Below are 144,179 nucleotides of genomic sequence, written 5' to 3' on the forward strand. Positions count from 1 at the left end.
AGAATGCAGGGCACATTCTACTTCTAGGTAGGTGGGAAATGCAATATTTAAGGATGGTGTGGTTCCATTCAGCCAGTGCTCGATTTCCTGGCATGTTCAGCACCACCAGGACGCACAATTACATGGACTGTCTGCCTCCCTGGGGATGTGGGTGTCATGTCAGCTGTGTTACTGGTAGGTACACCTGCTCTGCTTAGATGTTCCAGATGCCTGAAACCCCTGGGGGCTGCTTCACAGGAAGGGGAGGGGTTACCCAGTGTGTAGGTAGCCTTAGTCCCCAGGAGGCAAGGAGCCACCTCTGTTCTGGGGCCAAGGATATTGGCTCCCCACCCACCCCGCCCATAATGCATTTGATCTGGCTTTGGGGTTAAGGGCAACGCTGGCTTTGTAAAATACACTTGGAACTATTCCCTTTTTTTCAAAGTTTGAGGATTTTTATTAGTTCTTTAAATATCTGGTAGAACTCAGCAGTGATACCATCAGGTCTGGACTTCTCTTTGATGACCTTTTATTACTGATTCGGTCTCCTTACCTGTTATTGGTCTGCTTGGATTCTGTGTCTTCATGCTTCAGTCATGGTAGGTTGTACATGTCTACGGATTTATCCATTTCTTCTAGGCTGATTTGTTGGCACATAGTTGTTTGTAGTTGTCTCTTATAATCCTTTGTTTCTGTGGCAACAGTCTCTTGTGATTTTGTGTGTGCTTTTTTCCATTAGTCTAACCAAAAGTTTATAGGTTTTTTCCTGCTTAGTTTTGTTGATCATTTCTATAATTTTTCTAGTCTGTTTCATTTATTCTGCTTTCATCTTTATTTCCTTTCTTCTACTAAACTTTGAGTTTAAGTTGTTCTTTGTCTAGTTCCTTGAACATTTGTTTGAGATCGTTTTTATTTTTGATATAGGTATTTATTGCTATAATCTTCTTAGAACAGGTTTTGCTGCACCCTGTAAATTCTGTATGTTGGAATTCCATTTTGTTTGCTTCAAGATATTTTTAAAATTTCTCTTTATTTTCTTCCACGCATTTGTTGTTCAAGAGAACGTTAATTTCCATGTGTCTGTGAATTTCATGAAAATGTTAATTTCTTAACAGCTGTATTTTTTATCATTCCTTAAAGCTTACGTTTCATCTGAAATAAAATTCTAAATTATTAGATATTAAACAATACATAGTTTCAAAATAAGCTTGATAGGCAACATGAATTATAGTGGGACTTCATGTATATAATTATAAAAATTAATACATTTGCTCAGTAATATATTCAAGTAGTATACTGGAAGTTAAATGTGAATGATCTATGCTTTTCCCACAGCCAGTGGTAATCATTAAAATCTGATGAGTTTCTTCTATATTCCCTAAAATATTCAATATATACACACATATATGTACGTGTGTGTAAATGTGTACATGTATGTACATGTACATTTGCTACCCCCTCACTCCCACACACCATTTTTTTCACTTAGCAATATACCTTGAAGAAAATTCTTAAAAGTTCATACATGTTTCTTGCTTTTTTTAATAGGTATATAATATACCACTTATAATATACCACTTCATTTCTCTTTGAATAGACAGATTGTTTCAAATTATTAGCTTTTTAGAAACAATTCTGTAATAATATCTTTGCATATTTATCTCTGTGTATATCCCTAGGCTATTTGCCTAGATTTTTTAGGATTAAATGAACTATGCATTTAATATTTTGAAAAAGGACTGCCAAAATGCTCTACAAAACAAAACTGTATAGATTAATACTCTGATGTATTTTCTTATTGAGCTAGATCAGTGCATTTATTTTTATGACATGCAATTTTGAGAACAAATATAACTTTTAAAACATTAAAGAATATATTAACAATCCAAAAAAATATGCCGCCATTAATCAAGTCTATTTCTTTGTAACTATAGTAGTTAAGGGTATTGGCTTTGAAGACAGATATGGGTGCCAGTCCCAGCTTTGGCACATCAGATCTGTGTGATCCTGAGCATGTTATATATCCTTGTAAGCCCTGATTTATGTTTTTACTTTGTAAATTAGATAAAATAATAGTGCCTACCCAATAGTTATTATGAGGGTTAGTCTATGAGCGTTTATTAAAGAGCTTAAGAGTATATAACCTGATAGTTAATCAATAAAAACATGTATTTACTTATGTTTTCAAAAAACTATAGTGAATATTAAGAATCCCCAACAATAAATTGTTTATTTTCTTTGAGTCTTTCATTTCCTAACTATGTACTGTATGATTACACGAATGGTATGATCTACATTGTGTACAACCACAGAAACAAAATGATATACCCCATTTGTGTACAATGAATCAAAATGAAAAATAAATAATTTTTTAAAATCTTCACTGGAAACTTCACAATCATGAAGTGTTGATAGGCAGATATTAGTATGGAATACAATTCATTCATTTTATAACAGTTTAGAGAATAAAAAGTTCTAATTAAAGAAAAGAGAACTTCAGTGAGGAGATTTGGGTTAATGTTTATCAAATTGTAGTGTTATATACTGCTCTACCCATGACAGAACAAAATAATTTCTAAACATTTTAATAATGATGGTTGATATCTTAAACACAATTAATTGGCTATATAAAAAGTAAGTACAAAACTTCAAGGTTGCAACTGATTTCAAGCATTCACTTTAATAGGTTCTAAGTACCAAGATTTCCTAGAAGTATGATAACCTAAAATCTCTCTACATAGAAAAATGTAACATGTTTGAGACATCAAAAAACATTTAAAATAGTATCTGTAATTTAAAGGTCAAATTTATTAGGCGATTAAGAGATGTATACATGGGCTATAAATACTGCACAGCTGACTTTATTCACAGTCAAGCAGAGATACAGTTGGTGCCAATCTATTTTGTGGATACTCTTGTTCTTTTGTTCCAAGAAAAGTTTGCACCATAAGACTTGGACTTGGGTTTCGGAACTTTCCTCTCTTCAATGTCATAGCTCCACCCTAGAGGGGGAAAAAACAAAAACATAAACAAACCCACAGGAACAGAATTTAAAAGGATAACTGAAGAACATATCAAGCAGTGGCTTATTATAATTTAAAGTTAATTTATCATCAGGAGTAAATGTCAACACAACAGAAATATAAATACTTAGTAATTTGTTCCTTTATAATCTTCTGTGCCGAGTCCAAACATTACCTGAATATGATTTATCATATCTCAAATTAAAGGTGTAATTTACGATTTTATTTCTCCTTATTCAAGTACTGATGGTTAACATGTGACTTCTTTAATAACTGCAATGGAAAACACTGAACAATAAAGTCATCTCACTATTCTTCTAAAATTTGGTCTTTATGTGAGTTTAGAACTCAACTGAGATTGTAGAGGAAAAACTGTGTGTGTATGTGTATGCACCTGCATACATTCAGTTCCTTCACTAGTTTTTTTCGATGTGTTTCAAGGGCTCTCTGTATTAGAATCATGTGGAGGTACTTGATAACTGCAAATTCTTAGGCCTGACTAACGACCCATTGGCTAAGACTGGCTGAAAACCAGAGAGCTGTCCTTTAACTCAATTCCAGAAGCTTTTATGTATAGAAAATTGGGAACCACTGGTCAAAACTATCTTCTCTCCTTATTCTTTTCAAGGTTTACAATTTTGAAAACTGGTTTTATTTATGTCTATATATTCTGTTCTTCATTCCTCCTAAGAAAAGAGGAACAGGCTGAGCAATCCCTTTAACTTTTACTTTCCATAATAAGATTCCTCTATCTCCCTGGAATTTATCATTCTTCTATCTCAGGACTTCATTCATACAACTCATCTTGAAACCTCTGATTCATGTCAGTCATGTATAAAATGTCCAAATTGAATATTATATAATTTAAATAAGTGTATTTCTTGATCTTATGAGTTCTAAGGAACTCTAGTGCCTCTAAATGAGTACAGCACTTGTTGCCACAAGGTTTATGTCTCAATAGTGCCTTAGCTATAATTTGATTTTGTCACAAAGTAAAACCTATGAAACTTAAGCCAGTAAAGTATACTACTTTGTGTCCAAAAAAAGGAAAATAATAACATTTAACACAATACTTCTTTTAAACTACCTTATTCCTACTGCTAGAACTCCATTCATCTTCAAAGAAAAGTTCATTAGCTATATGGAAATGGGAAATATGAAGGTAAATTAAACATCAAAATGTGAGAGAGAAAATACTGATTCAACTCACTTCCTCCATATAACCTTACTTTCAGAGTAGAAAAAAAATGTTTGGAATACTCTCCTACTCATTAAAAATGCATTACAAAGCTACAGCTTAAGGAAACCCAATCCTATAAAATAAGTGCATGTACAAGTAGTTATTTCCCTTTCAAAAAATATTAAAGAATATGGAATAGGACCTACTTTATAAGGTTGTCATGAGGATTAAGCAAATTTACTTAAAATGCTTAGAAAGCATTTGGCCCTTAATCATTTACTGAGTTCCATCAGAAAGATACTTTTTCTAAAATCTTTATATAAATTAATACTATTTCCTTTGAATACATGAGTAAAACAAGGGTCAGCGAGGTTAACTAATACAAGGTCATTCAGTCAGGAAGGGGTACAATCAGGATTTGAACATTTGACTCTGGAGCCTGTGCCTTAACTATTTTGCTTATTACCTTTGTGGTTTATCATAAGCACTTAATAAAGGTTAAGCTATTATTCTAATTAAAAACTTTTGTGTAAAGTGTGATGTGAACACATTTCCATCATATTGGAGCTCCTTAAATTTTAATTTGCAATGTTTTGAGTAGTTGCTACAATTTAAACTCATTATTTACTACAGACAAAGGTTTTGGGTTTTGAATAAGCTCAGCATGATAACTTTAAACACTATAAACTTCTTTTTGTGTGTGTGTGTGGTGCTGGGGATTGAACCCAGGGCCTTGTGCATTTGAGGCAAGTAGTCTACCAACAGAGTTATATCCCCAGCCCCTAACACTATAAACTTAAGTACATCGCACATTAATCAGCGAATGTTGGTAATTACAAAAAAATACCCAATTCAATAAAGCAGGTATAACCAATAATATTTACTGAATATTTGCTATTCACTTAATTACTGATTGCCTCATTTGTGTCAAAGACAGTTTAGATACATGATATAAGCCAATAAATAAAAAAAAAATTCACAAACTTCTTAAAACAGAAAAGAGAAATGAACAAGCATATAATATACTAGGTTCTAATACAGTAATACCTAAATTAAAAATACATATAGGCTAATGAACACTAAGGAGACATTTCAGACCAGGAAGACAAAGAAGCCCTCCATCTCTGAGAAGACAACATTTCGGACTTCAAGGAGGTCAGGGAAAGAACCGTGTCCACATCTCTATAAAGAGCTTTCAGGCAAGAGAACAACTACTATAAAGATCTTGATGCAAGAGCACACCTGGTGTACTGTTCTATGCTCTAGACCGTGTTAAGTGCTAAAGATGTATTTTTATAGTTTTTTTTAAGTTTGTTTGTTCCTTGGATTATGAGGAGGCATTATGTATACCTTAATTTTATATTTAGCTACAAGGAAAAATAAAGCAAAGAGAAAGTAAGTCCTAAGGTCACAGGGATAGTGAATCCCAAAGCCAGAATTTTAATCCAAGTTGACTTTAAAGCTATGCACCTAACCACCTCATACAAAGAATAAATTTCTTTAAAAATATGAGAATTGCAATCTTTATTTTGTTCATTTCCCTTCAACTCATGTGACTGCATAACTTTTTTCCAATTAAAAAAATATTTTGAAAAGACTTAAGAATCCCTGGAAAATAAGTCAGCTTCCCCCATCCCTGCCACCCCATCCCCAATTATGGAGAAAAGAAATGGTTTCAAGTGTAGTTCTACCTTTTGTTATAATGCCATTAGTAAATTATTCAAAATCTCTAAGATTTTTTTTTTTTTGCCAAATAATGGGAGCGAGAACCTGTGTTCTCTCTACCACCAAATGCTTCCAAATACACCTGTCAGATCAATAAAGACATAAGAGAGGAAATACAAAAGAAATGAGAGAGCATTTGGAAATATTTAGGAATCAGAACTACATACAAATACGCACCTGAGAGAAAAATAATTCATTTTACTACATCAGAACTCAGACATAGTTCTAGTATCTGTTGTGGTCAGGAAGTTTTCAAAATGCTGCCAGGGTCACTGCAATGTGAGAAGACTGGAGTTGTTCCATAAAGGAACAACTGGTTTGGGTTTTCTCCTGGGAATTGTGAGCCAGATTCTAGTTGCTGTTGATGGTGATAACAATAAATAGAAGTATCATGATAGGGTTTGGAATGTGGATGTGAAAATCACCCTAGGAAAAATGAACAAAAATATATGTGGAAGAAACCTGCATTTGCTAATATAATCTCTATATTACCAAGCTACAACCATCTATAATTGTTAGGTTTACTTCCCTCACATTTTCCTGTGGAAAACAACTTTGTTCCTAAAGATGAATAAAGAATCAAGCTTCTCTCATTACATAAAAGTAAAGAATGCCATGAGGGAGTTTGATGGCAATTCATAATAGAAATGGAAAAGAAAGTAAGACTACAAAACCCTCCTTTTGGTTTATCTATCCATCATTCAAAAAACTTTTCTATTATGTAGGGCTGTTATTTCAGTAAAATTTGCTCCTTTTTGCAATACTGTAAAGAATCTGATCATATTTCCAAGCATCAACCCTCCAAAGTATTTTACCTTCCAGTGCTTGGAAGAACACACTTACTGGTCTCATTGTACTTGAATGTAAACATTACTCGAGCAAGCAGTAAACTGTGGCCAAAAAGACAAAATAAGAGTAACAGCACTTGAAAAGACATTAAACATATACTTATCAATGGGAAAGTTACATGAATGAACTCATCTTTTCTATACACCACTTGAAATTTGTTTGTAAAAGGGAAGAAAGCAATATATCTTACAAGAAATAGAATACTGGAATTTAGGAATGAAATAAGAATCTTTTTTAGTTTTTTTTTTTTTTTTTTTTTTAATAACCCAAACATATTTCTAACAAATTCGAATGAAAACACCTGCGCCCCCTGAAGAATGCTTATATGAAATTGAAGGTGTAGTCTAGGACAATGGTCCCATATGTTCTCTTATTAGGACACTCAAAACCGGCCCTTGCTCTTCCCAGCTGCACAACAGAAGATCAAAGCAACTGAGTCTGAGGCAGCTGCCCCAGGGATGGGGTAAATCTCTCAGGGCTGCCATCACTTCCCACTGAGGAAAGTAGACATATGGCATGGATTAGCCACAAATCCAACCACCAGCACCTAAATGATAAGTAGCTGATTCCTTTTGCTGTTTCACACACTGGAATGCTTTCACAAAAATATTTTGAACTTTAAACCCTAATATAAGAGCAGTACCTATGGAAAATGCTCTAGTAAATTAAAATATGATCTTTAATAGTTAATGTCCAATTTCTTTTTCAAGAAATATGGCAATTTTTTTGTAGATCACTACATTGTGGTTGGGATGTTCTATTTCCTATAATATGTGACCTTTTTTTGGTGTTTGGTGTGACCTTTTCATACACCAAAGGAAGAAAAAGCCCCTGAACAAAACCAGACAATGGCAATGAACTTAAAACTTCCATATATGAGACAAAGAGAAAATTAATTCCATTCATCTTTGTTTATGGAACCATTTCATTTATGGTTCAGTAAAGCAAAAATAAAGAAAATTTCACTGGTTCTTTTACTGCTTGTGAAATAAATATCTTACCTCTGGTAACATTAATTCCTGTCCTGTGAAAGGCCTTTCTCCTTTAATAATATAATCACAACCCTGACTTGGAAGTGAAGTTTAATTTATACCAGAACAAGAACCATCACATAATTTGGCACAAACTGACATACCTGGAAGTTACCGCTAACTAACACATGAGATCAGAACAGCAAAGCTTTGAGAGGCTAAAGAGATGGACATTGGTACTTGCAATGTTTCAAGATTCCTCACTAGGCTGTATACTGACATTATACCTGACTGAAAGCAAAGCATAAATCTAATGTATAATTTAAAGGGGGAAACAGCTTTTCAGGAATTTCACTTTATAAAATCTACTTTGAAATTAACCAAGTATCTAATATAGAGCTTGGGCAAGAGAAGGTTTAAAATAATTTAAAATATCTTAAATCTTCTTTTAGAAAATATTATAGAGGAGATATAATAATGTTTTAGATACACTAGCAAAGCAATTCTTTCCATGAAAATTGTGTATGATTTCAACAAGCAAATAATGTGCAAACATGAAGCATCTGAAATATTATTAATATCCTACAGCTACAATACCTCTGTAAGCAAAAACAAAAATTGACGTCAGTCAATGGTCCCCTTGCTATATCATTTATTCTTATTTTCAAAGCAATAAGAAGAATCATGGTATTCAAAATTTGCCACAAAAGAAACCGAAATTTTAATTATTGTAGCTTTGTGTTCCAAAAGTACATGTCAAAGAATTGTTAGAAATGTAGAACATGTTTTTTGAAGAAAGAAACTATACATGAATAGCCAAAAATCACTCCTGAAGATTTTGATGTAATTGATCTGGTATGCGTTAGGCATAGGGATTTCCAGAATTCTATTTAACCCATAATACACCAGGAATCTCACTAAGCCACTATGTATAACTCTACTACCATGAGAAAATTTATTTTAAATTTCTCTTTTTCTTCTTCCTCCACCCCTTTTCCTGCTTCCACCCTGCCTTCCTCTTGACCACCTGGGACTAGGAACTGGGAAGAAAGAAGCTAGGTTAAAACAAACCAAAACTCCCCAAACCTTTGTAGATACAAATAATACTCATTTTTCATGAATTCATTTACTAAAATTTGTAACCCCAACATTAACACTCACAGTGTTTCTATGGTCATTTATGACATACACAGAATGGCAAAAAATTTGAGTTGCCCAATACACATGTTCCCAGTTGAGGTCAAACAAGGTAACGTTCTGCCCTTCTTGTTTCAGAACTCACATTGTAAACAAGTGTACTTTTCAAGGTCTATTTAGAGTCACATTTTTTTGTGGCTTTTGTGTGTGTGTGTGTGTGTGTGTGTATGTGTGTGCGCGCGCGCGCGCTTATTGCTGGTGAGTTCATTTTTTAAAATGGTCTTCAAAGCATAGTGCTGAAGTCTTGTCTAGTTTCCCTAAGCATAAGAAGATTGTGATATATCAATATGGGTGTTAAGATAGGCTTGTTCAGGTATGAGTTACAGTGCTGCTGGCTGCAGGTTCGTGCTGATGAATCAACAATATATATTAAATGAGGTGTCTTTAAACAGAAGTACTTGGTATTGATCTGTTGATGAAAGGACACACATAACCAGAGACTTGTAGGAAGCTGAATATGTTAACTTCCCTAGAAGCAATTGTTCAGTATTTGCTAATTTGGTGTTCCCGGTGATTTTACAGAACATGATTATCATGAATAAGGCGAATCGACTGTAACTGACAGATACAGAAATTCTGTCCTGTCTTATTGTGATTTAATGCACCCTCCCACTTACCCTAGTCCTGGAAAGACCAGTTCTGTCTCGATTTGCAATTTATCTCAACATTCCTTTACCCCACATAAACTTGTGTTGTCTTGACTTGTTTGAACTGGTTTATAACATCTGCCAGACTCACATAAGTAAAATAAATTATTTAATATATGTTCATTTTATGTTTATGTTAGAATCATGACTATTTTTTCTGAAAATTTTCTCTTAATTTTGGAAATCTCTTTTGGACATTCAACTTATTCACCAACTAAAAGCAGGCAAACTTCTCCACCAAAGAAATGGCACACATATATCTTGTCTCCATGAGGTGAATCCAAAGCAACAAGAGACTTGCTGACTGTTTTGCTATCTTTGATTTTGTATTAATTTTGGTAATTGGTTTTACAATCTGACCATTTGATGATTCTTATAAACCAGTTAATAGTTTATAAAGGTCTATTCTCTGTTGGGTAAGAAAAGACAGAATCTGGTTTATTAGTTTTTTCTATTTTGAGCTCAAATCAATTAACAATTTATACTCAGTGAAAAGAGAACAGCTCTTTGGCATGAACCAGTACATTTCACAATTCTGTGTTTATTAATACATGGCTGATATTTTAGAATTGAGGTTATAAATTCTCTGTGTGACTGATAGCTCTGTATCTATCAACATATAGTAATTACACAATACAGAAAAGCCTTTCCTGCTCCTGTGTATGTAGATAATGTTTTTCTACCTCCAGATGGCATTACTGAATTAAACTATAAAACCTCATCGAGGAGTTCTGTTCTGATCAGTTTATAGAAAAAATGTTATATTAACTGAATAACCCTAAACTTCTAAAAAAAAAAAAAAAAAAAAAAACCTGAATTTCTAATACATTCAACTTCTAGATTTAAAAAGTATTCTTTTTTTTTTAAATTGTAAACAAATGGGATACATGTTGTTTCTGTTTGTACATGGCATAAAGGCATACCATTTGTGTAATCATAAATTTATATAGGGTAATGTTGTTTGACTCATTCTGTTTTTTTCCCCTTCCCCCCACCCCTCCCACCTCTCTTTTCCCTCTATACAGTCCTTCCTTCCTTCATTCTTGCTGCCCTCCCTAACCGTAACTCTAACCCTAACGCTAACCCCTCCGTCCCCCCCTTATGTGTCGTCATCATCCACTTATTAGCAATATCATTCGTCCTTTGGTTTTTTGAGATTGGCTTATCTCACTTACCATGATATTCTCCAATTTCATCCATTTGCCTGCAAATGCCATAATTTTATCATTCTTTATGGCTGAATAATATTCCATTGTATATATATACCACAGTTTCTTTATCCATTCATCAACTGAAGGACATCTAGGTTGGTTCCACAATCTGGCTATTGTGAATTGAGCAGCTATGAACATTGATGTGGCTGTATCTCTGTAGTGTGCTGATTTTAAGTCCTTTGGGCATAGGCCAAGGAGTGGGATAGCTGGGTCAAATGGTGGGTCCATTCCAAGTTTTCTAAGGAATCTCCACACTGCTTTCCAGAGTGGCTGCACTAATTTGCAGCCCCACCAGCAACGTATGAGTGTACCTTTCTCCCCACATCCTCGCCAACACCTGTTGTTGCTTGTATTCTTGATAATCGCCATTCTAATTGGGGTGAGATAGAATCTTAGGGTGGTTTTGATTTGCATTTCTCTTATTACTAGAGATGTCGAACATTTTTTCATATATCTGTTGATTGCTTGTACATCTTCTTCTGTGAAGTGTCTGTTCATTTCCTTAGCCCATTTGTTGATTGGATTATTTGCATTCTTGGTGTAGAGCTTTTTGAGTTCTTTATAGATTCTGGAGATTAGTGCTCTATCTAAAGTATGACTGGCAAAGATTTTCTCCCACTCTGTAGGCTCTTTCTTCGCATTGCTGATAGTTTCCTTTGCTGAGAGAAAGCTTTTTAGTTTGAATCTATCCCAGTTATTGATTCTTGCTTTTATTTCTTGTGCTATGGGAGTCATGTTGAGGAAGTCTGGTCCTAGACCAACAAGGTGAAGATTTGGACCTACTTTTTCTTCTATAATCTGCAGGGTCTCTGGTATGATTCCGAGGGTCCTTATCCATTTGAGTTTAGTTTCGTGCATGGTGAGAGATATGGTTTTAGTTTCATTCTGTTGCATATGATTTCCAATTCTCCCAGCACCATTTGTTGAAGAGGCTATCTTTTCTCCATTGCATATTTTTGGCCCCTTTGTCTAGTATGAGAAAATTGTATTGATTTGGGTTTGTGTCCGTGTCCTCTATTCTGTACCATTGATCTACCTGTCTATTTTGGTACCAATACCATGCCGTTTTTGTTACTATTGCTTTGTAGTAGAGTTGAACATCTGGTATTGCGATACCCCCTGCTTCACTCTTCCTGCTAAGGATTGCTTTAGCTATTCTGGGTTTCTTATTCTTCCAGATGAATTTCATAATTGCTTGCTCTATTTCTATAAGGTATGTCATTGGGATTAGATTAACATAAACATTTTAAGAACTCAAGTTCACATAATGTAGGTAAATCTTTGGCAAACAAGACTAATAATTTTGGCTTAATAAAAACAGCTATGTTTTCTGACACTGTTAGATAAAATAAAAACATGAATTATTTTACTTCTATGTTTTTTCTAAAGTTATGAGTTTACTGATGGAATAAGCTGGCATTATTTGTTTAATGTTTATAGTCATGGAAATTGTAAAGCTGTGTTTTAACCAACTTGATGAATTATTCTGGAATCTTTGTTTCAAAAGCAATTATATTCTATAGTTATGTTACCTTAAAAATGATTTTTAAGATTGTTAGGCTAATTTGAAAACTTGGATGGACATTTATTAGACACTTAGGTCATTTCTAAGTAAGAGAGAATAACTGAGCCATTGATTATGATGGGGATTCAGGACACACTATTCTCAAATGTGCCACCTTAGCATTTGAGAAAACAGCAAAAATAAAGGGCAACTCTGACTTCCAGCCCTCATCCTTTTAAGCAGTTCATAATAGAATTCCTTAGTCTTCCTGGAATTTGTCCTACACCTAGAAGAAAGGAATGTCACAGAGGGACAAAGAATAATCTGAACTAACCTGCCTGGTTAAGTTCTTCCAGCTTACTACCATTGGGTCATACCCACTTTGTCCAATCAAATTTTGGTACAACTAGGTACAACTTCATTGAAACACATAGGTTTCCCTTTCTGAAAGTTCCCATGCCATTTCACATAAAATTTATATTAATTGAATTTGTGTACTCTATTTAATCTGTTCTTTGTTATAAAGGTCTTAGCCATGAACCTAGTAGTGGATGAGAAAGAAATCTTCTCTCTGCATAATTACTAAGGTAAATTTTGAGTTCATATGCTCTATCTTTGAGTTTGTCTACTGAACATGTTCATTTTTGCCACTTGGAGAAGCTGGAGCATGAGGCATACATATGGCTAAAGAAAGCAGTGTTGGGTGTATTTATGAGTTCCATCAGTTGACTAAAATACTGGTAAGTTTTTAAATTATTCCAGTTTCTTTATGCAATCACAGTAATTCTGGTTAAAAGATATAATGTAAATGAATGAAATCCTACTAGAAGTAATAATGGCAGAGAGGTTATGACTTTATATTAAGGTAATGAAATAACTGTGTGCAAAGTGAGAAGATGTGAATTGTTTACTAAGGGAAAAATAGGCATGAGCTAAAGTAAAGTAACTGTGCCAGAAAGAAAATGGTAAAAGACAAAACCTGAATGGACACAGAAAGTTAAATAAGATTTGCAAGAAAGGACATTTTATTTGCCTTAGGTTAGAGTTTGTGCAAAAATAAATCTGGAAAGTTATAAAATGTATTAAAATCTTAGCAAAGTTTGCTCAATTTTGCTGGGCTTGTTTCATTACTGTACTGTTTTCACCTATAATATCATTATTCTCTATTATGTCTAATCTTTCTAGAATGCAAAAGTTCTGGCTTATCAGAATAACTTTATAAGTTTTATGCTGACTTTTTCACTTAAGAATTAAGGTTCTGTATAGAGCAATAAGTTTTATTGTGACTTTGAAAGAGTAGAGAAATATCATTTCTTAGGTACCCATGATCCTATACCTATCCTAAGTGTTTGCATCTCCTGGTGACTTGTTTTTGCAATGCTGAAGACTGAACTCAGAACTTGTTGCACATGCTAGGCAAGTGCTCTGAGTTACATGCCTAGAACCACAACTTTTAATTTTTGCCTTTCCAAAATTAAATCCTAAATGTTAAATAAAATTTTCAGGATATCTTTGCACCTAAAATTATCTTTGAGATTCTGCAAGAGGGCCACTGAAAAATCACAAAGACATACTCTTTATTTCTGTAGAAAGAGAATTGCTTGAAATAATTAGGTTTATTTGTTACTACTAATGAGGTTCCATGGAAGAGATGTCAAGTGAGGAGATGCATATGCACCCTGATATTAAATTTAAGGGGTAAAATATTATTAAAGTAAGGTTTTTTGAAATTGTGTGATATATGGAGATTTGTCAACACCCTCGTCCATAATATGTTCCATTCACAAAAGACCCTGTACTGCTTTGCTTGATAAATAGACAACTATTTCAATTACTTTTTAAAATGTTAACTTGGTCATATCTTTAGTTTAAAGCTTATATCCTCTAGTCTAGTAAGTATCAATTTGGGAATCTACATCTCTTATCTGAGATGTACTAATATACAGATATTTAGGACCTATCCTAGACTTAATAAGTCTCTTGATGTTTCTCCACAATTTTTGTGTAATACTGTATGTTTGGCATATTCAAATCTCAAGTTTTTTTTTTTTTCCCCCCTCTGTAAAGTCTACTGTTGGGACTCAGAAAAAAATGATACCCAAAAGTACAGTGCTGTGGCATGCTAAGTATTCTGAAATAAAGGAAAGAGCTCAGAAGGAAGATCTTTCTGACCTGTTCCTATAGGCCAGAGAAATCAGAATTCCTCTTTCCCAAAGGCAGGTCATTGGCACTAGAACTCCTTTTCCTCAAAACTAGCCATAAAATCTTAAAATATTACTCTAACCTTCCCTGATTTTCCATATGAGAGCTAGCCATAAGGATATTCTCTGATGTGCCTTATCTGATAGATTTTAAGACCCTGCTTCCAGAAGGGGTCCTTTACCTAGAAGAATGCCACACAGAGAGGAAAAGAAGAATCTGAACAGACATACCTTGCTGCCCTGCCCCCTCAGTATATTACCATTATGTGGTACTCATTTTGTCCAATCACATTTCTACAGGTCTATCAATTTTTAATTGAATCAAAGCATAATGGGTCTTTATGTATTCATTTCTAAAGGTTCCTGTGTCATATTAAAACCTTGATTAAATAAATATGTTGTACTTTTTTCTTGTTGACTGTGAACCTTGTGATAGGGAGAAAAGGCAGCATCTGTGAAGGTATCATTTGTCTGCCCCTATACCAGGTTCATCCATTTTTAAAAATCTGATGAATGTTCACTGTCATCTTTGAAAGTATGCTTCAATGATTACATTTACAGATATTTTCTCAACTTTTTGGATTTGAACTTAAGTTACATTTTTCTTTTTATGAACTCATAATCCACCTGTGAAAATTACAACTATGATCTATAGTTTCCATGCTTATGCTTCCCTAAAAGTTCTTGCAATCAGCTATAGGTCAAAGGACTTTATCATCAACAAAGGAGCATTATCTCAGAACCCCACAGAAAAAGACCAACCAGGTACTTGGGAATAAAGGTTTTTGATGCTATCACTACATTTTAAGACCATTACTAGTTGAATGAGTCAAGATTTTGAGAACTTCAGTTAAGAAGCAAAAACATGATCCAGTAGAACAAGAATTATATACGACTGAATGAACTGATGAAGACTGACTAAAGTTTTATGACACTGGAGTGTCACTGGTACTGTTTTACTAGTCTACATATTTTCAATATATCAGGAAATCCTTTCTTTTTCCTCTTAAGATGTTATAACTCATTACAATTTAGTAGAGCTTTCTTTGTAAATGGAAATACTATATATCTCATTCTACCACTGTGACACCTCCAGAATTTGGAATTTCTTACAGAAGATTCTTAAATTTTATGGCAATATTACTATTTGCATATGTTCAATAGCAATCTATCCTCCTTTTATTAGGATGTGATTTGGAGCATGGGATATCTGAGAATGATGCTCTTTAAACAGATATGCGCAGATACTTTTAAGGAACAGTTTGATTTTATGCAGCCTTCTAGGAAAAGTGGTCTGGCACCTGGCTTATAGAGTTCCCCGTCTTACAGGGAAAATATTCTGGAGATTTTGAGAAGGGAGGATTTGCCTAAATCAATAGGTACTATAGAACACATGCAGTGGCAAATTCTTGGCTTGGATTCCTAATCTCAAGAGATTTAAAGTACAATCCAAGATTCTTTATGAAAACTTTGGCTTAAAGCAAACTTAAGAAAACTTATATGGTAAATTGATATCCTGAAAAAAATGTAATATTCTTGCTATACCTATGTAAATAATCAGGGCAAAAAAGTATATTGATCTTATTTTGTGATTATGACTAATCTCCATTTGAGATTATTTTCTCTCAAATAGGGAGAAGCCAGGCACAGTGATGTATGCCTGTAGTCCCAGTTACTTGGGAGGTCAAGATGGGAGGATCTCTTGAACCTAGGAGTTTCAGACCATCTTGGGTAACATAGGGAGACCTAGTCTTAAAAACATAAAAAGTCAGGGCGGGGGAGGGGGGTGCACTGGGGCAAGAGCCGAACATGATTTCAATGGAAAAATATGTACTCTAGCATATCCTTCTCTTTTAGCATTATAAGGCTTTTAGCTCCTTTTCCTGTCTTTCAGCTATTGAGCAACTCTTTTTAAGTTGTATACAACTTATACATACATAGATTCTGTCCTGTGTCCCACTGGTTCTTATCAACACCCTTCTTCCCCAAGGGAAATAACAATTTTTGTCTGCATTTGCAACTGACCTCAAATTCTTTATTCTACATAAATTTGTCCTTGTTAGAACATCTGCCTTGTTTGCTTATATGATGAGTGAAATAAATTCTTTTATTTGTATTTTGTACCTGTATGAGTCATGATTCTTACTTTTATTTTGAAAGTTAACTTTTAACAGTCACCTGGATGTGAGGTTGAGAGGTAAAACTAGGTGGAAGTCCAGCCCCAACTAATAGTGTTAACTTATGGGAGAAATTCTAAGTTCTGAGCAATATCTCCAGCCATCTTTTTCTCTTTTTCAGGATCCAGGGCTGGACCTATCTGCTTCCTTTCCTGCTTCTACCTTCTATTACTTCAGAGGTGGGTTTTCCTCTCCAACAGACCCACTGTGAACACAATGCAGTTTCACAGCTTGTCCTCTGCCCTCCTCGTCCTGAATGAAACCTTCCTTTATTTTGAGAATTTCAAAGAGTTTTTATAGCTAACAGCAATGAGAAAAACACAGGGGGCAAAATGACATACCAAAGAAAAGTCACAAAGTTTCAAATCAGATCAAACGGGGTGGGGTGGGGGGTGGAGAGGGTTTTCTGGTTTTCATTAGCATGTAAATGGTAGTAGATCTTAGTCTTCTACTACCCACATTTTCCACAGCTGTTTTCTGCCTCCTCTCTCCATGATGCAGCTTCCTTCTCCTCCCCATCCTTCACATAAAAAAAAAAAGACAAAAGCCACAAGGGTGAGAAAGGTGGGTCTTTTCAGTACACAAAGAATTGAAGTAAGGTTCATCTACATTTCAGAGGAAGCACCAGATATTCTCATCTCTTTTAATAAAGGTTATCTTTGAAGAGTTCCCTTTGGAATAGATGCTGAGCTTAAAGAGATGTTTAGGATGAGGGCTTGCATTAAAGCCACAGCCACAGGGGTACTTATATTTTCTTTGCTTTTTGTGTAAGTATGTTGAGGGTGGGAAAGTGAAGGATGGGGAATTGGAGGAGGAAAGAATCTGTCAGAGGCACTCAGCCTTCTTTTCTACTCTGCAATTTCAGAAAACCAAGCTTTCTTAGTTGCGGTAAAAATAGACAGCTGTGTAAAAACAACAAAAGCAGATGGATAATTACAGAAATGATCAACAGAAGGTAGGAAACTTTAGTTTCAGAAATGAGTACACTCTTATATAAAAAGACCTGTAGAAAAATGGTTAAGAAACTGAAAACAGGTAGTTAACAGGGGATTTTATAATATTGGTCTTAAATACTTTACTTCATTATTATATGCAGTATAAATTTCCACTTATCCTTGATTCATAATAGAACTGTATTTCTTAAGTGAAATTTGAAAGATGGGTGCAGTGGCACATGCCTGTAATATCAGCAACAAGGAGGCTGAGGCAGGAGGATCACAAATTCTAGGCAAGCATGGGCAACTTAGTAACACCCTATTTCAAAATAAAAAATAGAAAGGACTGGTGATGTAGCTCAATGGGAGAGTGCCCCTGGGTTCAATCCCCAGTATAATAATAATAATAATAATAATAATAATAATAATAATATCCCAGTACAATAATAATAATAATAATAATAATAAGAAGAAGAAGAAGAAGAAGAAGAAGAAGTAAGTCACTGGACTAAACAGTAAGAAATAATGGCATATGAGCTGGTCCAAGAACTTAAAATCCTGAAATTATATAGTTTGAGAATCACCCAAACTTCTCATTTCAAAGACAAGAGAAATATGGTTATATGTAGTGAAGTATGAACGGTTCAAGCTCTCCTGTGAAGGAGATAATTGAGGAATTAGAATCCAGGTTACCAGCCTCTCAATCCTATAGAACTTACATAATAGTACTTCTAAACTAACACCTTAAAATTATCAGAACATTAGTTCGCCCAATCTTCAACAGCACTAGCTCATAACAAAATGTTTGGTCTGGAGGGAAGGAGGATTCACTTTTAAGTTCCTTATCACCTACCCAAGAGAGGAAAATCAGAACGGAGAGGATTGCTGCAGAATTTGGAAAACACCCTCCAACACATGATTCTGCAGCACTCCAGCACTGTTTACTTAGATCCAGTTTCCACTATAGCTGAAGAAGCAAGACTCATTTAAGTAAAAACACATAATGCTGCTGGGTGTGATGGTGAATACCTGTAATCCCAGTAGCTCAGGAGGCTGAGGCAAGAGGATGGCAGGTTCAAAGCCAGCCTTAGCAACTTAGTGAGAGGCCCTAAGCAACTCAGGAAGACCCGGTCTCTGAATAAAAATACAAAAACAAACAAACAAACAAACAAACAAACAACAAAAAAAAAACCCAAAAACAAAAACAACAAAAAAAGCTAGGGATGTGGTTCAGTGGTTAAGTGCCCCTGAGTTCAATCCCTGGTAACAAAAAAACAAAACAAAACCATAATGGTAAATGTTAACAAGGCTGATTACAAATGAATTCTAGGGTGTAATAAAAGGATTTCCCCAGGTGATCAGAGTAGCTTCAATCTTTTGAGTAGAGCAGTATATTTTTAGAATGTCTTTAATTTTATTTGATACTGAGTACACATCATATGGCAGCTTTTGTGCCAGGTGCTTGGGACAAAGTAGTGACCAAGACAGACAGTTCCTGCTATGAGGTAAGTTAGAAATCCTGATCTACTGTTAGTCTACAGTTTTCCTAGTCACTATCCAGAAATATTGGAAAGGCACCTGATTTCAATAGCAGCATTGGCTAGTTCACACCTACAATTCACATGGCAACTGCAGTCACACAGTCCTTGTGACCACTTAAGAGACTAACAAGGGATTTAATAGTTTAATTAAATTTTCTCTTATTAAACTTAAGTTACAGACCTCAAATTAATAAATTTTCAAGATGTCAGTCATGAAATATAGTGGGTTGAAAGGATGGAAAACATTAATAAAACTGTTTTTGATAACTTGTAGTTTAATTAAAATATTATTCTAAATCAAATAATATTTTGACAATATTATTTTAAGTCAAAATAATAAAGACCGACCACTTTGAGAACAATTATGTAGTTAAGAAATTTAGAACTTGCCAAACAAATATTAATATGGAATTGCACTTAAAGTCCTTTTTAAGTTTTAAAAGTCTATTTGAAAAACAACCTTAATAGGATATACTCACTATTATAATTATATACTTACTATGTGTCAAAACCTATTTTAAGCATTTTGTTTTTTAACTCAATCCTCACAGCAATTCCCATTGTACGTATGAGGAGATAAAAATACAATATCACAATGACCCAACCGAGTTTGGCTTTATACTATTTTTTGTGTACAGCATTGGGAACTGAACCCAGGGCCTTGAGCATACTCTGCTACATATCTTGGTCCCTAGTTTTAAAATTCTAATAGTAAGCTACAATACTAAGTGGGGAAGAAAAATATTTTAGATAATAAAATCTTCACAAAGGTTTCATAGTGTTTTCGTATTTATATGTCAAATGGATTAGAAAACACTCATTTTTTAAACATTCATATAATGGCTTACAGTAACAATTATTGAAGATTTTGTCTCATTCAAATAGAGAACTATATTAAGAGTTAAGTTCGATCTGACCAACTTGGGACATTTTCTAACATGTACTGCCAAACAAAATACACTAGGTACAAATGTACAGCAGCACATTTAAATCTATGGGAAACAAACAACAGAAATGCCATACTGAGAGAGATAGGGTCAGAACTAAGCTTTACCAATTATCTATTATGTATCTTATTTCAACTATGAAGAAGCATTAAGTCTGTTATGAAATTAATTCAAAATCATACTGGTTCAAAGACTAGAACCCAGAGTGGTCTAAATGCACATTTCCTTTCACTATACTGTGTTGACTTAATAGCAGAAAATAATAAAAATATTTTGCACTATTGTCGATAGTAAGATCAACAAAATCCAATGGTGTAACATAGCTGTCTCCAAAACTAATATACTTTTAGACTATATCTATATAACTGTATAATTGAGATTATGCTTGGTATTAGTCCACCATATCAGAAAAGAAGCAAACGCAGACATTTAGGTTTAATGAAAATATGGGAGTGAATATGATAATGATAATTATTTTCAATAAAAAAGGTGCTAGATAGAATAATATGCATTAGATTTTGGATCAAAGTAAAAGAGAACTTAATAATATAGGTGTCAAAACTACAGTATGCTACCTTATGGCATAGAGTTTAAATAACCAAATGTTGGTAATTTTGCAGAGGAATTCAGAAACAAGGTAGGTGTTAGACAAGTGGTCTTATTCCCTACCCTGTCCCTACTTCAGATTAGAGCATTTTGGCTTTTACATGTAACATTTGGCATTCCATTTTAGATTTTTCTTTGACGTGACTTTTTTTTTTCTTTTGGAAGGGGGGTTGTTTATCCTGTTGCAGCAAAAAAGCTAAGAGCCACTGAATTAGATATATGGAAAGATTTCTTTCAACTCACATTTTGTATTCCTGAATGGTTTTAGTTAAGACCATAAAATCATATTTTGACTTTATTTGTGAAAAGAAAAAACAAAAACAGACCAATCATACCATTTTTTTCAGCAAAGGCAGCTGCATCTTCTTTACTACTGAATGTTAGAACCATATTGGACAAAGGATCAGCCCTGTAAGAAAGAATTTTTTTCCAGGATTTAATATTAAGCTTTGACTACAAAAATAAATCAGTATTTAAAATAAATGTTTAGAAAATAGTTTAGAAAATAAAGAGTTGCGCTAATATGGAACACATACATTCTTGATGGAATATTCTAATTGTAACAATCTCTTTGAAACTGTTAGCTGGGCACAGTGGTCCATGCCTATATTCCCAGTGGTTCTGAAGGCTGAGTTTAGAGGATCACAAGTTCAAAGCCATGCTCGGCAACTTAGTGAGGATCAAAACAATTTAGTGGGACCCTGTGTCAAAAAAACAAAAAACATGGGCTGGGGAGATAGCTCAGTTGGTAGAGTGCTCGCCTCACAAGCACAAGGCCCTGGGTTCAATCCCCAGCACCGCAAAAAAAAAAAAAGAAACTGGGCTGGGGGCATGGCTCAGTGTTTAAGTGCCCCTGGGTTCTATCTCCAGTATATTCCTCTTGTCCCCCAAAAAAGCTTTTAGTAATTTACCTTTTTTTGTGTTAAATATTGGGAGATTTTAATAACAGGTATTGTCAAATAATACAAATTATAATTGTGAAGACATTCAGCTGGTCTTTAATAAAATCATTTATTCAACTCTTAAAAAGAGAAAAGAGCAGGATATGGTGGCTCACACTTATAATACAAGCTAAAACTTGGGAGGCTAAGGCAGAAGGATCCTAAATTCAAGACCTGCCTTGGCAAATTCAAGGACAACCTTGATAATTTAGTGAGACCTGCCTCAAAAGAAAAAAAAAAGGGCTGGAAAAAGCCCAAGTTCAACCCTCACTACGTGGGGGGAAAGGGGGTGCGCAAGGTGCCAGGTGTGGAAGGTAGGGATTAGAGTTGAATTAAAAATAAAAAGTCCAGGAAGATTCTCAAACTGATCTTATAAATTCAATATCAAAAGATTACAAAAAAGTAGAACTGCCAGTACAGATGGGTCCCAGCTTATAAGGGTTTGACTTAGGATTTTTTGATTTTACATTGGTGCTAAAGCAATACACGTTCAGAAGAAACTGTACTTTGAATTCTAAATTTTGATCTTTACTTGGCTAGCAAAATGTGGTATGATTTTCTTGCATTGCTGGGCAGTAGCAGTGAACTGCAATTTCCAGTTAAGCACATGGTCCACAATGATACCGATAACAACTGATACTCTGCATTGTGCTATACTGCTAAGCTATGACACTGGGTAGTTTAATTGTATTAAATGCATTTTTTATTTATGCTATCTTCAATTTGCAATGGGTTTATTGGGACATAACTCTACATTATCATTACAACAAAAAATAGACAACACTACCCACTCTTCTTAACAAACCTTCCACCATTAACAATACTGTTTTTAGGGCACAGGCCCAGTTTAAAAAAAAAAAAAAAAAGCTTCAAGATATGACATCCAATTGAGTTCTTCTACACGTTTACAAATGTTTACTGTAAGCTCTCAGAGGAACTTCATTAGAAATATGCAAGTAAATTTAGAAAGAATTTCAGAAGTAATTTGGATAATGGAGAACAATGAAATATAAACAAAAGAGAACATGGAAAGTATCTCTCCTGGACTCAAGGTCCCACAAATTGTTGCTGAAATTCTGGTCATATATTACAGTGGTTATTCTGGGACTCCTAGAACTCCCTATAATCATATACATTCCTATCATATACCCCTCTTGTATGCAAAAGAATTTCAAAAGGTTGGCTATATTAGTACCCATAACTGGTAGTTTTATATTGGTGTTCTTTTTGAAAGTAAATTTTCTCAGTTCTAATTAAAATAGTTATACTGAGAAGTGCCAACATAAATATGATCCAATAATTTGATGAGTGTTGACAGGCACAATGACTTAGTTGAAAACATGAAACAATAGCAAAAAAAATTGTACCCGAAACTTAGGAGCCAAGAGAACTTAACTCTATTTCCTACAAAGGCAGGAAAGCCTTTTTAAAATTATCCTAACTTTATTAATGAAAAAATATATAAGTTAAATAGTAACAACTTGTATCAATTAAGTCCCATACTTTTAGCTTTTTACCTTTCTTATTCTCCTATATTTTGAAATTCTTGATGGGTATGTTGCCACCAATACCTTCCTAATTGATCTTTCTGCCTCCTTTCTTAACTCTGATCTATTCTTTGCTTTTACCAGATTCAGCTCAAAAACTTTAAATAGTTCCTACTTTCCAGTTTTTTGTGTGTGTGGGGGGGGGTTGGTATCAGGCACTGAATTCAGGGGTGCTTCACCACTAAGCTACATCCCTGGCAACCCCCTCCCCCCTTTTTTTTTCTGACTAGCTGTAGAGGCTAGCTTCAAACCTGCGATTCTCCTGCCTGTCTCTCAAGTAGCTGGGATTATAGGTGTGTACCTGGTTTCCAGTCTTCTTTTTAATTACTCCTCTTAAAAGTAACCCACCAATCAAATCAGACTCTTTAATTTTTCCTATATTCAGTCTGTACTTTCCCATCAATTCAATTTATTCCTTTCATTTAGACTATTCTGCCACCACTTCCACAAATGGAGTCCATCCCAACCATTCCTCAGTGTTCACCATAAATACCAATCTTTTCTATTAAGTCTTTCATACTGCACTCTCCTCCAGCTGTATATAATTTCTCCTTCAATCTTCACTAAATATAAATTTGCTTTTATTTTAATGCTCGATTTGCTCAATTCTCAGTTACTGAGGTTCCAATTCAGACAGTGACAGCAGTTCACAACTCAGTATATCTACCTAACAACTACATATATAACAGTTATAAACTCTGAACAAATCAGAAAAAATGTGTTTGAAGGGACCTAAGAGTGATGAAGTTCAGAACTCTGGAGAGAATTCAATCTTTCAAAGGAAGAGGGGAAGAAAAACAACAACAACAACAAAAAAAAAAAACCACAAAAAACATACTGGATTAGATCCAAGTTTATATCTCCCCTACTCCCCACCCTCTGCGGTCCAGAGAGCTAGAAGCATATAGGAACTCAAGCAAAAATCACTCTTATCAGCACAAGGAATATGAAGATGGAGTTTAGAACTGCTACAGCAGTTTGAAATTTTTGTTTGGGAAGGAGGGAGTTGCGTAAAAGGGAGATTCTGAACTACATATGAATGGGTATGGCTCTAACAATAACTGGGAAGGCTGAAAGAACTGAGCAGAGATTTCAGCAGCCACCGATTACAAAGCCAACTATTACAAAGCAAAATGAGTCTGGAGTGAGGACTTGGTAAACCACATGTTTTGCACTAGAACCTCAAAAAGATCATGCCTTTGAAAAATTTTAAACATTATATTCTAGTTGCAAAACATAAAACTGAAACAGATGCACCCTAACAAAGTATAAAATCAATCCTCTCCACAAGTTCAAGGTGATCTACCAGTTTTTTTTTCTGCTAGAACAAAACACACAGCTGCTGTCATTAACTCGAGAAGAATAAGGGATTAGAGAATTAATAGATTATTGATACTTCTCTATAAATTGTTTTGATTATTAACTGATGACTGGTGTTTTAGGGGTTAATTTAGCATATCAGGAAGTCACACATGTACTTAGATATGTAAAAGATCTTCACTTTAGTATTTTACATAATTTCAAATGAAAACTCCTAAAATGCTGCTTGTTAATAGTGCAATGGATGAATCTTGCAAACATTAAAGTTAAGCAAAAAGAAACCTGTTTCAGAAAAGCACATAAAGGATGACTGTCTTTAATGAAAAATAAATCTATGTTGTTACAAATCAGAATAGTGGTTATCTTTGAAAAGGGGCATGAAATGAAATTGGGACTGAAATGCTATTTCTCAATCTGGGTGCACACTGAATAGATTTCATTGTAACCTATTATCCACAGTATTATTATTATTTTTTTAATTTTAAAGGGACGTTTTGTTCACATGTAAATTTTAAGGTTAATACATGAAAATTAATATAAGTACTAACTGACATTTGACTTTATCTGAGAGCTATGACTGCATTAAAAATATCTGCAAAAACTCTGGCACTGAGAATTTTATTAGATGATGTCTAGAAAGCAGAGAATGGAAGTAAGTGGGCTTCTATGTGGAAAGGTTTAGCTTATTATTATTTTTTTAAGTTTAAATAGCACTAGCTGTTAGAAATCGTCCTAAAAGCTGTTTTATTTATTTATTTACTTATTTATTTATTGTACCGGGGATTGAACGCAGGGACACTTAAACCACTGAGACACATCCCTAACCCCTTTTTGTAGTTTATTTAGAGACAGGATCTCACTGAGTTTGGTAGGGCCTCACTAGGTTGCTGAGGCTGGCTTTGAACTTGTGATTCTCCTGCCTCAGCCTCCCGAGCTACTGGGATTACAGGCAAGCGCCACCTTGATCGGCCTCTAAATGCTGTCATTTGATTAGCATCATTTAGAAATATCAGGTCATCTTTCTGTAAATGGAATAAGAAAGAGAGATAAAATGATAAATGCTATGGAGAAAAAGTAATGTTTATAATCAATCTTTTGCTTTTATTGCTTTAAAATATTAAATATATTTCTGAAGAAATGTCAAGAAGTCACACACACACTCTCACCCATAAGCAAATTTCACTGATTAATCGAGAACATCTTAAATATATTAACGAATCAAATCAAGTCAATACACCTAAAAACAGAAATTATTTAACTGGATCAGAGAATATAAAATTAAAATTCATTACATGTCAAAGAGAAAATGTCCCTTAATAGATGCTGGGAGAATATTTAACAAATCTTTGAGATAGGGTCTCCCTATGTTGCCCAGGTTGATCTTGAATTCCTGGGCTCAAAGGATCCTCTTGACTCAGCCTCCTGAGTATCTGTGACTACAGGATTATACAACTGTGCCTAGCTAACCATTCCTACTTTTTTTAGAAAATTATTTTAAGTCAAGATTAGGAGAAAACTGTCCATTTTATTTCATAGGAAACATTTTCACTGAAGAAGGAGAGAGACAATAAGGATGTTGGATATAACTACTCCACTAACAGTGAACAATGTGTACCAAATTTTACTCAATGAAGTAAGGCAAGAAAAAGAAACACCTGGAAGTGTAAGAAGAGAAAACAAACTACCACAAGTTTTAGATTATACAAGTACCTAGATAATCAAAGTGAATTCTTGGAAAGTCATGAAAACTAATGGGATAATACATGGGACAGCTATATGCAAATGTAACTTAAAATACTGGTGATACTCAACCAGAAAATATAAACCCCCCCCAAAAAATCATCCAAAATACTAATAAAAACTAAAATATCTAGGAATAATTTTAATTCCTATATTAAGAAAACCATCAAGTTTTGCTGAAAGACCTATGAAGTCACATGTATGCACATAATGCACTGAAAAAAAAAATCCAGAAATTGTTGACAGGGTTCACTTCTAAGGAGGGAGAAGGTATGTAGACAACAGAGTAGTTTAATAGGTATGGAGAGGAGTAATTGGTAACTTTCATAATTTATTCTGTATATGTCCATACTATTTACATCTCTAGGGCAAAACACACTCATTTACTTGTTCAACAAAGTCAATAAAGAAAAGTGACAGAATCCTTTATTGAAAGATAACAAAAAAAATTGAGTCATGTAATTAAAGCAAATTTTAAAAGTGCCTTCGCAGTGAGGTCGAGCAGTGTAAGACAGAAAGATTGGGACAGATAATACTTCCATTTGCTACTTATAAGCCAAAGGACTATCTACAAGCCTAAGTATCATATCCACTTTGATGACTTATTATGGCTTAAGGATCAAGTATACTATGTGAATAGTTAGGCAATGAGAGAATTAGCAACATCTAAATTAGCATACACCTCTGCTTAAATTAGATGACCTTCTATGTCCATGATGACATGGAACAAATCCTTATTTCCAGAAGCTGAATGACAAGGTTCATAATTCTCTACTGAAAATTATTTTTTTAAATTAAATATGGAAGTCATAATTTTATATATAATGAATTTAACACAGAAGGTGATGCCTTCAATAGTCAAGAATGTCAATGGCTAAGGTATACTGATATAACTGAAGAAAAACAAATATATTTAGGTTTTATTAAACTTAAAGTCCTACTTATAGAAATAAATAAAAAGAATTTATTAACCCAACAGACAAAAGAAACAATAACCATCTTAGCATAAAATTAATAACTGCAACTAGCTGTAGTATTAAATGAGAATGAATCAACCGAAAACCTGCCTTTGCCACCTTACTGGATCAAGATGAGTTAAAGAGTAAAAACCTTGGGTCAAACTCAAGGGATGATTTTGCATCTTATTATATTTTTCATGTTTACACAAAGATAAACCTTTTACCTTTGAGTTCTAACATTTAAAGATTCAGGCAATTAAAACAGCATAAGAAAACTTCCACTACAAATATGAAAAAGAAATGTAAATATAGTATTTAAAAATGTGAATTTAAAAATCTAAAAACAAAGATCAAGCACATTTATCTTAAAAACCTACATGTGAACAAATGTGGCCTTTAAAACTTGTAAAAAATACTGTACATAAATAACAATGAAATTTATTTAGTATATTTTAAAAAAACAACCTATGTTAATTAGTCATTCAGACAACTTTCACAATAAGGCCTCCCTTCTGCACTCAATCAAAAACATTTGAGATTTCAAACTTCTATCACAAAATTATCATAATAACTTTAAATTACCTTTTCTAGTAGCATTACCTCTACTGCTCAAGAACATAAGTGTTGTTTTCTTTGTATTAATAGCAACTGCATGGAAAAAACCTCCAAAGGTATACAAAGATTATCTCTCTAGGTGTTATATTTATATGTCATGGTTTTTATCCGACTTACTTCTAACTTTCTCTAATACTCCTATGTCATCAGGGTTAGGTGTCTATTAAATTCTCCATGCCACTCCATTCATGTGGTAGATTCTAACCAGATAGAGGAAATAAGTATAGTTAAGCACCACATCCCCTATATTATGAAACCTTATATCTTCAAAACAAAAATATTTTAGGTATAGGATTGACAGTTGGTTCTCTTTTAGCATATATAGGAATTATTTCTTTAACCAATAGCAAAAAATATTAAATATTAAATCCATTTTTCCCATTAATAAAGTGTCTCATTAAAAGGAAAAATTACAAACCTATCTAGCTAGGTTTTAAATACTTTTCCTATACTCCACAAGTTAATGTTAAATAAATAATGATAAAACCAAAGCAGACTAAGAACTCAAACAGTGATCAAGCCATTGATATATCTGGGAAACAGATTTCTTAGTTAAAATGATGAACATTAAATAGATGATGAGAAATCTTCAGTTTCCAATAAAACAGTTTTATAAATGGGCTTAAAATGTGTCACGAAAAGAATTCAGCATGTTCAAGAAATACTGAATACTAACATTTTGTGTTCCAATGCTAAGAATAAAAAAATATAACTTTGATTCCAGTATCAGCAAATAGAGTCCCTGTTTTTTTAAAATTTTTTTTAATTTAATTTTTTTTTTGTAATTGTAGATGGACAGCACGTTGTTATTTTATTTGCTTTTTTTGTATGTGGTGCTAAGGATCAAACCCAGTGCCTCACCATGGGCTAAGCAAGTACTGCCACTGAGCCCCAGTCCTGAGTCCCTGTTTTAATCAAATAAAATAATCAAATATTTAGTAATAATTTGTTTATTTTTTTATGTTAATGGTTGCTTTTAAATATCAGAACCAAAAGAAGTATCAAGATATTTTTGTTGTTTTTATTTAAGATTCAAAACAATGTTTCAGATAAACCAAATTTAGAGAGGTTCTATCACGTCAAAAATACTTTACTCTGGAAAAACTACATTTTGAAAAGAACTTTTATTTCCCAAACATGGAGTATAGCTGATTTTCAATCGATATGCAATAAAAACAGTATTTCCATATTTATGCATAGTAAGTTTAGTTTTGCTCCAAAAGTAGGAGGGCAATAAATAATAAATATTTCAAATGTTTAATTGTGATATTTCTAGAAGCAATGATTATAATGATAATGATTATAAAAACATTTGTGCAAGCAGAGCAAAAATATGGCATCTTGGCAGTTGAGAAAAGAGCAGAAGCAGAAGTTATCTCAGGCCTTTGCTTGCCATTCTCCCTTGAAGTAGGCTGTAACAATTCTCTGACCTCTTTCTGAAATGACCTATGATATCATCATTCTAGAAGTGCCCACCCTGTACCCAGAGGAAAGGGATGTCTTTATCTCTGAAGACACAGGGGCACAGACAAGAAAATAAACAGGCTTTACTAAGTTCCCCCAGCTTATTAACATTAGATCATACCAGCTTTGTCCAATCATACTTGTACACAACTTTTCACAAACCTAAGCATAAAAATACATGTCTTCCTGTTTCTTTGGGTGTTCATTTGAGGGCTATCACATAAAAATTCCTATAAATGAATCTGTATGCTATCCTTATTATCTTTTTACAGCTACCTCAGCCATGATGGATATGAGGGAAAAATATTACTTTTTCTACTCTACAACTCTCTACCTCATCGATTTAGCATATACAAAGTACAAATATTCAAACAATGATCTATTATTGAATGTTGCTGGAAATTTTTTATGGTGAGTCTCATATATAGATAAACACATTAAAGTCTCATGACTCAAAATGAATGAGCATAATATTGCAATCACTGGTTATGGACAAAGTTTAACCTTAATTTCTTTAGTCTTTAGAAGCATGTGATTTACAAAAAGGCTCCATATATTTCACAAAACAAAATCTAAAGGCTATACAAATATCTACAAACTATGCCTATATATCATTTGCCTAATAGCATATAATTCTATTTCAATTCCAATAGGGAAGAGGTTTTCAACAAAAATTCTCTCAGGTACACTGACAAGAAAAGATGTCCCTGAAGAGTTTATTCCAATACACTGTAAAAGCCATTTACTGACCTCAAGAATTTACAGGTTTTCCTCAAATTAGCTAATTTCTGATCTTGCTCATTTCCCACCTCCTTACAAACAAGATAAATAAAGAAGTTTTACTTTCATTTAAAAGCAAGTTTAAAAGTGTCAATAAATTAGCATTCACGTAGTATCTTAGACTAATATAACTAGCTTGAATACCAGGCTAACAATCCTTATAATGTCTGTCAATCATTTTATCCAATAGATAGTATTTAGAATAATATCTCTGGTGTAATGTGCTGAGCCACACTTATTTGACTATGTATATAAAAGTTATATAAAGAAAAATACATATCTGTGTTTGGTTACAGTGGTGTCAAAAATAGTCATAGACTACATAAAAGAATCTGAAAATCAACATAAAGAGAAATCTACATAGAAATAGAAAACTGAAAACAATATTTATAAGAAAAAATACTCACGTTGATGCCCACCCCATCAAAGGATTTTCCCATCGTTCCCTGGTATCAAACTCCATCCTCCATTTCTTTGTGTTGTTTACTCCAGACTGCATGTTATTTCGAGCAGGAACAAAGATCCTGACTTTTCTAGTTTTGATATGCTCTTCTGGAACACCAGTTAATGTAGTGATATCCTAAAGAAAAACAAGCAAACAAGTTATGTTTCAAACAGCCTAATATTCCCACTAACATACTCTTATTGTTCCCTATAATCATGTCTATTCTGAGTCTATTATCCTTATAATCATGTGTCATTTGTTTATAAAATGAGATAAACTTTCTCGCTTATATAACTACTACTTTGATATTTTACTACATAAACTTCCATTCTAATACCTGTAAATGGTATATTTGAGAGGTGATGTTAGGGAACAGTGGGAAAAGAGTCATAAGAAAAAATTAGTCCCTCTGTCCAACAAAGTGTTGATACTCCCCCCAACCCCCAATGCTGGGGATCTAATCCAGGGTCTCATGCATTGCAGGCAAGTGCTCACCACTGAACTACACCCAACACTGAAAATTTCTGGAATCTCCTTGTAAAACCTGTAGTCAATATGCTCTTATTTTATGGGCAGGTTCAACAGGTCAGACAAGAAAAAAAATGTAAGTGGATATTAAAAGTAAAAGGATATAAAAGCAGACTTAATTTTAGTAGGAAGAAATAAATTACTAGTGTTTTCTGTGTCAAACTGCTTAACAGACACTCCCTTCAGGGGGAGGACTAAGCCTCTTCGTAAACAATCAGAATCAAATAACTTTAATTGGTAATTTACCTCTCTCTGATGAATCCTACTGAAAGAGAAGCTAGTAACGCAAATCTAACGTTATAAAGGTAAGCAAAAAAGTTTCACAATTTTTGCAGAAACGTGAAACGAAAAAAATAGTAACTTTAAACTCTCATTTTGTATTCTTTTATCCAGTAACAAATGTTCAACTGGAGAGTGCATAGAATTCTGATGCCACAGATTAGATATATTTATCAAAACGTAGCAATCAGAACACAAAATAAAAAAAAAAGAACACAAAATAATAAATTCAGAGTTGAAATCTTCAGTTAGTAATGATAAGTAATTCAGAGTTTAAATCTATAGTTAGTAAAGGCAAAACACTTTATTCTAGCAAAGTAAAATCATATTAGGGTTAACCATATCACTATTTATAAATACACCTTTTTAAAATCATTAAGGCAAAGGGTAGAGCTCAGCAGGAAAGCAATTTGCCCAGCATGTGCTAGGTTGTGTTAGATCCCCAGTGCCACCAAAAAAAAATAAATTTAAAAAATAAATAAAAAAATAAATAATTCACTTACTACAGTAAATTTTGAATAACTAGTTAAAACCAAGAAAGTTAGCAATAAATGATTTTATCAAATTTGTAAATACTAGAGAATTCAACCCATTTTATGGATTTTCATTTCTTCATCATATATCTCCTAAAACACCTAATATCTATTTGCAGTTCTAATCTATCAATGCTACGAACCAAATAATTATCATAAATACTTGGGAGTTTTGGAGCTGCAGTATGTACTGGGAAAACACTAAGTATATTTCTGAATTGACTAGCTTCTCTATCCACAAGATTAAAAAACAATTCTTTAAAGTTATTTAAGTTGACAACACATCCCTGCTTAACACCATATTTTTCCATCTGCACCAATTAGGTGTTGCTACTTTGTCACAACTTGTTTGTTTAGAGAAATGATCCATCAAATAGCAAAATGATCCATACAAATATTTAAACAAATATGCACTCCTAATACATGCCTACATTAATTTTTTAAGTTTCTTCACATCTAGGATGAAGACAAATGAAATTGGTACATTAAAATATGAATGTTTTAATTGATTATTTTTAATTGTAAGATTCAATTTCAAATAAAAGTAATTTTAAGTATTATTACATTTTAATGACCTTCTAAAGCACAGTCCTCTAGTCAAGAGTTTGAAGTGACTCCACTCCTGGGAGGTCCTCAATGTTTAGTTCTCCTTTGGACACTATAATATTTGCAGTCTGCCATATAAGTTTATAATCTAATAGCATATATCATGAGATTAATATGTCCTATTTCCTCAGCCATAGATAAGCAAGAAGTGAACAAACACTAGAAGCATGTTATAGAATTATGGGGTGGGATATCTCCAAATTCCATAGCAAACCCTCCATTCTAAGCTAAGTTCTTAACAGGATCAGTTACCTGACTTTTTAAACTACCTATATGAAGGAAATGTTAAATTCTTAACACTAGTTGCCTCAGGAAAATGGGAATATAGAAAATATATTTTTCTTTATATAGTTCTATATTGTGATGCATACATTAAAAAGCCAATGAAAAATTTTTAAAAATTGAAATAGGGTCTTTCGATTTTTACCACATAAAGTAGAAAAGAACAGTGAATTTTAGGATGGAAAAATCTCTTCATGTGATCACAAACTTGCTAATAAGCTGTTTACATTTTGAACTCATCACTTCCAAACTTTCACATCTTCTCAAATTACAGCAATTATTTATCGATATCTTCTGATTTAAAGTTGGCATTTAAGCAAACAAGTGTCTGAATTTTGAAGCCAAAGTTCTGACACAAAATCAATTTTTGCCTGCAGAAGACTCATAAGGTACTGTAACCCAGTTGAGCTGCTGCCAAAGAGGCAGAATAAAAAGGCTTGGCATCTCTCACATATTTGACACCTAAAGGGCACAGAAGCTCTTCAGTTTCTGGTCCCTGTAGACACACTCTCAGTCTAGACAAACTGATTTCTCACACTTTTAAAATGCATCAAGACACTCTATTGTTATCATTTCATCCACACAGCTTCAGCTAGTGACAGAAGAACCTGTTTTCTAAGAGACATTTCAATGGGCTAAAGCTCCCACTCCAAGATTCCATTAAAACAATGTAACACTTGAAAGGACTATGAGGCACTATGTCCAACTCTACTTGTCTTCCATGGTGTTTTCCCTTAAATTTTCAGTTACCTGTGACTCATACTTTCACAAACAACATATAAAACATCTGCAAATTATTTAAATTATATTGAACTGATATTCTCCATAGATTTCTACTTCTGTATTCTAATACAAATCACATAGGATTTTTCTAAAAACCTATTTATAAGAGAAATGCATTGAGGTTTTCAATATTGCCTTTCATAATTTCTCATCTTACTGGCAACATAATTTTAAAATACTAACTCAAATGTTCTGATTATAAAAGCATTAAATCACATAAGGTATGAGCTTTCGAGTTGGCAAGTGAATAATCTCAAGACTCACCAGATAATAATTATCTGTATATTATAATGAAGCAAGTTACTCTAGAGATAATACATAGATTTACTGAATTGTTAAAACTTTCAATTTTTAAACAACTGAGTCATGCATGAAATGTACATTGGTACTATTAAAGATTATATACATATGCTATTTTAGGAAGTGGTACTAAGTTAATCATAATTCCCAGATGAAGGCATCCAAATCAAATTTTGCTGAGAAGAAGCATATCATAATTCCAAAGTTCTAATCTTCCAGCACCGCAGCACCATCTCTTCCATAATTTAAAATTTTGGAAGAACTGATAGCTAACCTTCCATTTTTGAAGTCTAGGTAAAAGAAAGAGGAACCTGAAAACTATATATATATACATATATATATATATATGTATATATATATATCTTAGTTATCTTAACTATATATATATCTTATATATAATCTTAGTTTTACACATACATATATATAATTTATATATTTGAAAACATATTTGAAAACTAAGATATATATATATAAAATATGTGTGTGTCTCATTTTTTCAAATACCAATTTTAAAATATTTTTCATATAAAAACTGTATGATTCGGTTATCAACTGTCTCCATTTATCTTGTGTGAATTCAACTTTTTTTTTTTTTTTTTTTTTTTTTTTTTTTTTTTTTAACAAAGGAAGCAGGGAACAAGCAATGGGAAGTTGGTGTCAAAATGCAGAAAAACCTCCCAGCAAGCTTCTTGCAACCACCCAGGATTTAGAGTCTTGCTGGCCGCTCTCTTTTCAATACCAGAATTTCACACATTTCAATGACTATTATAACTTCAAAGAATCAAATTTTCATCATTGTCCGTCATCTGCCGGTTGATTTGTATAAAGGAGTTCTTCTGCATGCACTCCAAACAAAGGCCTCCTTACTTTTGTGGCTATATATCAAGTTTAAAAGTTTTGTTTGTGACAGTTGTGTCTTTGGTAAATTAGGGTAACACTGAAGGAGTGCAGCTGCTCTGCAGGAACCTCCTTTTTGGCATCATTTCACTTAAATAAAAACTGAATAATTAGCTTCTGCCTTTATTAAACCACAAAAATGCCACTGGCCTTAGTAATTACTTCCGGTTGCCCCACCCACTTAACCTTAATGGTTTACACTAGTCATAAAGAGAAATAAATAAAAGGATTTCGCACTTTGGAATGAAATTTTGCTAGCTTTCTTAGTATATCCAAGAAAGGCAAAATTTTTATCAGGTTTTTGGGTAATAAGTTAACTAAACATTGCATTAGTATTGATCAATGTCATAGTTTTAATAGAGCATATACTGGAACATTAAGTACAAACATTTCTTACAGAAATTTGGTCTATTGTAGGCTAAAAGCACCAATCACGTGTTCAAATTTATTTGAGTTTAAACTGATCTAAATCTAAGGCCTTTTTTTCCCATATTTTTATTGGTGCATTATCTTGTACATAATGGTGAGATTCACTGTTATATATTCATACATGTATACAAGACAACAATATTTCTTGGTCAATTGGTGACTGTATTTATATTCTATTTCAACCATGAAAGATGCTAAAAGAAAAACAATTTCAGATCCGTAATATAAACTTCCTTTCAAGTAACTTGCAGATACTTAAAACAAGAAACTCATTAACGGTCTAATAATTAATGACATTTTACAAAATAAATTTTAAAGTTAAAATATAGTTTGCAGATAGCATAATCATACCTGTTTACTTACTGTGGAGGAACTTTACACACTTCTAAAAAGTTAGTGGTCACAGGGATTCAGATATAATAAAAAATGTTAAGGTAAATTTGAATTAGGCAGGTAAAACAAAATTCTGTTTGTTAAACCAACCCAGTACTGGAATGTGACATCTGTTACATTTTGTATGCTGGACAAAGGTGTCAAGGAACCAGAAATATGGTTTTAAATGGAATACTGTGGAAAATGTAGGAATGGATCATGCAAATGATGCTGCAATTCATATAAAGAGAAAGAATTCAAGATGTTTTTCAAACTGAAAATGCTTTTATTACTCCTAGATACTTCTGAGTAGGCCAGAGAAGAGCAATGGCTAAAAGCAAAAGGTTGTATCAAACTGGCTGAAATCTCCAATTTTCAACTTTGTTTCATCTTTGTAAATCATTTTACTATGTAAAATAAAGGCTAAATAATGTGTAATTACATTAATGTATACTGGGTATTCCTTTGTGAAGGCTCCTGTATCACACAAAATTTGGTTTAATGTACATAAAGTGCTTATCTTGAGCCACAAAAAGATTCATTTATTCAACATATTTTTCAGTACATACTATATATTAGATAATAGATATGATGTTCAACAATATAGATGTCATCTCTGTTAGTAAAATTACTGGATACTTTTTAAAAGGATAGGATGAACAAGTAATGGGAAGCTGGTGTCAAGATGCAGAAAAATATGAGTTAGTAATTAAAGAAAAGTTTTATAATTAGTAGCTTCAAGTATGGGGCAGGGAAAAAAACTTCAGTTTTTCCTTTTCTAAGGGATTAATCTTCATTTCTTGTTTATGTCAGTAACTGTACAATATGTTAAGTAAATTTAAGTGTACTGGGCACATATGGAGATGCCTAATGACATTCATGAAAATGAATAAGATAATTTACCATTACTTATTTGTTTTAATTCAAATTCAAAGATTCTACTGTATGCAAAGTTAAGTAGCCTAGGGGTTGCAAAGGATATAATGATAAGACTTTATTCCTGAATCTAAAAAGTTTATATCTATGTATCCATGGGGTAGGAGAATGGGAATAACAAAATAATTCTACTTCAATATTAGAACAGGAAATTATGATTCCAACTAATCTGGAGGAATCAAAGCTCTATCATTTGCTACCTGAGGGGTATTCACAAGTTAGTTGCTTAAACACTGTATGTCATTCTCTTCCTCTAAAATCTATAGAACGAAACCTACTTCATACCACTGTTTGGAAGGATGAAATTCAGACATGAATAAGAGATCGATCTTATTTGGTTTCAAAGATGGAAGAAAGTTAGAAAATACCGGACCAAGGAGGGAGGCAGAATATCATTTCAGGATGTTTACTTTTAAAAGCTATTATTAAACATTACAGTAATATTAGAGGAAAATTTTAAAACAACATTCCTATGTGAAATGCCCTAGTAACTGTCTCGTTAACTGTACTATCTACCAATAATTATCCATATGCATAGCCACTTTACGGTAGCTTTAATAGCTATACTGCATTGATCATTCCCAAGTAACATAATAATATCATTTCCCTATGTGGTTTTCCAGTCTTAAGATCCCATTTTAATGACTTCATTAATGCTCTATTAAGTCAATATGTCATAATTTCTTAGCCTATTTGTTTATACTGAAAAATCAAGTTTTGTTATTATTGCTTAAGTATATATTGCTGCAAGGAAAATCTAGTCACTTAATTCTTTTAAGTTTAATCACTAAGACTAGAATTACTGAGACAAAAGTCCTAAGAATTTCCATAGTCCCTGACATGTTATCCAATTACTTTCCAAAGGAGGTCAAATTTCATATTGCTACTCATAATGTATAATTTTCCTTGGGGTGTCAGACATGAACCTCATGATGGGTGTGGAAAAGAGATTACTTTTCCCCTATAGGAGAACATTACTGACACACAGTATAGCCAAATTAAGTCTACCATGAGGCTATTTTATGATAAAATGCCACAATTTTTTAAAAATGACCTAAAATAATCCCTCCCCCAAATCAAAAAAATTTATTGCAAGACTTCTTTTATTTTTAGAAGATACTTGAAACTATCTGTTTTCTAACTTTGTAACAACTGAAAGTTAAGTTGTTAAAAAAAATTATACTTAACAAATAAGTACACGATCAATATTGCCTTAATGAAAACCAGTAAGCTCGACACATTTGGAAATTATTAAACTAATGTCATTTTTAAATAGTTAATAAGATAATAATGATCAATTTTTAATATCTAAAATGGCTTCTTTTCTTTAACCCAATAGTCCAGAATGTCTTGGATTTTTAAGTCATTGAGTCATATAGCTAGCTTAGGACAGTAACTTTTAAGAAGCTGTAATAAAAGGGAAAAAAGTTTTGGCCACTTGCAAGGCACTTATCACTTACATAACATTAAATTTTGAAGAGAATCAATTTGTTACTTTCTTAATCTAATAGTACTCTTCATCCCCGGTGGTAAATTAAAGGCAGAAATATAGTGCAAAACAACATGTATCATAAGTTATGAAAACAAAAGGCATGGTAGCAAAGAACTAACTATGAAATAACTGTTGAATAAATAAGTCAAAGGAACAGAACATACATAAACTTCTGAACTATCAAGTGATAGTTTAAGCAGTAAGTGAAATTAAATCTGAAAAGGAAGCTAGAAATAATAGAAATGAACTTAATGGATCAAAAGTTGAATGTCTTCGGTTTTAAAAAAACATTAATGAGATAAGCTAGGTATTGAGGGCAAAAGCTCAGGAGTTCAAAGGCCAGCCTGGGCAACATAGGGGGTAAAAAATCATGAAGCAATGATATGCAAGTCATACTAGATTGCAAAGAGGCATATTTAAAAAGTGCAAGTCAATTTCCTTATTAACTTGGCACAATAAAAAAAGTTAAACTGTGCAATAGAATTCTTCTTTCTATTGTTAGGAACTGGTATCTGGTCAGTTAAATGAAAACACCAGTGAAAACAGGATCATATAAGTAACAGACACATACACCTGTGCCCATGTACACGTACATATACAACTCAAACATTGTACTATAACACAAAAATTATGTATGTAAATTCTTTTATTCAACTTCTGATATAAGGCAATGCCTTTTCTTTGATAGTGACTATAATTTCAACAAAATATACCCCTACAATTTAGTTTTCGTTTTTACAGTGTAAAGTGAGAATTTAAAGATGACCGTAAAACAATGAGTCCAAAATCTAAAATTTTATGACATCTTTTTAAAACACAATCTTTTACAACTGTTTCCGCTCCAACTACTTTGATGAAATTGTTCCAGAGGGAAGGGAAATATCTTTTCCTTTACCATGACAGTAGGTCCCATTAAAAAAAGGCAGATTAACAAAAGAAAAACATACCAATTTCTTTCATGTAAGTTTTATATAACACAGGAGTTTTCATGAGGAAATGAAGACCCAAAGTAACAATTAAACCTGAGTGTTTTTATAGGTTTGATAAAGACTGGATAGTTGTAGAAAAATATAGAAAAGGTATGATTCAATGGCAATGAATTGGGGGACACTTAGCAAGCCCTATTTGTTCAGATTGTTCTCTGTGGTCCTTTACATTCTGAGATAAGGATGTTCCTGTCCTCCAAGCATATACAGGGAAGGAATGTCTCACACAAAGACCATAGGCTACTTCAGGAAAAGGTTAGAAGAGCCTTTGTTTTAAAACAAACTTTGAACACAAGCTCACAAAAAGTATAACTACTCGGGGAGAGAGATGAGCAGTGGGGAAGACCAGAGTGACTTTCTGGCTGCTGCCATTTTTGTGAAATATCCAGTATACCCAAGGTGCCATATTTTGGGATGGTATGAACTGAAAACCATCACTAGAAAATCACCTTTATTGTCTTTTCAAAGTATTCAATAGAACTGTTATAGAAAGAACTGTCTTGTCCTCATGTAGCATCAAATTATATTATTCAATTAAATTATATAATTATAACGTCAAGTAAAATTGGCAGAGAAAGGTACTGGAAATAAGCATACTTTTGACTCAATTACTGAGAACTGAGTTCAGCAGTGAGTTTAGGCTGAGTTCAGCCTAAATTAAGTCATACATGTAATATGTTTTAGAGATAAAACAGAGCAATAATCGAGCAAACCATCAAAGGTTGGATAAAAAAGTAAGGATTCATTAACAAAGCCATTATTGCAAAGGAATTGCTACAATGTAGTACATGGAATTCTGTTACCATCCATAATGCAATAATAGGTACCAGACTACCACTCCTGACAAATACAAATTTAAGACTTGGAAAATTATTTTAAGCAACTACTTTTCAGATATGGAACAACTGGATAACAGGCAGTACAGTACTGAGTTTTTTGAAAGAAGGAAAACTCAAAATGTAGTCCTACAATTGTCTTAGCCTTATGCTACTGAGGCACATTTTAGACTAGTGCAGAGAGATGATGCCTAAGCAGAGCACACCATTCTCATTGAACAGAAAGGCTAAGGTCACTGGAGTTCAGGGATACTGAGCAAACTAGACATTTATGAGGCAAAGTTCTGAAAAGGAAGAATTACACAAGGAATGCATGGTCTTTGAGTCAAAGGAGACCATGAAGTAAGATAGGTAATGAGAAACTTGCCCAAGTGGAGCACTTTGAATTCTCCAAGCTTTCAATGGAGAGGTCAAACCTCAGAAGTCTAACAACTCTAAACCCATCTATACAATGTTTATTATTAATCACTGCAAGGATCAAGTTGATCAGTCAGTAACTGGCTACTGAAACAAAATACTCTATAAAGAAAGATAGCAAAGACTAGATTCTCCCTACCCAAAAAAGCAGTAAGAATATCAATTACACACTTAAAAATCACTAAATACATACCTAAAAAGAATAATCTGCCAAAGAAAAATCTACAATAACATAAATAACAGAAATATACCCTCAAACAATGAAGATGATGAGATTAACTCTAAGATTTAATTTAAAACAGTTGCTATAAATGTTTAAAGATTTATACAAAAATGGACAAAATGAGTGAACGAATAGAGAATTTCAGTAGAGAAATGGAAACTACAGAAAAGAACCAAATAGAAACTCCAGAACTGAAATATGTAACTAAAATAATACTGTATAAGATTAACAAAAGTTGGACACTATGGAAGATATGATCATTGAACTTGAGGACAGCGCAATAGAAATTAAACCAACTGAACCACATGGCTGAAAAAGACTGAGAAGAAAAAATCACAACTAAGTGAACAGCTGTATAATAATAGGCAGTATAAAAAATAGTGTTAGAGTTCCAGAATAAGAAGAAAAATTGAGGCAGAAAATTTTCTGAAGAAATAATAACTATAAGATTTTCAACTCTGATGAAAACAAAAAAATCACCTCCCCTCCCAAAAAATCCAAGGATCTCCCCAGCAAGGTGAATATAAAGAAAATCACACATAAACACACAATAATCAAATTTCTGAAGTTTAAAGATACAAAGATAACCTCAAAAAGCAGTCTTAGTGAAGACATATTACACACATAGGAATAATGATAAAAGAAGATGAAAAAAATTAAAAGCTTTTCCTCTAAGATTAGGAATAAGACAATGATGGTCATGTTTGTTATTTCGATTCAATTTAATATTGGAAGTTCTAGCTAGATCAATTAAGCAAGAAAAAAATAAAAAGCATCTAAACTGGGAAAGAAGTACTAAATTATCTTTGTTTCCAGATTACATGAACTAAATGTAGAAAATTCTCGAATATTACACCAAAAAAAATGTTAGAGGTTATAAATTCAGAAAACTAACAAGATGCAAAAAATCAGCGATGTTCTATACAAAAACAATCTGAAAAGGAAATGACATAAACAACTTTATTAATAATAGTATCAAAATGATTAAAACAGGAATAATCTTAACCAAGAAGTTTCAAAATCTGTACACTGCAAAATATAAACATTGTTGAAATTAAATATATAAGTGGAAAGGTATCCTGTGTTCATGGATCAATAGTCTTAATATTGTTAAAATTGACAATGCTACCCACAGTAATCTACAAATTCAATGCAATCCCTATCAAAATTCCAATGACATTTTTCACAGAAATAGATAAATGCATCCTAAAATTCATACAGAAGTTTCATTTTAAAACAATGTAGAAAAGGAAGAGCAAAGTTGGAAGACACACTCATCTTGATTTCAAAACTTAATTTTGAAACTTTAATTATACTGGTAATTAAACCAGTGTGTAATGGCACTGAACAAACAGACACACAGATCAATGGAATGGAAAGCCCAGAAATAAACCCTTACATAAATAGTCAGTTGGTTTTAAACAAGAGTGCCAAGATCATTCAAAGGGGAAAGCACCAACAAATAGTCCAGGAAAATTGGAGAAAATTGGAGAACTAAATGTAAAGTTGTAAGCTTACCTTAGATCATATCCAACAATTAAAACTTGAAATGCATCAAACACCTAAATATAAGAGCTGAAGCTCTAAAATTTAGAAAACATAAGGGAAATATTATTGACATAAGGGAAATATTATTGAGATTTCTTAAATATGAAAACTGAAGTACAAGTAACAAAAGAAAAATACAGAGACTAGTGCAGTCTCTGTATTTATTACTGGATTTCAAAAGTAAAATTTTCATTCATCAAAAGGTATCTAATAGAGTATTAATATTAGTCAATAACATTGATAAAATATTATTAATATTAATAAAAATCTCTTACAACTCATCAAAAACAACCAAATTCAAAATGGAGAAAGTATGTAAATCAACATTTCTCAAAAAAAGATAGGCAATCACTAGGAAACACATGAAAATATGCTCGACGTTATGGTCATTAAAATATGCAAATTCAAAATAAAAATGAGCTACCACTAAATACCTGGCAATTATTTAAAAAATGAAAAATAATAAACATTGATAAAAATGTAGAAAAACTGCCCTTATGCATTGGTGGAGAGTGGTGCAACTAACTCCAAAACAGTATGGCAGTTCCTCAGAAAGTTAAACAGAGATCGCCACATGATCCAACAATCCTACTTTGGAGTATCTACCCCCCAAAACTGAAAAATGGAACTCAAATAGATATATGGACATACATATTCATAGCAGCATTACTCACAATAGCAAAAAGGTGAAAAAACTCCCATATATCCATCATTATATAATGTGATGTATTACACACATTGAAATATTACATAGCCTTCAAAAAGAATGGAATTCTGACACATGCTACATGAACCCTGAAACATGTTAAATGAAGAAGTCACAAAAGGACAATTCTGATTATATGAGGTACCTCAAGTAGGCAAATTCATAGAGACAAAAGTGTAAATGAGATTATAAGGGGCTGGGGGAAGGATAATGAAATTTACTGTTTAATGGGCATAGAGTTTCTGTTTGAGATAATGAAAAAGCTTTGGAAATGGGTAGTGGCTATGGCTGCACATCATAAATGTGGTCAACATTACTAAACTGCACACTTAAAAATGGCAAAGTGATTAATATTATGCTGCATCTCTCTCTCTCTCTCTCTCTCTCTCTCTCTCTCTCATATAAACCAGGAATCCAGGAATACAACCCTTACCATGCTGGCACCTTGATCTTGAACTTCTAGCCTTCCAAACTATAAGAAAATACATTTCTGTTGTTCAAGTCACCCAGTCTATGATATTGTGTTATGGCAGTCAAAGCTGATACAAAATTTTAAAAGGGAAGGCAAAATAAAGGCATTTCCAGATAAGCAGAAGCTGAGAGATTTTGTCCCAACAGATATGCACTATTAAAAATATTAAACGAGTTCTTCAGGTCAAAGGAAAGGGACACAAGTGTACATATTTATGAACTAAGTAAGAGCAATAGAAACAGTAGATCTGTGAGTAAATATGAAAGATTTTCTTCTCAGATCTTACAACAATAACTGTGTGTAGAAAAAACAATAATTATGCTGCATATTAGTGTTTAAATATTCATATAAGAAGTAATTTAACCAAGACTGAAAAAGCAATTTTAATTTTCTCCTTCATATTTTATCATTTCTAAATTAATGTTTCCACAATGTGTTTGTATTTTTATTTTGAGGTACTGGGGACTTGAATCCAGGAGTGCTCTACCACTGAGCTACATCCGCAGCCTTTTATTCTGAGAGGTCTTGCTAAATTGCCCAAGCTGGCCTCAAACTTGTAATCCTCCTGGCCTCAACCTCTAGAGTCATTGGGATTACAGGTGTGCACCACTGCACTCAGCACATATTACTATATTATTTTCCACATATTACTATTTTATTTTTTATAAGAAAACTATGTATTTATGATATATAATGTGATTCTTAACAGAGTCATGTGTTGCATAACATTTCAATCAATAACAAACAGCATATATGATGATAACGGGGCTGAAAAATTCCTATCTCCAAGAGACATCATATAGTGCAACACATTACTCACGTGTGTGGTGATGCTGGCATATACAAACCTACTGTGTTGATAGTTGTATAAAAGTATAGCACATGTAATTATGTACAATAAAATGGTGATAATAAATGATTGTTATTGGTTTATGTATTTACTATATACAGTTGTCATTATACTCCTATTTATTTAAAAAAAGTTACTGTAAAATAGTATGTCATGTTATGCTGCCAATGGCCTCATATATATTATGTTTTCTGCATTTCTTGATGCATCAAGAGACCTTACTAAGTGACTCAAATCGGTTTTGTATAAGTATACTTCATAATATTTCCACGACAAAACTAGCTAATGATGCTTTTATGGTTTGGATCTGGAATGTCCTCCAAAGCTTCATATGTTCAAAGGTAGGGCTTTGGGAAAGTAATTAGGACTATCAGGCTCTGACTTCATCAGTGTATTGGTTCTCTCCTCTCTCCCATCTCTCTGCCCCGTTTTCTGGCTGCCATCAGCTGAGCAGTTCTCTACCACACCCTTCCACCATGATGTTCTGCCTCACTTCTGGACTAGAACAATAGAGTTGGCCAACCATGAACTGAATCCTCCAAAACCATGAGCCATAATAATCTTTCCTCCTCTAAGTTGTTGTTGTTAAGTATTTTGATCAAAGAGATGAAACGTTCACTAATGCAGATGCACTTCTCAGAATGTATCCCCATTGTTACATAATACATGGAGAGACATAGATATACATCTTTACGCACTACTATTAAAATTGGTAAAAAATGTTTTAATTACATTGTTTAATAACCAAATATAATGTATAATATGAATAGGTTGTATAGAAACTCTGGAATAATAGTTACAAATTTTCACCATTAAAAATAGATTATAGCCAGGTGCAGTGATGCACACCTGTAATTCCAGCAACTGGTGAGGCTGAGGAAGGAAGATCCCAAGTTTGGGGCAAACCTCAGCACCTTAGTAAGGTCCTGTCTCAAAAAATAAAAACGGCTAGAGATGCAGCTTAGTGATAAAGTACCCCTGGGTTCAACCCCCAGTACCAAAAAAATTAAAGATTATAAATAACTAAAGAGATTTCTCATTGGAAGGATAATTATATAGCAATACATTTACCTATTAAGGATTACAAAGTTTTCAAAAACTATGTAAAAGATGTCATAATATTATAGGTGACAATAAAAATCATAGGTTAGAAAAGGCAAGTTTCATGACAAAACTCAGGACCATCTATATATACACATACCTATACAAATAAATACATATAACTGAATAAAAAAAAAAAATCAATGAAACTGAGGCTAACATCTTGCTCCCAAATCCCATAGAACTCAATATCTAAATAGCAAATGTAACTCAGAAAAATGGTATGCTTAATTAATTCAGAATTAACAAAGGATAACAATTATAATCCAGGTTGCTTCTCCTTTCAGATTAAGGGCTCCAAATTTGGTGTGTGTGTGGGGGGGGCAGGGTAGGGGTGGGGAGAAGAACTTAAATCAAATGATGAACACAAATAAGATATTATACTCTGTTATTTAATGTAGGTATTCTCAATTAACGTTCAAAAGAAATCTCAAAGTTATTTTCATTTTGTAAGATGAGGACACTTATAGAGGTTAAATAACTTGCTTGAGATTGGTTATACAGCTAAGAGAGGGGATTGACGATCTAAGGTTATATTATTCCATGTTTTTCATCAGGGTGAAATTTTTAAATAATGTAAAAACCACAGCATTTCTTTTTCCAGTTACTACATTACCCTACAAGTCTGATTTATTTATAAAAGGGGAAATAAAGAATGAATTAAAAGAGCACCTGTACAGTAGGTCTCTCCCATCTAGTTCAAACATAGTTCCCCAGTTATTTGGGGAGAGGGAGAAGAAAAAGAACAAAAGAAGCAGAAGGGTAGAAAAAAGGTGAGGGAGAGATGAAGAACAGGAGAAGTAAAAGAGAAAGCAAGAGTGGAAAAAGGAAACATGATGGTGTTTTATTCAGTTTGGCATCACTATGACCAAAAGACCTGGCAACTTAGGGGAGGAAATGGTTATATGGCTCAGTTTCAGAGATTCAGTCCATGGTGGCCAACTCTATATCTCTGGGCCCAAGGTGAGGCAGACTATCATGGCAAAAGAATGTGACATAAGGAAGTAGAGAATTCTGTTCACTGGGGACAAAATTTAAATTCCAAAGGCATGCCCTGCAGTGACCTGTTTCCCCCAGTCATGCCCAATCTGCCTACAGTTAACACACAGTTAATCCTATCAGCGGACTAATCCACCGATTAGGTCACAGCTCTCTTAATCTAATCATTTCACCTTTGAACCTTCTTGTGCTGTCTCACACATGAGCTGCTGGAGCATACCTGTGTCTAAATCATAACAATGCCTAAAGAATCAGACCAGGCAGGGACAGAAAGGAAGGGCAAAGAAAGAAACAGGAAGGAAAGGGGACAGGTATGTATGGTAGGGGTGAGGGAGCACAGGTAGCCAGAAAGGAAAAGAGAGATGACTGTCACTTCTCAGCAAAAGAGGGACACAGAGTCATAAAAGCAGAGGAAGAGAGTTATACAAACAGCTGTGAAGACTGACAAATTCCAAGATAAAGACTGACAAATTCCAAGAGAAGTAGAGTCAAAGTTAAGATGGAGACAACTATCACGACCAGGGCTGAAGCAAGGTGCAGTGCTTAAGTGTATTTTGGGTCTCGTCAGCACCTCCTTTGTGGACAGCAGCTCAAATATTTTGTTTTTTTCTTATCTTTCTTGAACACTATGACAAACCTCTTTTCTCCTGTTTTGTGGGGCTGGACAATGAAGGGTCATGGAAGTGAGAAATTAGAAAGGGATGAATTTATTGTTCCGGGTCCTAATACAACTTTTATCAAAAAGCAATTCATGAGCTGAGGGTATAAATCTCACTGGAAGAACATATGCTTAGCATGTGCAAAGCCCCAGATTTAATCTTCAGAAATCCGCCTGCCCACCACAAAGAAGGGCAAATTCTTAAGATTCTTTAATAGAAAAAAAAAAAAAATTACTGAATTGTTATACCACACATAGCATTGAAAATGTAAAGATAGAAAAATTTGGTCTCCTGTTAGAAAGAATTAAAAATTCACTTTTATCAGTATGCAAAATGCTTTGTAAAAACCATAAAATCACTGCGTGAACATAAAAAGGGCATTTGAGCAAATAAAAACAGCAACAAACTAATAATCTAACCATTTCCTTTATAAAGTCCTATGACGTGTGCTTTAACCATAACAGCTAATTCTCCAGTATTTCTGATCAGTAAACCAAATCAAATCATTTTTCTACTGAAAACTTTATAAAAATTTCCTATCAGAGGTAAAATAAAATTCAGACTTCTTACCATGTACCTGAAGGACCTACTTACCTGATTCTATCCCTCTTCATCTCTGACCTCATTTTACATCATTTTCTCCCTTTCTTTTGTCACAACTTTCCTTCTGTTCTTTGACTACAACTAGATAGTTTACACTTTAGATCATCAGTTTTTCCTGTACATAAAATAAATGCTCTTGGAGTCGCATATAATTGGTTCTTTCCCATCATTCTGATCTTACTTCATGTACCACAACATCTTGAAGTGACTTTCTTTGATCACCCTATTTAAATAACCCTTTATCCATCTCAATTTCCAGCTGTTTTCTATCCTGCCACCTACCTTTATTGTTTGTCTATAACATTAATTAAATTATGGGATATATCTTAATTATTTATATAATTGGTATATACTTACACATAAGAATATGAACTCTAAGCGCGAGGATATTCACTGTATTCCCAAGGCCTAGAATATGATATATAGTAGATGCTCAAATGAGTGAATGAATGAAAAAGTACAAAGGCATTTTTTATTATAAATAAGTTAAAAAAAAAAAAAATCTCTTGATGGATCTTCACTAACAACTACAGACTGTCTTATCTGAAAACCACCAGCCCTAGAGGAGTTTTAATCTTTGAATATTCTAGGTACAGAATATATAAGCTATATTTAAGTGTTTGATATATTATGATGTTACAAAATCAGGAATCTGGTTTTAATTCTTTAACGTCAAATCTCAAACTACCCAATTAAGTTAAAAAATGCTTTTCACTGATAGATTTAATTATAACAACATACACTCATCATAATAGATGTCAATCGGCACACTAAGCAGAGCCTCAGTTCTCCAATTTAAATTAGCATTCTGAGACCAACATTTTGGTATGTCTGTGTTTTATATGTTGCTTAGAGAAAACGAGAAAAAAAATTATGTCTATTTTCTTGGAAGCCTTAAAATTAAAAGGAAAAAGTCCTTCAATAATTAATACACAATATACTGAAAGTCTTTTGAAGTAAATCATTAAACATGACATATCAACTGAACAAAAACCCTATTCATACGTTTCAAGAAAAATATCTCCTTATAAAGAGGTAGTTTTGTAGAGGCACATTATACAGCATACAGTAAAGCTTCCATATTAGTGCCCTCTTATTTTACACCTACCCATCCTGTAAATCGTGAATATTTGCAATCTTGGAGGTGGTATTCTGAAAAGTAGAACTGAAACAGACTAGATCATACAAACTTAGAAGGTGTGAAAAAAGAAAATCAAAGTTTGCTGCTCAAACTTGGAGGTCTGCATTCCTCTTTCCTCTGCTCTAATGAGATGCATGACACAGAAGAGAAAAAAATAACTGTCATCAAAAGACAGTACTCCTATTTCTTTACTTTCTCTTACCCCCTATCTTTACTGAGAACTTATTATAACATAATGGGCATGAGGCTTTAACAAGTTAATAATGGGTGTTTGGATGAATCCTTGTGTTTTGAAATTGCCTGGCAAGCTGGCCAATTTAAAAAGCTTTAACTCTAAAAACAAAATACTATCAAAAAGATAAAAATCGGGCTGGGGAAATAGCTCAGTCGGTAGAGTGCTTGCCTTGCATGCACAAGGCCCTGGGTTCGATCCCCAGCACCGCAAAAAAAAAAAAAAAAAAAAAAAGATAAAAATCTAAACAAACAAAAGCAAAAAAATCAGTATAAATATAAATTTAATAAATGTAAATTTAATAATTAGATTATTATTCAGTAAATGAAAAAAATTAGATAAGCCATTTGCAAGGAGATAATATACAGTTTATGTACTTTGAATTCATTAAAGAGTAACAGACTAATGTATTTTCACATATGAATTGTGTCATCTTTAAAATATGACAAAAACCTTTTATATAAAATCCAAACAAATATCAATTCTCCTTTACTGAAAGCCAAAGCTTCTACATAATAACATGCAAGAATTTAAAATTCCTGAAAGCAAGTGTCAAGTACTATACACAATTTCCATACACAGCAGGTAGTAAAGCAAGGAAAGAAGGACGCAGTTACTTTCCTTAACAGAGACATACAATGGAGAACTGTTATACAGCCCTAGCATACTACAGGTCTATGCATTAAAGATGTTGTGGCTATTAACAGTTTAAACCTTTACTGTATTTTGCTAATTGGTACACAGAACTTTAAAGCTTTTCAAAGATAAAACATTCCAGTCAGTTCAATTCTCCAGCATTGTTCAAGTATTCCAAGTAGGAACAAAGAGGAAAATAAATCTGCTTTAATTGCTGAAGAATCACAGATAATAGAGATGCCTGAATACTGTAGAGAAAGATCTTCTGTTCTTTAAACAATTTAAATATAGAAAGATAATTCTCTACTTTAAATTGTAATGGTTCCTATGTGAATATAAAAATTATTTTTTCCAACACTCACCTCCCTTGTAATATTTTTAAAATGTAAGTTTTATATAACTTGAGAATATGAAAAAATAACTGGGTATATAGTTAAGAAAACAAAAACAAAGTTCTGCAATTACCTATAGAATTTTTTAAAGAAATAATTGTATGTAATAAGTAATATGACTTGGTTAATGATTATCACTATTAAAGAGTTAAATGTAATTGTTTTAAACTATTATGCCATTTAAAGTAGACACTTTTGTCTTAAATGACACAATAACTCTATTTAGAAAATTTTTAGTTATTTCCCAGCATATTTAACCCATATACATTAAAACTATTTTAATATTAGTTCACATACTTAGGTATGTACATCATGTGATAGGAATTTGAAAAACAATAATCTTCTAAACAAATGAAAACAATCACTCATGATTAATATTGTGGGTACACAATATATGTGCTGATTAACCTATGCAAAAAGTACAGAAAGAACTTCTTCTAGTTTTACTAAGTCTTAAGGTTTTTCATTGCGTCTTTGATATTTTTCAAAATCAATTCACTCTTCCCTTCCATGCAAGACGGTACTAAAACAAAGTACAATTAAATAATGACTATTTTAAAATTTATACTTTCAAAATCATTAGCCATTACTTCTTAGAATTTTAACAGCTTGGGTACATAAAAACCAAAATAAGGAAGTATGTTGTAAAACACTACAGTTGTTTTTAAATATAAAATACATTACAAAATAACATTTATATTCCCTTAATGCTTTTTCTCTTTTGATTTTAACAGTCTTATCTAACTAGAACAATATAAATAAGCATTCATGTAGACTGAAAAACTTAAAAGAAACATTATCCATATTTAGTAAAACTCTTCAAGAAAAAAAAACTCACATGCTCAACTGCCACCATGGTAGGTTCTCAAAAGCTGCTATTCTTTGATGTAAAATGAAATACTACTTAGTGAATAAAACATAAAAACTCCTGTCTTCCCTTCAAAGAGACATATCCTTTGACCCAGTGCTCCAGACTAAAGCCTTGAAATTTTTGCACAAGAATGCTGTGTGAGTAAAGTCCAGACAAAACAGACACTTGAGATGCTAGAAGGCTGTATAACCCCAATTGCAGACACTACTCCTTATAATCTAGCAGAGATAGCGCTGCATACACCAAAAGAAAGTAATCTCACTAAAAGAAAACTGACCCTTAAAGGAAAAAAAAAAAAAAAAAAAGCAGCAAACAGTCAAAGTAAATGTAAGCCTTTAACAGGTTTCTCTTTTTGTGGAGGTCACCTCTTAATGGCCAATTTTTAAGTCTGCAGATTTACAAAACATTTTCATCCATAAACTTTCAGTACATTAGAAAGAAAAACAACATAAAACATATATAGCAATTATAATTGTTTATTTTTGAAGGTTTGCAAAAATCATTCAATTTTATAAATTTTAGAACAAGTTCATCATGAAAAAATTTAAAAACCAATAGTGACAAAAAATTTTATAAACAATTTATCACTTATACATATTATAAAACACTAATATTAAAACTTCACTAAGCATGCTGCTAGTATTATGCTCTTATTAATCAAATAGCAATTAATGCAAGTAAAAAAGTTTTAACTGTTGTTTTACTGCTATTTGGAAGAAATTGTTAAGAAATAAAATACAACAAATTGGCAACATTCAGAGCACTGATTGTTTCACATGCACACCCAATTTTAAAATAAAGATAACAGGATGACTTAAATAATGTCCAAAATGTTGGGATTTTACATTTTAGTAGTAATGACATCATTTTTCAAAAACACTTTGAAAGAATAGCTGCCTTTCTCCATTCCATATCATCTCCCAACAAATTTAAGATTTATAAATTACTAGATGCTTCTTTTTCACATGCATTTAAATTGAGGATACATGTATACTAATTATAACACATTTATAAAAGTTAAATCAGGTGATGCTTAATGATTTTTAAGCAAAACCATTAAGATAAATAAAAACAATTTAAAGTATGCAAATAAACAGAAACATAGTGTGTGAAACATGCTCTGTAAAAAATTATTGAATAAATAAGAATGAAGAGGACAACCAATATAATTTATTACAAAAGTCATATAATTATGTCCACACTATTAACACTTATTTTGTACTACTTTCAGTAATAAGTTGAAACATTCTTACATTTTATGAAAGTACTTTTCTATTTTTTGTTTTACTATTTTAATTGCCATAGTAATAACTAATACAAGGCTATTGTGACAAATGAAATCAGTACATAAAAAACAGGTACTAAAAATGATTAAAAAGCAAAACAAAAGTGTACCTATGTAGGTCTAATTTATGCTTTGCAGGTTTTCAGCAGGGAGCATCTACTCAAAATCTTTAAAGAACACTGCAAATTTAACTTCTCTCTTTTGTATAGTCAAACAGAATATAAAAAGACAACATGTTCATTGGACATGGGTATTCATCAAATGTACTGAAAAGGAGATTGGGGTGGGGGGGGGACACATAAAGGGAAAAAAATTACCCTCTTAATAAAGCACAAAGGCAAAGACATTCTTCACCCAACCTCATGGCACAGCTTCTCCTGCAACAAAACCCAAGGGCCAAGCAAACAACCATTTGTAAGCTTTCCTTATGATCTGCAGGAAGTATCACATATTTGGAGATAATGTTTTGGATCCACAAAAGGGACTTTTTAAAAAACATTGTTCTTCTAAACATAAATTTATAGGATTATTTTAAAATGTTGTCATCTATTCTTTTGATATTTGAATTCTTATTAGTTCCAAGAGTAAATGAAAAGATTAGTTAGCAGTTTATATTCAACAAAGACATTCTTAAAAGTAATTGATCAAAAATTTACCATGTACCCTGATATAAAATTTCATATTAATAGTAGCGTAGGAATACAATTTTATTCCCCAAAGATTTGTTCTCTACCAATGCCAACATTGTATACAGTTCCAAAATGAGAATGTTCCTTATGCTGAAAAAACGCTATGCATATTTTTCACCTACATTTTATGCCTAAAAAAAGGACAGTGTACATATTATCAACATACAACTGATATTTTTCTTCGTACTTATAATGGTACTAACATCTGTAAAACACTATGAAAATTTCCTATAAATACTATATATATATACTATAGTATTCTATAAATACTGCATGTAACAGTAAAAACAAAAAATAAGCTTCACTTGGTAACATGACCTTTGAGTGAATAGAACAACAGTAAAAATAATAAACAGCATAAGCTCAAGATAGGAGAAATATGACTTGATAACAGTACACATAAAAGGATCCGAGGTTCTACCTCTCCCTGAAAGCCAGATAAGAAGTATGAGAACCTAAATTTTAACTGGTCTTACTAGAACTGCTGTGATTAAAAGAAATAGAGGCAATAATCCTTATCACACCTTGTACCACATGTAGAGTATAAGAAACCCCAGCAACAATATTTTAAAGAGGTTTAAAATGGAAGGTAATCAAGATGATTAATTATCTGGAATACATGTGAAATAATTAAAGTCCTGGGATGGTTAACCCAGAAAGAAGAAGACAGGAGAACAATATCATCATCACCATTATTGTTTATTTTTACCTCAGGACTCCTTTACATCTTTAAAAGTTACTGGGACAACAATGAAGTTTTGTTTACTTGAGATATTTCTATAGATATTTACCATCTAATGAAATAAAATGAATAGAAAATGTAAAAGTATACTAAATTTAAAGTAACTCAAATATTAATATAAACAACATTTTAGCAAAACATAACTATATTTTCAAAATGGAAAACATCAAGTGAGAAGAGTGGCAATAACTCTTCTAGGAAGGAAGGAAGGAAGGAAGGAAGAAAGGCAGGCTGGCTGATTCATTAAGTCTAGTTTAATAGTAGACAAGATCAATTTTTTTTTTTTTTTTTTTTGGCAGTGCTGGGGATTTGAACCCAGGGCCTTGTGCTTGCAAGGCAAGCACTCTACCAACTGAGCTATATCCCCAGCCCCCAGACAAGATCAATTTTAACACCTGTTCTTGTATTCAAACTATTGTGCTAGGTCGTTCTGATTGCAATAAATGTAGACAATCCATCATCATACAGATATGGAGTTAGAAAAAGAAGCATGGTGCTGGGCACAGTGGCATATACCTATAATCCCAGCAGCCTGGGGGCTGAGACAGGAGGATTCCGAGTTCAAAGTCAGCCTCAACAACTTAGCAAGATCCTAAGCAACTTAGTGAGACTGCCTCAAAATAAAATATAAAAAGAGCTGGGGATGTGTCTCAGTGGTTAAGTGTCCCTAGGTTCAATTCCTGGTACCAAAAAAAAAAGAAAAAGAAAAAGAAGCATGGTGGCATACACCTATCTCATCTACTTGGGAGATTGAGGCAGGAAGATCGTGAGTTGGAGGCCAGACTGAGCAACAAAGTGAGACCCCTTGTTGAAATAAATAAATAAAATTAAAACTTCATACTTGGTTACAATAAAATCCATTGTTCTGTCTTACACTTTATATAGAAGTTTTACCCATGTATGAATATAATACTATATGGAAATAATGGTTCACAGAAATATGCATATCTTCTAAATGTTAACATGTTTCGTTACTATATATATAGCATGTGTGTGTATATACACATGCATATATATACATATATATGTATACATATATATACACACATACAATATACTATATATATATATACACACATACATACAAATATATAATCTGTTAATGTCTTCTCCAATCCCATTAGAGCAGTTTTTAAGTCCTAGAAAGGTGTGAAAATGAATCACATTACTGGCAGAGTCAAATGCTATAAAAATTATAATTCTCACTTGAAAGCTTGAAGTTTATTACAAGCAACATTTTTAAAGTGGGAGGTTAACTTTTGAGAAAGTATCTGCTAACCATAATTTGTCATCTGTTGTTTTTTTCAATTAAAAGTTATACATAAACAAAGTGGCTAATTCAGTTTACAGTATCGATGAAAGCATACAAAGGTATTTCCTTAAATATTATACTCTGGTAGACAGTAGAAGGGTTTTATTCATACTTTTGTTTTGCTATATGGGACATTAAAAAAAGATGTATATAGAGGATTGAGATTTACAAAAATTAAAAATTTTCAGCTGGGTGTGGTGGCATAAGCCCGCAATACCAGTGACTTGGGAGGTTGAGGCAGGAGGATCACAAGTTCCAGAGAGCCTGAGTAACTTAGCAAGACCCTGTCTCAAGATAAAAGAACAACAAAAACAACTGGGGATGTAGATCAGTGGCAAAGTACCCCGAGTTCAATCCCCAGTACCAAAAGAAAGAAAGAAAGAAAGAAAACAATTTCAGTAAAACTGGAGTTTGGGTTTTTTTTTTAATACCTTGACTTCAAGGAAATGAAGGATATAATGACTCACTGTCTTGATTAGTGCTAAGGTGCCAACAGTTTTATCACAATTATTTTATACCATTAATGTAAATATCAGCACAGTAAAAAAGGCAAATAGATACAGTGTAATTATAAAAAAGGTCTGACTTGGTGGACCTCTTATAAAAATTCTTAGGCACCCCTACAGACTGTCCTTTAAGAACCAATGAATCAGGAAACCAAAGAGCTGGTTTCAAATTCAGTTTATAGAAGGTTGTTACATAGAAAACAGCATGCCATATCTATTATTAGTTCAGACTGTGAATCAATGGATAGAAATAATAAAAAAAATAGATTAACACCCAATTAACAAATAAGCTCTATCCCCTTTGTAAAAATTCATATAATTTATAAACAATGTACAATTTTATGGTTTTTCTTATTTTACAAATGAATACAAATATGAGTTTTAACAACACCAACAAAAAATCACCACCTCAATCAAGAATAGTTACATAATTTTCCAAAAGTTCATGTTCCTTGGTTCCATATTTAGCCTAGACAATCACGGATCAATTTTCTATTCCTAGAGTTTTGCATCTTCTAGGAATAAATGGAATAATGCAATATGTAGCCTTTTGAGGCTGGCTTCTTTTGTAAGTGTTGTTTATATATTCTAAACATAATTCTTTAATCAGATATATTTTCTGCAAATATTTTCACCCAGTTTGTGGCTTCACTTTTCATTCTCCTAGCAATGTCTTTCAAATAGCAAAAGTTTTTAATTGTGAAGAAGTCTAGTTTTATAACTTTTTAAAAATATGGTTCACACTTTTGGTACCATAACTAAAAAATATTTGCTTATCCCAGAGTTACAAAGATTTTCTCCTATATATTTTCTTCTACATATTTAGTATTTTTCTAGTTTGAAATTTGGGACAATGGGTTTTATACTTAGAACCTGGGAGTTAAATATTGTCTATGGCACAAGTATAAATGAAATTTCTTTTTTAAAATTTTTCATAAAAATACACAATTGTTCCTTCATCATTTGTTGAAAAGACTATTCTTTATCCACAGAAAAAGCTGTCTGATATTTATGGCTGATTAGTAAAAACAGCAGTTGTCACAAATAAATGAATGAGTTAAGTAGAAATTTTTAAAACCAAAGGTGGAGAACCAGCTGTTCAATCTAATAAAAAAAGGGCAGAAGATTAAACTTTTTTTCCAAATCTCACTCCTTGAAATCTTCTCAGAAGGTTACTCTGGGGCCTTACAAGTGTTCATGTATGCCCTGCCCCCAACTCTTACTCTTTTAGCAGTTCAGCTTTTATCTATTTTATTACTTATTGCATTCCCATGTTAAGATTTCACCTGAGAAAAAGTTTAAGTCATTTTATAATTAAAAGTAATCAGACTCAATAACATCACTAGATAACCTGAAGTTATCCTCTAGTTTTAAATTCCTGAGATCTGTTTTCAGGAAGGAGAAATACCTAGAAATAACCATTAAAGTCAATCCTCAACTAAATTTAATTCATACACATAAGCCCTGGGCTTCTTAGGCACCATTTTTATAAATTAAATAAATATATTATATATGAATATCCAACAGAAATCATGATAATGGCCAGTTTTCTTAATTTTAACTAAGATCTAGCTTCCATCCAATTTTAGGTACAAATATGACCATTATCCAGTTTTGCACAGTTAATAAAAAATATTATACTAATCTAAATTGACTTATGTTACATAATAGTTATGTTAAAATGATGTTTCCACATGCTTAAAAATACTCATAGAATTTACCTCATAATTTGAAACATCTTTATCATTAATGTTGGGATATATTTTTATTTCAATCATTTTTTTTGTTCAAAATGCAAATATAATGAACTCAATTACTCAGTATTTCCAAAAGGACCCTTCTGATCCCCCAGTCTTGTCATTACACTACTTCTTTATTGATTGAGTCCTCTGTTAGAGGGTGTATAGGAACAAGATGCAAAAATCTATCAGCTTATGTTACTTACTGAATAACCTAATGTTTTAATTTAATATAAAACTGAATGGCTAAATCTCAGGTTTAAAGTTTACCTATGGGTTTCATTCATCTATATTAAATATTAGTACAATAATTGTAAATAAGACCTCAATTGATTTTACCTGGAATGCCATAATGACATTTTGATCCACATACTTTAAGAAAGATAAAACAAAACAGGAAAACCTATACAGAGCAACAAAATTCATCAAAGGTATGTGACTAATTTTATGATACATCATAAAAATACCACACTAACACCTCTTTGGTATTTTTAATAACACCTTGTTTAGAGCAATATGTTTACTGGCTGATTCACTCATTCCTTTAACTTGAAATAAGAGAACCTGTAAGTATTATTGATAAGTAAACCATAACACTGGAATAAGAAGTCAACCTTTTGGGGCTTAAAAGAGATGATCATAGGAAAAATTAAAATACTATCCCCATTAAATAATGAACACATGATATGTGAAAATCTTCCTCCTCCCACATGCTTATAACTACCTCATTTTTTTATTCTTAACTAAGCAAGTGATGTTTCATTAATACTTAAGGAATAATTTTTAGATGGTGACTGGGTCTAGGGGTTAGTCAAAAGCATCTAGGTAGCATGAACAGGAACTCTGAATGCTCTGAAGCAGGAAAAGGAATAGTAAGTTCCAGGGTTGGTATGGCTGGTGTACTGAATACTGTTAAAAAGATGGTGGTACAAGATAAATCAAGAGGAAGGCAGAAGCTAAATCATGTAAGACCTTGAGGACCATGTTAGAATTTTAATGTTTACTTAGGGGCAACAGGAAGCACTAAAGGATTTTACACAAGAGGGTGAAAAAAACAGCATTTAAAAAAGACTATTCTAGCTACCCTGGGGAATAGAATCAGAGAAAGATTAAAGTGTGTAAGGAGATCAACCAGGAGACTTGCATCAATGTAGGTGAAAGATGATGTAGTCTAGACCAAGATGATGGCAATGTCAGTAGATAGGTTGAGATATAATCTAAAGATAAAACCAGTCAGTGTGGGGCATAAGATAAAGAGTTTTCCAAACTGTCTGCTTATTTTTCTGTTTATTTATCTGTCTTTATCTTTAACGGTGCAAACAGAAATTTGAGTGTGACCTATTGTTTAGATTATACTAACAGGTTCAAAGTTAAGTGATAAAACACTACGGCCACTAAAAGGGAAGTAGGTAAGAAACATACCCACACATCTGATAATAGTAAACCAGGTATAAAATGCAGAGCACACTTAAACTATTACCACATTTCCATGAGAAGTCTTGGAAACAATACAAATTGTGCTCTTACATCATATAAGCATAAATATCAACTGGCATCTTAAAGTAACAGGCCACATACTGAAAAATTCAGTGATTGCTGCCAAAATTATATTTACTGATGAACAAAAAGAGCATTCATTTGTTTCTAGTTATAATGTAATTTAACTTTCCTGTGCACCAAGAAATGTTATGTGTGTTTATGTGTATACAATATGTGTAACAATAACATTGCATGGTTCTAGAAAAGCACAATATATTTAATTTTAGAAAATACTAGTAAGTACGTTACAACTTAAACAAGAGTGTTAAACTGAGAAAAAATATATCATTATAAAAATAAGCATTCCAATTGCTACTTATAAATATCACAAAAATGGAAACTTCTCATAATTTAAATTTAATATTTGTATATGACAATATTTATGTATCATATTTAACAATTTTTTAAAAGATTTATTTACTTATTTTTTTAAGGTTTATGTATAATCATTGGGCACGGTATAATCCCAGCAGCCTTAGCGGCTAAGGCAGGAGGATCATTAATTCAAAGCCAGTCTCAGCAACTCACTGAGACCCTAAGCAACTCAGCAAAACCCTGTCTCTATATAAAATGTAAAAAAGGGCTGGGGATATGGCTCAGTGGTTAAGCACTCCTGGGTTCAATCCCTGGCACCCTCCTTCCCCCCCCAAAAATTATGTATAATCTAGAAATTCAAACTCAAATCACTTTCCTAGAAGAACCAAGAATACTACAGTGATAATTGTACAAAAATAATCCTAAAGGCAAAATCACAACAGGATTTAGTAAAGAGTTCTTACCAATTTTTCATCAACTGTTATAAGCTGAGTATCTCGAGTTTGATCCTGTGCCAACCTCCATGTGGATGTGCTCAACAACCTGCAATACAAGACTTCAAGTTAAAAATGATCTATGCAACGAGAAGAGAAGCAGACAAATCTTACATAAACAAACTACTTTGACAATATCTGTCTTATTAAAAATAAAAAAAAGAAAGGAAAGAGGAGAGGGCACAAAAGTCCTTTTTCTCCCCAATTAGTTCTGTCTGCTAAGTTTCTGGCAGACTCTCACTTCGCAGTTCATAACAGGCAGCACTTTATGTCAGTCTACAGGCTCTCTGTCACAGAAAGGCCAACAGTGACAAGTACTGTACAGCTTGCTCTCTATGAGGATACAGTGGCTGGTTTGTCAAGACTAGGCAAAAACATGCAAAACTGTATCAACTATGCTGGAATGTTGATTCCGAAATGATGGCATCAGAAAGGAGGAAAATCTCAATCATAAGAAAAAATTTCTTCACTCTAAGTTCAAATCAAAAGTACTTTACATAGAAATGATATGTGTGATTATTTTAAATAATGTTAATAACTTAGTCCTGTATCCAGTTCAAAAAAATTGCAAAAAGCCTAAATGGTTAAAACAGAAATAGTAAATTGGAGGTAAAACAGGCTTAGAGTCTATTTATTTTAAGCATCTTCCCATTTCACTGCAGAGAAAATACCTAAAACCCATAGGCTTTTTGTTTCATGTACACAACATCATTTATACTAATGAATGTCATATTAATACCTAATTGTGACAAATTAACACTTTAGAATTATCCAAACTATTAATCAATTTTACACAGATATTTCTTTCAAAATCAAGTTAGTGCCAGGCATGGTGGTTGCACACCTGTAATTCTAACTACTCAGGAGTTGAGGGCAGGGTGCTCACAAGTTCAAGGCCAGTCTCAGCAATTTACTGAGGTCCCAAACAAGAGAGATCCTGTCTCAAAATAAAAAAATAAAAAAGGCTGGGAATGTAGCTCATTGGTAAGCACCCCTGTGTTCAATCCCCAGTGCTACAAGAAAAACAAAACAAGACAAAATTCAACAACAAAAGAAAATAGAACAACCCAGTTAAAAAATAGGAAAAGGACCTACATTGAAATTTATACAAAAAAGACATATGGTCAATAAGCATATGAAAAGATGCTCAACATTACTAAGAATTAGGGAAATGCAAAGCAAAATACAAGGACATACTATTTCACACCATTCAGGAATGTTAGGCAAAACAAAATACATGTATGTTGAAAGAGATGTAAAGAAACTGGAACCTCTGTGGGAATAGAAAATCATAGAGCTCCAGTGGAACATAGTATGCTGGTTTTTCAAGGTATTAAAAACAGATCTAACCATTTTTCTGGGTATATACTCCAAAGAAATTAAAGTAGGGACTTGAATAGAAACTTATACAGAGATGTTTATAACAGCATTATTTAGAATAGTCAAAATCAAAAACAGTCAAATTAATAGATATTTTTATTGGGTAATATAACAATTAAAAGCATACATGTAGAAATAATGATTAACATTTAATCATCAGAAAATGGTAATTTTACTTTAGTAAATTTATTTACTATTGAGAACCCTTCTGATAAAATAAGAAAAACTTTGTTTGCCTCATATTTAGCCTTTATTTCTACCTATTTATTAGTCTTTTCTCATTTCCAGGTTTCTGAAATATCAATCTTAATTTTGACCCAAAGGATAATCTTGAGTCTGAGTGCCATGACTATTATTATCAATTAACATTATTAAAGTATACAAGTCATTTATTATATTTAGTTTTTCTGTATAAGTTCCTATATATAAGAAAGAGACTGGGTATCAGGAGATCTATCTATCTATCTTTCCTTTCTTTCTCTTTTTTTTTTTTTTTGGCACTGCGGATTGAACCGGAGGTGTTTAATCACTAACCCACATCCCTGGCCCTTTTTTCACAACAGTGAAATAATACTGCTCATCTATTAGAATAGCTAATTCCAAAACATTGACTACACCAAATGTTGGCAAGAATAAGAACATGAAGTCTCATTCATTCCTGGTAAGAAGGTAAAATAGTACTTGGAAAACAGTCTATTTCTCACAAAGCTAAACCGCAGTCTCAACACATTATGAGTAATTGTGTTCCTGAACTGCAAACTTATGTCTATACAAAAATGTGCACCAGAATGTTAGGGAAAACAACAAACCAAAAAAACCCTCAAGATACTACTTCACACTCATTAAAATGGATGGCTATTTGTATTGGTGGTATGCACTTGTAAGCAACACAGTAGGCTGAGGCAGAAGGATCATACGTTTGAGGTCAGCAACAGCAATTTAGTGAGACCCTGCCTCAAAATAAAAAAGAGCTGGAGATGTAGCTCAGTGGTAAAGCACGCCTGGATTCAATCCCCAGTATGGAAAAAAAGAGGAAAAAAAAAAAAAAAATGATTGTTATCACTAAAACAAAGTATCAACTAACTATTGGCAAGGATGTGGAGAAACTGGAACCCCTGTGTTCACTGCTGTTGGGAATGCAGAATGATGCAATTACTATGGAAAATAGTGTGGTAATTCCTCAAAATATTTAAAATGACTGTATGATCCAGGAACTCCACTTTGGGGTATTTAACCAAACAAACCGAAAGTAGGCATTCAGACATTTGTATATCCATGATTATCTCAGCATTGCTATGGAGGCCAAAAGGTGGAAATAAGTCCAGTGTTCACTGACGGATGAATGAATGAATAAACAAAATGTAGTATAAATATCCAACAGAATATCATTTAGCCTTTTAAAGGAAGAAGATTCTGGCACATGCTACAACATGGATAAACCCTGAAGACAATTAAGTGAAATAAGCTAATCACAAAAGAAAAATCAGTGTACAACTCCATTTACGAGAAGAATCTAGAAAATGAAAACAGAAGAGTGGTTGCCAGAGGCGGGTTGGAATTATTATTTAATAGGTAGAGTTTCAATATGGGATGATGAAAGGGTTCTGGAGATGAACAGTGCGGATGGTTTTGCACAACATGAATGAACTTGATGTTAATGAATTATACTTAAAGATGGTTAAAATGGGAATTTTTATGCATATTTTATATGCATATTTTACCATAATTAAAAATAAAGAGTATAACTTGTGAAAAAACTGTGGAACCCTGGTTTATACTACCAATAAAGAAAAACAAATGCAAAAGTTTGTCAAAGCTGAAGATTCAGAACTTTGCCTAGAGAGAGCCTCTTCACATATGTATGTAGAAATACTATGTCTGTATATATTAACCAACCATTTCACAAAATTTTAGAAGTCCAGATTGAAGCTGTTGAACTTCAATATAATTATTCATTTGTACTGCCTCATGTAGCAAATTTTCCAAAATTATACACTTTTTAAAAACTTCTAGTGCATGTCTATATAACACAAAATATGGTGATACTTTTTGTTACCATATGTCCTACCAATTACCACCCCTTGTGATTTTTTAGACCTTACACTGGCACCACTATTAAAAATGTTTTGCATAAAAATAGAGGATGATTTTGAATCTTTCTTTACTAATAGATTTATGTTATAAACAAACACAAAATCAAATCTTCTTTAATATCCTTATGGAAATGTAATGAACAAGACAAGGAAAAGTAGGCCCAATAAATCAGGTGACTCCTCCAGTTAAATAAATAACTACTAGGTACCTAGTTTACCTTTTAGTATCAAAACCCATGATTCAATCAAAATAGTATTACTTCAGAGCAACTTAGCATCTGTTTAAAAGTGAATGTACTAATTAACTATGAATAATCTGTATATTCTTCAAAAGGCTTGTGTTGGGGCTATGCACTAATATTTCAGTTCTTCTAGGCATATGGTGAGGTTACATTTCCTTGTCACCTCTGAAGCTGGGTATAAGCATGTGACTTACTTCAGTCAATGAAATATGAGAGGAAGTGACAGTATTTAGCACTTTTTTTTTTTTTTTTGCGGTACTGGGGATCAAACCCAGGGCCTTGTGCTTTGCAAGGCAAGTACTTTACCAACCGAGCTATCTCCCCAGCCCTAGTACAAGTTTTAAAAGTGAATACCTAACTCTATTTTTCATAGAAAAATAGAAACCAAAAGTGGTCAGTCTAGGACCTGAAGTGTGAACATATGGAATAGAGCTCCTAGTTGTCCTACAAAAAAATATGTATACCATGAACAAGAAATAAATGTTATTTTAAATCAGAGATATTTGGGGGTTTAGTATCATAACTGTTACAGCTTGATAAGCAGTTCTCTAATTATGTATTTCTTTATGAATGCCATATGATAAGTTATATGATATCCATTTTACACTGTATGAAGTTCACAGTATTATATCTTGAGAATTTACTATTTTCAACTTAATCAAGATGTTACCTTTTAAAAGCTACATTTTTGATCTTAAGGACAGCATGATTTATTTTCTTATGCCTTAGAAGCTCAGGAGGGGTCAAAAAGCTTTTGGATATAAACTGAGGAGTGAGATAACTGGGTCAAATGGTGGTTCCATTCCAAGTTTTCTGAGGAATCTCCACTCTGCTTTCCATAATGGTTGCACCAATTTGCATTCTACTATCATGCACAATTAATTAGAACAAATAAAATTTTTAAAAATAAAAATCATTTATTTGGATGATTCACAGCAGCTCTACAGCTACCGTTTCATCTTGAACAACCTACCTCCTAATTCAAGAAGAAAAGGCTATATACTATACAAAGTTTCCAATTTGTTTATTTTTGCTTAGTTTAGGAATCTTTTGGAATCGGTATCAGTCATTAAAACACTAATATTATCTTTGCATCATAATACTTTAAAATAGCCAGATATGGTGGCACACACCTATAATTCCAGCAACTCAAGAGGCTGCAACAGGAGGATTCCCAAGTTGAAAGCCAGCCTCACAAATTAGCAAGGCCCCAAGCAATTTAGTGAGCTCTTGTCTAAAAACAAAAAATAAAAAGGTCTGGGGCTGTGGCTCAGGGTTAAGCACACCTGGGTGCAATCATTCACGGTACTTAAAAAAAAAATCTTTAAAATAAACAGTAAATAAGATTTCAGAAAATACACTGAAATTATAAATAAGACTATAAATAAGACATGATGACAGTTGAACAGACTAGCAACACTACATCATAAGCAACATCAACGAAAAAGCTAGTGGTAGATGTTGCTCTTCAAAGACAATGTGTCTGTTCATCAGCAAATGTGGTACTCTTGGACATAACATTTCTCAAAGGCTGATGATCACATGATTATGACTTACAAATATATTTAGAAGAACAATAGCATTAACATTTGTAATTTTTTCACTTCATGAAACAAATTAGAAAAGAATCATGTAGTGATTAACAGGGTTAGACCCATGTTAAAATTCCAGATCTGCCACTTAACAGCAATATGATCTTGAACAAATTACTTCACAACTCTGAGCTTCAATTTTCTCATCTGCAAAAGAAAGTATAATAATACCTCACAGAGTTACTGCTAGAATTAAATAACATGTTAAGTAATTGGTATGCAGTGCCTGGCATAGAAACAAATGTTCGTTTCTTCTCTAGCAACAAGCAGGCCCAATTCATTTAGTGATAAGAGCAGAGAGAATACTACAAAAAGATGAACAAGCACATCTTTACCAGACTTTCTCTGAACAAATGTAAATAGGTGTTTTGTTTTTGTTTTCCTTTCCTTTTCATATCATCAACTGCAAAGTACTACCACTTTTTGGTTTCTTCTGAGGTGCTGGGGATTTGAACCCCGGCCCGTGTACAAGCTCAGTGAGTGCTCTACAGGGTGAGCTATTTGCCCACTTCCTGCAAAGTACTACCAAATCTACTGCTGTTTCTGTCTCCATTCTTTCTCACCTGGACTAATAGAACAATCACTTAACTGACCTCCCTGCCTCCAGTCCTATCTATCTCAAAAATATCTTTCACCCCATCATGCCATTCTTTGCTTAAGTTTTCATTTTTACCTTGAAAATGGAAGAATTTAGGGATGGAGTCCCATGACAATTATAATTACTGCAAATGGCTTAGGTAAAAAAGAATATATGTATATATGCATCTTATTCATATCCATACATGTGCAAAATAAGCAAAAAATAGCAAAATATTAACAATGTGGAATCTAAATGGTGTATTTCTGGATTCACTGTATTCTAATTTCTTTGCATGTGTGGAAATTTAAATAAAGTAGTAAAATTGAAATAAAAATCATAATTAGTATGCTTCTTCTGTAGAAAAATGCAGAAGAATAAGAATATATTTTGTTGAATATGCATAAACAAACTCCAACATTAGAAACTAATAACAATGATTTGGGAGGTGGGGGTGGAGAGAGCAGTAATAAATGAACAGGTGGAAGATACAGATGAGATGGAATTACACAGAATTGATTTTATGTATATGCATATGCATATATATGTGTGTATATATATATGGAGAGAGAGAGGGAGGGAGGGGTAGAATTCTTTGCCATCAACTATTCAAAATATACTGAAAAACCAATGGTGGCTGTATTTCTCCTTATGACATATGGTTACTGTGAGGATTAAGTGAGACAATGTATATAAAAGTCTTTGCAAGTGCTTGGCACTTGGTCAATAAATGTTTGCTAGTCCAGCTGTTAATTAACACAAGAAAAAAATCTTCAGTAATAATAGTACCATCTAATGTGTACAAATTAAACTATACCCTAAGGATAGTTATTTACACTTTCCAGAAGAGGATATTCATGGACATGTACTTCAAATACATTATTAAAATTTATATCAAATAGGGTTCTTTTTTTAAGTTAGCATAAATCAAGATAGAAAATATTTTTCCTTGATGAAATAAGTGGTATTTGAAATATATGTTGTTGGCTAGAAAAATTCTGGGCACCACTGAACAAGGTTTCACAATTTAGCAAACACAGAGTAATGTTAAAAGCTCGATCTGGGCCGAGGCTCTTCCACATTGTGGAAGACATTGTTCTATGATCTAACTAGTCCTGCCATCAAACTACTGTGGTATTTAGTTTGACTGAACCAAGAGTCTCATCACAGGACCTATGAGTCTTCTTCATCAAGGACACCCTGTTTGACTTGACTATATGGCTAACCAGTCATACCTTAGTATTGTCTACCTCTAGTCAACCAAAGTATCACCTCATAGAGCTACTGAGAAGATTAAATGAGATATAAATGTCAAACTCTTAGCACAATTCCTGACATATTCCAAGCAAAATTATTAGGAATAATCATCATTAGGTTTGAGAAACTAAAGTTGTTAAACTAACAACTGAATTCCATTTAGAAGTTTTGAAAGTTTATGTTAGCTTAATATTAAAATCCATGCCAACTCTAAGTCATGAATTCAGCTAAAAAGAGTTCAGATTGGAAAAAAATAAATAATTCATTTTCCTAAACAATTATATTTTCTATCTGTGGCCTATTCTAAAGCAATCACTGTTTTGAAATCAAATACATATCAAGGAAAGATTTTATAATAAATTACTCTATAGGGCTGGGTCTGTAGCTCAGTGGTAGAGCACTTGTCTACCACATCTGAGGCACTGGGTTCAATCCTCAGCACCACATAAAAATAAATAAAGATATTGTGTCCATCTACAACTAAAAAATATATTTTAAAAAATTGTCTTTAAAAACTACTCTATCTAGAGGTAAACTGTTAATAAAAGAAAAGCTGAAAATATTCTGTACTAGTTGGCAAAGCAGTGCCATTTAAAAAAAATAATTCATGTCTGTAAACTTGATGGACCTACTAATTTATTTAAACTTAGAAAAGAAAATCCCAGTAGAATTTTAAAACAAAATTACAAATACAGTCTAGACTCTATCACCTCAGAAATGTTACAGAATGAAATATATATGCATACAAGTACTAATAGTGACAAAAAAAATTATGACAGAGATATACACACAAAAAACTTCACGGTAGTTAGCTTAGTGAAGAAAATAACCTGCTTGTTATTAAATTTAGTTTTATAGGACTTCGTACCATTTAAGAAAAATTCACTAATCATTTTAAGATTCATCCAATTCCAGTCAATTACACTGTGACAAGAGTAATTTAAACTCCCACTGTCTTCTCTTAGTAAATACCCAACTAGAAGCCTAAGCCAAAAACTTTTTAATAAGTACTATCAGAATTGTATATGCAATCTGATTTTAATCACAAAACCAACATAATAAACAAGAAAATAAGACATGAAAACCAGTACTTTTTCCATTGACTAGTCATACTAACATTCCTTCATTTAAAAAACTATTAACCTGGGCTGGGGATGGGGCTCATAGGTAAAGCACTTGCCTAGTATGCACCAAGTCTTGGGTTCAATCCTCAGTACCAAAATAATAATAATAAAGAGAAAAAAAAAGAGGAAAAAACTCACCTAAAGAAGCTATTTTTTAACTTTAGAATAGTTTTCATTATACTGGTAAATACCAAAGCAATAAAATACATGGGGTCTGGGGTCTAGGGATATAGACTCTAGCTTATCATGCTTAGCAGGCTTGAGGTGGTGGATTCAATTTCCAGAACTGAAAATGAAGAGAGAGAGAGAGAGAGAGAGAGAGAGAGAGAGAGAGAGAGAGAGAGAGAGAGAGAGAGAGAGAGAAACAGAGAGAGAGAGAAAGAGAGAAACAGAGAAAAGACCAAAGAAAGAAAGAAAATATAAAATACTCTGAAGAGGAGTTTTAAAAATTTTGGCAAATTTAAAACTGATTAACTATATAACAGTGCATCTACTTTTTTAAAAATTCAGTTGAACTTTATAGACAATATATGCTTAAGAATAGGGGGTTGTGGCTCAGTAGTAATGTGATCCCAGCATTGTGAGGCACTAGGTTCCATCCTCAGCATCACATAAAAATAAATAAATAAATAAATAAATAAATAAATAAATAAATAAATAAATAAATAAATAAATAAAATAGAGGTCCATTTACAACTAAAAAATATTTTTAAAAAGAATGTATTCCAAAATTTTAGTTGCTATTCTCAATTCATCAAACATCTACTGAAACATCTACTATATATTATGCACAATGCTAGCTAGATCCAATAGCTGGCTTTCAAGAGTTTATAGTTTCCTGGGAGAAGTTAGACATATGAACAATAATTTTAATGTGGTTTGAATGTTAATGGTAATTTCTATGATAAAGGTATATACAAGTTTTTTCTATGCTTAGAGGAAAAAACTGTATTTGAGAGATGTGGGGTAAAGATGCAGAACTGTCAGGAAAAAATTTCCTTAGAAAACTACACCTATTTACCTGTCCTGTCCAGATACTTTTTGCTTTCACCAAGTATTCAATGCCTCAGGATTAGAAAAGATTTTTAAAATGTTTAGAAATAGTACTGGAGAATGAAATTGATCAAACTGTTATGTGCATGTATAAATATGGTTCAATGAAACCCATTATTCTGTATAATTATTATGTGCCACTTAAGAAATGTTTAGCATCATATTACTCTGAATCATTCACCTATTTAGTACTTGTTATGGTTTGAATGTGAGGTAGCCCTCAAAGCTCACGTGTGAGACAATGTGAGAAGGTTTGGAGGAGAAATGATTGGGCTACAGCCTTAACCTAATCATTGAATTAATCCCTGATGGGGTTAACTGGTAACTCGAGGCAGATGGTGTGTGGCTGGAAGAAGTGGTTCCTTAGGGGCGTGGCTTTGGGAGTAGAGACCTCTCTATCTGCTTTCTGGATCATCATGAGGACTGCCTCCCTCTGCCACACTCTTCCACTGTGATGTCCTGACTCACCTAGAGGTCAGAGGAATGGAGTCTGCTGTCTATGGATTGAGACCAGGAGCCCTCAAATAAACTTCCTCTCATGAAATTGTTCTGGTCAGATCTTTAAATTACAGCGGAAAAAAAGCTAACTAAAACAGTACTTATTATAAATGGTACAGTTTTATCAATTAGATCCATGATTTATTTTTAAACTTAAGCTAAAATCACATAACCAGTATTTTAATTTTGGTTGAAAAGACACAAATCCTTCATCTTCCCAAATATTTCCACCAATACTTATTTTGTCTCTTCCCAATTCCCTTCCAATAAATTAAATAAAATGGTAAAATGCAACAAACCTACAATATTCAAATATGCCTTAAGCCCTAGGAGATTTTGTTTTTGAATTGTTTTTTATTTCTAACATAAATACAAATGAATAAATTTAACTAAATAAAATCATGTGGTTGTTCTACAACAGAACCTTTTAAGTTTTCAAAGTAGTCTGCCATTCCAAAATCTACAGCATAATAGCTGTATCATTATTTGTTACAAATTATAATAATAATAATAATGCTTTATTACTGGAAATTCATTAGATTTGAAATACATTTCCATTCTTTCATGGAAAACTTTAATATTCTGATAAGAACCCAAATCACAGAGTTACCTTTCTGACAGAATTCCACTTGTACCTTTTAGTAAACATTGCCTTAAGTTAAATGTTTAAAAGAAGCATCCTAAAACCACAAAAGCTATCATTTTTCAGTAATCCATGACATTATTGTCAAGGAAGGTTAAATTTAAAACCCAAAGTTATTTCATGAGAAAAATAATACCTAAAATGCTATAATGCTTATAAAGATGACGCTGTGGAACATTTTGAAATTTCTACACTATTCCATGATTAAATGAGTCCACAAATGTATACTAAAGATCTATTATACAATAAGCATTATGTTATGAAAACACACTGGTGAAGAAAAAAACAGTTCCTGATTTCAAAGATTTTAGTCTAGAGGGAAACAAAGACAAGTAAATAGAGACTCACGATGAAGTATAGGAAATACAAGTTGAGCATTCCTAATATAACAATCCAAAATAGGAAACGCTCCAACATCCAAAACTTAATGAACATCAACATGATACCATAAATGGAAAATTCCACAGTATAAAACTTTGTTTCTTGCACAAGTTATTAAAAATATTACAGAATTATTCTCAAGTTATGTGTACAAGGTATATATGAAACAAATGGAATTCATATTTAGACTGGAGTCTCATCCCCAAGTTATAGATATACATATATTTCAAAATTTAAAAAACTTCAAAATCCAAAACTATTTTGGTCCCAAGCATTTTAGATAAGAGATACTCAATCTGTACTAAAAAGAGGTAACAATAGGGGCTCTAAACACACAACAAAATAGTACTTAATCTAAATCTGTAAATTCAAATAATGTTCCTCAAAGAATGTTTAAACTATTACCTGATGAACTTAATTAATAGGACTTAAATATGCAACACAGATCCAGAGACAGAGGAAGAAGAAATAAATTACTTGTCTTTGTTTCCCTCTAGACTAAAATCTTTGAAATCAGGAACTGTTTTTTTCTTCACCAGTGTGTTTTCATAACATAACATAATGCTTATTGTATAATAGATCTTTAGGAAGACAGAATCTTAATTATAGAGGAGAAAAAAAGCATTCAGGAATTGCAAGTAGATCAGTCCAGAAAGAAAGTGATGAAATTATGAATGCCTAGGAATGAAAAGTGAACATGTGAGCAGTGAACATGTAGGACTCAGTGGCACTGAAGTTTGAACTTTATCCTGTAATGTAACATGAAGTACAAATTGACATTGATCAAATGGAGACCAGTTAGGAAGCAGGAAGATCCTAGCGATAACTGCAGCAAAGATGGAAATTGAGAGTTAAAAAAATGAGTACTAGGATTTAATAAGTAGTTGATATGAGGCCTAAGAGAGGAAGGATATAAGAACAATGCCTGGGTTTCTACCTTAGACAACTGGCTGTGTACTGGTGACAATAACTAAGAAGGAAAAAATGATGATCAAATTATTTGAGATATACTGAGAAGGAAGCATATGCCTATGGAAAGTCCGAAGTGGATTAGATCTAAGTGTCTAGAATTCAGAAAAAAGATACAGAATCACATCTTAAGTAGAGAGTGGTTTTAAAGTAAATGTTAGAAATAGATTTAGATTGGCGAAAACAGCGAATAGTAAGTTACCCCTGAAAGGTATTTAGGAAGTATCCCCCAATGGAGACCCACACCATATCTCTTAAGACAGTTCCACAAATTACTCTTCCTCTAGTAAAATACTAAATGATTACCAAGTAGAAAAAATGTGATAATCAACTTGCATTTTTACATGTTTTTAAACATTCTCTACCCTTTTCTAGTTGACATGTATGTGTGTTGAATTTCTTGAGTTAAAAAGTACATATGATGAAAATGAAGTATACATAGATGGTAAATTGAAATCATGGTAAATAATGAGATACAAAGAGAACATATTAGTTTACTACAGCTGCTGTAACAAATTTACCATGAAGTTAGTGCATTAAAACAATATAAATTCATTCTCATACAGTTCTGAAAGTCAGAAGTCAAAAATGAGTTTTGTAGGGGTAGTATCAATGTATAAACAGGGGTGGTTACTTCTGGAGGCTATAGGGCAGAATCTGTCCCTTTCTCTTCTAGCTTTTAGAGACTGCTGGCATGCCTTGGTATGTGATGGCATCATTCCAACATCTGCTTCAGACTACATTGCCTTCTCTGATGCTTCCTGTGTTCTTTTTATATGACCATTGTGATACCACCAGGATAATCTCCCCACCTCAACATCCTAAACTTAATCACTAACTATAAAGACCCTTTTGCCATATGGTAACTTTCATAGGATCTAGGGCTTAGGATATGAACATATTTGAGGGACCATTATTCAACGTTAGAGTGTACAAAGGAAAAAGATACTGATAATTCAATGGTGGATTCACCAGAATTCATTTTGCTATTATGCTTCCTAACACATTTGTTAAATATACTCATGTATATGAAATATTACACAAATTAAAATATTTGAAAAATTTTAGAAGTGTAAACAGCTATAAATCAAACTCTAAGAAACATTGACAGTTCAACAATTGATCAAAAGAACAGTTTTTTTCAAAGGGAACTGAGAAGGAGGAAAGTCAAGACAGAAGGCAAAGGAAGAATCTTTTGAGAATGAGAAAGTCATCTGTTTGGACTGCAAAAGTTCTGTAAGATAAAGACTGAGAAAAGAGTCTATTCAATCTAGCAACAGGGTCACTGCTAACCTTGATGAAAGCTAATTGAGTGGAATGGTAAATGTCAGAGAGATTGCTTTGGATTGAGGAGTGCATGGGAAGTCACAATCTGGGAAAAGTCAGGTGTAGAAAATTCCTTGATATACATGTGAATAAATAAGACAAAATTCAGGATGTTCTGACAATCTAGGAAGGGAAATTTACAAATAGAAAAAAATGATAGGAAACAAAGAATGGAAACAAGAAATCATAGAAGCTACAAAAGAAAGAACAATGATGGTGTTCAGAAGAATGGTTATAACAATGCTGTTATTGCCAGGTACCACACTATGTACTTTATGTAGTTTGCAAAATAGTGATTTTACCTCTATTTTACAAAAATGGAAATAGAAACACATAATTAAGAAGTATTAGAGCTGAGACTCAAATGCGGGTAGAGCTAATCACAGAACAAGTGCTCCAAACTACTCACTAAACAGATATGATAAAGTAGTTCAAGTATGAGAAGGCTAAGAATACAGCCCAACAGTATGGCTAATACCAGGATGTAATAGAAAATCTCTGGAAAGCAACGTTTCCCAAAACTCGGATCAAGGATTTGTTAACAAATTATTAAGGAAGTTGGCCACATCAACAGTTTGAACTCAAAAGCCAAATGATTAAATTTAGGACCAAAATTAAAACTTGAGGCCTAATGAGGGACCACTTGTAAGAAATAACTGGGATGGACTCATCAGTGACAAATTAACGTTTTAAATCTCAACTAAGGAATGAGGGAACTAAATTTGTGAAATAACCTCAGATAAATGTTGTATTCATCCCAGTGCTAATCATGCATTAAAATAGTATGCTACGACATTAATAAGATGGAAGACAAGACTACCATCACAGTTATCCGTGAGAGATAAGCAGAAAGGCAAGAGCAAGTGCCTAAAAGGCAGCTGTTGAAGAAAATGAAAATACGTGCAAGAAATGAGCAGTCTATCATATTCTCAAATTTAAGAGAAAACTACAGATTGATATTTCTTTGCTGGGATGTTATACTGCATACAGTTTCTGGTCAATCCTGGCACATAACAGTGGTCTCACTAGGCTCAAACACTGTTTACCCTGAGAGCAAATATGCCAAAAAATACATATACTACCCAAGCATAGTGACACATGCTTGGGAGGCTGAAGCAGGAGAATCACAAGTTCAAAGCCAGCCTCAACAACTTAGCAAGGCCCTGTGCAACTCAGTGAGACTCTGTCTCTAAATAAAATACAAAATAGGGGATGTGGTTCAACGGTTGAATGCCCCCGAGTTCAATCCCCCATACCCATTCCTGCAAAACAATACACATACTAGTAAAGTCTATAGAAATCAAAGTTCTTAAAACTAGAAACAAATTTGTTGAATGTGTGAATAAACTCTAGCAAAGTTTTAGAGTTCATTAGAAAGGAGGTCTATACAAAGCCTATATAATATTATACAAACTTTATTCATTCCCTAAAGGTATTGCTATATAAAATATTCCTGGTCTTCATTTTTGAAGGCAGGGCAGCTTTCATTACATCTGACTTCCAAGGTTCCTGTGAGCCACATACATATGATACAAATAAAAAGCAGAATTACAAACATATATTATAGTAAACCCTGAGGCTGCAAATCAAGTCTTTCCCTAAGACCAATTTACAAATCTATCTTTCCTTCCTCCCTCTCCCCTTCCCTCCTTTTTTTTTTTTTTTTTTTTTTCTTTCCCTCTTTACTTATTTACTTTTGATCAGGTTAGGGATTGAACCCAGGGCCTCATGCATCCTAGGCAAGAGCTCACTACTGAGCTAAAACTTCAGTCCCTCTCCAGGATTTTTAAATTTGGTACCAAAAAAATGAGATTTTTCAGTCCCTCCCTGGTAATAAAGCTATGAAAAATAAACCTGAAAAAGCTTCCATCAGTTATGATATCTGCAATATATGGAAAAAATGATCTGAAGTAGTAATGTGACTCAGAGAAAAACAAAGATATATTATAAAAGAGAGCCTGGTAGCTTTCAAGCTTTTTTCTCTGAGACTAGTTATCCTTTCCATGGCTTGGTGATATAGACCAATTCCCTCTTCCTGCCTAAATCAGTCATCTGAGTTTCTAGCCTTCTGACATGTTTAAGTAAAAAAGATCTAACAAAAGAGCTGGCAGAAACAATATAAGGTCTGAAACTATTTATGGAAGAGCCACCAACCCTGGGATCCCTAAATCCCCTAGAAGTAATTCTGACTGTGTGTGTATGTGTAACGTATTCACATAAGTACATATATGTGTATGTACTTTATTAATTTCTAGAGAGAAGTCACCAAAACTTCTACTGGTTATTCAAAATAGATATCTGATCTTCACATCCTTTCAAAAAAGCTAACAATTATTGTTTGATGGTCTAAATCAAAGATTCAACATATTTTTCTGCCTTTAAATCACTTATAGACTTCCCTCTTTTATTAAATGTCACCATTTTCAACCAAGAACACATGTATTTTGAAACTCTGTGCCCCATTTCCAAGATTCTGATACATGAATCCTTTCATTTCTTCCAAGTTGAAATCAACTGGTTGAGAATCTGACCATATGAAAAATTTTTTGTCATTTTAATCCTTTAAATCTATTCAGATATGCTAGAATGCAAGAAATATTCAAAATTAGCTTTGAAAATAATTTATCCTAGGATGGTATGATGTAATCAGCACACTCCCCCTTGTCTTTTCCACTGAATGAATAATAAATGTAGACAGGATGCATGCAGTGGCAATTTGGAGCCTAGGAAAAGTAAAAAGCAGGCAGATCAGACAAGATCACCAGAATTCAAAGTCTCACTGAATCAACAGGGTTTACCTTATTTTTTTTGCCTCAAATGTCCTCTGCCAGAATTTAACACAGCTGGAAACCAGAATTGCTCTTAGGAGAAGTGCTCTGACCCAAGCAGTAAGAAAGGGAATTTATGCTGAGAGACTGTGGAAACTGCCCATTTATTATCTCTTTTCCTTTTATCATTACACACCATGGACCAGCCTTAAGCAATACTGGGACCACATGCAGTGACAACAATGGAAATCTGCAAGGAGAGTTCTTTCCATTCATTTAAGCTGTGATTCTAAGAAGGTAGGGTCAGCATCCATTGCTCTTTTTCATTTTTTCCTCTCTGTCCTCCAGTTCCTTCACTCCTGCTTTTGGTAGAACAAATGCTACAGAGCAAGGTAAGGAGAGCCACAAGTTTTGTGATGAATACTGAAAAGGAGAAGTGCAAGGAACCAGATTCTCAAAACATAATGAAATTAAACTAGAAATTAAAAAAAAAAAAAGAAAGAAAGAAAAAAAGAAAGAAAGAAAGAAAGAAAGAAAGAAAGAAAGAAAGAAAGAAAGAAAAAGATCGATCTCCAAATACCTGGAAATTAAGCAAAACACTTCTAAATAATCCATGGATCAAAAATCATGTCTTGGGGAAAATAAAATACAGCATATCAAAATTTGTTTCAAGTTAAAGCAATTCAAAAGAAAACAGTTTGAGGAAACACTTCCTAGCTTATTTTATGAGTCTAGCGTCACTCTGATGCCAAATTTAAATGATAGTACAAAGAAAGAAAACTAAGAATTAGTATTCTTCATAAACATAATGTATAAAAATCCTCAAAAAATCAAATATGGCATTATACAAAAATAATAAAACAACACAACTGTGGGGTTTATTCTAAGAATACAAGACTAGTCCAATTTGGAAATGAAACAGATGTAATCTGTCATATTTAACAATTTAAAGAAAAAGACTCACAAAAACTTATCAATTGATATACAAAAGGCATCATATGACATCCGTTCAAGAAAAAAACTTTTAGCAAACCAGAAGTAGAAGGGAACCTTCTCAATCTAGTAAATGGAATTTCTATCAAAAAAAAAAAAATCTTTGCCTAACTTTGTACTTAATGGTAAAAATCTGAATGTCTTACTTAACAGCCTCTTGGAAATAAAGAACCTAGAGATTAGAAATGAAGAAATAAATTGTTCCATTCACAGAGTGCATCATTGTCTACTTAGAAAATAACAAAGAATCTATTTTTTAAATTACAGAACAAGTGAATTTAGCAAAGTTGCAGGATATAAAAATCAACACAAAAATCAATCATATTTCTATATACAGTAAATATACAATTTCTAGTGAAATTTAAAAAACAATACCATTTTATCACAGGCTCCCAAATTTGCAATACTTAAGCACAAACCTAACAAAATATATATAGGATGTGCATATCCAAAATCACAAAACAATGATAAAAGAAATCAACAAATAAGTGAAAAGATGCTATGTTTCTGAATTAGAAGACTCAACACAGAAAAAAAGTCAATTCCCCCAAATTGATCTATAGATTTAAAGCACTACTAATCAATATTCCAGCATGATTTTTCATAAATAGAAACAAAGTGATTCTAAAATTTGGATGGAAAGGAACTAGAAAAGCTTAAAACAAATTAAGAAAAAGTAAAATTGGAAGAATCATAACTACTCAACTACAAAACACTTTTAAAATAAAGCTACAGTAACAAAAACTGTGTGATACTGACAAAGGGATTTAGGCTAATGGAACAAAGAATATTAAAAAAACAAAAACAAAAAAACAGGAACGATTAAATAGTCTGAGGGTGTGGCTCAGTGACAGAGCACTTGCCTAGCTAGCTAGTGTGAGGCTCTAGGTTCCATCCCCAGCATCACAAGGAGAAGAAAAAAAAAAAAAAAGAAAAAGAAAATGTAAAAGGAAAAAGAGGAGACTTTTTTAAAATAAATGGTTTTGGAACAGTGTACATCTATATACACAAAAACATTACCCTTGACTTAAACCTTGGATTTTATACAAAAGTTCATATGAAATGGATCAAAATGCAAACATAAGACTTCAAAACTGCAAGAAGAAAATACTTTTAAAAATCTTCATGGCCTATGGTTATGTAAAAAGTCCTTAAATACAATAAAAACACGATTCATAAGAAGAAAAAAAACTGGTAAAAATCAAATTTAACAGCTTTTGCTTTATGAAAGATATTAAGAAAATGAAAAGCTACAGATTTAGAAGAAAATGTTTATGAATGATATACCCGACACACTATGCCCCCAAATATGCTACTTTGGCATACTGTAGAAGCAGGAAGGGCTCTCCCATCTCTTTCTCCTGCCCCTTCTTCCTCAAAGCAGGTTACAAAATTAGGAAGGGATTTCCCAATCTTCCCTGCTATAGATCATAAGACTCTCAAGTGAGTGGTGCTCTCTCTATGCCTACAGGTAAGGTACCTCTTTTTCTCTGAAGTGTCACAGAGAAGAATCTGAACAAACAGGTCTTGCTAAGTTTCCCCTACTACCATCAGATCACACCCTTTTCCCCATGGCATCTCTCCTCACTATTCACTCTTGATCAAAACTAAGAATAAAAAAACCGGTTTAACTGTTACTCAGGGTCGTTTCCTTAAGAAAGCTCCTGTATAAGGTAAAACATATTAAATAATGTTGTATGTGGTTCTGTTAATCTGTTTGGTTATAGGATGAGTCATCCTAGTTACCAAAGATGAGAAAAAGAACTTTATTTTTCCTCCCTTAAGTGACAAAAATTTTCATCTAGAATATTTAAGGATTGTCAAAGCTAAGGAATAAGAAAACAAGCAGCCCAAATAAAATATGGGCAAAATACATGAAGAGATACTTCACCAAAGTTCAACATGATTAGCTACTAGGGAAATGCATATTAAAATCACAATGAGCCAGGCAAAGTGGTGTGTGCCTGTAATTCCAGCTACTAGGGAGGTTGAGGCAGGAAGATTTTTGAGTTCCAAGCAAAACCTTGTTCCCAACACTAAGAATAATGACAACAGCAACAACAACAACAAAAAACAATGAATTAGTCATCACAGAAATGCAAGTAAGACATGATGAAATATCAGTTTATACTCAATAAGGTGGCTTTAATTAAAAAAAAAAAAAAGATAGTAAGAATTTGAAAGGATATGACAACACCGAAATCCTTATTCACTGCTGGTGAGAATGTAAAATGCTACAACCATTAAAGAAAGCAATCTGCATTTACCCAAAAAGCTAAATATAGTTATCAGATTATTCTGCAATTCCATTCCTAGGAATATGACCCATAAAATTAAAACATATGTCCACAGAAAAGCTAGTACACAAATGTTCATAAAATATTATTTGTAATAGCCACAAGGTGGAAACAACCCTAATGCCCATCAATTTATCAGACAAATTAAATGTGATATATCCATACAACAGATGATTCATCAACAAAAAGGAATAAAATACTGATACAATCTATAATTTGGGTGAATCTTGAAAATATTATGCTAAGTGAAAAAAGCCTGTCACAAAAGACCATATAATACTATATGATTCCATTTGTTTAGTATGTCCAGAACAGGCATATTTATAGAGACAAAAAGTAGATTAGTATTTACTTAGGTCAGAAGGAAGGGAGAAACAGGGAGTGACTGCTAATACACACAGGGTTTCTTGTGTGTATTATTTTATTTATCTTGAATGGATAAATAAAATGATACATCCTCACAATGAACTATACTTAGCAGTAAAAAGGAATGAACTATTAGATATATACAACTTGGATGAACCTCAAAGACATTATGCTGACTAAAAGAAGCTAATCTCAAAAGGTTGTACACTGTATGATTTCATTTATATTATAGTTGGAAAAGTATAAATCTATAAAGAAAAGATAAATGTGGTCAGGGATTACAAGTATCAGGGAGGGATAACATGAGGGAGTGGGGTAATGAAGTCTTTTGGTATTCTGTACTGATTATGGTGGTCATTACAGAACTCTATACATGAGTTTAAATTCTAAGAATGGGGGTGGGGATCGGGGGGATTCTAATAACTATATGCCACAAGGAAAAAGGTAAAATTTCTTCATGATAATCTTTAAAATAAAATTTAAAAAAATTTAACCTAGTGTCAATTTTCTTCAATTCAAACTTAGCTAACCATGATCTGATAATCTCATTGAATTACAAGTATAGGATATAGTTAAAAAAAAAAAAAAAAAAGGCAATGGCAAAATGGAAAACATTCAGTACCAAAAGGCAGTAAAGCATCAGGAAATCTAGTCACTAATAGACTAAGAGAACTGAAGATGTGAAATCTGGAGCACAGATCTGGAGAAAGAATGAGTGATGACCAAGTCTTCAATTATGTGAAAAGCTGACAAGATCACAAGAGGTTAAACTTGTTCTGTATAGTTTCAAAGAGAAATGTCACTTATCAAGTAATCTAAAAGTACAGAGCATTTTCTAGAGCCACCATAAATTCACCATACTTCCTTGACAGCTAGACAATCAGGAAGCAGAAAGTTCTCAAGATCCTTGCATTAACAAAAGGGTTGGGTTGGATGAACCTAGAGTTTTCTTTTAACTCAAACATTATAGGTATCTATGAACTATAACTTGTAGAGCTAACCTATGATAGAAGGCACTGAACATACACAAAGGTATTCCTTCCTGTCAAAACATCACTTCTCATTACACAACAGTGTAACAAAGCATTTTAAGTTCCACATTTTTTAAAGGTCGAAAAATACATGAACAAAAGCTATATTATGAGATGTATTTTACTTCTCCAAATCTCATTTGTAATAAGGATGATAAAATTAAATTCAAGTTACTGCTGTCTAATTAAGGCTAGTGAAATTAGAAACAAAGGTCATAGTTTCATGCAAATTTCTATAAATATATTGAAGAAATTGCTTGAAAAAAGAAGTCCTCTTTCCACTCAGAATGGTAGTCCTCAAAAGAACTGTAGTCCTCAAAACATCTGTGTTCACTTTAAATCTCATCAAGACAGACTGACATTTTTAGGAGAACCATATGGTTTTCTTAACAGTCATCTAGAACAGATCTTTTGTCTAGTAAGCCCTATTCAAGGAGCCTTTACTTATGTATGGAGCAGCTGAATAAAGGAAAGAACATATTTCTGAGCCCTAGAAAACACAAAGAAATAAATTCTTCATCTAGCTTTGTTAAGGATATAGCAAAACATTACAAAAGCAGTCAGATCTTTACACTCAAAGGTGGTGCTCCCAACAACTGAAACAATTCTGAAACAATTCTAAAAAAAAAATCACTGAAACAAGAGAACTCTAGAGAAGCAAGAAACTTTCTTAGAGAACTATAGCCAGCCTAGGACCACCTCCCCCAAAAAAACACATTTCCGTTTTAAAGGATAAAACACTTTCTTCTTAAAACTTTGAAGGGCAGAGTTCAACAGCTGTACTATATTAAACCTGAGCCCTTCCAAAAGGAAGAACAAGAGTCTCTAGAGAGGAGTAACATGGTCTGCTTTCTCCAAAACTATCAAACTGCCTTCTCTCCCTCTAACAAAAAAATTTCCCCCTAAAAAGTCTTTGTATAGTACATGAGTGAAAAGCATAAAACTTAATATAGATTAAGAAAATATGCATCAATGGAGGCAACTTTATTTCAGGAGATTTCCCCTATTCCTCTTCCAAGGAAAAATATTTCTGAATAAAAACTTAAAAAAAATAGTTTTCGGCTCTAGCTTCCTATCAGAATATCAGAATCACCACAGAGCTAAGCCTCAACCTGAACATACTGGACCAAAATACTGGGGTCAACTGGTAATTCTGATGCACAGCAAACATCTAAAAACCATTAAACTAAAAAATAAACTCAGAAAGAAAAATTAAGTCCAGTGACTCCAGACAAGAAAATTACATTTAAGCACTCAGTCCTAAGAACCTGAGGTTGTATTTAAAAAGAAGAGAACTTGAAATAGGACTTCTAAATTACTCTCATGTCAGTAGTTAAAGGAGAAAAGACAAAATATTTTACTCAACTATTCAAATTTTTCAGTGAAAGTCACTATAAAGCAAGTAGCCACCACTTAACTCAGTTACAATAAGATCTACCAGATTCTTTGGACCCTATAAAGAAAACAAAACAAAAAAGTTATAAGAACTCAAATATTAACTGTATAATCCCTCAGCTTTAAAAAAGAGTTCAAGATTTTAATCACAATGAAGTTCAGCCATCATCAGAGCTTAATTAAGACTACATGATTTGAAATGTAATTCTAATATGTTTAGTTACTTGATATTCAAGCCCATGAAAAATGAAAAGGGGTGGTAAAACTGCTAAAGGAAAACAGGCTGATCAATAAAGAGTACAAAAACACTATTAGGAACCACCATTTGACACAGCTATCCTACTCCTCGGTTTATACCCAAAGGACTTAAAATCAGTGTACAACAGTGACACAGACACATCAATGTTTATAGCAGCTCAATTTACAACAGCTAAACTATGGAACACCTAGGTTGGTGTCCTTTAACAGTTGAATGGATAAAGAAAATATATACATATATATACACAATGGTCTATTACTCAGCTTCAAAGAAGAAAGAAATTATGGCATTTGCCAGTAAATGGATGGAGTTGGAGAATATCATGCTAAGCGAAATAAGCCAATCCCAAAAAACAAAAGGCTGAATGTTTTCTCTATCATGAGGATGCTAATTCACAATAAGGAGGTGGGGCACTAGGGAATTCGGTTACTGTAGATTCAGGTACAGGGGAGTGAAGGAAGGGGTGGGGTTATGGGAGTAGGAAGGATAGTAGAAACACATTATTACCTTATGCACATATATGACTGCATGACTGATATGATCCTACAACATGTACAATAATAAAAATAAGAAATTATACTTCATTTATGTATAATTTATCAAAATGCATAAATGTATTCTATTGCCATGTATAACTAATTAGAACAATTTAAAAATGCTATAAAAAACTGACATAAAGTGAGTCGGGATTGTGGCTCAGTGGTAGAGTGCTTGCCTAGCATGTGTGAGGCACTGGGTTCAATTCTCAGAACCATACATATATAAATGAATTAAACAAAGGTCCATCAACAACTAAAACAAATTTTTTTAAAAAACTGACAAAAGAACTCCAGTGTCATAGTAGATACTTGATAAGGTTTTGAAGGTAACAGAATATAATAAATGCTTTTCCTAATTATCACTGCAGTAAGGAAAACAAAAAGTTATGTTCAGTATACTTCATTTAATATATATACTACATGTATTTTGTTTAAGAGGGTAAAAAAGTATAATGAAGTCACCTATGATAAGTCTCTCACAAAATAATTATAAAATTGAGGGGAAAATCCATAGCTTAAAAATATTAACTCCTTTCACTGTATAAAAGAACAAGAGTAAGTGAAGATAAGAATATCAGATAGTTTTGCAAATAAAGAACACAACTTCCTGAAAGGCAGAAGATACTGAGGCTTTAATTTACTATTGTCAGATATAATATTCCTAACTGCTAAAGTCAAAATATTCATTTAGATAACTAAATCAGAATATTTTCCAAGCAATATGAACTTAAGTAATTTCACTTTTGTAAACTCATCTGGAAAACTGAGAACACTGAGTTCATGGGGTTACTGTGAGAAATACATGAGATAATGTAATGACACATTAGTCAATATTCAGCAAGTTAGAAATAAATGCTAGCTGCTGTTATTCATTTGAGCTCAAAATAAATATGTAAAAATGATAATGAAACTAGGAATATAGCTCAGTAATAGAGTGCTTGCCTAGCCAGGTTTAATCCCCAGGACTGCTCCTCCACCCCAAAAGATCAGCTGTTTCCATGGGATATTATACATTTTAGAAGCTGTTCCATTTGAAGTTGTCTGTATTTTGTACATCTGTATCCTGCCTGAATTCTACATTTACTCCATCCCCAAACTGACCTCTTCTAGCAGGTATTACATAGGAATCAAACTGTTGCATCTTTCTCCACTAAGTCCTCACACTATTAAAAATTGCAGATGAAGTTAGTTACCCTAATTACAAAGAGGCTGTTATGTTCCAATGAGTACCCCTTCCCAAATAAATCCATTTCCACCTCTTGCTTTTTAAACTGAATACAAGAGGGGTCAAGATGCTTGTCAAAATGTATGAGTACAAAATCTATGAATAAGACACCTTCAATCCAGAAAGTAATAGAATTCAAGGTGAGTATCCATTGTCTCTGATGTGTTAACAAAGACAGCAAAAGTAGCCAGCTGCACCTGAGGGACAGGAATTTGTTTATCCAGCTTATCTGAAGTAGAAGCCAATCTCTTGGTTTTAAATGTTCTAAAAGTTTCTCAAACTTGGGCTGAGTCTGTTTCCCAGACAGGTTTACAGAACTGTTGTTAACCTTAGCACTCCTTCCTCATTGGTGGTCCCTGCAGACCCAAATGCACACTAGAAAATAAAGCAACAAGAATAAAGCAACACTCACTGAGGATGTACCACCCTAAGAAATGTTTGAGGTAAACACAAGATCAAGTGTAAATTCAGAAGTGGTGATATAGGCCTAGGTGAGATAAATATATATGAAAACATCAAAATGAATAAATGACACATCAAATAACCTAAGTCCCAAGTATTGCAATTTTGAAAGAATGCAAATTTATCTGGCTGACACATTAATATCCTAAATAGTTAAATTTACCCTGGAAAATTCCTTAGGAAAGTAAAGATAAATGTAGATGATTCATCAAGTTTTCTTTCACCTCAGGCTCAGTCCAGGGACATGGAGACTCTATAGCACAAGTTCAGTCGATCAGTTGAAATCACTGGTTCTATTTAAATAACCTTTTCACAAACTTGTGTGTATACATTGTTGGATTTTGTTTAGTTTTTCGATTTTTAATGATATAATTGAACTCAATGTTAACGTAGCAGCTTACTACTTCCTTCCATTGATAGTTCTTGTCTCTGTTCTATTTTGCTCAAAATATCTGAAATGTCACTTGCACATTTTTAAGCATTACAATAAAATAAAGTTTGAATGCATTATCTCCCCATTAATTGGTTCTTTTTCTACTCAACCTTTTCAAAATCTCATTACTTTCAAAGTATAATGGTAAATGAGTGCTTCAAAATAATATTTAAGGGAAAGAAACCTCAAATTTCCCTCAACGTAAGATGAACATCATCAGCTTTCGGGGGGGGGGGGGGAGTGCATAAAAAGTAAATAAACATATTAATTTGTATTTTAAAACTATTTTCCTTGGCTTTTAAGTTTTTTTAAGATGTAAAACGAAAGTCGTCTTGGATGATTTAAAATGTTATTTTCAAGTCTCTTGTAACAGTTGCAAGCAGAAACTCTTAAATTTGTAGTCATAATTATCATCAGAGTTCCCAAAATCAAATATCTTAACTTCATCTACTATAATCTGGGAAAAATGGCTGTGCCCTAAACTCAAATATACAGACATGTTTTGATTAACCATACAGCAGTGATCCCTTCAAACTTGTTTTCAGTTCTAGGGCTACCATGAGTACATTATTTATGAAAGGAAAATCAATCCTCACAATGTCAAAGGGGGAAGAACTAAAGGGAATTACTGCTATACTAGCCTTAAGTTAACCTATGGAGTATTTTACCTTAGAGAACCATTTTCAAGTTCCCCAAATGTAGAACACTAAATAATTTATCCCTTATCTTTCCCCAATTTGAGAACCTTTATTTTTCAGCTATTCTACATTATGTATTGTTCTACTATTGCCTTCATGGCTTTTCAAGCCACTAAACCTATCTAGTAAACCCTCTTCATTTTCACATAACACTATTTAAAAATCTTAAGTCACCTCCAAAAGTTCCAATTAACTCATTTAACTCCACATTCCCTTTATATTTGTTTAGAGTAACGCTAATAAGCATTGAAACACATTTTCTATTCAGTTTTTAACCACTCACATTCCTCCTCCGGCCCAACCCCACCCCTATCCAATCTTTCCAACTTTAGTCTAAGCATTTAGTGTAGTCTCCACAGCATGCAGTAGACATTCAATTTAAGTCCCTAGATTGTACTAAGAGGCTGTGTAAAAAGCGACAAAACATCAAGATTCTGCTGATAAAAATGCTAACCTGTTGTATAAATGCATTCTACTGTCATGTACAACTATTTAGAATTAAAACATTTGAAAAATGCTAACCTGTATATGTATGTGTGTACCCTACTAATACTACAATGAATTCAGAAAAATTCGGAGAAATATGGAAATGAAGGATTAAGTAATGCAGTTAAAAAAATCACCATCACATTGTATTGCTTTAAGGCAGTACAATAAAACAATGCCTAAATTATTGTGACACTTTAGTAAAACTGGATGGGCAAGGTTCAGGGACTACCTTCAGTACCTTCCCTTGAGACCGAGGTTGTGGCTCAGTGGTAGAGCGCTTGCCTCACATGCGTGGAGAGTTCTATCCTCAGCACCACATAAAAAAACTAAATAAAGGTACTGTGTCCATCTACAAGCAAAAAAAAAAAAAAAAAAAAAAAAAAATTTAATTACCTTCCCTGGCTCGGGATGTAGCTCAGTGGTACAGTTCATGCCTAGCATGCGAGGCCATGGGCTCCTCCCCAATACCGAAAAAAATGAAAATAAAAAATGTCTTCCAATATTATTAGCAGTGATATTTTTATTAACGCTAAATTCCCAAGAAAAAGTTTTTCTGCCATGCGGACTGACTAATAAAACAATCTTTCTGTTCAGAAACCCAATCAACACCACTTACAGCAAAGCCTGGAGTGGTGGACAAACAGGTGACAAATCGAAGGGATGCGAAAGTGGGGAGAGAAATCCGTGAGATTCCTCCCCTTCTCTGGGGGCTAAGGTTCCGCTCAGCGCTCCCAAGACTACCGCTCCCCAGAGACCCTCTACCTCAGCCAAGGACCAAAAGTTTCCAAGAAATCGGAGATCCTCCTCCCCATACTTGCATTCACGCCCCTACTCGCAAGGTCAGCGCCAGCGAACGCAGCTAGTCCCAAATCCGCCGCCCTCTCCCGAAGAAAGGGTCAGTGGAGGACGCTTTCCCGAGGCCTCCTCCGGGACTCGGCCAGCAAGGACTCCGCAAGAGTGGAGGGACCTGAGGATCATGAAGGAGAAGCCTGACAATTCTGTTACCTGGTTGGAACCCTGGAAACGGAAATAGCAGCTGTAGCCGCTGCCCTTCTCCCCAACAACGCCTGCCTCAGCGCCACTGACATTGAGACCGCCGCCATCTTGCTGCAGGCAAACACCAGGACGGGAGTACGGATCCCCGCAAGGGTCTAACTTCCTTCGTTCTCAAGCTAGTGCAACCGCAACGTAACGGATTCGTGTGGTGTCAGCTTTCCTTCTAATACTGGTGTTTAGAAAAGAGTTAAAAGGTTTGGTTGAAAGAGGTAAGGAGGAAAATGGATGAAAGAAAAATGAAGAAGTGCATTAAGTGTAAATATTACCCTCATAAAGAATAATCCTTGTTAGTTGGTAGGACTGATTATTTGCAATGATAATGAAAAGACCAGAAGAAAATACTTGAAAATTTAAACACCTGCAACTCATAACTTTTCAAAGAACTGAGAATATTAGGGGCTGAGCGGCTTAAGTCCTTGAGAAACTAAAGTAGTACTTTCCCAAAGTGTTACCAGATTCAGTTTGAAAGCCCCCAGGACAGAACTGTATTCAGTTTTATTTTTTGTAGTTGTAATGATCATATTTTCCACACAAACAATCTGGCCTCGTGAAGAATTTCTTTTTCAACGTGTGGACTTATATGAAATCCAATGGAACATAATAAGTTTTAAAGTTGTAATGTTTGTTTTTTATTTACATAAACATATTATGAAGTATAATGAAATATTGTGTTCCATATGCAATGTATACACAATATTTGATATTACTGTTTCCTCAGTAAATCCTGAACGTGTGATCATAATCCATAGACATCAAGAACATTATTATTTTAGTTCTGGGAATTGAACCCAGGGCCTTTTTTTATGCTAAGCATAAGTACACTCCTAGTCCCCCAAATATTATTAATATTATTTAATTAATTTAATTTATTAAATATTAATGCTCAGTGCATATAAAACAAAAATTACCTTCCAAAACAGTGTTGGACATGTGTTTGTACTGTGGACTGCTGACCTTTAAGAACAATGATTAGCTGTAAAAAAATATAAAAATGGAAGCTGTAGGTTGCCAGTGGTTAGGAGGGCAAGGGTTACTAGAATAGAGTACCTGGAGGGTGATCTTTGTTGTGATGGAGTAGTACTGAATTTTTATTGTAATGGGACAAATTGACATATGTTATAGAATAACATAGGACTATACAAACACTTAGTATCAACATCAGGTTCCTGACCTTGATTGTACTACTATATTTTGAAAATGTCATAAAAATAGACACATATTATGGGACCTTTTGGGATCGGCATCTTTCTTTCAATACCCTTGAGATCCATCCAAGTTTTTGCACATATCTATAGTTCAATCATTATTTTTTTATTGCTGAGTAATATCCGTGGTATAGATAATTTAACCTTTCACCTACTGCAGAGCATTTTGATTTTTTTCCCTCTTAGGGCAATTAGAAATACCTGCTTTGAGCAATCGTGTACAGGCTTTTGTGTTTTTATTTCTCTGAGATAAATGTCCCAAAGTGTAATTGCTAGGTCATGTAGTACATTTATGTTTAGTTTTTTTAAAAGAAGCTACCAGACTGGGTTGGAGGTATGCTCAGATCTGGGGTGGGGGTGGGTTATAGCTTAGTGTTAGAGTGTTTGCCTAGCACGCATGTGGCCCTGAGTTTGATCTGAAGTACCACAAAACTACAACAAAACTACTAGATTATTTTTGAAAATAACCATACTATTTTACATTCCTAGCTGCTAGTTATGAAAATTCAGTTTCTTCATATATTCACCAGCATTTGGTATTGCCACTCTTTTTTTCCTTGCTAAGCTAAAATAAATAAGTCTAGTGATATGAGTCTTAATTTGTGTTTCTTTAGTGATTAAAGTGTTGAGGGTTAGATGTATACCATTTGTTTACAATAAAAATAAATTTAAAAAAAAAGTGTTGTATTTTTTTTTTTTTTTTTTTTTTTTTTTTTTGGTACCAGGGATTGAACCAGGGTCACTTAACCACTGAGCCACATCCCCAGCCCTTTTTGTATTTTATTTAGAGACAGGATCTCAGTGAGTTGCTCAGGGCCTCTCAAAATTGTGGAGACTGACTTTGAACTCCTCCTGCCTCAGCCTCCTGAGCCCCTGGGATTACTGTCGTGCACCACTGTGCCCAGCAGTATTCAGTATTTTTATGCTCTTATTTGCCATTTGCATATTCTGTTGAATGTCTCATGTCTTTTGCCCATTTTCTAATTGAATTATTTGCTTTTTTTCTTGTTACATTTTGAGAGTTCTTTCTGTATTCCAGATATGAGTCTTCTATCAGATATGTGGCTCAACTTGTCTTTTTATCCTATTAACAGGGTCCTTCATAGGAAAATTTTTAAATTTTTGATGGCATCCATTTATTAACTTTTTAAACTTATGGATTGTACTTTTGTTGTCTTTTCTAAGAACTGTTGGTCACCCTATTCCCTAAAGATTTTCTTCTAAAGTTTTTTAGTTTTACCTTTTACATTTAAATCTATGACCCATTTTTGGTTAATTTTAGTGAAGTTTAGGGTCAAGGTGCAGATTTTTACTTTGTGCATACCCAGTTCAGGACTGTTTGTGGAAAAGATTATCCTCCTTCCATGGAATTGTTTTTATACCTTTGTTCAAAAGTCATTTGGCCTGCCGAGCATGGTAGCGCACACCTGAAATCCCAGCTATTTAGGAGGCTGAGGCAGGAGGATTTCAAGTTCAAAGTCAACCTCCTCAACTTAGCAAGACCCTAGGTAACATAGTGAAACCCTGTCTTAAAATAAAAATTAAAAAAGGACTAGAGTTGACTCAGTGGCTCTGGGTTCAATCTCCCATGCCGATTAAGAAAAAAAAAAAAAAAGTCATTTGGCCAAACAAATACATGAAAAAATGTTCAACATTGCTAACAATTAAGGAAATGCATATCAAAACTACACTGAGATTTCCTCTCACTCCAGTCAAAATGGCAGCCATCAAAAATACCAACAATAATAAATGCTGGAGAGGATGTAGCGTAAAAGGAACACTTCTATACCATTGGTGGAATTGCTATTTAGTACAACACAACAGAAATCAGTATGGAGGGTCCTCAAGAGACTAGAAATGGAACCATCTTATATCCCAACTATACTGCTCCTCAGTATTTATCCTAAAGAATTAAAGTTATCTACTATACATGCCTACCACATATATAGGAGCACAATTCACAATAACTAAAATATGGAACCAGTCTAGGTGTCCACCAAAGAATAAACGGATAAAGCAAATGTGGTGTAAATATACATGAAGTTTTATTCAGCTCTAAAAATGAATGAAATTATATGTCATTTTTCAGGAAAATTGATGCACTCAGGAACATTATGTTAGGTGAAAGACGCCAAACTCAGAAAGTCAAGAGTATGTTTTCTCTCATATGTGGAAACCAGAGAGGAAAGGGAAAAAAGAAAAAAAGGTGTTGGACTGGGGTGGGGGGTCTTATGAAAATTGAAGGGAGATCAGTAGACTAGAGGAAAGAAAGGAACCAGGGGGAGGGAGAAAAGAGGAGGGAAGGAAAATAACTGGGGAATGATATTGGCCAAATTATATTGTAATATTTTGTGCATGTACAAATATATAACAAGTCCCACTTATGTACAACTATAATTCACTAATTAAAAAAAATTAAAATAGAAAAAAGGTCAGTTGACCATATTTGTGTGTGGCTATTTCTGAGTTCTCTATTTCAGAGGAAATTTAAGCCCAAGGGTGGTTTTGATGTTTGGGTTAAATTTTAATAATGATTTTATATATCAAGGAGTAACTCATGCGTCCCAGTGTTGAATAAGGCAGTTTACTCTAGCCCTGTTACTAGTTCGATTGACCAAATTCAGCCTGTTCATCTACTGATACTCTTGTCCCCTCTTCTACGGATTTGGAATCCCTAGGAAAGCCTCCAGCCTCTGATCTTTTTATCTTCTACACATCCTGTGATCCAAGATCAGCACTGCCAAGCATCTACGCCAATAGAATCTCTGGATCTCTTCACCTGTGCTGGATTCCCTCAACCATGTATACCTGAGGTCCTTACTGACTCTACATGCAGGATATAGGCTTGGGGAAAAAACAGAAGTAATTTGTGTGTGCTTTGATTGATTGATTGATTGATTGATTGCTACAGTGTTCACCTAAACCAGAGATTTGACCATTAAGCTTAATAGAATGACTAGGTCTAAACACTACTTTATTATTTCATCAGAACTAAAATGTGAATTGGATTTACTTTTTTGCTTGCTTTTCATACACAATGACGAGAATCTTCCTCCTGAGCTGTTCATCATTGCTAAATAAAGAGCAACCTGATACACTTGATTTACTATCATGGGTATTAGCTAACTTTATCTGGTTCTTCAGTAGTTTGACATAGCTTTGCTTTTTTATTTATTAAATTTTTTAGGTGCTAGGGATCAGACCATGGCTTTGAGCATGCACTCTACCACTGAGCTACCCTCCCATTCTTCTTATTTTTCTTATAAGAGACTGGGTCTCACTGTGTTGACCAGCCTGGCCTCCAACTGATCCTCCTGCCTTACTCTCCTAAGTATTGACAGTTTTTCATTCACTTAATTTCCTTAATATCACTCCCAAGTGATATTCTGGGGAACACTAATTTTGAGATAGTTCAACAGGTGTTTCTGAAAAATGATTTTATATTATTAATATGTGCCTGACATGGGAACACATAATATTCTTGGAGTAATTTTTTTAAAAATTTGTTCTTATTAGTTATACATGACATGACAGTATAATGCACCTTGACACATCATACATAAATGGAGTACAATTTCTTATTCATCTGGTTGTATATGATGTAGAATCACATCAGTTGTGTAGTCATAATGAACATAGGATAATAATGTCAGACTCATTCTACTATCCTTCCTACCTCCTTACCCCTCCCCTCTCTTCACTACCCTCTATGGAATCCAGAGTAATTCTATTCTTCCCTAGCCCCACCCCCTTATTGTGAATTAGCATCCTCATATCAGAGAAAACATTTGGCCTTTGGTTTTTTGGGGATTGGCTTATTTTGCTTAGCATAATATTCTCCAACTTCATCCATTTACCCTCAAATGCCAGCCTGAGTAATATTCCATTGTGCATTTATACCACATTTTCTTTGTCCATTCATCTGTTGAAAGACCCCTATTTTGGTTCCATAGTTTAGCTATTCTAAGTTAAGCTGCTATACACATTGATGTGGCTGTGTCACTGTGATATGCTGATTTTAAGTCCTTTGATATAAACTGAGGAGTGGGTTTACTGGGTCAAATGGTGGTTCCATTTCAAGTTTTTGAGCAACCTCCCTACTGCTTTCCATAGTGGTTGAACCAATTTGCAGCCCCACCAGCAGTGTATGAGTGTACCTTTTCCCCCACATCCTCACCAACATTTATTGTTGCTTGTATTCTTGATAATTACCATTCTGACTGGAGTGAGATGAAATCTTAGAGTAGTTTTGATTTGCATTTCTCTAATTGCTAGAGATGTTGAACATTTTTTCATATATTGTTGATCCATTGTGTTTGTCTGTGAACTGTCTGTTCAGTTCCTTAGCCCATTCATTGATTGAGTTATTTATTTTTTTGGTGTTTTTTGAGTTCTTTATGTATCCTGGAGATTAATGCTCTATCTGAGGTGCTTGTGGTAAAGATTTTCTCCCATTCTCTAGGTTCTCTATTCACATTATTAATTGTTTCCTTTGCCAAGAAGAACCTTTTTAGTTTGAATCCATCCCATTTATTGATTCTTGATTTTACTTCCTGTGCTTTAGGAGTCTTGTTAAGGTGTCAGATCCTTGACCAAAGATTTGGGCCTACTTTTTCTTCTATTCGGCGCAGGGTATCTGTTCTAGTGCCTAGGTCTTTGATCCACTTTGAATTGAGTTTCATGCATAGTGAGAGATATAAGTTTAATTTCATTGTGTTACATGTAGATTTCCAATTTTCCCAGCACCATTTTTTGACTATCTTAATTCCTCTCTTTCTTTTATTCTCCACCTGAATCTTTAAAATATATCCAGATTGACTGTTTTCCTAATTCTGCTGTTACTAAACCACTTGTTGACTATCTTAATTCCTCTCTTTCTTTTATTCTTCACCTCAGTCTTTAAAATATTGACTGTTTTCCTAACTCTGCTGTGACTACTGTAATCCAAGTCACCATCACCTCTTCTATCCATTCTCGCAATGGCCTCCCAGTTGCTTTCAACTGTCTGATTTGACAGACTTCACATGGTCTGTTCCCGAGTTTTCTCACCAGTCCACCTCACATCATGCCCGCACCTGTGCTGTCCCTGAGTCCTTCACAGGCTGTTGCTTACTGGACTGGTCTTCTTTCCTCTTAGCTAGTCTTCCTACTTGCCCTTCATTCACAGCTGAGTCACTTCCTTTAGAGTCTCTGCATGTAGTAAAAACTGTGAATATCTTACAGGCTTTTCCCACCTCCCCTTTCCATACTGACACAGACTGACTCCTACTATAGGATGTGGAGAGTAAATAAATGAGTGAATGAAGCTAGTTAGAGCTTTAAGAATATCATAAATAAGAAAAAAGTGCTACTTTTGCTTAGAGAAAGCTTGCACAAATTATATTTAATGTGATTGTTCTCTCAGGTCTGTGAATCTTATTGTTTTCTAAAATTTCATCTCTCATCAAGTGCCATTTCCTGAAGACTTTGATGGGATATCCGGGATAAGGGCTGTCTATTGCTGGTAAGAGACCTAAAAGCATAAATCAACTTTTTACTAGGCTTGCATTAAAAAATTAATAATGCCTTTCATTTCCTTATTTCTCACATTTCGGATACTGGATATAGACCTGAGAGTGGAACAGAAATAATTTGCTGCGTATACTTTCTTTTTTACAATTTCAGTCAAACTATAGATTATAACAATAAGCTTAATAGAATGTCTAAGATCAAATGTCACTATATTATTTCAAATGGGAATATTGAAATGTGAATCAATCTTATTTATTCCTTCATTTCATGCATGAAGGCCAAAAGAAGCATTTAACTTATTCTTTCTGATAGCATGTGAAATTTACAATGGATTTGAAGCTTTTTATTTTTAATTTTTCCCCTTGCAAGTGGGTCTTTAATAAAGCACCCAGAAAAAAAAATAAATTAAAACCAGACATTTCTCACAGAAGTTTCACATACAAACACTATAGACTGACAAAATTCCACCATCACTTATTTGCCACAAACTAATTTTTAAAAGCATATCTTATTTGTCCCTCCTAATTTAATTGAAAACCTTGAATTAATATCTTATCATCTTAAAAAACTGTCATAACCAGGCAGGGTTGCTGAGACTTTGGCAACCAACCAAATAAGTTCTACCTACAGTATGAAACTGCCACTTGAAATCATCTTTGGAAAACCAAATATACAGATAATCAAAATTCCTAAGAACTCAAGGAATTTTCCCACATAAATTTGATCACATGCCTCCTCACATTCTCAGTTCCAGTCCTAAATTTTCAACTGCTTATGTGGCATTCTCAAACTTAACATGTAGAAAACCAAACTAATTATATTTCTTCCCTTTCTCTTAGTCCAAGCAAATCTGTTCTCCCCTCTAGTATTCCCTATCTTGGCAAAATAATACCATCTTTCTTCCAATTGAAGATGTCGTCAACTATAAAATGCATCATTTTCTTCTGTGCTATTAAGAAAGAAAAAAGAATGCAGCAACTGAACCATGACACAGAACCAATTATATATCTTGATTTCGGAGAGGGAAAATGCACAGATCAGAAGCAAAGAAATTTAGTAATTGGCTATCCCAAAGTATTTTCTCCCCTTTGTCCTTAGTATTAGAACCTGGTTGTTGTTGTTGTTTGGTTTTTCTTGTTGTTGTTGTTGTTGTTTTATTGGTCTCTAAAAGAAAGACTTTTTTCTCAGCCTCCTTATTACTAGAAATACTATATTACTAGGTTCTGTCCAATTAAAAATAAGGAGAAATATAATGTGGCAACTTCTGAGCAATCATCAGTCACATCTCCCCCCACTTCTATCCCTGACCCCATTCTGCTATCTAGATGTAAATGTGAAAACTCAAATCATAAGTATAAGATTTATACTCTTTGAAGAAAGAATAATAAGGTGGAAGGAGCCTGGATACTTAACTATACTTTGATTCCAAAAGAACATTGGTTTTTATCACCATTTATTTGTTTTCTCCCTGGATGAGGATTCTCTGCTTTTATTCAGATTAAATTCCATGGTCAACTATTAGGATCATTTTCTTGCTTACACACACAATACCCTTGCTTTTTCTTTCTTTTTTTTTTTTTTTTTTTTGGTGGTGCTAGGGATTGAACCCAGGGCCTTGTGCTTGCGAGGCAAGTACTCTCCAACTGAGCTATATCCCCAGCCCTACCCTTGCTTTTTCACCTTTTTGTCCTCAGCAAAACTATCATCTACTTTGAATACAACTCTCTTCTCCACCTACACGCATACAGCTTTATATGACCGGAGAAGAGAACTGGACCACAGAGATTTATCTCACTTGGTTGCAAACTTCAAGTTGACCCTAGTGCTATTTGGCAATCATATTAAACTTCCCTGTTTCCTTATCTTCATTCATTTTCTCACTTTATTGAGTGGGTCTTTCACATCACCTTCTTTTCTCTCCTCAAATCTATTACTGTCTCTCTTATCCTCACTTCTTGCTGATGATTTACTACTTCACTAGGAAAATTGAAGTAATCAGAAGAACACTTCTTCAAACATCCACTACCCTATCACTTACCAGCAGCTACTCACACACTCTACCTTCCCTCTTACCATACGTAAGCTATTCACATCATTATCAAAAGCTAATCCCTCCACTTAGGCATGGGATCCAATCCCATCCTTAATTACCTACCTGTGATCTGCCCTTTCTCTTTTTAGTGGTGAATATTTCACTCTCTGTTGGAACATTCTGTCTGGCTCACAAGCATGATGTTATTTCTTTGATTTCAAAAAGACTAAACTTATTTTGATCCAGTGTATCCCACCAACTATTGTCTTATCTCTCTGCAACAAAACTCCTCTAATGAGTTTCCCTACCTCAGTGTTTCTCAGATCCACACCAGTCATACTTTCCTGCCTCTGAAACCTCTCCTTCAAGGTCATCAATGTTCTCTGTGTTGCTAAAACCAAAAATCAGTTGTCAAATTTTTTTATGGTTTGACACAAATTTGTAATTGTTTTCCTTGACTCCTCCCTTTCTCCTTGGAATACTAATTCTGAAACGTTGGGATGTTTCCAAAAAGTGATTCTATACTACAGAGTGACTACAAGGTTTCTATCTGTGAGATTTGACAACAAAGACCCAAAAAACAATTTAATGACTTTAATGATTTTTGCCATTAATATTGGTAGATGTCCAGAAGAACATAAGGAAAAAAACCAAAATTTGTACCAATATTTGAGAGCACAGTGATATTCACATCATCAAAGTCCTACATAACTACCCCGCCACACACACCTCTGGCACTGGGAATTGAACTCAGAGCAGCTTTACCACTGTGCTAAGTCCCCAGTTCTTTTTCTACCCCTCCCTTATTATTTTTTATTTTGAGACAGGGTCTGACTAAGGTGCTGAGGCTGGCCTCAAACTTAAGATCCTCCTGCCTCTGTCTCCTGAGTTGCTGGGATCACAGGCATGTACTACTGTGCCTAACTTGAACTCCTCTCCTGTTTTCATCAATGAATTTCTTTGTCTCTGTCTTCAAAGTACAACAACAATATGACCACTGCTCAACACATTCATCTCTGGCACACAGATCCAAACTATCACCATCTCCTGCCTGGATTGCTCCAAGTCTTTTAACATGTCTCCTTTCTTCCATCATTCCTGCAGCATCTTTTAAATACAGGTACCATGGAGGTTTTCTAAAATATAATTCATGCCACTCCCTTGTTCTGTACCCTCCAATGGGTATTCACATTGCAGTTGATCTGCTCCGTTACCTCTACTACCTTATCTGCTATTATTCTTTCCTCCTCGCTCTTGTTTTCTTAAACATGCCAGACATGTTCTCACATTAGGGCTTTTGCTTTTATTATACCCTCTGCCTGGAATACACTTACCCTATATATCAACATGGCTAACTCCCTCCTTAAGTCTTTGACCAAATGTTGCCTTTTTAAGTGAATCTTTCTCTGATGTATGTATTAGTCAATGTCCTGTTGGGAAAATAAACCACTTTAGATATTTCAAACAGAGGACATTTAATATGGGGGAATTTTTTTATATGGTTGATTGAATTGCTGAGAAGACAAACCAGGAAGATCCTAAGTTAATTCAGATATTAGAGACAGCAGAATGTGCTATCACCCCTAGGGCTAAAGCACAACAGGGAATTAGGGATGTTACCAGAGCTCCAAAGCCTAGGTATCCAAGGCAATCTGAAACCATAGCAAGGGCTAGCCAGTAGAAGCTGAGATCAGAGAGGGAGAGGTTGTCCAGCAGGAATTAGAATCACGGGAAAAACAATGAATGCACTGCCAAGCAAAAACCCACCCCAATGGGGTAGAGTCAGGGGAAAAGAAGAGGATAAATATTCCCAATTTGTCCTTCAATCTGCCATTGCCCCCCACTAGGTAAGGCTACCTAGAAGCTGGAAGGAAAAGACAGAAAAGGAATCTAACAGTGAGCTAGCAAAGGCCCAGCATACCACCTTTCATAAAACCAAGCGCCAAAACAAGTCCCATGAGGACTCCAGTATTGCTCTAGATACAGAGGCACAGCTGCCCAGGCCTCACTGCTGGAGCCACAGCCACTGCTGTCCATGGATACTGTACCCCGTGCCACCTGGCTCCATAATTAGGTTCTCCACTTCCCTGGGCCTTTAGTAGGAAGGACTCTGTAGCCATAATCCATGGCAAATGTGTCTGAATGCCTGAATCTGAGCTCATGCTCTCTTTTGGTTGCTTGCTAAGAGCACTCTTACTTTTTCCAATCATTTCCACTAGTGCTGCAGGTTCAGTGTTTCCACAGTCTTCCTTCAGATTATTCTTGGAGAGAGTTTTACCATGTGTTCTGCTTCTGGAAATCATGATTCACTGTCTTTCTAGATTTGGGTAACAGTTTCCTCATTGATTGATGCCCAACTACTAAGCCAATGTCACCGAAGTTCTTATTTTCAACATTATGTCAGTTCCAATATGAAATATGTAATAATTCAGAAATAATATACTTTTATTTCTCGCTCACATGAAGACCAATATATGCATTCCTGATTGCTGATTCTCCTCTAAAATGTTTCTGAAATGAAGGCTTGTTCTAGCTTGTAGCTCGATCTTCTTCCTCATGAGTTTTCAAAGTCACCGTGCTCTGACCCATGTTGACAGATGGAGAGAGGGCATAAACCACCATGTATGAGAGACTTTTATGGACCAGAACTGGCAGTGAAGCACATCCTATTAGTTAAACACATCCTGTTAGCTGAAACTCAGTCACATAATTACACCTGACTGTAAGGGAGGCAGGGATGTGTGGTCTAGCTGTGTGCTGGAAAGAAAGAAAGAAACAAAGACAGGAAGGAAGAAACAGATTTTTGGGAAAGGCTGCCAGTCTCTGCTATCTTTGGTCACAGAAGTGACAAGATTTGCTCAGTGCTCAGTTATTCACCAATTTGTAGAAAATGTAAATGTCAGTAATCTAAATAACATTGTGTATTGGACTTTGGGAGGTATGTTCTGTCTGCATTTGAATATGTATGTGGTTGATATTCTTGTACTACTCCTTTAACCAAATCACATGCACTGTATAGATATTATTTGTGCAAGGCCAGGAGATGGGTCAGTTTTGCCCACTAGTCTCCTTTAAAACCATTTGGACACTAATCTAAAAACTAATGTTTTTGAGCTATTTGAACATGTTTGTTGAGCAGATTAAATGTAGAGCAAGTGTAATGCATAATAAACTAACTAATCAGTCAGTATAGAACCAGAAATTATCTGGTCCACTTCCTTTAATTTTGAAATGACTTTTTTGCGCTACTCCATTGTACTCTTGGTGCTGACAGTTAATAAGCATGAAAAGAATATTTTTAAGAAATGAAAAAGAAACAGTGCTAAGTATTTAAAAGTTTGCAAAAAAAAAAGTACTACAACTTTTTTATGGTTAATTCAACTTTGAAAAATTGCTTTCAAAGTCTAATTGTCACCAGTTTTTGTAGAATTTTTAAAAATGAAGAACATGATAAAAACTGTCAACAGATTCTCCAAACAGATTAGATTTGTCTTTTTAAACTCTTTAAACCTCATTACAAGAGAAACTAGCAATTTTATGTGCTGAGTCTTCACTTTCCTCAAAGCTCTGGAGTTACCTCCTTTTAGGAATTAAAGAATTGGAGCAAGAGGAGTCACTAGATTATATTTCCAGAAAGAATATTAATTTCTGGAAGACATCAAGATTCCAAAGCTTGCCTTGAAATCATCAGTTAATCACATGGCCCAATTGCAACAATTGAGGAAAGCAGGATGGAGCTATCCCATGCCACTAAAAGGCTTAGCATACTAATGGCCCTTTGACACTACCAGCCATTCAGAAACCAGACTTTGTCATGCTGAAGAATAGACCACTCACCCCCAACAGGAAGCATTGGGGAGGCAAACGTGACAGTAATTCCCTGTCAGATAAAACTGAGGTATTGTTTTGGATTTCATCATATATGAAAAGAATTACCCAGTCATAAATTTAAAATATTCTTTCTTTACCTGTTAGTCACTCCACGTTAGAGTTAAGTATTTGTGACAGATTAACACTTTTTAAAATCTAGGTGTTTTTGAACAGGTCTCAGAAATTGGAATAGGGCCACCTGCTATATTTTGGTAATCTGAATATTGCTAACGATCACAAATACAGCTAGTGAAAAGAAAAATAATCAAGATTCAAGTACTTCCCACATTTCATTATCCAGAAGGCAGAAAATAGTGTGAGAAAATAAGGCATGGTAAGGAATCATCTGCTTCAAGGTTACTTTTCTCTGTATTTACATAGTTCTGAATGAGCTGGTATTAATGTGCAACAAAACACAGAAACAATTCAGAGCAGAGCCTGCATAGAAACCTAGTAACAGCCCATGGAAACTTAGGGAGTTGGGGAGACTCGCACATTAACACATCAAAACTAATTTGAAGAGGATTTAATTGATCTGTGAGTTGTCAAAGGAAGACTTCAGCTTGTAAATTACAAGTGGTTGTCTGCTCATTACCTTTTTTCTTTTGAAAATAGAGCGAGAGATATAATCGTAGTGCTTTAACTGTTTTTATTTATTTATTATTTGCAACTTTAATCATGTATTAGTACCTTATTTTGCCCAATTATCTTTTGTTTAAATCATTTTTCAAAAGGGGAAATATTTATTTCAGAGTGATTATCTCTTGTGCCATGAAAGAGGAAAAAACAGGTTCAAATCAGGGAGACTTCATCAAAGCGACTTGTAATCCCTATTGTGTCTATGTATTCTTCCCATTAGTTTAGAGAATGTGATAAATATCTCTTTGAATCAAGCACCAGCACTTATTTTTTCAGGCTCCCACAATTTAAATGTGGTGCAAAAATAGGATATTCAGATACAGTAATTTATTTTACTATGTGAAGTTGCTTTTGAAGTTAAAAAAAAAAAAAAAAACTACTTCTAAAAATGCTCCTTTGGGTAGAAGTAGATTAATTTTTCTCTATAACTTTTATTGCACTATTTTGAGGGGGGTTGATAAAAAAAAATGGGATTATTCTTTATGGCTCAACATGTTTCAATAAATGAATAATTATGTAAGAAAAATGAACTTTTAAAGGTTTTATTTAGCACTGAAAACACTCCCCAAGACTGTCAGCTTCCACTACATTTCTCCTGCAAAAGCAAATACCAGAGTTTTGGAAAAGCACGTGTTTACAACAACATGGATTTTACTTTTCCATAAATTCAAAAAAAATTAATTTCCAACTGTTAATTTTGTCATGATCCTCTTACCAAGTTTCCACATGGTTTTAATTTAATATTCATCAAGAGGTATCTTTATTACTCCATGCTCTCATATGCTGGGTAATTTTTTGTCTTTTGAAAGAAGAAGAGTGATCAAAGTTATGGGTAGATTTTGAATTATCAAAATAATTTTTGAAGTTTTTTTGAGGATTGTGAGAAGTTTTTTTAATTAGTGTATTATAGTCATACACAATAGTGGTGTTCATTTTGAAATATTCATAAATGCATATTACTTAATTTGCTCCATTTCAATCCCCAGTACTTTTCATTTCTCTGCCAGCCTCTCTCCCTCTAATGAGAAGAGTTTTCTTAAGAGAAGAAAAGTGCATACTTTACAGGATTCCATTGTCTGGAGGACATTTACATATTAAAAATTTTGTTTTGTTGTCCTGGGAGGGAAAAACTCCTCATTTTAAAATTTAATTTGGTATTATGGATGATTTCTGAATATCATGGACATTATTCATTTGGATCTGTAAACATCTAAATTTCACAAAAAAACTATAGTAAAGATATAATATTAACAGAATACCAATAAGATTATCATACACATAAAATCTTTGAAATAAAAAATTTATATCAGCTTTGCTGATTTTTTTGACATACTAAAATCAAAGTTCTTAGTGTATAGTGACTATGTTTTACTAACCCTTACAATCCATATTTTTTGTTTTTAAATTTTACTTTAATTGTAAGGACTTGGATGTTGAAAAGAACTGGTAAGATAAACAATATATATTTTTTAATTAAAAAAATTTTTAATTGTAGATGGACACAATACTCTTATTTATTTTTATAAGTGTGCTGCTGAGAATTGAACCCAGGGCCTCACATGTGCTAGACAAGCACTTTACTTCTGAGCCACAACTCCAGCCCCTGAATGATATTTTAAGGGCAAATAAAAGCCAATGCCTTCTATGACATTCTCGTTGTGTGTTCTCCCTCCCTGTTCTGCAATTTTCATCAGGGGCTAAGAAACCCTGGGCAAAGTTGGAGCCTCATTTCACGAGATCATCTGGTTCCTTGATGATTTTGCCCTTTGTACCCTCAGACTGACTTGCTTCTCTAGGGGGATGAGCATCCCATTCACTCAGCCTATCAGGCACTTAAATCTGCAAGGAAAATGTGGTTGGCTGCTTCTTGGAGCACGATTTTACTCTAGGATAAGTAATTGTAGATATTATTTTGAATTGAAAATATGGAATACAAAGCAAAATTCTCATAATTGTTTAGATAAAAATTAAATCTTATATCTCATGGTTCGAGAAGTCATTCGGTTATCTTTTCAAGGTCATTCTTCCTCTACTTTTAGAGTCCCCAAGTAGGAAAGTATGAGAAACCCTGAATTAAAACAGAAATGTGAAGTCATTTTGTTTTTCTTGCTAACTTTGTGGCAATTCACTTACACATTGTTATCTTCAATGAGTTTTCCTCATTCAAATTCCTCCATCTCCAAAACTTGAGCTTTGAACAAGAGAAATCTCAAAACAGCAGCATGAACTCAACCAAAATTCTAATTGAAGGAGTAATTGCATTACTGAGGCACATGTTGAGAAATAATGTTATTATTTTTGTTTTTTTCTTCTTTCTTAAAAAATGAAAAATTTACTCTACTTGTAAAAGTATTTTTTAGTTGAACATATAAATATAATAATGCAGAAAAAGATAGAATTAAAATTCACCTTAGGTCTTATCACCATGAAATTGACCCTATCTATTCAACAAAATATTTGTCGGGTGCTCGTGTACAACTGAGATTCTTTCTACATACAAAAAAAAAAAAAAAACAAAAAACAATTTTACGTTGATAGGAACGTATCACACATACCGTTCTATTATTTGCTTTATATAATAAAAAGTGTCACAGACAAGAAGGATGTCTGTGTCGTCATTTCAAACCACTGTCTAATATTCCTTCATGGAATCCTAGACTACTTATTCTCTTATGGCCCTTCTTAACTTTTTTTTTTTGGTGCTAGGGATTGAACCCAGGGCCTTGTACATGTGAGACAAGCACTCTACCAACTGAGCTATTTCCCCAGCCCCCGTTCTTAATTTCTTAATGAAGAGATGGATGTGAGGACATCAGTCACATCAATTGATGCAAGAGGAGTGATTGCCTCACATCACTCTCTTGGATACTAGAGCCTTCTCAGGATTACTCCAAAACTGAACATTTCTATCCTCTCATGACTTTTCAGCTGAAGAGTACAAAGGACAGTCCTTACAGATATTCGTGAGTTTATATATGTATGTTTGAAATATGTATGTTTATTTTTTGTCATGTATTTTTAGACTCCATTTTTAATTAGAACAATTCCCTCTAAAGTTTAAGTTAAGAAAACCTAAATACCTTTGCCAGCTCCATCAAATAGTTTTTTTTGCCCATATAGACTACAGAAGTCCCCAGCTTATAGCATAGTCACTTCTTTTAAAAGATCTCCTTCAGAACTGTAACCTGTGTCTTGAGGATAAATACACCTAACTGGATCTTAATTCTCAGCATATTTGCACAACTTCAGCATGTCTTCCTTGGTTATTCTTGTCCTTTTCTTTGTGCTTCATCTTCTCATGGAGTTAGTCACCCAAACTGAATTTCCTTTGGGGAAACTGTATGCACATTTTCTGCATAATCTCTTTAGGTTAAAGGCTTTGAGGATCTCTTTACATAATGGGAGCAGAGAGTCCTTTGACTACAATTGTCTTAATCCTTAAGATGTTTTGTGAGTCATGAATGGGGAAGCCATCATTTCTTCTAAGGCCTCCTGAGACAGGATCTGTAAGATATTTGCTTCTCAGTGATTTTTATTGAGTAATGCATTGAATGGATGAAGTTAATAATTACTAAATAAGCTCATGCTAAATAAATTCTTTAACTATATTTTAAGGCTAATTTTCATTCTCAGGTCATATCTAAGTATACATTCTAACATTTCATAATGAAGAAAGCATTTGCCTTGTTGAGCTAAGTAAGTGATTTTTTTAAAAGTTGATGATAGGGCTTAAATAGCTGAATTTGACATATAAAAAATCTCTGATTGCAGGAAAATTTTACTTTCTGATCTTTTACATAAGAGATAACACTTTGCTTAACAATTATTTTGTTATCAATATCAACATCTGAAACCAGAGTTCATGCAGGAGTCTATTATAAATAGAATCATAAAATAATTTTGTGCTGTTTGTAACAGCTAGATTGAATGCAGAATCAAAGGAACAGTCTCTCCTTTGTTTCTTAAATTGTTCCCAAAAGAAAATTCATAGACTCACATCTCTCCTCCAGTTACTTAACCTGCAGAACATTGTCAAATATAATTGATATATTTAAGAACATAGAAGCCCAATGGAGATATTAGATTTCTTTTTCTAAAATACTTCTTGTAAAAGAGACTTTAAAATTTCTCTAGAGTACAGCTTGCCATTAGTCAACAAAATGAACAAGGTGACTTCTTAAGGTCCCCTTTACCCTTATTAACTGGGTGGTCCTAGCAGGCCATTCCAGTTTCACTTAACCTGCCTCTTATTTTTAATCTTATCTAGAGAGAGATGAACCATGGTATCTTTGGTGGCCAAGTTACAATTCTCCAGAAATTTTATTTCCAGGATCTCTTTTTTATTCCATTTTGTTTTGGCTCTAGAGATGTAGCCAAATTGAATTTTAGATATTTTGGAAAATCACTTGCAACTCTTCTATGGTTACTCATTCATTACTTCACTGTGAATCCAACTCCAATCCACATTTCATATGATTAAACTTAAAAATAGGCTTAAATAATTATTAAAATAACACATACTCATCATAAAATAAATACCATACACAAGAATAAAAATTGTCCATAGTTATCATCCAGAAGTACCCACTATAGGCATTTTGATGCATATTTTCTAGTCTTTTCTCCCTAGGCTTGTAAATTGTTTTACATATATGAATTTGAATTTTTTGTTTGTCCATATTGAAATGTATTTGTAGCTCAGTTGTATATCATCTGCCTAGCACGGGCAAGGCCCAGGGTTCAGTCTCCTAAAACAGATTCCTAGGTGAGGGATCATTAGCTATGAGACCATGGATTTTTTTTCCCCTGCAGGGTTGGGGATCAAATCGAGGGCCTTGTGCATGCTAGGCAAGTGCTCTACCACTAAGCTACATTCCCAGCCTGAATATGAATATGTTTAATGGTCTTCATTCATGTTGCCATATTGCTTTGAATAGAGTTGTCCCAATTTATCTTTCCAATCTGTGTGCACGCACCCACGCATGCCTTTTTTTTTTTTTTGACTCTTGCCTACGCTGAATTTTCATTCAATTTAAGACTCTACTAATTTGATTCCCCCAATAGATATGCCCACATTCTAATCCTTGAAATCTGTGAATATTACCTTCTATGGCAAAAAGGTGAATATTGCTTTATATGGCAAAAGATGTGATTAAGTAATGGATTTTTCTTTTTGTGGTACTGGGGATTGAACTCAGAGGCACTCTACCACTGATCTACATTCCTAGCCCTTTCTATTTTTTTTATTTTGAGTTTTCACTGAGTTGCCCAGGCTGGTCTGGAACTTGTGATCCTCCTGCCTTACTTTCTGAGACACTAGGATTACATGCCTGCACATCCTGCCTGGAAGTAAATCTTTCAAAAATGATTGAGAAGAAGTTGGGAGAATCAGAGAAGAATGGTTTCTAAGGACAAAGTTATCAACAGTGTGAACACTACGGGATAATTTTTGTTTTTAAATGAAGAGACTTTTTGGTGGCAATGGCACTCATGGAAGGTACACTGCTCAGACTTTTCTTCCAGACAGAACTTCACAGCTACCAGAAGTGCAGTGTGTGGAGTAGAGTCCAGATGCTGGACCCCTCAAGAGCCACCTCAGCTTTCAGACTCAGTCCAAACTGTCTTTGAGCAGCTCCAACCAATGATGAAAAGAGGCATCAAGTGAGGACATTTCTTTGTCCCAGAGTGTCCCCTGTGACTAGCCAGGAATTTCCCCCACCTTGATCATTGTATAAAGGCTTTCCGTGCTATTGATTCTTCTCCATTTTATATTTCCCAAACAAAGCTCTTGCTCTCTTAGCTCTGTCTCATGTTGTGGGACACAGTGATCTTGCAAGAGCAGTTTCTGTGGAGTTATGGGAATTGGAGGAAATGAAAGAGTAGATGCACAGTGAAATTCAAAACATTTGACAATGCAGAAGAAGGGAGAGGAAGAAGTTGAAAAAGGACATGAATCAACAGGACTTCTTTTTAAAGATGGGATAAGCATGAAATGATTAAAACTGGTATCTTCAAGTCAGTAGAAAAGAAGCATGATAGCCTAAGATCTCTAAGCGAGAGGGATGGAATCCTAACTGTCGCTGATACCAGAATTAGACTGTGGCAGAAAGAGAAATTGCTCTTCAGTTGTGGGAGAAGGTAAGGAGGAAGGATGCACAGGCACGTTGGCAGATGCAGCGGCAGGAAATTTAGCATGTTTCTATTGGATGACTCTCATTTTATTTACAAAGTAGTGGGTTAGATGATCTGCTGAGCGGGAGGGTAGAGGTGGCTGGATGGGTGTTAAAGGATTCTGTAGTTTGCTATAGTTGCAGTGGGTTAATGGTGGAACACTGGAAGCTGTCTGATTTAAGTTTGCCTAGATAAAAGTGTTTACTGTAAACCCTTTTATATCCTTTAGGTTCCCAGCAACAAATAGATCACACTCAAATTGGGATACTGAGAGGCGAGTGTAACAGAGGGACTGTTTATAAAGATCTAGGCAGCATTTAAGGGAAATTGGAATGTTTAGTGCAACACATAGGACTGCTAACTCAGGGCATTGTTATTACTCCCAAGATAAAGTCTACGGAGAGCAAACATGAAATCAGAGATTAGCTAGTGGAAAGGCTGGCTTTTCATAGCCAGAACTTTTGAAAGTACCAGAGACACAGTCACCCACAGGGACTGGGGTAGGGAATTGGGAGAATAAATACTTAGACCTCTCTATCCTTAATCCCTTTAATCTGTTTGTTGGAAGCCCCAACCGGAAATCAGGGGGACCATAGAATCTATGTTGTAGTTCCAAACAGATCAGCCTCATGGGGACAGGTTAGGGTAGATAGAGCAGGCTGTTTGGACGGTTATGATACGACTTACCTACCACATGGTAAAATGTACTATAAAGCTATCAATAAAGACAGTGTGTTATTGACTCAGAGCTACATAGGTTTAGAGAAAAAGCTGATAACTCTAGAAATAGAAGCAAGTATGTATGTATAGTCATTTATTATATGTAAAGGTGCATTCAAACCAGCAGAGCAAAGAAGGATTCATCAAATGACATTTAACAGTTGACTAGTGACTTAGAAAATATATATTAAATTTCTACATTCAGATTTTGACAAACTTAAAGGTAAATCAATGATTTAAGTATAAAACAGTTTGGAGAAAAAAGTTGGAGCTTGTGGTGCACGCCTTTAATGCATTATTCCAGAAGACTGAGGCAGGAGGATCACAAGTTCAAGGCCAACCCGGCAACTTGGCAAAACCATGTCTCAAAGAAAATAAAAAGAACTGGGATATAGCTTAGTGGCAGAGTGCCCCTAGGTTTAACTCCCTATACAAGGAGGAGGAGGAGGAGGAGGAGGAGGAGGAGGAGGAGGGGGGGGGGGAATAGCATATGCTTTTATTTCAGTACTTGGAAATTATCACAGAAACTAGAAATTGCATTAAATTTTAAAACATTTTTATGGCAAAGAGCACTACAAGCTAAATGATAAATAATTAAAAATTAAGAAAAATTCACACATATTTTAAAGTATGAATACTAATGTATGAATGAATAATCCTATAAGAAAAATCACCAGAAAAAAATCATTGATAGGCTTAACAGGTGAGTGTTATATGAAGAAAAAAGAGTTGGTAAGTAAATATGAAAATATATTTAATTTTATTAATAATCACATACATGTAACTAAAAGCTGTGAAATAAAATTTCCATATCTACATAGTTACTTAAATGACCCACTGTTGTAGGAGGTGAAGGAAACGACACTCTCATTCAGTGTGGACGTATAAATCAATACAATCTTCCTAGAAGGCAATTTGACATAATGTATCAAAATGTAAAATTTGTATGAGTTTTGATCCATCATCTCACTTCTGGGAACTTATCTCACAGGACAAATTGTGCAAAATAATGTAGGCATTAAGGTGTCTGTTCTGGTTTTGTTTATTTATCATTTCACTCACTAATCTGTTAATGTGGAACTGTACAAGAAAAAGTCTATAATTCCACAGTGGAATATTATATGACCCTTAAAAATTAATATGTGATTCTACATTAATACATACGACCATATATCCACAGGAGTCTGTCAGTGAAAAAAGAAAAGTACAGAATGATTCATGTATTTACAATTGAATACTAGCATAATAATTTGGAATAATGGTATCTGAAAAGATAGCCACGAAATTGTTAGCAGCAGTTTTCATCAGGTGTTGGTGCTGGCATTTTGGGTACTTTTCCTTTTTCATTTCTTTTTATACTGTTTCAGTTTTTAAATTTATTATGTATAAGATCATAAAAATATGTAGCTGTAGCTATTTTTGACATAATAAAGGGATGAACTAACGTATGTGAAGACTAGAAGCAAGAAATTTCGATTTTGGTCTGGGTAAAATCAGAAGTCAGTAATGTGCTTTTCTTCAGTAGAGATCAATGGCTCTATAGTTTATGTTCCACTAGCTCTCCTTTGAATATTGACAGCCAAATCTCATGAACTCAGATTCAGAGAGTCTTGCCATAATAAACAGAATAAAAATCATGGATAACATGAAAGATGACAATTACACAAAAGCAAGGAGAAATTTTTTGTGGTGGGGGAAGCGGAGATGGAACAGGAAGGGATACAAGCAGAGAGAAGCTAAGCATTAATTAAATCCCTAAATGGATGTGGGGAACTATAATTCTGGGGTCCAGGTAAAGGAGGGTATGGCAAGATAATAGTAGCCCAGGGAGCTCAAGGGGAACCTGAGGACTTCCATGATTGTACTCTGCTTCCCTAATATGTCCTCGGAGAGAACTCTGGAATGTTAGATCAGCAAAAGTAGAGGGAAGATTGTAGAAAGGAAGGCCTGGAATACTGTCCACAACCAAAGCCTTCACGTACTACTTAGTGGTTGGTAGGAAGTGGAGATGCTTCAACGACTGTCAGATCAAAGTGGCTTGGGTTGGGCAGAAAAGGCTGGAGTTGGTGGGGAACTGACAATGGGAAGCCATGCAAGCTACATATGTAATTTTAAAATTGGCTAGTGGACACATTTTAAAAGGATTTTGAAAGGTTAAATTAAGCTAGGACTAGTGGTTCACACCTGTAATTCCAGAGTCTCGAACTTAACATATTTTATTTAATCCAATATATCCAAAATGTTTTTTTTTCAACCTGTAATCAATGTAAAATATTAATGAGATATGCACACATATGTATGCACAGCTCCATGTCCACCCTCCTGGTCTGTGACATGAAGCACTGTAATGAAATGTTTTACAATTTTTTTTCATTCTAAGTCTTCAAAAACCTAATGTGTGCTTTAAATTGACAGCATATCTTTTTCTTTCTTTCTTCTTCTTTTTTTTTTTGTGGTGCCAATTATTGAATCTAGGGCTCATGCATGCTAAGCAAACACTCCCTTACTGAGCTACATCCCAGCCCTGACAGCATATCTTAATTTGGATTTCCACACTTTAAGTGTTCAGTGGACACATGTGACCAGTGTCTGCTGCATTGAATAGCATGAATCAAGAGAACAACATGAAGACCAAAGTTTTTTCTCCTTCCTACCAACAAAAATACATGGGAACTTCTTCCTCTACTCAGAAACCATAATTGGCAAGAAAGAAGGGAAGAGGAAGTCCTTCTAGCAGTAAGAATTATTTTTACTATGGAGTTAAAAATATAACTAACAGACTTTTAGTAAGAGAAAATAGTTAATTTTAGGTAGACCTTAAAGTTTTCTTTATCATTGGCAGTGAGGACTCAAGAACAACATGAGATAATTAAAAAAAAAAAAAAAAAAAAAAAAAAAGGCAATTATTGCACACTAAGTAATTCTGGGTACATATTGACCCATGTTGCAAAAGTTTGGAGAACTGCTTTTGCTTTGAGGGAATCCAGCAATTATTAAGCTTATTGCTTAAGTAAGTCACTGTGCCTTCCATTGCTGGGCTTGAATTAATCCTCAAAAAATGCTAGAATTGAATCAACTAAGTATTAATGAGCGAATTTAAAAATTAAAGAAGCAAAATGTAACTTTCAATGTAGTCATTTGTTATCACAAGGATGTAGTTACAGAAAGAAAAATGCTAAGTGTAAATAGATAACTACATGGAATTACATTCTGAATATGATTATAGACAACTTTTGATTTCCTCTTCTTCAAATATTCTGAAACCAAGAAATATTCTCTATCTTATATTCTTCAACCACTATTCCTAAAACTGCTGGTCGTTTCTTGACAGCAGTGAGGTCAAAGATTGATCACCAATGCTAATGGCCCTATTTGCCATTCACTAGTTCCTAGAAGCTGCTCATCTTCTTCAAGCACTTGAACACAGAAAATGGATCCTTTGAGGTATCTCTAGTTCTACAATATGTATCTCTTTCATCAGTGACTCTGGACTGAAACTATTTACCAGAACTGAAATAAAAGCCAACTCCTCCTCCCCAAACTTAAATTTTTTTTCCCTTCATTTCACCAGGCTCAAATTTAAAAACAAAACAAAACAAAACAAAACTTTAAACAGACTCACTTGAATTGAGACAAGGTCAGTATAGTACACGATAATGTAGTATTTGTTGATTCATCAGGAGAACAAAGCCTACAAAAGCAGTGTTCTGTGTTTTGACACAATCACACACACACACACACACACACACACACACACACACACACCATTTTAATATAAAGTATTTGAGAAACAAGAGCAGTGTTCAAGGAAGCATGCTTTTAGTACTTGGGGGGTCATTTTACCCCTTCTGGCATACTATGAGACAATAAAGATATTTTTAAAAGGTGATAACCTTGGTTTTGATTTTGGATGACTTTAATGAAAACTTGTGCTTATCATTTGTTTTTTAATTATAGCCCTTTAACATTTGCCAGACACATGACTTATTCTCCTCTCTTTCTTGAGAATTTTGATATTGGTATTGTTTGAGGAGCCAGAGGTATAGTTCAGTGGTAGAGCACTTGCCTAGCATGCATAGGTCCTGGATTTGAAAAGTAGCACTGCCAAAAACAAACAAACAAACAAACAAACAAAAACCTTTATACTCTTCATTGGTGTGTGTGTGTGTGTGTGTGTGTGTGTGTGTGTGTGTGTGTGTATCTGTGCTGGAATAATAATTCTCTGACCAGAAAGTCGTCTTTATTTTGTTAAAAATTCCATTAAAAGAGCATTTTGCTTGCTCAAAGTAATAGACTAATTTAGTAACTGCAATTCCATCACAGATCCATAGATTTAAAACAGGACTTCTCGGAGATTTCAAGGAATGGTTTAAGCTGAATGATTTCCTTATATGTAGGTCCAAAAATAGGTAAATAGTGTGAATTAGTCAGGAATATGATAATTCTCAGGTGTGGAGAATCATATACACAAATCTATGTAATGATGGGTTATTTTAAAACAGTGTAACAATTCATTCCACAAATATCTGTTGAAGGTTTCCTATATGTCAGGCCCTGTCTTAGGTGGTGAGTGAGTTGTAATGGAAAACACAGATATTATTCATGAACTTAGAAGTATAGATAATTATCTGTAAGATAATATTGTATTGATAATACATGGGATGATACAAACTTATCTCAGATGACCAGAGGTTACCTGATGCAAGACAATAATCCTTAGAGTGATGGAAAACAGAAGAGTAATTTAGTTTCCTTTTTCGTATTCCATTTTAAAGGAAAGTCAGATTTGGTCATATTTTATATCCTACAATATTTAGTTCTGTGACAAAGGAAGTATACAATTTTAAGTTCTTGACTGGTTTAGGTGTTAAAGTGTAGACTATTGGCTTGAATTTTTTAAAATTTGTTTTCAGCTTAAGTAACATCTTAAAATAGATGCATCTTTTTTAAAACTGTAAAAATTAGGCTTTGGGAAAATGTATACTCTTAATTTATCTCCACACATTTCAGAGATATCAGACAAACTTTTAAATATTGAGAAGATATAAGATTAAAAAAAAATCTCAATTCTTGGGCTGATAACCTAAGAAAATGAAAGTAATTAAGACTAAAGTCAACTATGAGATTGAGGGAGCATGTTATGCCAACATAGAGAATAGATAACAAGAATCAAGTAAAAGTGTTACAAATTTTATAAACTCATTCATGGGTCAGATAAGACTTTATGGATATGACCTTCATTTGAATATGAAGAGTTTAGTAAATTAGCACAGAGAAGGGAAACCTGAATAAATGTAGGCAGTTAAGTTTTAAAAATAAAAACCGCCCTTATTGGCAAAAGAACCATTGCTTAGAATTTTTAAAAAATTACACTTCATGTAGAATAAAACCTTGAAAAAAATAAGGAAGAAACCAAATGGAATGAACATCAGTAGGCATACAATAAAAAATAAGTAACTGGGAAGATGAACAATTAGTAAGAACCAGGAAGCTGTCTTCCCACCTAGGCAGCAATTGTTCTTGCAGAATTTGTTTGGTGTAACTACTTTGAAACCAAGCAACCTATTGAAGGTTTGAAAATCCCTAGGAAAGGCTTGGACTATATTGTATTGTAGCAGTCACCCATTTTCTATAACCAGCTGGAGTCAGGCATCTGTGCATTCCTGGGGCAATCTGAGCATAGCTCACAGGAACCAGGACGGGCATAAAGGACCATGTCTGCCAAATATTAGGGATCTGTGTTTTAACTACTGATTGTTGCTTTGGATCACAGATATGAACTGTGGGCGGAGGTGGGCAGTTATAGGTGTTGCACCTCCCCCCATTGCTGAAATTTCCATCTTATATATAAAATATTTTTAGGGGATTTAGAGGGCCTATTTATAGGGCCCACTTAATTCCCCTAATTCTTTCTTATTCCTCTTTTGTAAAGACTAAGACATTCAGAATAAAACTACATACTTGGGGAAAAGGGGGTATTAAAAAGTGATCATGCATGGCCAGGGAAAGGCACAGGCTAAGAAAGACCCAAGAAGACCTTCAGTTTATGCCCTAGGTTGATATTTGGCACAGAGACAACATATAGCAACAGATAAAATCAAAATGAAAACATAAGTAAAAACAATAATAAAGGAGCAAATCCTTAGGCAGGGTGAAATTTGCTTCTAGAGTTACCATGTTATTATACTCAAATATTCAGTTTTCAAATAAAAAAATCAAAAGGCATCAAAAATAAAAAGGAAAGAATGGCTCATCCAAAACAAACAAAAACACCAATAGACACTGTCCATGAAATGGGCCTGATGACAAATTTAGAAAAAGATTTTAAAACTACTATCTCCAAGAGACTCAAAGAACTAGAGGAATATGTATAGAAATATAGGGAAAAATGTGTGAACAAAACATAACTATCAATGAAGAGCTATTAAACCTAAAAAGAAACCAAAAAGAAATTCTGGAGCTAAAAAGTATAATAACTGAAATGAGCAATGCATTAGAGGGATTCAAGGCAGAGCTGAGAAAACAGAAGAAAGAATCGGTGAACTTGAAGGTAGGACAATGGAAATGATTGAGTCTGAGGAAAATAAATGAAAAAGATTGAAGACATGTGGACAGAGCCTAAGGGACTTGTGGAATACCATCAACCAGGAGAACATATGCATAAGGAAAGTTTGAGAAGAAGGGAAAGAGGTTGAAGAAATAACAGCTGAAAACTCCCCAAATTTTGATGAAACACATGAATATAAACGTTCAAGAAGCTTAATAAATTCCAAGTAAGAAGAACTAAAAAAGGCCCTCAATGAGACACATTATAATCAAAGAAGGAAGGAAAAAAAGGAAGGAAGGAGAGAACTTAACGCTATAAACCAACCACGTCTAAAGGAGGTTATATAGAGCATTCAACCTAAGAAAAACAACATTCACATTTTCTCAAGTGTACATGGGACATTTTCTAGGACAGACCATATGCTGTACCATAAATGAAGTCTCAATAAATTCAAAATAAAAGATACAATACAAAATATTTCTTTCCAACCACAACAAGATGAAGTTAGAAATTAATAGCACAAATAAAGCCAGAAAATACACAAATTTTAAGAAAACAAGGGGCTGGGGAGATAGCTCAGTTGGTAAAGTGCTTGCCTTGCAAGCACAGGCCCTGGGTTCAATCCCCAGCACCGCAAAAAAACAAAACAAAACAAAACAAACAAAAAAACGATGACATCCCAAGGGAAATTAGAAAGTACTTAGATATAAATGAAAAAGAAAACACAACACACCAAAACTTATGGGATGCAGTGAAAGCAGTGATAAGGGGAACATTTTAGAACCATAAAGACTTACATTAAAAAATAAGATATCAAATCAACAACCCAATTTCGCTCTCTAAGAAACTAGGAAAAAAAAATCAAACTAGATCAAAGGTAGCAGAAGGAAGAAAATAATGAAGATCAGAGCAGAGATAAATAAAATGGAGAATAGAAAACAATAGAGAAAAATCAATGAAAACAAAATTTGGTTCTTTGAAAAGACAATACAATGGACACACTTTCAGCTAGATGGACTAAGAAAAACAGAAGTCTGCTAAAATCAGAAATGAAAGTGATGACATTATTACTGATTCTACAGAGATAACAAAGACTATAAAAAACAATTATGTGACAACATATTGGATAATCTTGATGAAATAATTTCCTATAAGTGCAAAACCTACCAAGTCTAAATCATAAAGAAATAAAACATCTGAATAGACCTAAAAGTAACTCTATAAGTAAGGAAAGCAAATTTAGTAAGGGAATGGAATCAGTAATCAAAAATATGATAAAGAAAAACCCGATAAAGAAAAACCCTGGACCGGACAGTTTCACTGGTGAATTCCAGGAAACTTTAAAGAACTAATGTCAATTCTTCTCATGCTTTTCCAAGAAACTGAAGGGTAGGGAGAACTTCCTAACTCATTCTAACATTACCAACATTACTCTGGTATGAAAGACACCATAAGAAAACTACAGACCAGTATCCCTTATGGACAATGATGCAAAAATCTTCACCAAAATATTAGCAAACTGATCTCAGCATCAAACTACAAGAATTATACACTATGATCAAGTGGTATTTATTACCACTTGTTTCAATATACAAAAATCAGTCAATGTAATATAACGCATTAACAGAATGAAATAAGAAACATTATAAAAATAAAAAATTATGACAATAACTTCATTTATAATATGAAAAACAATAAAATGATGGATTGTACAATGTAAATTACAAAATATTATTTAAAGAAATTAAAGGATTCATAAATAAATGGAAATGCATTCCATATTCATGGATTGAAAAGCATCATATTGTTAAGATGTCCATATTGCCCAAAGTGATCTACAAATTTAGTGCAATCCTTATCAAATCTGCAGTGTTATTTTTTGCAGATATAGAATAACTCTTTCTAAAATGCATATGAAATTTCAAAGGAACTCGAATAGCTGAAACAATCTTAAAAAATGAAGAAAAAACTGGGAAAGACATTTCTTGATTTGAAAAGTATTTTAAAGTTACAGTAACCAAAATAGTGTGAGGAACATAAAAATAAACTTATGAGCAAATGGATACAATAAAGAACCCTGAAATAAATGCTTGCATATGTGATCAAATTATTTTTGACAAGGGTGCCAACACCATTCCATGGGGGGCTTTTTTCAACAAATGTTTCTGGGAAAACTGAATATCCCCATGAAAAGCATAAAGTTGGACTTTACTAACCAGTATAAAAAAAATGAACTCAAAATGGGTCAATGACCTAAATGTAAGCCTTGAAACTATAAAAAAAAATTTTAGAAGAAAAGAAAAATTAGCTTTATGCCATTGAGTTTAGCTGTGATTTCTTAGATAAGACTAAAGAGGTATAGTTAAAAAAAGAAAAAATAGACGAACTTTTCATGCATGGAAAGAAACTATCAATGAGATAAAAAGACAACTAAGAGAATCAGATAAAATGTTTTCACATTATATATCTATAAGGGGATTAATATTCAAAATATGTATTAAAAAAACAGCACCTAAAACTTGGAAACAAGAAAGTTAACAGTCTGATTAAAAAATGGTCACATCTGTAATCCCAGGAGTTCTGGAGGCTGAGGCAAGAGAAACACAAATTCAAAGCTATCCTTAGAAAGACCCTAAGCAACTTAGCAAGATCTTATCTCAAAATTAAAAAATAAAAAATGGGCTGGAGATATGGCCCAGTGGCTCCTGGGTTCAATCCCTGGTACAAAATTTAAAAAAGAAAAGAAAAAAAAAGGGTGGGGGGGCGGATGATCTTTCTTCTAAGAGGATATAAAAGGCTAATTTGCACATGGATAAACAGTCAATATCACTAATCATGAGGTGAATGAAAATCAAAACTACAGTGGAGATACCACCCAATACCTATTAGGATGGGTAGTATCACTAAAACAAACCCCCGCCCAAAACAGCAAAGTAAAGTGTTGGTAAGGATGTGGAAAAATTAGAACCCTTGTGCAAGTCTCGTGAGAGCAGTGTAAAATGGTACAGCTGCTATGGAGAGCAACATGGCAGTTCCTCAAATTCAAAAATAGAATTACCATATGATCAGGCAATCCAACTTCTGGGTATATAACCAAAAGAATTGAAAGAAGGGTCTGGAATATATACTTGTACACTCATGTTTGTAGTAGCATTATTCACAATAGCTAAAATGTGGAAGCAACCCAGGTGTCTACTGATGGGTGGAAGGAAAAGCAAATATGGCATGTGTGTGTAAACACCACACACGCGCGCACACACACACACACACGAGTGTTATTTAGTCTCAAAAAGGGAGGACATTTTGAAATATGCTACAATATGGACAAAACTTGAGAACAATAAACTAAGAGAAACTAGTCATGGAAGGAAAAATATTGTACAATGCCACTTACATGAGGTAGTGTGAATAGTCAAAAATCACAGACAGAAGTGGAATGGTGGTTGCCAGAGGCTACAGGGAGGGGACTAGGGGATTATTATTTAATAGACATAAAGTTTCAGTTTAACTGGATGAATAGAGCTATGGAGATGATGGCAGTGATGGATGCACAACATTTTGATTGTATTCAATATGACTAAACTGTACATTTTTAAATGGCTAAGAAAGAATGTGACATGTGGTTGTGGCTCAGTTGCAGAGTGCTTGCCTGACATGTGTGAGGCACTGAGTTCGATTCTTGGCACCACATATAAACAAATAAATAAATGAATAAAGGTCCATCAACAACTAAAAAATATTTTTTAAAAAATGGGTAAGACGGATCAGGAGTGGGAGTGCACACCTGTAATCCCAGCTACTTGGAAGACTGAGGCAGGAGGATGGTAAATTCAAGGGCAGCTTGGGCAATTTAGCAAAACTCTATTTCAAAATAAAAAATTTTTAAAAATAGCGGGGGACTTAGCTCAGTGGTTTGAGTGCCCCTGGTTTCAATCCCCAGTACCATAACAAACAAAAACAGTTAAGATGATTGTTATGGTTTGAGCATACCCCAAAATCAATGTGTTGAAATAATATTCATTGTGCTGGGATTAAGGTATGGAGTCTTCGGGGAAGTGATTAAGTCGTGAGGGCTCTACCCTCATGAAAGGATTAGTACCCTTATAAAAGACTGAGATGAACTAGTTTAGACCCCTCTTGCCCTCAGTTGCTCCCGTCATGTGAGAACATAGCATTTGTCCTCTCTGGAGGATAACGCAACAAGATGTCAACTTGGAAACAGAAAACAGCCCTCCCAGACATCACATGTGACTGAGGCTGACGCACAGAATTCAACTCCCTAGGCTATGTCTCTCATCTTTACCTGGAATCACAGCAGTGGTCCTCTAAATGACCATATTCTTCCTCTTCTCTCTTTCCCAGTTGATTCACTGCACAGAAGACAAAGTTTCAAAAACATTTAAGTCTGATGATAGCTTGCCCTACTAGAAGTCTTTCACAGCTCCAGATTACACTTCAGATAAAATTTTAATTCCTACGTGTTTGTGTTTCTACAGGATCTGGGCTTTACCTACCTCTCCAGCTTCATTCAATTCCTTTCTCTTCTTCCCTCGTCTAGCTTTAAATTCAAAGGCCTACTTGCTGTTTTTCAAATAAACCAAGCTCTGATCTTTGAGAGCATTAGAATCGTTGCTCCTGTCTAGCTAGGAAAGTATTCTACTACCCCTACCCAACCTAGGTCACTACTACCTGACCAGGTCCTCCTCCTCTACCAGCAAGTTTGTGTTTCAGGCTGTTCAAGTGAAGTTATGTCATTGGAATTGCCTACACTTTGTCTTTTCATATACTACTTATATAAGCAAAATAATTCAGCTGGATTATAATTTTAATAGAAATGTGATTATTATCTATTTTTCTCACGTGATTTTAAGCTTCTTGAGGACAGGGACTATATCTACCTTGTAGATTTCTAAATTCACTTACATTGCCTCTGGCTCACAATTGGTGCGTAGTGGAATGTACCTGTTGCTGTTCAGGAATCAATCGGAAATCTTGTCATGGCCTCGATGTTTACTTGAAGACTCAGTTTTGTTGTTGTTCTTGTTTGGTTGCATCTACCGAACTTCAAATCTTCATCACCTGAGAAACAGCAAATGGTATAGATTTGACTGAATAAAGAGATTGGTAACTGGAGACAGGAGGGGTGTGGCTGGAGGAGTGGTTCATTGGGGGCGTGGTTATGGAGTATATATATTTTGTATTTAGCAAGTGGAGTCTCTCTGCTTCGTGATCATCACGTGAGCTGCTTCCCTCTGCCACACTCTTCTGCCATGATGTTCAGCCTCACCTTTAGTACTGAGGAATGGAGCTGGCTTTCTATGGAGTAAGATCTGTGAAACCGTGAGCCCCCAAATAAACTTCTCCACTAAAGTTGTTCTGTGATCAGATCTTTATTCACAGTAGCGAAATAGCTGACTAAAACAATGACTCAGCATACAGTAGAGTTTAAATAGAAATGTCTACTTCCCCCAAGTTCCTTTTTGGCTTTTTGTCTTAGCCGTCACACCGTGATCTCATCATGCCAACAATGGCTCCATCTATTCCTTTTTCTATGTAGAACATTTTCACTTTCATTCTTGCACTAGTCTGATGCGACTATCTTAACAAAGTACCACAAACTTGTTGACTTAAATAATGGAAGTTCATTGTTCACAGTTCTGGAGGCTTGAAGTCCAAGGTCGAGGCATCTGCAAGGCTGGTTCCTTCGGAGGGCTGAGAAAATATTTCAGTGCCTCTTATCTGATTTCTGTAGGTTTGCTGGAAATATTTGTGTTTCTTGTTTTGTTCCTAATCTCCTCCTTCATCTTCATGTGCCTTTCTCCCTGTATGATTCTGTTCAAATTTCCCATTTTTATAAGCACACAAGTTATGTTGGATTAAAGCCCACCTCAAGTGACCTCATCTCAACTGATTACATTTGCAACAACCCTATTTCCAAATAAGAGCACGTTCATTCTGCAGTATTGGGAGTTAGCACTTCAACTTGTGAATTTTCAGGGGACACAATGCAACCCAAACGATCTTCCTTTTCCTCATCTTTCTCCATAAAGAGAATTTTTTTTTAGACTTAACTGACTTTCACATGCATCAGAGGAAATTTCAGGTGAGAATTATAATAATGAATGCATTTTATCTGTCCAGAATAGTTTCTTCTTATGAGTGATTGGAAACTAGCCAAAAAAATTTTTTTTTGCAAAATTATCTTACAAAAATAATGATTACATTCTCCTGTTCAAAGATTGAAAGTGGGAAATTGTCATCTCTTTTGTTAAGTATCGTATCCTTAGTACCTGCTTAGCTGCCAGGCAGTTAGTGGGCACTCATAAGTATTTGTAGAATGTGATTTAATGCTTTTCACTTGCAGAGTAAAGACAAAATTCATCAACACCAATTTGAATGAAATTATCTTTCTAGTTTAACTATGACTTTACTCCCTATAACGAACATACCTTATGCTTTAGCCATAAAAATAATCCTACTGTGGTTCTCTTTGAACATGTGTACCATTCTTTTTTTTGTTTTTTTTTTTTTTTTTTTTTTTTTGGTACTGGGGATGGAACCCCAGAGTGCTTCACCACTGGAGCTACATATCTAGTACTTTTTGAGACAGGGTCTTGCTAAGTTGCTGAGGTTGACCTTGAACTTGTGATCTTCCTACCTTGGCCTCTCTAGTGGTAGGAACCACAGGTGTGTGCCACCACACCTGGTAATCCTAGTTCTTTAATTAGAACTTTTTCCATCACCTGGAATGTGTTTCTACCTTCTAGCTAGCCAACCAGCTCTGCCAGTCCCCACCTCTTTCCATGATAAGTTTTCTTCCAGGCATAATGAATCTCTTCTAGATAGCTTCATAGCACTTTGTATGCATTTCAAAATATAACTGATGGTAGAACTACTTAAAATTATGTCTGCCTCTCAAAATAGAATAGAATTCTCACAGGAAAAAGGTCATATCATTTTTATGATGTTATGCCTCACAAAGCCACGTACACTGTTTTGTATCATAGGTATTTGCATGGTTTGGATGAGTGCCTCCCAAGGCCCATGTATTAAAGCCTTGGTTCCCAGCTCATGGTGCTTTTGGGAGGTGGTGATACTTTTAAGAGTTGAGTCCTGGGCTGGGGGGTGTGGCTCAGCAGTAGAAGTGCTTGCCTGGTATGCATGAGGCACTGGGTTTGACCTTCAGCACCACATAAAAATGAATAGATAAAATAAAGGTATTATGTTCATCTATAACTAAAAATAAAAGTTAAAAAATAAATAGTTGAGTCCTACTGCAAAGCTTCTGACATTGGAGTCATGTGCTTGAAGGGACCATTAGGACTCTAGCCCCTTCTTCTTTCCCTCTTCACATCCTGCCATGAAGTTGTGAAGGTCAGGACTTCCTCTTCCATGTATTCGCAAAACGATGTACTGCCTTGCCAAAGGTCCAAGAGCAAAAGACCACCTGACCATTGATTGAAACCTCCAAAACAAACTTTTCCTCTTTCTTAAATATATTATCTCAGATGTTTTCTTACAGTTATAGAAATCTAACAAACATAGATATCAACAAGTACAGTTTTAATTGGTGAGGTTTACAATTAAATTCATTTGATTTTGGATTTGTTTTCCAAGGTTAGGTTTTAATTTTTTTCTAGTCCAAGGACTACTTTATGTGAGTAATTTTGGACTATAAACTGAGAAACTATGTAGTGCAAATGACAACAACAAAACAAACAAAAAAACCCTGCCACAAATTCAATAATATTTTAAAATAGATTTGTGTTCTATTTACAATCAAGGCATCTGTGGGCATAGGGAAACTAGTTGTTTATATGTTAGCAGACATATTACAACATTTGGTGAGTACATGGGTTTGCAGAGACCCTTTGTAGAATTAGCAGCTTACAAATTACAAACACTTTTCTAGAAAATAGACCCATTGAAGGTTTTTTGGTTGAATAAAGACAAAGGAAAGTTGAACCACATAAAAGATGAGATAAATTCTTTTTCAAAACTCTGCCCTGCCTGCCTGCCTTTTGTTTAGCATCAAGTATGTGCTACCCCACATTCTAGGTGTCAGAGACACAATAGTGAATAGTCAATACTTTCACGGAGCTCATAATCTGTGAGGGAGCCAATAAATGAAGAAATAAATACATAGAGCATGTGTATAAATGTATGTCACAAAACTGGTAAATACTATGGAGAGAAAGAGACTAGTGATGGTGGATCACTCATTTATCAAGGGAGATCCTAGAAGGCATCTCAGTGAAGGTGCCATCTGAGCACAATCCTAAAGGAAATAAGAAAAAGTGATGTTAGTCCACCAAAGAGCTGACCAGATAGCAGATAGGTCAAATGTAAGGCTTTGAGAAGGTTCTGTTCTTGGTGGGTTCAAAGAATAGCAGGGAGGCCAATGAGGCTGGAACAGTGAGCAAGGGAAAGAATAAGTTGTAAGAGGAAAGTTCAGGGAAGTAGGGGGCCAGATAATAGACATTAGGCCCTTCTTGTCATGAAGGGGACTGTGGTTTTTACTACGAATAAGGTGGGAAGGCATGAAGGCTTTTCACCAGGAGAGTAATGCAATCTATTTGAAAGTATCTATCTTGCTCCTCTGTTGAGAAATAGATTAAGGGCTAAGAATGAGAGCAGAGAGCAGTTAGAAGACTATTTTAATTATCCAGTAGGGAAATGATGGTAGGTAGTTTGGACCAATTTGGTATCAGTGGAGGTGGTGAGAAGTTGTTGGATTCTGGATATGTTTTGAAAGTAAAGTCAAGAGCATTTGTGGAGGAATTAGATGAAGTGTAGGAAAGAAGAGTTCAAGGTTTCTGAGTAGTGTAGTTGGAAGAATAGAGTTGTTGTTGACTGGAATACAGAAGTGTTTGCAGGTAGAGGTTTGAGGATGGTGCATTCAGGAATTTGGTTTTGGATATATTAAATTTTAAATGATTACATGTCAAGAGAAGATATCTATAGATATATGTTCACCTCTTTAATGAGGATAAACACAATTAGAAATGTGTTAGAGCTGGCTCACACCAGTTCATAAGAGCTCATTGCTGCAATTTTAGGAATTTTGTGAGCCAGTCATTAAAAATTAACAAGCTAACTCTTCTGATAGAGGATTAATATCTAGAATATATGAAGAGCTCAGAAAATTTTACACCAGAAAAATCAAATAATTCAATTAATAAATAGGCAAATGAACTAAATAAACACTTCTCAAAAAAAAAAAAAAAAAAGAAATGCAGATGGCCAACAAATACATAAACAAATGTTCAACACCATTTGCAATTAGGGAAATGCAAATCAGAACTATACTGACTTTCCATTTCACACCAGTCAAAATGGCAGTCATCAACAATACAAATAATAATAAATGCTGGAGAGAATGCAGGGGAAAATAAACACTTTAACACTGTTGGTGGGACTGTAAATTAGCACAACCACTGTGCAAAGTCAGTATGAAAGCTTCTGAAAAGACTAGGCAAGGGGTTGTAGCTCAGTGATAGAGTGCTTGCCTGGCGTGTGTGAGGCAGTGGATTCAATTCTCAGCACCACATAAGTAAAATAAAGGTATTGTGTTCATCTACAACTAAAAAAAAAAAAAAAAAAAAAAAAAGACTAGGCACAGAACCACATTATGACCCAGCTATAACACTTCTTGGTATTTACTCTGAAGAATTAAAGTTATCTTAACTACAGTGATACAGGCATACCCATGTTTATAGCAGCACAATTCTCAATAGCCAAACTATGGAACCAGCCTAGGTGTCCATCAATGGACAAATGGATAAATAAAAAGTGGTACACACACACACACACACACACACACACACACACACACACAATGGAGTTTTATTCAGTCATAAAGAAAAATGAAATTATGGTATTTGCAAGCAAATGAATGAACTAGAAAGAGACCATTATATTAAGTGAAATAAATCACTCAGAAGGTTAAGGGTCATATGTTTTTCCCTCATGTGGAAACTAGAGAGGAAAAAGGAAAAACAAAGGTGGGTGTATCTCCTAAAAATCAAAGGGAGATCAATAGAGGAAAGGGATCAAGGGGTAGAAAGTGGGGAGGGAATGCTGGGGAGTAATAGTGACCAAATTATATTGTATTATGTGCATGTATGAATATGTTAACAACAAGTCCCATTAACATGTACAACTATAATGCATCAATAAAAAATGTTGACAAAATTAATAAGCTATTGTTCAAAATTAAGTGAAGCAAAGTAGAATTGAATAAAATTATGTTAAATTAAGATAATTAATATTTTAAAATCTACTTCCTAATTATTTTACTACATTTTAACATTGTAATAATGAGGTTAAGTCTTTCATATATGTTTAGTGCAAATCTTGTAGAATGGTGCACATCTCTTTTGAATTCTGCATTCAATGACATCACATTGATGACATGAAATTGACCTTACAGAATGACAATAATAACAAACACATTTTTAAAAATCTTCCCTATTACGGAAGTGAAAACAAACAAAAAAAGGTGACAGAAATGAAAATGTGAAAGAGAAATAAAAAGTTGATGGGTAGCAGGCACAGGGCACCTAAAGCAGCAGAGGTCTTTGGTCACATTCTTAATTGCACAGGGTGTGACACTGAAATTTGTAGAGCATTTTATCAAAAGGTTTGTAAGAATAATGGGGGGTAGGAGGGGTTAGCATTAGGGTTAGGGTTAGGTTTAGGGTTAGGGATAAGGAGGGTGGTAAGAATGGACGAAGGAAGGAGTGTATAGAGGGAAAAGAGGGGTGGGAGGGGTGGGGGGGAAGGGAAAAAAATAACAGAATGAATCAAACAACATTGCCCTATGTAAATTTATGATTTTTAATAAAAGAAAGGTTTGTAAGAAACCAATTTGAAAATATATTAAGATTTTATGACAACATTTCCAATGTCAATAAATTTTAAAATTATATACCAATAGTAGTAGTAGCATGTATCAAAGGTTAGCTTATGATGTAAGTATTTAAAAGAAAAAATATCATCCTGAATTGTTAAGAGTGTTCATAATGCCTGTCCATTAAGTAGTGTATCATGTAGGTTTATGCTTTGATTTAAAATCTTAAAATTTCTAATTGACAAATATACATATTATATAACATATGTAATATGAAACATTATATATTATACATAATATTATGTTTAATTTTTATTGTTAGTAGCTCCTATTCTCAATCAGATATTTTCAAACATAATTTACTTTGACTTTTCTTGTTTTGTACTTGCTCCATCTTTCAGTTCCCTTCTGTTTCGGCTATCTACCAAATTCATTTTCTTCTTAATCCCATTAGGCTTCCAGGTCTCATTTTTTTATTTCCAGTTTTGTCTAGCATCTCTTCCTTCTCTTCATAGTTTTATTCAGTCTTTCCAGTTGTATGTCCTTGGTTTTATAGGGTTTCTTTTTTTTTTTTTTTTTTTTTTTTCATGTTTTGGCCTCCTAAGAGTTTCAGATTTATGATTGGAGATGGATTTGTATACTTTTTTGTATAATTTGATACAGTCTCTTTCATTCCCTTCCTTACTACATCCCACCCATGCAAGTATGCAGCAGTTTTTTATTTATTTTTCATTCTTACTGCATCTGTATGAATTCACCTGTCATCAGCTCCCTCTACTCCTGTACTTTTGCTTTATGATACCATACTTCTATTCTGGTTGAGAGGAGTCTGGCCCTTGTTTAAAGATGGTAACTATGACTTTCTGAGGGTCTCCTAGGAGAAATCATGCTGAATCTGCTCTGATGTACACATTGCTCTTTTCTCTTGTTTTATGTTTCTATTTGGCTAGAATCAAATCATTGTTGCCTGGAAGGTTCCATAAGGTAAGTGGCATTAAACTTCATTTCATCAGAAAATGTCTCCACCATTGCATATAATTGAGATTGAATTCTTCTGCTACTTAAATTTATTTTTCAAAGTTACAAATTATGAAGTTTACTTGTTAATTGTTGACATTACAGTTGAGATTTGCAAGGGAATTTTCTTATATATTAACTTTTCATTTTAGTGCTCTACATAATTTAACTGGCTGGATCACTATATATTTCATTATATGATTTCTCCTAGCTTGTCATACTCTCCTTTTGAATATGAAACTAGGAAGAAGTACTAATAGTTTTAAAAAGAGAAAATTATACTTTATTTTTAAATTTTAATTTTTAATTGATATATTTATACTTTTTTAATGGGTGTAATACTATCATTCAATACATGTATACAAAGTGTAATGATCAAATAAAGGTAATTAGCATTTCCATCTCCTCAAATATTATTTCTATGTGCTGAGAACCTTCCAACTCTTCTCAAGTTATTTTTAAATGTCTCATTGGTGTAGATTATAGTAACTTACTGTACTATAGAATATCAGAGTGATATTTCCCTTCTAACTGTACTTTGATACCCTTTATATAAAAATTTATAGTCTTTTCCCCCCCAGGGTCACAGACAGATTTATGTAGGAAAGCAGAGACACATTCAAGGGAAAATACAGGCCATCTCAAGAGTGAGAAGCAGCCAAAAAATTGTAGTTTAAATAGCCTCGTTTTCTCACCATGGCTGGCTACAAATGTTACACTTTTATAATCTTCATAGGTTTATGAGGAAATTCTGAGTAAAATATGCTTTGTAATGAAGGATATGTTTGGGTAAATAATCCCAAAACTTGGGGCAGGGGAAAAAGTAAAGAATTTCAAGTAAAGAGAAAGAGAAAGAGAGAGAACAATCTCCAAAAATATAACTTGCTTCTTATTTGATTTTTTGGTTTAAGTGACCATAATGAATTATGAAATGATAAAGATTAAATAATAACTAGCACTTACTTCATATTTTTCTTTAAAACAGATTCTAGTATGTGGTGGGCAAAATTCTAAAACAGTTTGGGCTGCTATATCAAATTATGGTAGACTGAGTGGCTTAAACAATAAACACTTATTTCTCTTAGTTCTGGAAGCAGAAATTCCAAGATCAGGGTGCCAGAATGGTGAGGGCTCTCCTCCAGTTTGTAGAATACTGATTTCCTTCTGTTCTCAACATTATGGGAAGGGGATGAGAGAGCCTTCTGGATCTCTTTTATAAAAACTCTGACACCAATTATAAAGACTCCACTACCATGACCTAGTCACTTCCTCAAAGCCCCATCTCCCCATATCACCACAATTGAGATTAGGGTTTCAACATATGAATTTGGGGAGGACACAAACATTCAGTTTGTTGCAGCCCTAAGACTTCTGGCCCTGTTATATATGGGCCTTTTCCAGTTATTCGGTTGAACACTAAACCAGGCACTGCTGTGAAGGATTTTGCAGATGCCATAGTTTCCAAATTCAGTTTATTTAAAATAGGGAGATTGTCCCGGTGAGTCTGACTTAATGGCACAAGCCCTTCAAATATATGTCTAAAGATCAGAGACAAGGAAGTTAGAGATATAAAGCTGATAATGAATGGGGAGCAAAGAACAGCTTTTGGTTGGCAGTCAGCAAGGAACTGGGGACCCAAGGCCCACAACTCAAGGGAATTGATTCTGTAGCAGCCATGGGAGATTGGGAGATGGCAACTCAGACTGGCTAATATGTTGACGGTGTCGTGTCTGAACTGATCTATAGAACTGTGAACAAGTAAATGGTGTTGTTTCAACTGCTGAATTTGTGGTACTTTGTTATATATATATATATCAATCAATCAGTACCATAGTGCTAATAATTCTGTGAAATTGATAAACTCTCAAATGTGCATTTCAAGTACAAATAGAATTTTGCAAACATAATTGCAATGTGATTTGAACATATAGGAAAGAGGAAAACCCCTATTGATTTTTTTTTATAATATGTTGTTACAATATTTCTCCTCACCCAGTCATCTTATGAATGTTTTTCGGATTCCATGTGTTTTTAAAAAACACGATTTTGAATTAATTTGCCTGAATTTTTTCTCTACATTAGAATGGGTTGTATGAAATGTCCATGCAAATCCTTTTTTTTAAACTCTAATGGTCCTTAATCATTCCTCTAGATTTCTGTATTATTTTTTCCACTCTCAAACAAAAATAATCTTATTGATTACAAGTTTATCTCTGTTTATTGTAGAAAACCTCCAATCTTAAAAAGTGTTTTTGCTATTTCTTTCTTTCTTTTTTTTGGAGGGGGGGTGGGGGTGGCTACTAGGGATTGAACTCAGGGATCACTGAGCCACATCCCCAGCCCTGTTTTGTATTTTATTTAGAGACAGGGTCTCACTGAGTTGCTTTGTGCCTTGCTTTTGCTGAGATTGGCTTTGAACTCACAATCCTCCTTCCTCAGCCCCCTGAGCCACTGAGATTACAGGCATCCACCACTGTGCCTGGGTCCACCACTGTGCCTGGCCTTGCTATTTCTTTATTTCTACACATTTAGATTTAGAATTCCAATTAGATTTTCCTACCATAAATCTATACTTTGTCATTGGTTAAATCTCTAGCATAAATTTCCACTGTCAAAATTTAGATCACACCTATTCTGTGACTCAGAAAATAATAATTGTAGAAATTAATTATCATAGGTAGATATCCAGGTACATATATGTATTAGAATATGTATAATTTTGTGTATTTGGGACATCATTGTGTATAATATCAAAATACTGGAAACTAGTCTAAATTTCTATAAATTTAGACTAACCTGTGAGATATCTATGCGACTTATGCATCTTTTAAAAAATTAGCTAACTCTATTCTCATGTGGGATAATCTCTAAGATATAAAGAGTGGAAAATACAAACTGCACAATAGAATTTCTAGTATGCTACCATTTATGTAGAACAAAACACAAACACAGATACCTGCCTGCTTAGGCACTGAATACTCCTACAAAATATACAGGAAACCAATAATGTTACTTCCTTCTGGATAGGAAAACTTGGTAACCAGGGCATAGGGGTAGAAGAGAAGCCCACTTTCTCTATGAAATTTTTGTTCCTTTTCAATGTCATAACCATGTGCATGCTTTCTCTATTTGAATCACATGAATATGCCTTTTTTCCTTTTAAATAAGTGCATATATTTGATAGTTTTAAGAACACAATGTACTAATAACTCTCAGCCCAGGGTAGGAGGAGAAGCAAAGTTCTTCTACTTCAAACTTACACAACTTTTGTCTCTTGCGAACACAATAATAGTTCCTTATAAATGTTTATTAAGATCAGGAAGTCTTCTATGATAATGTAGTTTCTAAAAATAAGAGCTTTGTTTTGTTAATAATTATAACCTATAAACTTAAGGCTCTGTTAATCCCAAAGCATGTTTTAATAGACTTACTCTAAGAAACTGTATGTGTAAGAATATTTGTTAAATAACATACGTGTATGTACTTAAAGTAATAAATGTTTGCCATAGCAATTTGAATTTATTGACCAATTTTGTGATAACACATTGACTATGATCTTACTGATTTCATTGTTACTATCCTCTCCATTATATAAACACTGTAAGTTTTCTTGTTAATTTTAAAATGGAATGGATTCTAAGTCTAGAGTTTTTTTTCCTCATTTGTGTAAGGAAATAAAGCAGGGCTTACAGTAACAGGTTTATTACCAAAAACACAACTGAAAAAACTTACTTTTGAACAAATTGATCCCAGGGTCCTGGAGGCAAGCCTGAACATAAAATGGTGGAGCAGATTGCCTTCACCCTGAAATCAGAGTGTGCTAATATAATGATGGAGGAGACCTTGTGAAATCCTATTTTGATTTTTAGTAAAACCTGCCTATCTTTGCTATTTTCTGGCCTGAGAAGCTTCTGTACTGTCCAAATTAGGTACAAAAAATGAATGCACATATAGAAGCAATGTCAGCAAAATAAGTGTTTTGTATTATTATTTAATTAATTTTTTAAATTTTGAATTGACAACATAATACACATTTTTGGTATATAGTATGATATTTCAATACAACTATAATTATGTATATCTTGATCAGATCAAGGTAATTGGCATGTGCATCACTTCCAACCTTCATCATTCATTTGTGTTAGGAACATTCAGAATCCTCTCTACTAGCCCTTTTGAAATATGCAATAAATTAGCCAGGCTCAGCAGAACATGCCTCACAGGAAGGCTGAGGCAGGAGGATCACAAATTTCTGACCAATCTGGAAAATTTAGTGAGACCTCGTATAAAAAAGGGGGGAGGGGGTTGGAGATGCAGCTCAGTGGTAGAGTGCCCTTCTGTACCTAAAAATAAATAAATATATAAATAAAAGAATATACAATTAATTGTTGTCAGCCTTAGTTTTCCCTACTTTTCTATAGGATTTAGAATATTTATTCCTCCTATGCAACTGCACCCTGTATGCACTGACCATTCTCTTTCTTCCCTCTTCTTCACGTTTCCCACCCTCTCCTAACCACTATTCCATTTCTCTTTCTATGAGATCTACTTTTTAAAAAGCTTCTATATGTAAGCAAAAAACATGTGGTATTTGTCTTTCTCTGACTGATTTCAGTTAAGAGTAACACTCTCTAGGATCAATTATACTGCCATAAATGACAAGACTTTATCCATTTTTATAGCCGAATAATATTCTGTCATACATATATACCACATTTTATGTTCTTTTCTTTCTTTTTTGGTGGTACAAGGGATTGAGCCCGGGATCTCACACATGTCAGGCAAGTGATCTACCACTGAGCCCCATCCCCAGCCCTTTTTAATTTTATTTTGAGACAGGATCTTTCTAAGTTGCTGACACTGACCTTGAACTTGTGATCCTCCTTGGCCTCCTGAATAGCTAGGATTACAGGCATGTGTCACTCCAGCAGGCAAAAGCAGTGTTTTTAATGATAGGAGATTGGTCACACCGAAAAGCAGTCATATCTGACTATATGTGGTAGAGAAATTATTCCCAAAATGTTTTCTTTCACCTTTTTCCTATATGAATTCAGGATTGATCAACTTTAAATCAGGTCTGACTAGAAAGTCATAGGTGTATCAAATGAACTCATATTTATGACTGGACTACTTAGAGGTGTGAGTGGGTTTGGAGGGAACTTAGAACAAAGTTTCTAGAAATCAAGAGAACTAGAAAAATGTAGTTGGGGCTACCCTGCTTCTCCTGGGCGGTCATGGAGGGAAGCAACTGTTGGGCAGTGCTGAAATGGAGAGGGAGGAAGGAATAAGTACCCCACATTCCACCCCATCATCGGCTTACTTCTCCGTGGTCTGCCAAATCTAGATGGAAACCAGGGTTCATGGAGGCAGGGAGATGCCATTTTCAGGGCTTCACCTTCCAGGGCACAGAGCAGAAGAGAGGGCTGGAGAATGGGTGGGAAATGGAAGTGCAAAAAAGAATAATCAGCATACCCAGCAGGGTGTACATTAAAATTATCCGGGCAAATACCAGGGTAGATACCTCTGTTGCTCTGTCAGGGAAGCTGCTAGAAACCTTGGTCTGTCTAAACCCCATTGTTTTTGGATGATTGTGGAAGCCCTGTGTTAACTGAGGTGTAATTGTAGGGAAAGATTCTCTTTGGATGTCTGCTCATTCTATGTGCATGTGCATCATTGCCATAGTACACTGCATATCATATCTTGAGACATATGATTAATATCCTAGAGACAACAAAGTGCTTGCATAAATTCTCAAGTTTTCCCCTAGAGAAATTAAATTAGCAAATTAAAATCCAAAAAGATAAAAATGCACTTCTAACTTTAAGAATCTGATTAAGGTTAGAGGATATTATGAAAGATCCCGTTGAGGAGAAAACTGTTAACTCTTTCCTCCTTTGACATTCTGAAAAGGAAAGCTACAAGTTTACAATTGTAGTTTGTGAAAATAAATTAGTTACAGAAAAATTAAATTCAAATGTTTTCTAAACGGGGAAATAACACATACTTGTTGTAGGTGTGAAAATTCTTCTTAAAGAAGGAATAATTTGCTCTTACTAGAAAGAATGAGTGAGTATAAATATATTTGCAAAAAAGTTGGGAAACTTTTATTTCCGAGATAAAGTATGACAAGCAAATCTAAAATATTATTATAAACTGTTTTATACTCATAATTCTCTTTTCCAGCATTACTTTATACTGAACAAGGAAATAAATTGTTTGTGATGACAGAAATTGGCAGCACACAAATAAAAATATTTGATAACCTAATGAATTGCCTCAAGCCTGTTAATAGATAGGTGCTACCAAAATTATTCTCTCCTTTTGTATAAAAATTTCCTGTGAATTTGATGGTTATTTTAATATTAAGGCAAAAGTTTTTAGTACAAAAGTAGTATGTGATAAGAACAGAAAATTAATCATTTTCTTAGTTTGTGAGGTTCTTAGCGATGCTAGTAAAATATACATTGATAAAGCAAGTTATTTTTCTGTAGTATTCTGACTCCTTTTTCTACCATCTCTGTGGTAATAGTGCAGTTATTTTAGTTAATAAAACTGAAATAAAGCAGGATATATTTTAACCTAGTTGAGCTATAATTTTAATGTTACTTTATATTTACCACCATCAAAACTGGTATTTAAGGATATAGACATCTAAAGTAAATGTGGGCAGGAGGGGGTGGGGGAAGGAAAGATTGTAGACTGAGTCAGACAGTATTATCCTACGTATGATTACATGAATGGTGTGAATCTACATTGTGTACAACCATAGAATTGAAAAGTTGTACCCCATTTGTGTACAATGAATCAAAATGCAGTCTGTAAAAATAAAAATTTTAAAAAAGAAAACAAAAAAAAATAAAGTAAATGTGGGTATATAATTAGAATGCATTAAAATATAAATGTTATGTCTTTTATTTTTTCTGGTAAAAGTAAGACAAAAATTTAAAATTAAGAGAAACTGAAATTATTTCTTTTAAACTATCTGAACAATTTTTATTGATGATTACAATTGTACAAAATAGGGGATTTGATATGCTATATTCATATATTCACAAATATAATTTGATTAATCTCATTCCCCAGTACCTTCTCATTCCCTTCTCACATAATGTCTTTACATAACAACTTTATGGAGATATAATGCACATACCATACAATTCCATTTAAAGTGTCTAACTCAGTGTTATTTATATATTTACAAAGTTGGAACTATCATTACCATCAATTTTAGAACATATTCACCATCCTGAAAAGAATTAGTAATTATACAACTTCTCCATTTTCTTAGTCCCTGGGAGTCACTTATCTTTTTTGTCATTTTATACTTGTTAATTCTGGACTTTTGGGCAAATTGTTAAAAGTGCAGTCTTTCTCAGATAAATTCTCAATTCTCAATTTCATATTCATTTACTATATTTTGATATAAATTTATTTTTATTTGCCTCCTTTCTGACTATTGAAACTTTGCCTAAATTTAATACTGAGTTCATATCTAAAGAGGTTGATTCCACAATTGCTTTCATAAAATATAAATATTGACATCAGTATTTATATGGATTTTTGTTTAGGTACAATTTTGACCCGTAAAATATAAAACACTTCAAGAAAGTTATGAACAGATTAAATAATCAGCCAATCAAACAAAATAACTCCAATAATGTTCATTAGTCTGTATTAATTTGCTCTATTCCGAGCAATTGGTGAAGGGAAATATTTATCCTGATCTGATCCTTTTTTTTTTACCAAGTACATCTTTGGCATATGTCATCAGCATTGGAGAACTGACTTTCCCGATTAAGGGTTCTTGTTATTATCCAAGAATGCTTAGTTTTCCACCAGCCTTTGCTTGAGGTTAAGTTCAGACTCTGTAATGATGTATGTGTAAACACTAGCTTCTGTACTGATTCACTTGAGGCTGGATTTCAGGAAGCTCATTTGCACAACATTTTGCCAAATGCTTATTGCCCATGTTTGTTATTTAGGAAATTTTTTCTTTCTCTGTTTTCCTGTCATTCTCTACTCTATTTCCCTGCCTTCCTCCATTTACCTCTGAATTGTGTTTAAATAATGCGGGAGGCTGCTATCTTGTTAAAGGAACCTTTGACTTGGAGTAGATATTGAACAATTTTCCAGTTCTTGAGCACTTCTGAGAAAATACTTTTGAATCTTGCTGATATGGATGAATTCTATAATCTTCCTTTAGAAGTAGCCATTTGCAGTTCCTCTTGTAACCACTTTATACCTATCTTTTATTTGGATTATCTAGTTGTGTTGACCTGTCATTGTGGTTGCTAAGATCTTTGGGACATCCTCTCTACAATCCTATATTCTCTATGCTGAATTCCATCTTCCCAACTTAGAACTTAAGTAACTCAGCGTTTCCCAGATTCTCACCAATCAGATATAGTCCCATAGTTTTGATTTGGAAGGAATCTGTGTGAGAAAACAAGAAGGATAAGGGGCATCCATCCTTTCAGCAAGGCAGAGGTTCTGTGGATCTGTTGTAAGATGCAGCTTCCTGGTTATAGAAGAATTGTGATGTGAAGCTCAATCAAACATCAGAGTTGCTCACAGAGATCTTCATTCATGAGCATATGGATTGCAGTTAAAAACTCTAAGAGATTGGAATACTGAGAAATATACAGGAGACTGTACAGATTGAAAAGCAAGGGAGTGGAGAGTGGAACTCTTGGACTACATAGGGCAGTCAGGTAAAGTGGATGAATGAAGCAAACCAGCCAAAGGACAAGGGGAGAATAACAAGTAAAACAAACTAGGGAGAGTTTATCCCATCCAAAGGAGAGTGCTGCTGTCTGCTTAGCTCCTGGCAATTGTGCCTGTGTGGCCTCAGAGACACAGTGATGTCTTGTTTTCAGATTTTTTTCAAGAGAAAGTAGAAATCTAGATTTGTTGGTTGAAATTTTCTAATTTTTAAAAGTTTGTCTAGCTTGTTTATCTTATTTTTAAAAATTTATTTATTTTTACTGTTACTTGAAATTTTATTTATTTATTTATTTTTATTGTAAACAAATGGGATACATGTGGTTTCTATGTTTGTACATGGCGTAAAGGCATACCATTTGTGTAATCATAAATTTACATAGGGTAATGTTGTTTGATTCATTCTGTTATTTTTTCCCTTCCCCCCACCCCTCCCATCCCTCTTTCCCTCTATACAGTCCTTCCTTCCTCCATTCTTGTCCCCCTCCCTAACCCTAACTCTAATCCTAACACTAAGCCCTCCCATCCCCCATTATGTGTCGTCATCCACTTATTAGCGATATCATTCGTCCTTTGGTTTTTTGAGATTGGCTTATCTCACTTAGCATGATATTCTCCAATTTCATCCATTTGCCTGCAAATGCCATGATTTTATCATTCTTTATAGCTGAGTAATATTCCATTGTATATATATACTATAGTTTCTTTATCCATGAACCAATTGAAGGACATCTAGGTTGGTTCCACAATCTGGCTATTGTGAATTGAGCAGCTATGAACATTGATGTGGCTGTATCTCTGTAGTATGCTGATTTTAAGTCCTTTGTGCACAGGCCAAGGAGTGGGATAGCTGGGTCAAATGGTGGTTCCATTCCAAGTTTTCTAAGGAATCTCCACACTGCTTTCCAGAGTGGCTGCACTAATTTGCAGCCTCACCAGCAATGTATGAGTGTACCTTTCTCCCCACATCCTCGCCAACACCTATTGTTGCTGTTGTTGCTTGTATTCTTGATAATCGCCATTCTAATTGAGGTGAGATGGAATCTTAGGGTGGTTTTGATTTGCATTTTTCTTATTACTAGAGATGTTGAACATTTTTCCATATGTTTGTTGATTGCTTGTAGATCTTCTTCTGTGAAGTGTCTGCTCATTTCCTTAGCCCATTTGTTGATCGGATTATTTGCATTCTTGGTGTAGAGTTTTTTGAGTTCTTTGTAGATTATGGAGATTAGTGCTCTATCTGAAGTATGATTGGCAAAGATTTTCTCCCATTCTGTAGGCTCTTTCTTCGCATTGCTGATAGTTTCCCTTGCTGAGAAAGCTTTTTAGTTTGAATCTATCCCAGTTATTGATTCTTGCTCTTATTTCTTGTGCTATGGGAGTCCTGTTGAGGAAGTCTGGTCCTAAGCCGACAAGTTGAAGATCTGGACCTACTTTTTCTTCTATAATCTGCAGGGTCTCTGGTCTGATTCGAGGTCCTTAATCCATTTTGAGTTTAGTTTCGTGCAGGGTGAGAGATAGGGGTTTAATTTCATTCTGTTGCATATGGATTTCCAATTCTCCCAGCACCATTTGTTGAAGAGGCTATCTTTTCTCCATTGCATATTTTTGGCCCCTTTGTCTAGTATGAGAAAATTGTATTGATTTGGGTTTGTGTCCGTGTCCTCTATTCTGTACCGTTGATCTACCTTTCTATTTTGGTACCAATACCATGCCGTTTTTGTTACTATTGCTTTGTAGTATAGTTGAAGATCTGGTATTACGATACCTCCTGCTTCACTCTTTCTGCTAAGGATTGCTTTAGCTATTCTGGGTTTCTTATTCTTCCAGATGAATTTCATAATTGCTTGCTCTATATCTGTAAGGTACATCATTGGGATTTTAATTGGAATTGCATTGAATCTGTATGGCACTTTAGGTAGTATGGCCATTTTGACAATATTAATTCTGCCTATCCAAGAACATGGGAGATCTTTCCATCTTCTAAGGTTTTCTTTAATTTCTTTCTTTAGTGTTCTGTAGTTCTCATTGTACAGGTCTTTCACCTCTTTTGTGAGATTGATTCTCAAGTATTTTATTTTTTTCGAGGCTATTGTGAATGGGGTAGTTTTCCTAATTATTCTTTCCAAAGATTCATCACTTATGTATAAAAATGCATTAGATTTATGTGCATTGATCTTATATCCTGCTACTTTACTGAATTCACTTATGAGTTCTAAAAGTTTTCTGGTGGAATTTCCTGGTTCCTCTAAGTATATAATCATATCATCAGCAAATAGGGATAGTTTGAGTTCTTTTCCTATTCATATCCCTTTAATTTCTTTGGTCTGTCTAATTGCTCTGGCTAGAGTTTCAAGAACGATATTGAATAGAAGTGGTGAAAGAGGGCATCCCTGCCTTGTTCCAGTTTTTAGGGGGAATGCTTTCAGATTTTCACCATTTAGAATGATATTAGCCATGGGCTTAGCATAGATCGCCTTTACAATGTTAAGGAATGATCCCACTATCCCTATTTTTTCTAGTGTTTTGAGCATGAAGGGGTGCTGTATTTTATCAAATGCTTTTTCTGCATCTATTGAAATAATCATGTGATTCTTGACTTTAAGTCTATTGATATGGTGAATTACATTTATTGATTTCCTGATGTTGAATCAACCTTGCATCCCTGGGATGAAACCCACTTGATCATGGTGCACCATCTCTTTAATATGTTTTTGTATGCGATTTGCTAAGATCTTGTTGAGAATTTTTGCATTGATGTTCATTAAGGATATTGGTCTGAAATTTTCTTTCCTCGATGTGTCTCTGTCTGGTTTAGGTATCAGGGTGATATTGGCTTCATAGAATGAGTTTGGGAGGGTTCCCTCCTCTTCTATTTTATGGAATACTTTGAGAAGTATTGGAATGAGCTCTTCCTTAAAGGTTTTGTAGAACTCGGCTGAGAACCCATCAGGTCCCAGACTTTTCTTTGTTGGTAGGCTTTTGATGACTTCTTCTATTTCGTTACTTGAAATTGGCCTATTTAAATTGTGTATGTCCTCCTCGTTCAGTTTAGGCAATTCATATGTCTCTAGAAACCTGTTGATGTCTTCAAAATTTTCTATTTTGTTGGAGGATAGATTTTCAAAATAGCTTCTAATTATGTTTTGTATTTTAATTGAGTCTATTGTGATATTACCTTGTTCATTCTGAATTTTAGTGATTTGAGTTTTCTCTCATCTTCTCTTTGTTAGTGTGCCTAAAGGTTTATCAATTTTGTTTATTTTTTCAAAGAACCAACTATTTATTTTGTCAATTTTTTGTATTGTTTCTTTTGTTTCAATTTCATTGATTTCAGCTCTGAGCTTAACTATTTCCTGTCTTCTACTACTTTTGGTGTTGGTCTGCTCTTCTTTTTCTAGGTCTTTGAGCTGTAGTGTTAGGTCATTTATTTGTTGAGTTTTATTTCTTTATTGAATGCGCTCCATGAAATGAATTTTCCTCTAAGTACTGCTTTCATAGTGTCCCAGAGATTTTGATATGATGTTTCTTTGTTCTCATTTACCTCTAAGAATTTTTTAATTTCCTTCCTAATATCTTCTGCTATCCATTCATCATATAATAGCATATTGTTTAATCTCCAGGTGTTGGAGTAGTTTCTGTTTTTTACTCTTTCATTTATTTCTAACTTCAATCCATTATGATCTGATAGAATACAAGGTAGTGTCTCTATCTTCTTGTATTTGCTAACATTAACTTTGTGGCATAATATATGGTCTATTTTAGAGAAGGATCCATGTGCTGCTGAGAAGAAAGTGTATTCGCTCTTGGTTGGATGGTATATTCTATAAATGTCTGTTAAGTCTAAATTATTGATTGTGTTATTGAGATCTATGGTTTCTTTGTTCAATTTTTGTTTGGAAGATCTGTCCAGTGGTGAGAGAGGTGTGTTAAAATCACCTAGTATTATTGTGTTATGGTCTATTTGGTTTCTGAAATTGAGAAGGATTTGTTTGACATACATGGATGAGCCTCTGTTTGGGGCATAGATGTTTATGATTGTAATGTCTTGCTGATTTCTGCTTCCCTTAAGCAGTATGAAATGTCCTTCTTTATCCCTTCTGACTAACTTTGGCTTGAAGTCCACATTATCTGAAATGAGGATGAATACTCCAGCTTTTTTGCTGAGTCCATGTGCATGGTATGTTTTTCCCCATCCTTTCACCTTTAGTCTATGGGTATCTTTTTCTATGAGGTGAGTCTCTTGCAGGCAACATATTGTTGGATCTTTCTTTTTAATCCAATCTGCCAGTCTGTCTTTTGATTGTTGAATTCAGGCCATTAACATTCAGGTTTTTATTGAGATATGATTTGTAGTCCCGGTCATTTGGTTCATTTTTTAGATTTTATTTATTTATTTATTTATTTGACATGACTTGGTTCCTCCTTTATTTGACAATTCCTTTAGGATAATTCCTCCCTTTGCTGATTTGCTTCTTTGTTTTTCATCTCTTCCTCATGGAATATTTTGCTGAGAATGTTCTGTAATGCTGGCTTTCATTTTGTAAATTCTTTTAGCTTTTGTTTATCATGGAAGGATTTTATTTCATCGTCAAATTTGAAGGTAAGTTTTACTGGGTATAAGATTCTTGGTTGGCATCCATTTTCTTTCAGGGCTTGAAAAATGTTTTTCCAGGCCCTTCTAGCTTTTAGGGTCTGGATTGAAAAATCTGCTGATATCCGTATTGGTTTCCCCCTGAATGTAATTTGGTCTTTTCTCTCACAGCCTTTAAAATTCTGTCTTTATTTTGTATGTTAGGTATTTTCATTATAATGTGCCTTGGTGTGGGTCTGTTGTAATTTGTGTATTTGGAGTCCTATAAGCCCCTTGTACTTGATTTTCCATTTCATTCTTCAGATTTGGGAAATTTTCTGATATTATTTCATTGAATAGATTGTTCATTCCTTTGGTTTGTTTCTCTGTGCCTTCCTCAATCCCAATAATTCTTAAATTTGGCCTTTTCCTGATATCCCATAGTTCTTGTAGATTCTGTTCATGATGTCTTACCATCTTGTCTGTTTGGTCAACTTTGTTTTCAAGGTTAAATATTTTGTCTTCAATGTCTGAGGTTCTGTCTTCCAGGTGTTCTATCCTATTGGTTATGCTTTCTATGGAGTTCTTAAATTGGTTTATTGTTTCCTTCATTTCAAGGATTTCTGTTTGGGTTTTTTCAATATCTCTAACTCTTTATTGAAATGATCTTTTGCTTCCTGTATTTGCTCTTTTAACTGTCGATTGGTGCAATCATTCAATGCCTGCATTTGCTCTTTCATCTCATCATTCAATGACTGCATTTGCTCTTTCATCTCATTGTTTACTTCCCTGATCATTTTAATTATGTACATTCTGAACTCCCTTTCTGTCTTTTCTTCTGCCATGCTGTCATTGGATTTTATTGATGTAACATCTAGAGTTGTTTGGGGCATTTTCTTCCCTTGTTTTCTCATATTGTTCAGGTATCAATGTACCGCTAAGATATTGCAGATTTTCTCTATTGACTTATAATGTCCCTGAAGATTTCTAGTATATCCCCTCTTAGCCTTCTGTAGGCTGAAGTCTTGGAGGAAGTTGATAATGCAGTGCTCCACAAGGAAGCTGCCTCTCTAGGAGTGGTAGCCTTCAGGTGGGGTATATTCCCTGCTAGTGGGCAGAGGTGCTTCCATTTGTTGATCAATGGTCATTCAAAGGGTAACTAGGCTGCGGGCTGAGGCAAGGCCTTTTGGGCCTGTGTCTCTGATTTTACTGTCCTTGTGGGAAACCCTCACCCGGCAGGGAAGACTCACCTGGTGGGTAGGTCTCACTTGTCAGTTCCCCTCCTAGAGGTTCCCCTCAATCCACAACTACTGCCTGGGCTGGGCTGCCTTCCTCTGCAACGTTCCCAGGGGCCTGGACCTACCTGCTGGGCCTGGGAGCCTCACCCTTTGCAGGCAAGTCTTCTTAGGCTGCCTCTCCTCAGAGAATCTGCCCGTAGTCCTGGAACCTTCACTCTGCCCCTCAGCTTGTCTCTGTGTAGCTCATTAAACAAGAAGCCACCTAGGTCCTGGGACCCTGCTCTGTACCTAATCGCCTGGCTATGGGGCCTGTCCTCTCGAAATTTTCTAATTTTTAAATGTTATAAGTCAATTCAAATATTTTACAGGTTTGTACAATCAGATAAAATTCAAGTCAAGTACTGGATGTCTTGGGAGTCATTAGTGACCTTTGTCAAACTTCTTCAGAAGAGCAGTAGGAGAAATGACCAAATTGCAGTGGACTGAATTATGAGAGAGAGGTGACACAGTGGAGATGGAGAGTGCAGACTATGCTAAAGGTCTCATTGGCAGGGAGATACAAGAGGATTATTTTAAAATAAAGGTCTAGCCAAGGCTGAAGTGCATATATACATATATGCTTTGAATTGAATTAGGCAACCTTTACTAATTATTTTTCTATGATTTTATTTAAAAAATATATATACTTATATATACTTAAATATATATATATACACACACTTGGATGAATAAAACCACCATGGAGAGTGGAGTTAAAATCAATAGAGGGAAAGCAGATAATGAAGAGAATTTCTGGAGAAGGAGGGTTGTGGTTGAAAACACAGAGGTGAAAATGAGATTCTGTGTGATTGGATAGAAGGAAATCAGAAATAGTGGGCAAAGTTATGGTTATTGATGGTGGCAGAGGAAGCCAAGTTATTTCATTTCTAGTTTGGTAGATGACCTGAAGTTCCCTGATATTGAGGGGAGTAGATAGACAGCTGGAGGAGAATGAAAGGGGTTTGAAAACACCAAAGTGGGGAAGGGGAATGAGATGTACATGAAATGCATCATCTTGAGATTAGGTTCCTCTGGAGCTCTACCAGATATTCCCGTAGGAGAATCATGACTGCCTTCGAAACATCAGGTAGCTGGCTCTCACTCATAGTTTGAAACTATTCTAGAGAAGTAGTTCTCAAGCTTTAGATCGCATTAGAGTTATCTTGAGAGTTGTTGTAACACAGGTTCTTGGACCCTGCTCTCAGTGAATTTGGTCTAGGGATTTGGAGGTAGTGCTCAAGAACTTAAATTTCTACCAAGTTCCCAAGTCATACTGGTGCCATGGTCCCAGCACAACATCTCATAACATTTATTTATACTTGGGAATTTTGTTGGCTATGTCCTGGTTCTATATGCCCAATAAATAGTCTTAAGCCCATTTTGATGACTTGTCCAGAGACACTGATCCTATGGAAGACTTTACCTTAGGAATTGCAGGTATTCTGTCTTTTGAGAAATCCAGTTCTTCTGTTACCTGCTATAGTTGAGCCTTAAACCCACTGCAATCTCAGGAAACTAGAGATTGGTCTTCACCTTGGTCTTTCACTGCTGTTACTACTTATGGGCAACATAATATGACCATGAAATCATCCCATTGACTTTCTTTTTTGGTGTTGCAAAAGATAGAAATCTATCAAAAAAAATTTAAACTATAATCAATCTAGAGCCCCCTCTTCCTCACCAAGATTGTGACATTTGCCTCTAACTTCTTTCTAGGGCCCCTAATTCTTGAGAAAAACTTATATTCATTCTGTAGTCAGAGTCCTGAGTCCTTGGGGAATGAATACAAGAGATGTTTGGTGGGAGTATATCTGGCTTCGAGCACTGCCAGTTGGTTCCTTGGCCATATTCTTAAAATAGAAAAATGACAAATTATAGCTCTGCCAGGACTACATTTGGTCTAATCCAGAGAATATGTTTTTAAGTGTCTGAAGGACTCTGCCACAGGAATCTTGATGGCACCAGCCAAGATATCTGAGGTCCAAGGACGGCAAACCCCAGGGACCATCCAGTACTCATGGGGGGATTCCAGCAAAACAGAAGCTGGGATTTGGACATGTCTGGGCAGGTCTGCTGACTACATGGGTCAAGCATGCCTGGAGTCTATTTACATGACAACTTTTGGCTGAAGAAGTATTGTGTGGTGCTCTGAATGGAAAGTGCAATAAGAACAGAAATGTGTCAATCTTAGAACCAGGTTTTGAAAAATCTTCTTTAATAAATGAACTTATTTTGTTTGTTTGTTTGTTTTGTGGTCCTAGGGATTGAACCCAGAGGTACTTTACCACTGAGCTACTTCCCTAGTTATTATTTTTTTTATTTTGGGACAGGGTCTCACTAAGTTGCCCAGATTAGTCTTGAAGTTGTGATTCTCCTGCCTCAGCCTCTTGAGTAGCTGGGATTTCAGGAGTGTTCCACCATGCTTGGCAAGGATATGTGTTAAAATAGAGTTTGTTATTGAGTTTTTCAAGGGATTTTGTGATTTTTTTTTTCAATGAAAGAATTTTTTTTCCTATCAAGTTCACCATATAAGATTTTTTTCTTGTCCTAAAGGTGTATGCCAACGGGCCCTGCAAAAATGAGTTTATTAATTAAATAGCATGTTCATCTTCTAATATCTGATAATTGCACAATTTATATTAGGATTTTTGATGTTTGCAAATAATTTGCCTTCTTGCTATTTTTAGGTATCTATAGTCTTCATGTAGGAAATTGTATAAAAATTCAAGAAGAATTATGTAATTTATCTTATTACCCAGAATTTTATTGACTATATGAATGAAAGAATAAAAGGCACATTTTGGTCTGGGGTGGTGGCAGATGTCTGTAATCTCAATGGCTCAGGAGGTTGAGGCTGGAGGATCGAAAGTTCAAAGCCAGCCTTGGCAACTTAACGAGGCCCTAAGCAACCTAGTGAGACCCTGTCTCAAAATTAAAAATAAAAAGTACTGGAAGTGTGTCTCAGTGGTTAAGTGCCTCTGGGTTCAAGCCCTGGTACCAAAAATAAAAGGCACGCTTTGTGGCTTTGGACATATTGATGACTGAATTTTTTTCTAAATTTCCATGAGAAATAATATGTCCAAACCTGTTTCTTTAAATTGTACACTTTCTGTGTAACACCTAGAACTTTGTGAAGTTTTGTTAAATATTAATATGGTTAAAATATCTTAAAATTATATTTATCTTTTATTTAAAAATGGTTTTCACTTCTGCTTCTGGTTTCAGTTGCTATTATTTCTCCTTGATTACATTTTCAAGGTAAGGGTTTGGTTGATGAGTCATGCTTCTGAGGTAGAATAGAAGAAGTAAAAGAAATAGGTAGAAAAGAGACATAAAGGAAGGATGAGGAAATATAATTTTAATTTAAAGTTCTGCATAGTTTTCCAGTCATTTCGTTCCCCAGATTAGTTCTTTTCCCAGGCTTGTCACTCCCAAATTTCTGGGAAATCTATAAAGTTTAGAGTTACTATAAATTCATACAATTATGAAAATTTCCTTGTATACTGTTAGTTGTCCACCAATAAGCAGATTAAACAAATAGAGGTATGATATTTTAAGAAACCTATAATTCAAGAATTTTCTAGCATTATCTGTTGATCAGATGATGGGGATTAATTATATCAACCTAAGGATTCTAAGAATGACTAGACCACCATAAACCATCCTATGATCACCAGATTGATGTTATCCTTACATACCTTCTCATCCTCAACCCTGACCAAGTTTCTTTTGGAACAAGAATGTGTATCTGCTTTCCTAAGTAAATATCTGTTTGTTTCTGACTGGAGCATACTGAAATTCCTTTCCATTGCACACCAAGGACCCCACTTGTCCCGAGTAGAGTCTTTCCACTCTGGTAAGTCCTTGGACTATTTTCCAATCACATCTCTTTTCTGGTGACAATACCACTATTTTTTTCTTTAATAACTATTATCACAATACTAGAAGATACTTATTTACTGAGTTTTCTATGTGCCAGGCGCTGAAATAAACTGTTTACATACCTTATCTATTTTAACACTCAAAACATCTTTATGAGGAAGGCACTTCCATTAGTCTGATTATACAGAAGAGGAAACCGAGGCACAGAGAGGCTAAATGACTTGTCAAAAAATATATGGCAAGCAGCAGGGAGAACGGGGGTGTTAGAGGATCTTCATCACTCTAAATTTTATGATGATTACATAAAGGAAAAGGCGTTTCTCAGTTTGGGTATGGTTTAGTTGTCAGGAATTGTCTCAATTCCAATTTTGATTTGTTAAGTAGACTTGCTGAAGTCCTTGGAATTATTTTCCAGTCTTTTTTGGTCATATGACATGATTTTTTTTTTCATTACTCTGCTTCACTCACTTTGCTAGTGATTGAAAAGGAGCACTCACTGTGCTGTGTACCTTTTCTTGAGGTCTATTAAAAAATTTTTTTTTTTTTTTTGGTGGGGGTACTGGGAATTGAACTCAGGGGCACTTGACCACTGAACCACATCCCTAGCCCTATTTTGTATTTTATTTTGAGACAGGGTCTGAGTTGCTTAGCTGGGTTGCTCTTGTTGGGGCTGGCTTTGATCCTCCTGTCTCAGCCTCCTGAGCCGCTGGAATTACAGGCGTACACTACCATGCCTGGCAATTTTTTAAAAATTTGACTTTTTTTGCACGTTTTCAAGC

At 34.2% G+C, this 144,179-nt stretch overlaps 1 protein-coding gene across 1 annotated transcript; it reads right to left on the minus strand.

The window, feature by feature from the left end:
• Positions 1 to 2,767: 2,767 nt before the first annotated feature.
• Positions 2,768 to 86,484, minus strand: NDUFS4 (NADH:ubiquinone oxidoreductase subunit S4). The gene is made up of 5 exons (XM_079145578.1): positions 86,333 to 86,484; positions 59,208 to 59,286; positions 30,470 to 30,642; positions 21,032 to 21,105; positions 2,768 to 2,981 (listed from the first exon to the last, which is right to left on the minus strand). Exons 1-5 carry the CDS (start codon positions 86,428 to 86,430, stop codon positions 2,878 to 2,880), a joined length of 528 nt encoding a protein of 175 aa, XP_079001704.1. The 5' UTR covers positions 86,431 to 86,484; the 3' UTR covers positions 2,768 to 2,877.
• Positions 86,485 to 144,179: the final 57,695 nt, after the last annotated feature.

The sequence above is a fragment of the Sciurus vulgaris genome, assembly GCF_902686455.1.
Source record: "Sciurus vulgaris genome assembly, chromosome: 6".
Classification (NCBI taxonomy): domain Eukaryota; kingdom Metazoa; phylum Chordata; class Mammalia; order Rodentia; family Sciuridae; genus Sciurus; species Sciurus vulgaris.

Coding starts and splice junctions, on each gene's coding strand:
- NDUFS4 (XM_079145578.1), bottom strand. CDS start 86,430: ATGGCGGCGGTCTCAATGTCAGTGGCGCTGAGGCAGGCGTTGTTGGGG. Junction 21,106..30,469: donor TTGATGGGGTGGGCATCAAC/GTGAGTATTTTT, acceptor TCTTTCTTACAG/GGCTGATCCTTTGTCCAATA. Junction 2,982..21,031: donor TGCCTTTGCTGAAAAAAATG/GTATGATTGGTC, acceptor TTCCCCCTCTAG/GGTGGAGCTATGACATTGAA.